This window comes from Chelonoidis abingdonii, chromosome 4 (assembly GCF_003597395.2).
Source record: "Chelonoidis abingdonii isolate Lonesome George chromosome 4, CheloAbing_2.0, whole genome shotgun sequence".
NCBI lineage: Eukaryota > Metazoa > Chordata > Testudines > Testudinidae > Chelonoidis > Chelonoidis abingdonii.
The window spans coordinates 25,454,186-25,562,401 of NC_133772.1; the positions used below are offsets into that span (position 1 = coordinate 25,454,186).

Genomic DNA, 108,216 nt, shown 5'->3' on the forward strand with positions numbered 1-108,216 from the left:
TACACAGACATAAAATGCACCTCTCTAAAGTCATGAGGGGTGGTTCTGTGTCATCAGGGAACATTCCCCTTCCATATGGGGCAGCATTTGCTGTTCACCTGCCTGCCATGTGCACCCAGAGTGCGCTGCATTTCAGAGGCTGGAGAAATTATTCCCCGTTGGCCCTTTGGGGCATGGTTGTGAGAATGTGTGTGTGGTGGGGGTCTTGGTTTTCATGTTCCAGTTGGTTGATGTGGAGTAGTAGGAGACTCAGTGTTCCCGGGTGTTACTGGTTTAACAAGGTGAGGAGAGAGGGAGTTTTTTGTTACAGAGGACCGGAGAGGGAACTTGGGACCCCGGCCAATGGCCTGGAGGATGGAGACCCCAGCGACTGGTGACCTGGAGACCCAGCTCAGGAGTCACAGCCGGTTCTGGCCAGTGGGAGGACAATTGGCTGCAAAGAGAGGACCCCGGTGACCTGACCAGCCGGTTCCAGCCAGAGGGGGCCAGAGGAGGGCTGAGAGGAGAGGAGGCCTCACAATGGACAGAGGTGTCGCTGCCAAAATGCCACAGAAATACCCTCGAATTTCTGTGGCATTTTGGCAGCGACACCTCTGTCCAGGCCAGGACACGGGCACATTTAGATGCCCCCGTGGGCGCCATGGCGCCCCAGGCACCGCTTTGGAGACCCCTGCTGTAGATGGCTGGCTGCAAGCGCAGGCACTTTGCAGTGAGTGGCTGCCAGAGACAGAACAAGGGTATTGAATGGAACCAGCCTGGAAATGGCCTATAACCAGCTCCGTAAGAGTGACGTGGCACATCTGTGCAGGGAGAGAGGGCTGAGCATCGGGAGGCTCACTAAGGAGCGGCTGATGGCTCAGCTTGTAGAGAATGACCAGTCTGAGGAACAGGCTCCAGACCCCAGGGGGGCTCCCAGGGTGCCTGGTGAGCTGGGGAGTAGCTGTGGGGGCAGTCTGTGTAGTGACTGGGAATGTGTCAGACCTGACTCCCCAATCAGGTTTCTCTCTGAAGGAGCTGTGGAGACTGGAGCTGGAGCTGAAAGCAAAGGAGCTGGAGCTAGAGGAGCAGAATCTGGTGGACCGTGCAGAACAGCGGAAGCACAAGTTGGAGTTGGAGGAGCGACGGGCCAAGAGGGCCTGCCAGAGGGGTAAGTGGAGAAGGGCCCCGAGATGCCACTGTTCTGGGGAATCTAGATACCAAACTGCTGCCCCAGTTCAAGGAGGGGGGAGATATTGATGTCTACCTCACAGTCTTGGAGAAGGCTTGTGATCTGAACCAGATTGACCCCACAGACAGGCTCCGCTGTCTGACCCCCCTCTGGGTCCCAAAGCCATAGAGGTAACAAGTGTTGTTTCAGGAATTTAATGGGGTGAGGCTGGTTTGTAATTAACCCTGGGATTGCAAGAGGTACCCCAGAAAGAGACACATACGATATGCCCATCTGCAAAGCCAGGGCCGGCTCTAGGTTTTTGCTGCCCCAAGCAAAAAAAATTTGGCTGCCCCCCATCCCAGCTTTGGGCTCCCCCCCCCACCGCCCCAGCTCTGGGCTCGCCCTGCACCATTGCCACCCACACACACCTCCTGCCGCCCCAGCCATGGTCTCTCCCCCCACACACACCTGCACCCTCCTTGTGCCGCAGCCTTGGGTCACTAGTAACTCGCTCTCAGGGAACGTAATTCACAGGAATTTTAGGTGTGCACAGAACACAGACAGGATTGGTTCCCATATCGTTACAGAGCTGCAGTAAAGTGGAACATTTTTCAGCTTGTGTGATTGGAGGATATCTGGATGCATATTATAAGACTGTCCTCCATAAATGAGGAAAAGTTGAGGTGCCTTTATTATTCTTTTCTTCCACTCTTTCTTTCTATGAGGATATTTGCCTAGTGCACTATCAGTTGTCTTCCTTTTAAACAAACAAAAACAAAGGCAATGGCTGTTGAATAGAAATTCCAGTCCCTAAACCCGGAGCTTTCTTGCTCAATTTTATCCTCCTTTTCTACAGCAAGTTACAGTGGATCAGTATATTTTGATTTGGGAAAAATGAAGTAACAGCTGCCCACTGAGCTTGAGATGCCTGAATTTTGAGGTGTTCAGATCTGGGGCAGGTGTTCCGGGGGGGGTGTGCGCTGGCTCCACGGGGAGCACGGCAGCATGTAATGCAGCAGCGTGTCTGGAGCTGCGCGGAACCAGACACGCTGCTCTGTGTCAGCATGGTAAGGGCTGGGGGTTGGAGAAGGGGTAGGGGGTTCTGGGGGCGTCTCAAAGAACAGGGAGCAGGGGGGGTTGGATGGGACGGAGGTTCGGTGGGGTAAGTCAGGGGCAGGGAGAAGAGGGGGTTAGATGGTTCAGGGGGGCAGTCAGGGGATATACAGCAGTTGGATAGGCATGGGAGTCCCAGGGGTTTGTCAGGGGACAGGTAGGGGGTGGGGTCCTAGGGGGGATGTTGGGGGGTCTCAGGAGGGGGCAGTTGGGGACAAAGAGAAGGGAGGCTTAGATAGAGGGTGGGGTCCCAAGGGGCAGTTAGGGGCAGGGGTCCCAAGAGGGGGCAATCAGGGACAAGAAGCAGCGGCGCTTAGATCAGGGGACAGGGAGTGTGGGGGGGAATGGGCTGAGGTTTCTGTGGGGGGCAGTCGGAGGGAGTGGATGGTGGCAGGCTGGGGCTACCCTCCCTCCCCGTGGAGTGTCCTGTTTTTTGAATGTTAAAATATAGTAGCCCTACCCTTCACAGCGCAACTCTCCACTCACAGCAAGCTGCAGCATGAGGTTCCCCTCCCTTCCTTTCCAGTTGGTAGTGGCCAAGGGAATGCTGGGAAATGTAGTTCTTTCCCTGCTTCAGGGCAGGCTCTATAGGCACGGAGCTAACCAAGGAACTACAGCTCCCATGGCCCTCTGTGGTTCTCAGCTCCCATGCTGGATCCCTGCCGCCCCTGCAAATGGGCTGCCCCAAGCACCTGCTTGCTTTGCTGGTGCCTAGAGCCGCCCCTGTGCAAAGCTAATGCTAAGGAGAGGGAGGAGGAGCTGCTTAACCAGAGCAAATATGTGGGGTGATGGGAGGCAGGGATGCCTGGCGGTCACTGCATTGGACAGGGACACAGGAGAGTCTCAGGGGACTCTGCCACTGGCCTTTTGGGTGACCCTGAGCTAGTCACTTCCCCTCTCTGTGCCTCAGTTTCCCCTCCCACCCTTTGCCTGTCTTGTCAGTTTAGCTTGTGAGATCTTTGGGACAGGGATTGTCTCGTACTGTGTGGCTGTGCAGTACTTGGCACAGGGAGGCCTCACTCTTGGTTGGGTCCTCCAGCCGCTGTAATATTGAACAATGAGGCACGCTTGCTTTGCCTGACGTCTGGGCTTCCCCCAGCACCTCTCATTACAAAGGGCTGTCTGGAAATGTATGTCACCACACAGACCTGGGGTTCGGTGACTTGAAACACCAGGCACTTGATTCTCAGTGGGGCTGAGCACCCAGAATCCCCACTGCTGTCTGGCCCTTGGTCTGCTCCCCGCCTTTACCTCACAAGGCAACGCGTGTGCTGAGGACCCAGGAGATCTGGCTGCTACTGCAGGCCCCCTTCCTAGCTTAGCACAGCAATGTGGAAGGGCTGCCCCTGGGGACGTCTGACTCTGGGCAGGATTGGGCTCAGCTGAGGTATTTAAGAATAGAAAGGGGCTCCGGGGCCGGTTTTCAAGTCCTCGGCACAACTGGGGCTGGCTCATCTGCACCCGGGTTACCCGGCCAGCAGTGGCAATTTTTCAGTCGAGACTGGCTGGTTTCCTGAAAGATCTGCTCTACTGAGGCAGGAATTAGTTCAACTCAGTCCCCTGGCCTGTGCTATGGAGGAGCTCAGGCTAGCGATCACAATGGGCCTTCCCGCCATACGATCTAAGCCTCTGTGCAGGCTATGTCTGTCTGCGTAAAGGGTTAATAGAGGATGGGGCTGGAGAAGGAGCAGCACTGTAGCTGGGCTGACACAATCCTCTGGTTCTTGTGCCCTGCAAATGGTTTCCCTTGCCAGGCGCCAGCCGAGAGGCCAGAAAGGCCCATTACTGGAGAGGGGATTGCAGAGTTGTATGGAGGGTGCTTGGCCCAGAGAACTGCAGCTTGCGATAAGCCCTGGGGCTCCTCCCAAGCTAGAAGAATGGCCAGCAACTGCCCTGGGCTCTGCTAGGCGAGAGCAGTGTCCCTGGCCACTAAAGACAGAGTGTGAGGAAGGCCGATGTTCAAAGCCAGCTCACGTTGAGGCCAATGGATGTTGGGGGCATGCAAGCAGCCCAGGATTGGGTCCCTCAGAGGAGAGACCCTCTCTGGCTGGCTCATGACTGGGGGTACCGGGTGCCATAGTGGGGCTGCTTCAGTTCTTTCCCCCACACCCATCTGTTGCCGAGTTCCTTGCTGCACCTTAGGGACAAGACTGACTCAGCAGTGATTGCATGCAGCCCCGGGGGCGTCCCTAACCCAGGGGGTTGCCTCACTGTCCTGACCGAAAATCCCCCTCCGTTGCTGTCCTCTTGGCTGCCCTCAGAGGTACTGGCTCTACACATGGCAGCTCTTTGGGTGTTCTATAAAAGTAGGTTCACACAACGCTTTCCAACTAGTCTGTGTACAGCTGGCACCTGCAAAATGCAGCCACCTCTGGGCTGTGTGTGAGCACCACGCACACGCCACAGGGGGCTACTCCCCTGCAGACATCCCTTATCCTCATTCACTCGGCTTCTCTCTCTCTTGCACTGGAGCGAGAGAACGGGTCAGGAGCAGGGCAGCAGCTCTGTGCTGGAGTCCGGCAGGGCTCTTTGATCTCTCCAGCTGTCGCTCTTTCTCCTGTGTTCGCCTCCAGATTCTCCGTAACATCTGATTTATTGGTTTATTTTTTGTTCCGAGCCTGGCGGTCTCTCGTGGTCACGTTTCACCAGCTGGCTCGGGCGCATCGTGCCACCGTGTGAACGGGATTGCCCGGATGGTGATGGAGCCTGTAGACGTGCCTGCCACTGGGCACATCTACAGGCTCCATCACCAGTGCATGAGCCACTGTTAGGAATGTAGACGCTGCCAGATTGGACCAGGCCTATAGTCTACAGAGCCTACACAGCCCTCTCCCTACGAGTTAGAATGGCTTAAACAATGAAGCAGGAGGCTTTACATCCTGTGAGAAACAAGCTGTGGGCTCTGGATCTCCCGTCACCAACAAAATCCCCTCTGGGATTGTCTCCTGTCTGACAGCACACATCTTCCTTGGGCTGCCCGTGGAGCTGGGGGAGGAGATCATGGCCTGGATTCCTTTGCTTGCCCTGGGATGGAGTCTGCAGAGCCGCCCCCTGGGAGAACGGCAGCAGGTGGCTTTCTGTACCCAGCTGGGACTGAGAGGCTACAGCAAAGGGTGCCCCACAAACTGCAATAGATGGACAGACAAGTGCTTGTCCCCTGGCCAGGTTAAGCGAAAGAGGCCCAGGATAAGGTGCTCTCTCTCTCCAGCCCTGTCCATGTGGTGATGCCAGTATCTCAGCTTTCATTGTGTTTCGTTTCTAGCCGTCCTGCTAGCCGTGCTGCTGAGGGTAACCGTGACATCTGCCTGAGTCTGCAGCCAGCCTGCAGTAGAGGGAGAGCAGCAACCGCTCGCGCCAAGGAGGAAGCCAGCTGGCCCGAGACCCAGCCTCAGAAAAGCCCAGGCCCTCCCACTGTGGGAGGAGGTGGGTCTCCTTCTGCTGGGGTGGTTGCTGTGGGAGACGTTTCCCTGTATGGCTTTCATCCAGACCTGCCTGTGCCCAGCTGGAATGGTCTCTGGGTAAGAGTCCATTGTGGATAATTGCATTCTGCCTACCTAGAGTCCCCTGCTAGTTCAACTAGCCAGGGTGTTCTTCACTGCCTTTTAACTTCTGTGTTGGTGTTACTGTCCATTGTTAAACAGCTGCTGGGTTCCACCCAAAGAAGACTGCATTTCAGGAGTGCAGGAAATTAGTCTTGCACGTGTAAATGTGTAACGTTCAGGACAAAAAGCACCCTATAAATGTGAACTACCGTCAGTGGTGTGGCAACCGTTAAAGGCTATTTTCACAGGAGACTATTCTTCACTGGATACCACGTCGGTAAGAGCCAATGTTCATCTATTAGACTATTGGCTAGAAGAGTCTGAAGTGATTTAAACTCCTGTACTTAGATTGGAAACTCTTGGCATCTGCGCGACGGGGCCTGGTCCATCTCTGGCGCTCCTGGGTTTCACTACAATACAGATAATAAATGATAAGAACATGGTCTTCACTGCCTTCCACTGTCACTTCTTCTTTTAATTTTTCTGTGGCAGCTTCAGTATTAAAAGGGCAGAGCTTTGGATTCCACACCTGGTTAACCCCCTGGAGCTACCCAAAGGCATTCTGATTAATGGGTTTTATCCTCCAGACAATCTGTTTCACCTGAGCAGCCGTTTTCTAGATGCAGTCAGTCTCCTGGGAGATGTCCCAATTACTTGGCGTGCACGCTGCAGTCATTACATGCACTGGCCTCATAAGCAGCTGGGAAACCCCGACTAGCCACTATTGCTTCCTGTGCAGGTTTGGAGAGATGTGCAGCAGATCAGCCTGCCCAAGCAAATGAGTGTGTGATAACGGGGGGGATTTCAGTAAGAGGGTTTTGTGAGGGGAGCTAAGCCGGCATAACTATGGAGCTGGGGGAGGGATAGGTCAGTGTTTTGAGCATTGGCCTGCTAAACCCAGAGTTGTGAGTTCAGCCCTTGAAGGGGCCATTTAGGGATCTGAGACAAAAATCTGTCTGGGAATTTGTCCTGCTTTGAGCAGGGGGTTGGCCTAGATGACTTCCTGAGGTCCCTTCCAACCCTGATATTCTGTGATACCACTGATCTGGTGCAGGCTACACTGGGCCCTTTCTGAGCTGGCCTGATGGCACTGGCTCCAGCCCCCACACAGCTGGCTTATAGGGATGTTTGCCATTGGTGAGTGATGCCTGCAGAGATCAAAAGCTGCCTGTGTGGGGAAGAGCTAATGAAGTTGGCGTCCAGTGGTCAGTTTCATGAAGGACTGGAACCCCCTTCTAGGGGCTGACACACCAGGGATTGAATGGGGAAACCTCCAGAGCAAAAAGCCACAAGTGGCTATAGCCTGAGCTAAAGAACCAGGCTTCTGCGGCAGTAGCTACAACAGACCAAGCCTAGGTTTGTTTGCTGTGGTGCTGTTGCTGTTCTGGTCCCAGGATATGAGCAAGACAAGGTGGGTGTGGTGACAGACCAACTTCTGCTGGTGAAAGAGACAAGCTTTCAAGCTGCCCAGAGCTCTTCTCTAGGTCTGGGCTGGGATTGGCACGGAGGGGGACTCACCGTGTCTAACACATACTCATCAGTGGGGCACTATCTGCAGGGTTAGAAACCAGGCATATGCTTGCCTTTCCAAATTATTTATCGGCTTTCTGCTACACCTCTGGTTGCCATAGAAATTAGAGTGAAATAATGATTGCAATTGGATAATCCTCAGAACATAATGTTCACACTTCTATCTAGCCCTTTTCAGCCCAGGCCCACCAAGAAGGAACAATTCAGCTTGTCCCCGTTTTATTGATGTGGGAAGCTGAGGCACTGGGAAGGAAAATGCCACAAGACAGCAACAGAGCAGGACGCAGAAGGCAGGAGTCCAGATGCCTAGTCCCCTCCCTTAACTGTTAGATCATACCGCTCCCTCCTTAACAATAAATAAATCAAAATAGACCATGCTGCGGGGATAATTTCAGCCCATAATGTATTGCCACAAGGCAAGGTATTTACATCGGAGACCAGTCTGGTCTTATGGCTTCCCTGGGGGGAATGGAGACTGGCTGGGTAAGCAATTATAGTGAAACCTAGTGGTGGTCTCTCCCACTGGGAGTTGCAGGGCCTGACTCCTCTCATCCGGATGTGAACCAGAAGAGGTGCCATTGGGGCTGAAATCAGGGTAAGAGAGAGGAGAATCATGCCTTGTTATAGAGGGGGCCCACCGGATACAAGACCAGGCAGCTCAGCCGGGCTGGGCCTCAGCTCCCAGACAGCAGTTTCCCCTCTCAGCACAGCTGGGCAGGTGTGACCAGCACTGTCTACCCCATGGGCATGCTGAATACAGTACAGTTAACACAGATGCCGGTGGAGAGGAGGGTCCACAGGCCCGGATGCCACTGTAGGTCTGCTAATTGGCAAACAGGGCAGGGAATATTCTGACATCCTGGAGGTGGGTTTGTCTGTGAGTCTGAACCCTCTTTAGGCCCTGCTCCTTTCTGCCCCATGAGCACCTCCCAGGGCAGCTGCTAGCACATGTAACTTGTGCAGCCAAGGCAGCAAACTAGCTTATTCACTTCCCATCTCCGATCGTGGCAGTCCACCTACCCACTGCCTTACAGTGGTGGGACTCAGGAGCTTTGCTCTGGAAGCATCAGTTGCTCTGCAGCCATGACATACCATGCAGCGGGTGTGACATGTGTGCAGTAAATGTGTGTGATGGGGTTGGGGGGATTCTTGCGTCACTGTGCAATCACGTGGATCCCTACAGCCACACACTAACTTCAGGGCTGATGCAAGTGTAACAAGCAGGTCTCCAGCCCCCATAGCATAGGACCTGGGACCTACGAGCCTCTGGAGTTAAAGGAAAGGCTGGGTGAGAACCCAGTTTCCAGGCCCAGCTGGGGAGCTTACAACAGGCTCAAGGGGCAGTGCCCTCACCCCACCAGGAGATACTGCTGAGCCAGCAGGGGGCAGTGGTGCATCTGACACGCCAGGATCCTCAATACACCGCCTTCCCTGGGGAAGTTATATAACAAAAAAGGGAGCTGGGTTGTGTTTGTGCTGTGAGCTGACACCCCGTGTCCACAGTTCCCAGCTTGACTGAGGCCACAACACGCTGGCTAATGCACAGTCCTGGGAGCTCGTTCACAGCCATGGGCTCTGATTTACACTTCTAGGGTGTCTCTGGGTCTCATTTTTCAACCCCTTTGACACCAGGGCCTGGCTTGCTGCCTTCCTCAGCTGTGTCAGGGAGATCTCAGGGTCCAGTGCTGGTCCATGGACCGGTCCTTGAGAAACACGGTTTAGAGCCCAGCAGCGTGTCTCTCTCTTGCACGCCCCTTCATGGACAACCTGCCTGGCTCCCTCACCCCCTAGGGGAGGGGAATGGGGGCGGGGTCTTTCTCACACTCACCAGGGAAAGGGGAGTGGGGGCTGAGGGAATAGCTTTTACTGGGCCAGTTTCTGCTCTGGTACTGAACATAGTGTGACCAGCTGTCCTGATTTTATCGGTACAGTCCCGCTATTTGGGATTTTTTTTTAATATAGGCACCTATTACCCCCCCACCCCCGTCCCCATCCCCATCCCCATCCCCATTTTTCACACTTGCGGTCTTGTCACCCTATACTGAACAGGGGTAGCGGCAGGGTGGGTGTGTCACTCACCCCGTGTCACACGCCCAGTCCTTTAAAGCCGGCTTGGCCCGGCCCCGCCCTCCCCGGCGCGGATTGGCCCGGTTCCAAGCTCCGCAGCTGGGCTGGCCCCGGCGCTCGGCTCAGTTTCGGGCTCCGCCGCTTGTCAGTTTCACGGCGGAGCTTGCGCCCGGCTCAGCATCTCCCCGCGGGGGCGGATGGAGCAGCGCCCCGCTCAGCCCCGCGCGGCCGGAGCTCAGCATGATCTCGCCCCCTGCAGCCGCCGCACACACCCCCTGGCTGCGCCCGTCCCCAGCTGAACCGGGGCGGCTCCGGCCCCGGGACCCCCCGCCCTGCCTGCAAGACACGCCGCGGCTGGGGTGGTGAGAGGCCGTGGGCATGGCGGCCCCCGGGGACTGCTGCGTCCAGGTGGCGGTGAGGTAAGCTGCCCCGGTGAGGGGCTGGCGCCGAGAAGTGGGATGGTGGGTGAGCAGGGGACAGACAAAGGTACCTGGTGTTGCTCCAGCCCCTTCTGGGGCTCGCCCCTTCCTCCTGCTGCTGCGGTTTCATGGGGTTAAACAAAGGTGCAAAGTTCTGGGGGGGCTGCATGGGGGCTGGGGTACAGATCAGTACTGGTATGTTGTGTGCCTTGCACTGGGGGTGAGTTGTGTAAGCTTTATCTGGTGTCTGGCTAGGCACTGATCAGTTTGGGGGCTGTGCGGCTCCACAGCTCGACATTGTTCTGGTTTTTGCCTAGGGGATTATATGTGTGTGTGTGTGTTGTCTAGGATGTGTGTTTCTGATGCACAGATCAATATTGTTCTGTCTTCTGAGAAAACACTGGGCTGCTCTCTGCCTCTCTCAATCCGGGGGCGCTGACCATTCTAAAAGATAACCAGTGAGGAAATCCTGTATTTCACACACCAGCCTCGCTGTTTGCTGGGTTTCCTCTCCGATTTGCGTGTCCTTGTTATATTTTTGTAGCCAAACAAAGCCCTGGGTTGTACAACGCAAGAGCTGCCTGTTTCCCTGAGAGCTGGATGACCCCCTTTATCTCCATCTACCAAAAATCCGTTTCCTGGTCTGACAGTTTGGGGGGGGGGGGTTTTGTTTTGTTTGGCAGGAGCTGCTCCTTTTTGTAATAATTTGGTGTTAATCTGTTGTAACCAGGACTCTTCTCTTCCCTGGGTCCGAGTGACCTTCTGGAGGTGGGGGAGAACATCCCAAATGTCATTGTTGAATGTCAATACTGCTTTACCTTGTTCTCCCCTGTGGGTTTCCGCTTTGCAGCTTTCACTCCTCAAATTGCTTGTTTCATGGCCATTTTGTGTGTTTAAAATGCAATCAGTGACAAATGTGGCTGCAGCAGTCCCTTTATCTGCCCCGAAGGTGTGACTCTCCTGCTTCAGTGGGAAGGTTGGAGACAGTGCATCATTTCAGCATCCTTTGTGCTTCCTCCTGGCCCAGGAACAAAAGGGAAGAGATTTTGCATTTGATTTTTTTTTTTTAATAAGGGATCCGTAAATGGCACCTACATTGTTTGCAGTTAATGGCATTTTTGTGAACTGTTCTGGGTGGCTCTAAGTGGTGTTAGGGTGAACGGGGCATTAGGGGAGAAACTGTGGCAAGATTTCTAGTAAGGTATCGGCACTGGGTCTCAAGGAGGATTGCAGAGCCCTTGTCAAATTCGGGGGTTCTTTGTTGAAGCCGTCGGGCTGGGTGTATTCTGAGTGCAGCCGCTAGGATCCTGAAGCCGTCTGTCATTTTCATTGCTGCTCATTGCCAAGAAAGGAGGGGTGAGTGAGGGAGGGGAGACCCCACTGTATAAGTGCATCTTATTGAGGTACCATGTGGAAAGCACACCAGAGCTGATGCTCCATGGGGAGACCAGCGCTGGGGCAGGTGGGAGGGGATGCAAGTCCTTTGCAGGCTGAGCCGCTGTCCGGATGTGGACGACGAGCTCTGACTTCTGGCCCTGGGCAGCACTTCTCTGTGCAGACCGAGCCGAAGGGGGTGACCACCTGCCCCGTGTTGAGGGGTCACCAAACCCGGGAGCCTGGCTGCTGGATCACCCTGTTCAAGTGACCCTGGCCTGAGCTCTCTTAAAGCCCTAGTGCTGTGCACACTTTTGCACTAAAACCACCGAGTTTCTTGGGGGTCTAACTGAGGCAGGATTGGAAGCCCTGTTGTTTAAACCTGGTGTTTCTGGGGAGTTGGTCTCCATAGGAATTCTCTGAAATATAGTCCAGCTGAATCGGTTTTGAATCTGATTGGGCCAGACTGTGTAGACAGGGCCCAATAGTGTCTCCAAATTCTTGTCCCTGCCTTGGTTATAGTGGCAACCTCTCTGTTTTCCATTGTCTCCTGTGATGAGGGTGAGTGGTGGAATCTCTGCCCTCAGGGAGTGCTGCAGACCCCTCTGGGAGATGGCTGGCAGCTAATGCTAGACTGATGATGCAAGAGACTATTTTAAATGCAGTGTGTCTGAGAAATGGCCATGAACGGGAACTGCCCTGCACTCCAGCTCACTCAGATCTCCTGTGTTTTTACCTGGGAGGCAACTTCCCTCCCGCTAGCTCAGGAGAGGATGAACCTGGTGGCCCTGATTCTGATCTAGCTTGAGCTGGTGTAAATCTGGAGTGGAGTCAATGAGAACCCCTTAAGTGGAGCAGCCCAAGCCCCTGACATCAGGGGGAAGGCCGGGTACTGCTGGGGGAGACCTTGTTTGCTCTGGGATCTTAAATCAGGTAACCTGCACTGTTACTGTGTTGCACTGGTTTAAATGGTCTCCCCTGGGGGGTTGCACTGGTGCCCCTATACTCCCATGTGTGCCTGAGCCCAGAGGTCTCCCACTGGTCAGAGACCAACCCATCATTCATCTTGCAGTTCTTTCAGGACACATCCTCTAACAAAAGCCCCCAATCTGGGCTGCTGGGGGCTCCCCCTTTCAGAGGTGAAAGGATGGCTGTAGCCCTGGAGGAGGAGTATTGTGGGCCTTTATAATCGGCTGTGCCCTGCTCCCAGCTAGTCCCCATTAGCCTGTGTCTACTAGAGGGGTTATTTTAATTCTCAGGCTCACATGGGGGCATTGCTGGTGGGTGGCTTTTGAAACCCCTCAGTGGCCCAAGGGTGTGCAGAAAGGCTGGGGGGGGGAGGGGATGTATGTGTGAGCTCTGCGGGGTCTCAGTCTAATCCTTACCCAGTCTGCCCTGTGCTCCATTGCCTTTAGAGATGAACCTCTCCTAGTTCCAGATATTGGTTCGGGGGCGAGGCTATTTGCAACAGATCTGGCCAATGAAAGCTGGTTTGTGGGGGTGAGCGGGGTGCATACATTGGAAGCTGAAGGTGAGTTGGCAGGACAAAGGAGGGGATTTAGAAATAAACTGTAACGATGAGGCCAGTGGTGGCTAATGGGACAGCGAGGCAGGATTGCAGCACTGTGCCGGAACAGTGCAGACTGGTTCCCGAACACTGGCCTGGGCCATGGAAGGTCCTAGTACTTTCTGGCTGATACCAACACAGAGCTAGGACTGAGGTTTCAGTGTGTTGTGGGGAGGCTGTCCAACTCCCCTGCAAACCGTGCTGGGCACTTGGAAATCTGTAGCGCATTATCTACTAAGACCCAGACAGACACTAATGACTCTGTGCCCTGGGGGGTGGAGTGTTGAGAGCTTTATCCCCATTTTCAATCAGCCTGTGGGATCACAGCCCTCGGAATGATACTAAACCTCCCTTCTCCAGCCAGCAGGGAGCAGCTGGACTCTGGCACGCCCCCCTCTGTGCATGAACGGGTGCCTGTGTGTGCAGAAGTGGGGAGTCGCATCTCTGCAGCATGATCCTATCTGGGAGGTTCTGGCTCCCTGAAAGGCAGAGGGGGTTTGAAAAGCTGCCTTTAGCATGGGAAGGAAGGGGGTGCAATGGCCAGAGGTTCTACCCTCCCTCTTAGCCCATGGATTCACAAAGTCAAAATTCACCCAGCCAATGACTCATCGGGTTGCAATCAAGGCAGGTCAGTTTCATAGCTCTGGCAAGAGAACCATGTGGCCAGCATCTCGTCCAGCTGCCCCGCCCTGCCCCAATGGATCAGGTACCCGGTACAGAGCTGGGTGAACTGCAGGTGGCCTTTCAGGGTGAGATCAAGTGAGACTCGAATCCATGACCTTCAGGACTTGCAGTTGAGCATTTATCAGACCCTGCACCTCAGTCCATGGATCCACCCTGACCCAGAATTCACAGGGATCTTTGGCGTACCCCTGGCTTCTACTGTGCAGCAAAACCCTTCAAAAAAACCAAACAAACAACACCACCTGATCCAGATCAAAGAGCCCAGCCTGCAAAAGCAACAGGGAGAGAGACGAGTTTGTTACATGAATGCACTTTACACATCAAAGCAAAATCCAGCTAAGACAGTGGTGCTTTCTTGAATGGCTGCTGGTTCCAGGTGCAGACATGCCAGCAAGGTGTGCTGGGATGTTCTTTTATTACCTCCGTATAACAGGCAGTGATGTGACCAGCTTCTGTTCATGTAGCTGAGCTGGCCCTGTTGGCTCCCCCGCTTGCTGCTTATCCAGATGCCTTTTTAATCTCCTCTCATGATAACGCAAGCAAAAAACCCTCCTTTCTGTTTAAACTGCCCAAGGGCTGGACTGCCTGCTGTTCTGCTGCAGAGATGGAGCCAGGCCTGTCCTGCAAACTTGAGGGCAGAAGGGTGAGCAAACCATGGGGTTTAGGCCCCTATTTTGGTTCATCTAATGACGTGCAGTAGGAGGAAGGCCTATAAGCTGCTAGTTTTTGCTTTTGTTGACTGTTTTCCTGTTTCTTTTACCGCTGAGAGTCAGGTTGTCTCTCTTTCCTGGATGACTGTGTGTGACCGCAGAACGACTTGGTTTATATCACAGGTCCCAAGGACTCACTGGTCATCCTCAGCAAACTGCCATGAGCCTGCCCTCTGAACAGGGCTGGCGGTGTGGCCGCTGGTGGACAGACTCCAGGCCCCACTGTGCTCATGGGAGCAGACCCAGGCTCCCTCTCCCATGGCCAGCCCAGCCCTCTAGGCTTGTTTGTGTCAATAGAGGATGCCCCCAGGTCCAGGAAGCAGATCCACATGGGGCTGGTGTGATGGAGTCCACTGAGTGCTGTTGTTTCTTTGTGTGCCCTGGGTTTGATGTGTGTGTGTGTGGGGGGTGTCCGGGGAGGCCAGGCAGGGGATTTGACCCTCCCAGAGCCGCTTTGGGGTAGGGGAGTTCTTCACAAAAGCATCTTTGCTGCATGTCAAAGAACTTTCAAATATTTTTAAAAAAACAAAACTACCCCCAAAGTCCCTAGCCCGGCATTTCCTGCAGCAGCTGAGCGTGCCCGAGAAGGGCCAGGAAATGGAGCTTGTGAAATTGGGGAAGGAAGTCGAGTCAGATTTCAAGTTTATTTAAACCCTGCAACCTCCAGACCTCAGGCACTCTTCTAAACACACTGCTGAAACATGCAGCCTTCTCCTAACCTGGCTGCTGAATCGCTCGTGTCCAGGCCAAGTGCCTGTTATCCCCACAGCTGCTGGGGCTGCACTCCTCTGCCCTGTCAGGTGGGAAGGGTGCACACACCCTACAGCCACAAGGGCTGGCTCTGGTTTGAATTCCCCACTAGCTTTGCAGGTGGGGTGGAGAGAGAAGGAACAGCCTGGGTCTTGTGTGGGTGCATAGAATCATAGAAGATTAAGGTTGGAAGAGACTTCAGGAGGTCATCTAGTCCAACCCCCTGCTCAAAGCAGAACAGACCCCAACTAAATCATCCCAGCAAGGGCTCTGTCAAGCTGGGCCTTAAAAACCTCTAAGGATGGAGATTCCACCACCTCTCCAGGTAACCCATTCCAGTGCTTCACCACCCTCCTAGTGAAATAGTGTTTCCTAATATCCAACCTAGACCTCCTCCACTGCAACTTGAGACCACTGTAGAGTGCACCAGGCTGCACCCTCTCGGCCGGCTCCTTCAGGGCCTCTCACTGCATTTTGCCCCTCACTAGTTCAGTCTTGCACGTCCATTTGGAGCCCCAGGAAATCACCCTTCTAGTGACATAGTTTTTCCTAATATCCAACCTAGACCTCCCACACTGTAACTTGAGACCGTTGTTCCTTGTTCTCATCACCACAGATATCACCAAACCATTCCATCCCGCCTCTCCGGTACCATCTAATTGCCCTCACTCTTTCTCTTCTGCAGACTGACTAAGCCCAGTTCTCTCAGTCTCTCCTCATAGTCATGTGCCGCAGCACCCTATCATTTTCCTTGTCTTCCACTGGACTCTCTCCAATTTGTCCACATTCTTTCTGTAGTGGGGAGCTGAAAACTGGATCCAGTATTCTAGATGTGCCTCCATCTCAGTGCTGAATAGAGGGTAATAATCACCTTCCCTCAATCTGCTGGCTCCTTAAATCCGACTCTTGCTGTAGCCTTCTTGACAACAGGGCACACTGCTGACTCACTATCCAGCTTCTCGTCTACTGTAATCCTAGGTCTTTTTCTGATAGAACTTGCTTAGCTAGTCGTCCCAATGTAGCAGTGCATGGGATTCTTCCCTTCTAAGTGCAGGACTCTCTTCCTGTCTTTGTGAACCTCATGAGATTTTCTGTGCCCAATCTGTCTAGGTTCACCTGAACCCTACCTACCCTGTAGCTGTATCTACCTCTCCCCTAGATTAGTTGCCATCCTCAGACTTGCTGACGGGTGTGCAAGCCATTCCCCCAGATCCAGGTCATTAATGAAGACTATTGAACAAAACTGGCCCAGCACCGATCCTGGGCACTCCACTGTATTTCCGCTGCAACTAGACATCGAGCTGGTTGATCACTACCTGTTGAGCGCCGCTTTGATCTAGCCTTTCTATCCACCTTATAGTCCATTTCATCCAATCCATACTTCTTAACCTTGCTACTAGTGGAGACAGTATCAAAAGCTTTGCTAAAATCGAGTATATCACATCCACCGCTTTCCCATATCCCACAGCCAGTTATCTCCTCACTAGAAGGCAATCAGTCTGTGACTTCCCCTGGTGAATTTATGCTGACTTGTTCCTGATCACTTTCCTTCCCTCTAAGTGCTTCAGAATTGATTCCTTGAGGACCTGCTCAATGCATTTTCCGGGGACTGATGTGAGGCTGATCTGGCCGGTAGTCCCCGGATTCTCCTTCTTCCCTTTTTAAAGATGGCACTACATTAGCCTTTTCCCTCTTATCCGGACCTCCCACTATCCTTGAGTTTTCAATAAGGCCAAGTTCGCTAATTGCATCAGCAACTCTTCTGATGCAGTGCTTACATCCCCATGACTTGTGCATGTCCAGCTTTTCTAAATAATTGTTAACCTGTTCTTTCACCACTGAGGGCTGTACCTCCTCCCCAGACGTGTGCCCAGGCAGCAGTGTGTATGACCTTGTCTGTGAAGACTGAGACAAAAAAGCATTGAGTACGTTAGCTTTTTCCACATCCTCTGTCACTAGATTCTTCCCCCGTTTCAGTAAGGGTCCCACACTTTCCCTGACCTTCTTCTTGTTGCTAACCTACCTGTAGAAACCCTTCTTGTTACCCTTCACATCCCTTGCTAGCTGCAACTCCAGTTGTGCTTTGACCTTCCTGATTACACCCCTGCATGCTCAAGCAATATTTTTATACTCCTCCCTAGTCATCTGTCCAAGTTTCCACTTTTTGTAAGCTTCCTTTGTGTATAAGTTCACCAAAGATTTCTCTGTTAAGCCAAGCTGGTCGCCTGCCATATTTGCCATTCTTTCTGCACATAGGAATGGTTTGTTCCTACGCCCTCAATAAGGTTTCTTTAAAATACAGCCAGCTCTCCTGGATCCTTTCCCCCTCATATTAGCGTACCAGGGGATCCTACCCATCAGTTTTCTGAGGGAGTCAAAGTCTGCTTTTCTGAAGTCCAGGGTCCGTATTCTGCTGCTCTCCTTTCTGTCTTGTGTTAGGATCCTGAACGCGACCATCTCGTGGTCACTGCCTCCCAGGTTCCCATCCACTTTTGCTTCCCCTACTAATTCTTCCCTGTTCGTGAGCAACTGGTCAAAAGGAGCATGGCCTCTAGTTGGTTCCTCTGGCACTTGCACCAGGAAGTTGTCCCCAACACTCTCCAAAAACTTCCTGGATTGTTTGTGCCCTGCTGTATTGTTCGCCCAGTAGATGTCAGGATGATTGAAGTCCCGCATAACCAGGGACTATGATCTGGAAACTTCTGTTAGTTGTCCAAAGAAAGCCTCATCCTCCTTGTCTGGTGGTCTCTAGCAGACGCTCACCATGACATCACCCTTGTTGCTCTCGCCTCTAAACTTAACCCAAAGACTCTCAACAGGCTTTTCTCCAGTTTCATACTGGAGCTCTGAGCAATGATACTGCTCTCTTACGTACAGTGCTACACTTCCACCTTTTCTGCTCTGCCTGTCCTTCCTGAACAGTTTATACCCATCCATGACAGTGCTCCAGTCACATGAGTTACCCCACCAAGTCTCTATTATTACAATCACATCATAGTTCCTTGACTGTGCCTGGACTTCCAGTTCATCCTGCTGCTTTCCCAGGCTTCTTGCGTTCGTGTGCAGGCACCTAACTAGCCAATTGCCCTGTTCCTCAGTATGAATCATGAATCCTCCTCCCCACCCTTGTTTCCTCCCGGTATCCCACTTCCCTGCTTTCCTCAGGACTTAAGTCTCCATGCTCCAGTGAACCTAGTATAAAACCCTCCTCATTAGGTTAGCAAGCCTGCCTGCAAAGATGCTCTTCCCTCTCTTCGTTAGTGGATCCCATCTCCTCTTCTTCCTAGAACAAAATCCCAGGGTTGAAGAATCCAAAGCCCTCTCTCTAACACCACCTGTGTAACCATGCATTTACCTCCACAATTCTATCATCCCTACCTGGGCCCTTTCCTCCAACAGAGTTCATGCTGATTGCAGCCCATCCCGCTGGCCCTGGGTGATGCTGAGCAAGAGCCAGGGCTGTGCTGAGAACATATTTCCCCTTGGAGCAGGGTTGCTGGGGGAAGGGAGCAGAAGCACTGCCAAGCCTGCTCAAGATGGGGCATTAGCATCTCTGCTGTCAAACAGGTGGTGCTAACACTACCAGCAGAGAGCGGCTGTGAGGGACAGGGGGAGAGGATTGGGGTCTGGGCTTGGCTGTCTGTGCTGTTTGAGATCTCCTATGAGGCTGGCTGGCAAACCAAAGAGGTTCTTGGCTTTTCAAGGCAGCAGGGGAGGAGTTGAACCCAATTCGAGCTCCACTGACTGCCATTCTGGTGCAAGTGGCAGAATGAGAATTGGCCAACTGCTGTGTTAGAAAGACCTTGCCACCGGGTGCCCTCAGGGTAGAGAAGATGACTTGGAATTGTGTGGGAGATGCCAGGCCAGGATCTTGGTCTTTGTGCTCGTTGCACATGTTGGCATCTAGCATTTGTTTGGTTTGTTATAGGGAAAAAAGATTGAAACAGTTGAACAAATAATAATTTTGTTTAAAGGAAGATGCCAGGCCAGTATGAACACAGACACCAGTGATGATCCCAGTATTTTTAAACTGGGAGCAGTGGTGAAAACTGGCTTCTGAGTGAGTGATAACCCTTAGAGGATCCTAGCACTGGCGTGTGTGGGCAAAGCCTCTTTCTGTGCGGATTCTCGTAACCCTGGCCAAGGAGCGGCAGGCTGGGATCCCTGCTTCAGAGCCAGCCTTGGTGTGTTACCAGTGGGAAGCACCTGTATGTGGGGAGGGCTATGGGAGTGCAGGGCGGGTGCTGACTGGAGCCCAGGGAGATGACCATGGTGGGACTCCCTAGTGACCAAGGGAGGCAGCTCTGCAGTGGCCACACGCGAGAGCTGAAACCTGCAGGCAGGCTGCCCATGTTGCAAATCCTCCAGTTGGGGAGCATCCCAAAGCCCCTAGCTGGCCCCTGGGCCATGACATGGGGCAATATCTGCTGCCTCTTTAATTGTCACTAGAACGCCGACGGGTCTCACCATCCGTAGGAATGCCGGACTGTTGTGAATCCTGCTAAGCTTTGGGGCTCAGTGAAATTTTGTGGCAGTGAGTTCCACAGGCCTTGTCAGTCCATAGGCCGTGTGTGTGTGTGTGTGTGTGTGCATTTCCATCTCTTTGAAACATGCTGCTTTCTTATCCTATTGACTGTCCCCTTGTCCTTCCACTAGGAGAGGGGCTGAATAGCGGGGTCTGACCAGTCTTCTGTGTCCCATTCGTTGTGGATGCTGCCCTCATGTCCCCTCTCTACGCTCACCAGCCCCAGTCCCTCAGACGAGCGGCTCTTGTGGCCTGTCTCTGAACCCTATCTCCCTCTGCTCTGCCCCTTTGGATATGAGCTGACCAGAACGGGGCCCAGGGCTCTAGGCCCCAGAGCTGCATTGTAACCCTCACTGCTAGAGGGGCTGAGGGCTATCTCTGCAGCTCTACTCCCTACACTGAAGGGAATTCAGTGCAGCCGCAGCTAATCTGCCGCCCCCTTGCCTCCTCCATTTGGGGTCCATGGTGGGCTTAGTGTCATGCTGCTTAGATCCCTGTTTGGCTCTGCTGTGTGGGGAAGGTGCAGAATCCTGTGGGGAGGACGTTTTCCTGCAGTAATTAGCTGATCATTTACTCAAATTACAAGTGGAATTAGCTGTTTGGGGAGGTGGCAGCTGCCTTAGATGGGAATCTGAATCTGGGGGGGTTGTGTCAAGTGGGTCTCTGGGAGCTGGGGCAGGTGGGACGTGACTTCTGCGCTTTGAGAAGTTCACGGCAGCTCGGTTTATCCCCCAGGTGCAGGGGATGGAACAGGCAGCTCGTTGGGCTGGCCCTGGTTGCACATCCTCCATTGCTGGCCGTATTCTAAACCCTGGGGAATGCTTTGCGGGCCGGGGGGAAGAGAGATGGTTAGGAACTTGGTGCTGTCTTCTGCTTGTCTGCATGGCTGGAGATAGATGGAGAAGCTCCCCAGCCCTTAAGGGAAGAGAGCAACGAATGGCTTTTTGTGCCCTCATGGGTGTAACTGACTTCAGGCTAACCCCTGGAGTTTCGCTAACCCTCGGGTTTCAAGTCCTTCAGTGCCTGGAGCCAGGGGTTCATATTACACTGTCTCCCGCCTCCCACAGCCAGCCTGGATCCAGAACGTTCCCAGTATTAACCCTTGACAGAGTGCTTCTTGGTGTGGGGCTCTCATGGCCCTTCCTAGGGTGGGAGCGTGTCTTGAAGGCCACATGGCTGGCCCAGAGGGCCTTCCAAAGGCAGGAGTAAAAGTCCCTGTTCAGTGGGGCCCCCATCTAAATAGGGGTGGGTGGCCCAGAGGTTAAGGTGCTTGCCTGGCACTTAAAAGAACTGCGTTCAATTCCCTGCTCTGCCACAGACTCTGTGTGACCTTGGGCAAGTCACGTGGCCTCGCTATGGCTTTGTTCGCTGGCTGTAGCATGGGGATAAGAGCATGGGGGTGAGGGTAAGAACCCCTTGCTGTACCATGGGGGTGAGGGTAAACATGTTTCGTGAGGCATACAATGATGGGGGTGGGGGATATAAATACCTTAGATAATCCAATAGCATTTTTAGTGCTACCTAAAATAGTCTTCAGCATCCTGATCCAAGCTGGACCCAAGACTCCTTTGGTCTTGTGAGCAGCCCATTTGCTGCATCTGAAGAAGAATCAGTGTCTTGTGATTTGGGATCTGAGCCAGACCAGAACAGTGGGCGCTGGGTCAGCTCTCTGAACCGGTGGGAAGGGGTCGTTCCTGATCTGATGGGCCTCTCTGGTCTGGTTCCCTGTCAGTGGGGTCTATGTGGCCTCCTGCCCTTGACCAGGTTAGATATAAAGTCCTAATGGGCTGACATTGTCTGTTGTCACTGCGGCCTTAGGAAATCAGGCAGTCCTGCTGCGGCTTGGGGCACTGCCCTCTCAGGATAGGGTGAGTGAGGCTGAGAACAGGGTGCCTGCAGCTTGGCAGGGCCAGTGCTAATGTAGGCTGAAAAAGTGTGTGTGTGTGTGTGTGTGGTGTTGGATCTAGAAATGAAAGTGATGTCCCATCTGCCTGTCTTCCCCAGTCCCCATCTGTCCTGCTCCCTCCAGACCCACTGTGAGCCTCTCGGGTTCTGCCCTCCCAGGCCTGGGGGAGCTGCAGCCAGGATCCCTGGGTTGGGGGGCACACCCTGTTATTCACAGGATGGGAGCGAGGAGGAGAGAACAGAGACACCCCGAGCTGTGTCTGCAGCACCCCTGACTAGCTACTCTTCGCCAGGGGCATGATTTCCCCCTAGGCAGGCTGAACTGTAGCCCCTCAGCAACTGGCTTGAGCTGTGGTCCCAGGTTCTCAACCCGGAGTGGTGAGAGCCCTGTCCATGGCAGAATGGGAGCCCTTCCCACCCCCACCCCCATCCCCCTCCTGGGGCAGAGAGGAGGGGACGTGCTGTGGTGATCTTCACACCACAAAACCACTGGCGATGAGGGTGCAGGAGGAAGAGGTGACATGGGCTGGGGAAGGAGATGAGGAGACAGAGCTGGACAGGCTGGAAGGAAAATGAGGGAAATTCAGTAAAACCTCCTTGGAAAATGTAGCTGTTCCAGCGAATGGCAGGGGCCCCAGGGCCTGGGCTCCCGCCTGCAGAGATGAGAGATGGGTGGGAGGTCACTGCCCCCCTAGTCCTGGCCTAGCGTTGGCTCCAGGTGGGGAAGTGAACCCCGATGCTCTCAACTGCCTGCAGGGCTAGGGGCTTCTAGCTATTTCATCTTGCAAGCAGCTGCAATCAGACTCATCCCTAACACCCCCCACACACACCCCTCCACTGCTGGCTCAGACATCTTTGAATCTGGGTTGGCTGGTGCATCCGCCGCAGCCACAACCTGCCCTGGGCTGCCCCAGCCCCCGGGAAGGCAAAAGCAGCCAGTGTCTTGGCAGAGGGCTAGGGGTTATGAGGATGGGGCGGAGGCATGCACATGAGATAGGGTAGAGGGAGATAAACAGGCATGATGGTGGTGAATGGCTGCAGGGGAGAAGGGCGGAGGCTCTGCTCAGGACTGTTGGCCCAGGGGCTTGGGTATGGTGGCTGCAGGTTTGCAGGGAGCTCAGTAGTGTGAACGATCAGCTGGCCCAGCTTCTCTCTAGAGAGGATTCAGGCCAGTGACGGGCACAGGGGAAACAAGCTGTGATATCTCTGCCTCGTCCCCGGGTCTCTGGCCACTGTGCGCACTGCCCCTGGCTTCTGTTCAGGAGAGTTGCCGGACAAGAGGCAGCAGGTCAGAAATGACATGTCGGCGGAGCCCAGAGCTAGAACAAGAGGGGCTGTGGGCCAGCGCTGAGAGGAGGAGGAGCGTTAAACAAGGCTTTATTCCACTCCAGCCAGTGCTGTTTGACTTTGCATTTTCATGAGCCGTAAAGTTCACCCAGTATCTATTCCCCTAACTCCAAACCACTGTCAAGAGACCAGAGCTCCAGTTCCCTGGGGGCTGGAACCATTGCAATCTCCACCTTAGGAGGTAGCAAATCTTCGCGTGGCTGAGAGCTGGAGCGTGGAGTGATGTGACCTTATAGAGCAGAAACCTTGAGAAACCGCAGATCTCATGGGGGCCTGAAGAGCGAGTGTTCGGGGGTCTGGCCATGTGCAGCTGCAGCCTCCCCTTTTAGGTGCGTGGCTATAGCAAGGGGAGACCTATCCTGGTAGCAAAGCTGCAAGGGAATTGTTGCCTGGTGCCATCTGACCCAGACCAGAGAGGGACAACTAGACCAGTCAGTTTCTCTTTCAGAGCTAGTCAGTTTCACTTCCGGGTTCCCATGCCCTAGCAGAGTGCTGTGGTGTTTGGTGTCCATTGCTCCAGAGAAGTGGTTTAAATTGGCCACTTAAAACGGTCATAGGAACTCACCAGAGCGGGCGCAGCGTCGAGTCACCCACCCTTTCCGCTGCCGGCTAGGAGAGAGTTGGGTGACTCATTCCAATGTAGTGCAATGATACTGGAAGGATAAAGAGCACCTGACTTGCTCAGTACAAAGTCACTTGCCTTAGATGTGTGGTTGAGCTGGAGTTTACAAAGCTGGCTTCTATCAGCCACATTGAGCTTCGTTTCTCACGTCAGTTAGAAAAAATATCTCATTGGCATTGGGTTTTGCTAAACCTACATTTTGGAGCCAAAATACCTGACAGTGCCCCCTTTGATTTAAACACGATAGACTATTCCATGATGTGGGAGCCTCTTCCCAAGAGTGACAGGCGTCATTCGCTGGCTTCGCAATTCGTACATTCAAAAGTGATTTAGGGGATTTAAGCATCTAAGTCTCTTTGGTGCTTTTGAAAATGTTACCCCCTGTATCCAGCCCTTGTGGAAATGTCTCCAAGTTCTCTAGACTCGCTCTTTCACGGTGCATTTACAGCATAAAGTGGGGCAGGTGCTGTTTTGTGATGCTCCGTCTCCGCACTATGAATATCCCCCCACCCCATCTCTGTACCCAACACCTCCAGCTCCAAAGCACAGACTGTTATTTCGAATGTGTCGGGGTAACTGACACCAGTAGTAGACTCTTATCCTCTATGCAGACCAACCAGTAGAGGGGACAAAACACACTTAGTTATTCCTATTTGGTGCCTTTCAGCCTTGCACAAGAAGAACCAGGTAACTTCCATCTGAATAACCTTAATTTTGTACTAAGGATGAAAGAGAGTTGTGCATATGACAGAGGTGTGTGTGTTGTCCTCCTCCTTTTCCTGGGCTTGGATATTGCCTGGAAAAGGAGCCCCCCATGGAGATCAGTGCTAGTCCATGGGATGCACTCTGCAAGGTGGAAAATGGGGATCAGGGGAGATTTTAAGGCTACAGGAGTGTTAGGCTGTGGCAGTTCTGACAGTGTCGTCCTGGCAGTTTAGCAATGTTAATTATGGTCACGCAGCATAATTGTAGTGGAGGTCGCGGGAGAAAATGACAGAAGGCAAAGCTCTTAAAACCCACCCTGCTCAAAATCAGAATCTGACACATGGGGGGGCACTTTTCCCAGTGGACCCTGGTGCTAATTGAAAAACAGGCAAGCTCCTTGTTTTGCCCAGCCCTTCCCCCATTTGTCAGGCAGGCCCTTTTGGTCCCGGAGGGGATATCCCCTACCAGAGGCTGTCAAAATACAACCGTGTTGTTAGATTAAACAGCCGAGAGGCTTGGGACCTGCCTGATTGCAATGGGAGGTCACGCAGGGCTCGGCCGCAGAGGTCTCCCTGTTGGTAAGTGTGCAGTGGGGGCAGAACTGTGTGCAGCTGGGCTGTTTCCGCCTATGTTAAATGCTAGCAGGTTTCCCCCTAGCCACAGTTTCAGTTGGAGGTTAAGCATGTGACCCTGCCGTACCCTGGTGATTCTCTTAGCAGGCGCGTGGCTCGCACACTGCAGGTGCTGGGGGTCGCTTTCCTGGGACGGCTCATTTTCCACAACTCAAATGGGTTGGATATGTGGGCGCTTGGTCCATTGAGCAGATCAGCCGCTGTCTGTCAGGCTTCCCTTCTGCACACAGCGGGTTTATTCCCAGCATCCTGCTTTAACCGAAGTTAATATGTTGGGAGAGAAAAATCAAGCCCTGCTATTTCTCTCTCTGCTGCCTGAGAAGTTGGAGCTCAGACCCAGCTGCTTGTTGGTCAGGCTGTGCATGAATTGGGGTGCTGACCCAGGGGACGCCATCCCCTGTGTCACCATGATGCTTTTGTTTTCTGCAGGCTGTCCCTTTAAACCTGCAAGAACTCTGCTGCTTATCTTTACAGACAGTCATTGCCAGTGCATGTTGTGATCTGTCTCTTCACAGCTGAGGGCCAGAAGTGTGCTAGTATCTGAGCCCAGCAGGGCTTTTACTGTCTTTATTCTCAGACAGCCCTGCGAGGTAGGGCGGTGCTGTTATCCCCATTGCGCAGATAACAACACTTAGCTCTTCTCTGGCGCTTGTGGTCCATAGATCTCGAAGCACTTGATGAAGGAGGTCAAGTTTCATTGTTCCCATTTTACAGTGGGGGAAACTGAGGCACAGAGACTAAAGGGTTTGTCCACTTAGGGAAATTGGCCCCCCATGTGGACACTCTGGCTCTGGACTAAGAGTGCCTTTTTCTGGTTTAAGGCAGGGTGTGAATTTAATCTGGATTAAGTTCCCTGTGTAGACAAACCCTGAGTGACTTGCCCAAAGTCACACAGGGAGTTGGAGGTGAAGCAGGAAGCTGACCCTGCATCTCAGGAGTTGCAGGCCAGTGCCCTCATCCTTTCTCCCTTTTTCTCATTTTGTTCCCTCTCAACCCAAGGGAAGGTCCATTTGGGTTGGGCTGGCTGGTCTTTGTGCAATGGCAATACCCAGGTTTGCCCACTTCTGACACAGCACTGAGTCTGTCATGCCGCACTTCCTGGCTGCCCTTAGCCCTATGACACACAAACGTGTTGGCAGGAGCCTCTTCTGGATCTGACTTTTTCCACTGTTGTGGGCCAGAGCGCGGTGAAATGTTTCACATGGACAGTTTGCTGACCAATGTGGTTTCAGCCAACCCAAGACAATGCGTGTATTTGACATGAATAATTTTGGCCCTTCACAAGATGGCCAAAGGAGAAGGTGCCATCCCTGTGCCCCTTCTCCCCTCACCTCCCCACCACCCTGCCCTTACTAACCTTCAGCCAGGTGTTTGGGGCACTCAGCTGGGGTGTGGGAGACCCAGATTCAAATCCCTGCTCTGGAACAGACCCCAGATGGATGTTTTCAACTCGCTGAAAAGTCCAAAAAGCTTCAAAGTCTGTTCAACACGAATGGATTTTTTTTTTTGGAAGGGGGCTAGGGGGGAAGCTGCTGCCAAACCAAACGTTCAGTTCTTCCCTCAGCTCTGCTGGGGTTCTCAAGGGGCAAAGCGCCCACGGATGTCACAGGTGCCTTGGCTGGGATCAGGCCCTGTAGTTCCCTCCCTGCTCAACTCGCTCTGACCTGCACGCTCTGGCTAACCCTGTACTGGTGCCTGCCAGCTGCCTGGTTCTCTTCAGTGTGGCACTGCTGCCTGCCTGGCCATCCAGCGGGTCCCTGCCATGAGTCTGGCCTAGTCCAGGAGAGTCTCTCTGAAGGAAACCCAGGGGGCATCGGGTAGGTCTGCATGGGCCACAGGGGGTTTTCACTGGCTTGCAGTGCTGCTCTCCCAGGGCCATGGTAGGGCAGCATGGTGCTCCGTGTCCCCTCACCAGGGTTTGCTGGCAGCATCCCCTGACCCACCCTGACCTCTCTCCCCGTGAATGCAGGGAAGAGCCCATGAAATTGACTGATCTTCCTCTTGGGACAGGCCCTGGCCACAAGCCTGGGGTGGCGTCACTCTCAAAGCCGCTCCAAACAGTGTAGGTCATGTGTAGACATGGGACAGCGACTGCAAACCCCAGCCCCGAGCCCCTAGCTGCTCGATGAGTGAAGGACCCCCCCAGCCTCTCATGCAGCCAGGACTTTGCTGCAGCAAGTGGCGGGATGGAGGGAGGGAGTGGGGGAGCTGTTAACTTGTTGTGGGCCCCTCCCTCCTCCCTTGGAGAGCAGTTCCTGAAGAAGCCTTATCCCTCAATGTCCTGACCTTTACCACTGAGGGACAAAGCCTCCCGTTATGGCTCCCACTGGGCCCCTTCTTTCTCGGCTGGAGCAGCCTCGGGTCTGAGGCCCACATCTGGGTCTGGCAGGCACAGAATGAATCTGCCCCTGTGTGTGTCTGATCACAGAGCGCCAGGGCCAGCTCCCTCCCGTAGCCAGCTGTGCGATGCTGGTGGTGGCAGCGAGAAGGGCTGGTTGGAGGAGAGCCTGGGTGATGAGAGAGAGCTCTTAACTCTCGTCCCCGGGAGCGTGATCAAACACCCCCTTGCTCGGGGCTTGTGTCTGTCTTAGCCACTCTAGTGCTCTGGCCCTCAAAGGTATTTAGGTACTTCAGAGCAAAGAACAAGAAATGCCCCCTAGTGGACAATTATGGAATAACCTGCCCACAGGGGAAGCTTCTTCCTGACCCCTGTCAGTCAATGGCTGGTGCATGCCCTGAAACATGAAGGTTCATTTCCCTTAGGCACCTGTGTCCAGTCCAACAGAACCGTGAGTGACCATTTTTAAAGGGCCCCTGCCAAAGCTCTAGCTCCCCCATTCCTTGTTGGTGATGCCTGCACAAACCCTGGTGGTGATCACGGCTGTGTAAGTCTGTGCATAGGGTGTGAGCCCTCCAGGGCTCAGTCAATGAACTATTCTGTGTCTGTGCAGCACTTGCCACAGTGAGTCCAGGCTATTAGGTGCTACTTCCATAGACCCGTCATTCAAATGGGAAGGTGCCAATCCATCTCCAGAGCTATTCCTTAGTCTGAATTGAGCTGAACCTTTTGCTAGGTGGCGCTTGTGTGTATTACGGTTTTTCACAGAGTCCATGGCCGGAAGGGAGTAATGATCATCCAGTCTGACCCCTGCATAGCGCAGGGTGGAGACCTGCCCCCACCATAAACCCGAGAGCAGATCGCTCAGAAAAAAACCCTCTCCTCTGGATTTAAAAATTGCCAGGGCTGGAGAAGCCACCACAGCTCGGGGGTGGAAGGATGGCTCAGTGGTTAGGGTGCTCGCCAGAGATCTGGGCTTGATACCCTGATGTCCTGCCTGACCTTGAGCAAGCAAATCCCTTAGTGTCTCTGGGGCTCCATCTGTCCAATGGAGATGGCAGCACTGCCCTATCTCATGAGTGGTGGGGTTGGATGAGGATAAATACAATGAAGACTGGGAGGTGCTCAGACTGTGCTGGTGGGGGGCCTTAGATGGACAGACGTGACCCCTTTGTGCTGGGTACTGCATGCTTGTATAACAAAAAGCAGGGCCCTGCCCCAACGAGCTTGCTGTCGAAGTCGCTGACTGATATAAGCCTTTCCAGCCCAAAGCCCGTGATCAGGGGGTGCTTTCGGTGAAACAGGACAGCGGTGGCGCTCGATGGGACTCACCTGGAAGTGAAGCAGGCATTTGTAAAGCCAAGACAGTGTGTCATACGCATGGCAGTCACCTTGCCCAAACGGTGAAGTGCAGCCACCTTTGGGGTGGCATGTAACAGCTGTTTGACAGTGCACAGGGACATGATGCTGGGTGACACAGAGGGGATGAGGGGTCTTAACTGGCTGTATTCCTGCCCCTGCTCCTATGCCCTTGCGGGAGTGGTTAAATCCTTTTCTGCAATATATTTACAGTCAAATTAGCGGGTATTTCTGCCCTACTCCATTGAAGTTCCCTTCCCTGGCAGCTGGGCAGGCTGGCTTCAGAGCCTTGTGCCCTGCAGTGCCTCCTGCAACGCTTCCTTCCTGCCTCTGAGGGCAGCCAAAGGGCTCTTGCAAACCTGCTGCCCCATCAAGCAAAGCATGTGTTCAGGGTGCTGTGGGCACTGAGGGAGTGAGACCTTGGAGCACGTAGCCTTGTGTGTGGCTGAGAAGACAGCTGGCTACAGAACTTTTGGCCCGAACTTGTTTCTTCTCTGGCCAGCCCAGTGCCTTCTATTGACCAGCGAGGAAACACCATCCAGTAAGGGTCAGGTGAGCCAGAGCCCCGGGACGGGAGCTGGGGCTAGAACTGCAGCAGCTGGAGTTCTTAGCATGGGCTCAAAGAAGTGGAGAGGGATTGGGATGATACCCGGCTGCCGTCCCTCACCACAGTGCTCCGAATGGGATGGGCAGGTTGGCATGGCCCGGTGAGGCAGCTGAGAACAGCAGCAGGGCGTGTAGCAAAGGCAATGGGGATAATGCGGTTCATTGTTCTGGCAGATTTCTGCATGAATCAGATGTTGCGGGAAGGGGTGGGGGTTAAAAAGCTGACGGATACTTGCCCCACGGCTGGGGGTTCCAGCACATCAGCTGTAATAAGATGCATGGAACAGGCTCAGAATCTAGGAGGGCCTAGTTTGGGGTAACATCAGGGGCTCAGCAGTGCAAATTGGACCAGGCTGCGGCCAGCTAAATACCAGCCTCTAGCAGTGCACTCTGCTTCTTGCTAATGAAATACCCTGGCCCTGAGCTGTGTGTATGAACCTCAGGGCCGCCAAGTGCGTGCTTGGGGCGGCATGCCGCAGGGGGTGCTCTGTCGGTTGCCGGGAGGGCAGCAGGCGGCTCCGGTGGAGCTCCCGCAGGCGTGCCTGTGGAGGGTCCGCTAGTCTCGCGGCTCTGGTGGAGCATCCGCAGGCACGCCTGCGGGAGGTCCACCAGAGCTGCAGAACCACCGGACCTCCCGCAGGGAAGCCTGCGGGAGATCCACCAGAGTTGCGGGACCGGCGAGCGGCAGGGTGCCCCCCGCGGCGGGCTGCCATGCTTGGGGCGGTGAAATTGCTAGAGCCAGCCGTGATGAACCTCCGGTGCTGGGGGCTGTCTGGTTTTCAGTTCACAGAACTACTGACCTGCAGCTCCTGGGGAGGGCTTGCTCAAAGTGTATGTAGGTGGTTGTCTGCCTATGGGTCTGCACTGGGGCGGGGGGTGGGGGGGAACATTAATGCTCTCAATGCAGATCAGCGCTCTCTCTCTGCTGGGAGCAGCAGGCACTTGGACTGAGGGGACATCTCTGCTGTGGCTGGGAGCCAGGCTCCGGCCTGGGCAGACAGCCATGCCCCAGTGCACTAAAAACAGCAGTGCTGCTGTTGCAACTCGGGCTCCGAAGCCTCCCTGACCCCCTAGGCTGGAGAGTGTGTGCCGAAATGGTCACACTGCTACTTTTAGTGTAATGGCGTGAGTCTTGTCCTCCCACCTGGGCTGGGAGAGTCGCTCCCGGTGGCAGGGTAAATGTTCTCTGCCCCGATCGCCTGTCTCCTGCCTTGCTTGGCTGGAATGGGATTGTGTAACTTACAAGCTCATTAGGGTCGCTCCTTGCATATTCTCCTGTATCACCGCCACATGTGGAGTGAAATGCTGCTTAGACGGGAAGCTCTTTGGGGCAGGGACTATGTCTGTGTTGTGTTTGTCCAGTGCCTAGCACAGTGGGGTCGTGGTCCGTGACTGGGGCTCAGAGGTGCTATTGTGATATAAATAGTAACACATTCCAATAGTGCGACTTGGCTTGCACCGGCACAAGAGGAGAATGCCATTTGCACTTGTATTGCATGGCGATGCAGGGGGTGGGGGCATGAGCAGAGTTTTTTCTCTTATCCTGTTCACAACAGAGTGAGAGCTCTTCCCATTCCCTTGGGGGTGAGGGGAGAGTGGATTGGGGAGGTCAGTCCAGAAAATAGGGGAGCAGAGGGATCCCCCACCTTCTACTCGGTGAGACGCTCGGGTTCCGATTGCCAGCTCCCCCCATGCCTGCGGCTGAGCAGAGCTGGTTTGTTATGACAAATGGGCCCCTCTGGACCATCGTTGCTGGAGTCTCTGCACATCTAGATTTCATGGTAATATCCCCCTATGGCTTCTTTACTCCGTCCTGCATTGATTTATTCCGGGACAGCCAGGAGCTGTTGTAACACCGACAGACCCCTGTTGTCAGCGAGTGGGATGGAACCTGGGACCTCTGGAGCTTAATGCATGAGCCTCTGCTGCATGAGCTAAAAGCTGCATGGCCCTTCGCTAAGGCTGGAGCAGAATCATTAATCTCTAAGTGGTCTTGGTGCCACTACATGGGACAAAGCACCGCACTGTGGAGGTGTGTGGGTTACACTGTGCCTTGAGATTCTGACCCACTGCACAAAGGACCCCTTCCCCTCCCCGTTCGCAGTGCTGGGCAGGGTCTTGTTTCAACCCATGGGTGCAGTGGGGTTGACCCTGTTCATGTGTTCGGGTTGCAGGCCAGGATTCTGGGAGACCGCGAGGTCGGTTTGTGTCCAGTAGCCTCAATAAAGCATCCCCTGTGTATTCGTCTCCGCCCAGCCCTGCCTTCCTGCTCTGCTCTGGTGTCTCAGCCTGGAGATGGGAACTAGCTCTCGAAGAGCCAGGCACTCTGAGAACCTGGGAAGCCTTCAAAGCTTCCTGCTGTGGAAAGCAAAAAATCCAGCAGTCCCTTCCCACCCCCCCTGGGTGCTGCACTGCCTTCCCTTCCCTGCTCCCACCCCTGGGTGCTGCACTGCCTCTCCCTCCCCTGCCCCCCGGATGGGACACTGAGCGGAATGCTGAGGCGCTGCAGGAGAGGGTGCTGGCGATCCAGTAGGAGGTGCTTTTCCCTCTGGATCTGCCTGGCACCTGTCCCCCATCAGTCAGTAATAGTGCCTACCTACCATCCCAGTCATGGACTGGGTCCCCATTGTGTAGGCCCCCCAAGGAACTGACACTCCATGTAATAAGCCGCTCCAATTTTGGCAAGGACTTGAGATACTCCAAGCCCCTCTGGCTTGTGCATGGGATAAGTCAGCCAGCCAGCCATGTGCACACAGCTTATTTGAAGGCAGGGGTCAGGGAGGAGAAAGCCTAGGGCCTGTGGCCCAGGTATGGGGATGGAAGGAAATAGGAGCTGCTGCCAGTTCTGCAGGTGGCAGTGGAGTTCTTCTGCTGTACCACTGGTATAACAGCATGGACCAGCCTCTGCTTTCGCAGGAATATTTCAGTGGTTAGCAGGGATGGGGGCCCAGAATTTCCCCAAAGGGCTTGGAAGGTGGCTCCCGATCAGAACTCCACTCATCTCTGGGAGGGTGGAAATACCCAGTGAATGCCAGAATTTATGTTCACCGGTGCCTAGGGACTAGGGTCCCATTGTGCTAGGGGCTGTACAACACCCAGTAAAAGACAAGCTGCCTCTCGGCTGCGGGAGAGAGCTGAAACAGACAAGCTGAGCGATCGAAGAGGAGCTGCAAAGGGCACGTCAGTGCGATTCTTTTTGCTGGGACAGGTTGGTGTGTGTGTGTAATTGTTTTTTTTGTTAAGCTCCTTCAGTGTGTGGCTCTAGAATCCGGTAGAAATACGGACGGCCTTGGGTGCTGCTATTCGAGACTCTACTGAGGATCCCGACGGCAGAATCCTATAGCTGGCCTGCCAGTCCCTCAGCCCTGCATGAGGCTAGCTTATAATAAGATGGAGCACTGGCTGCTAATGTTTGCCCCTTGTGTTTCTCTGCTGGGGTTTTGGTTGGGCCCCTGAGGGTGGGGTTTCCCTTCTGCAGGGTCTTCTCTGGTTTAAAGCCTGTGTGTTCGTTCCTCTCTGAAAACCAGTCTCCTGCCCGCCCAGAGCCTGCCTCAATGAAACACGGAGGGCAGATAGCTCAGCTCGGCACACATGTGCTGAGCTGAGCTATGCCAGAGCTATGAGCTGCAAGTGTGGGCTGCCTGATGTCTGATTTGAAAGGCTTTCCTAAGCCTGGGGAAGCCCAGAGATAGGGATTATAGGGGCCAGGTAGCCAGCTCTTCATGAGCTATGCATTCTGGGAAACGGGGCTTAAGAGAGGCAGAGGGGGCAGGCCCTGCGACTCCTGAATGGAGGGGTTGGCGGAGAGGGAGATGAGCAGTTCCCAGCCTCTGGGGGAAGTTAGGGTGTTTCCTGGGCTGCTCCCCAGGGATGAGGGAAGGAATCGAACCTAGGCCTTGTGGAGGGCAGGGCAGGGCAGAGAGTGCCCCCTGGAAGGATTTCTCCTGCTGAGCAAAGGCTGCATTGAGCTGGGTCCTTACAGGGTCCCGTGGCCAAACTGAACTTGTAGGGAGTGCCATGTTGGAGACAATCCTGGTAACGTGTGTGTGGGGGCTGCCCCTTAGTGAGCCCCCTGCACAGGAACAAGAGAGGACCTGCTCTGGGGTGAGGGATCCCCCAGTCTGACCTGTGTAACCCAGGCCACAGGGCTCCCCTGCATTCATTCCTGGTGGAACTAGAGCAGAGCTTCGAGCAAACCACCCCGTCCGGATTTAACCCTTGCCAAGGCTGGAGAATCCAGCCCAGCCCTTGGGAGGTGGTTCCAAGGGTTAACGACCCTCCTGTTTGCATTTGTCTAGTGTCAAGTTCCAGCAGCTGGATCTCATTTGACCATCTTCTGCTAGGCGGATGAACCCATTATCAGCCTCGGGTTCCCTGGATAGGTCGTTGTAGACTGGGATCAAGACACCCCTTAACCTTTGGTTAAATGAAACACGGTGAGCCTATCCCTTATCTGGCCCCCACCTCTGGGGTATCAGAGCCCCTCACAGCCATTCATGTATTTACTCTCTCTATCTCCCCCTCACCCCCGGCGGGGCAGTGCTGTTCCCCCAGAGCACAGATTGGGAAACTTAAGGCACAAAATTGATTATGGGGTGTGCCCAAAGTCACACAAGAACTCTGCGTCAGAGCCAGGAATTGAACCCAGATCTGCTGAGTCCCAGTTTAGTGCCCTAGGTGCTAGGCCATTCTGTCTGGTTGTAGGCTCTGCCTGCTGCTGGGAGTCTGCCTAGAACCTCCACACAAAGCTCAAACATCCAAGCCCTGCTTCAGGCAGGCACGCTGAGGACCGAGCTAATGCCCTGCTGGGAGGTGACTAATGGTGTCTTTTAATCTGACCCATAGGGGAGAGCACTGGCTGATCAGGCCCGACAGTTCTGCGGGAGCCTCATTTGATTTTCTCCAGTTGCCTGAGCTGCCTTCTGGCTGCTGTAATTAAATGCTTCACTTAGGCTTGAATTTGGTCCAAACCAACCAGAGAGTCCCATGTGCAGACAGCAAACTCTTCCATCCTCAATGTACAGGGCCCAACCCAACCCACCCCTAAGCCAGTGACTCCTCCTTCTCCTTCCCCCATGTGAGAACTTGGCCCCTTCCCTTCAGAGGACAAAGCAGTCCCAGCATTTCTCCCCTGCCCCACAGGGAAAGCCCCAGATCTGGAGCAGAGGCTCCGCTGAGCTGCTTTCTTGGGACTCTGGAGACCTGGGTTCCAGTCCCCCCTTTGCCATAGACACTCCGTATGCCATTGGGCAAGTCACTCAGCCTTGCATAGCTGCTCTGGGCCTCAGTTCCCCTGAGTACAATGGGGTAATAGCAATGCCCTGGCAGTGGGTTTGATGGTCAGTGCACCACAGTAATGAGGGCTGTGTAAGTGCCTTGGAGAGAACCCATCTGAATACATCCACCGATCCTCTCCTCCCCAGGGAGGCTGGCAGCCCCCTCTTGCTGTAGCCAGAGGCTTAGTCCTCTGCTGGCAAGATGTTGCCGTGGTCAGAGCTACAGCATGCACATCAGTCTGATTCTCCCCACCTCACAGCTTGTGCCACCATTTATGCCAAGGTGAAATGCTACCACCAGTCCGAGTGATCCAGGGCACATGGTGACAGGAGCGAGATGGGGATCAAGGCCTTTCACTGTGGTCTCTGGGTAGCAGCAGCTGTCCTGGATGTGTCCCAAAGAAGCCTGTCTGTCTGGGCACTTGCACCTGCTCAACACTGTGGATCTGGACTTGGCAGCAGACCTTGTGCTGGGGGTCGGGGTAGCTGTGGATCGATCTTATTGGTGCCAGAACAAGGGGCCTTGTTCTCTTGCTGCTTGAGAGGTGATTCCATTCTTCTTGGAATCTCTTGCATCCTTTCTGCAATGGGTGAGGGACCAACATGAGAAACAGGAGAATGGCAAAGCGGTGGTGAAAAGGGTCATGGCTATCGTGTTGCTGCAGTACGGTGCACTTACTATAGCAACAGCATATGGACCAAAACGTTCGAGAGCTGATACTGGGTCCAGTCCTAGTCAGTATTTTTAATTAGTGACCTAGAGAATATTAATCACACTGGTGGCCAATAAGCTTGACCTAGGCACTTATGCTGCCCTCACACAGTATCCGGGTGCCTTCTAAAATCAGGAGCGACCTCTAAACTGGGGAGGATGCATGGGACTGAGCAGCAGCACTGGAGATGCAGGCTGGAAGAGAGCCCCCCATAGCGTGGTTCAGATGCCCAATGAGAACGGAGGGGACTGGCTAGGCAGGCAGTAGCACCACATTGAAAGCTCAGGGGGATTGGAGCGGGTGACGGGTTCAGTGTGAGTCATCCACGTGCGGCTGCTGCAGAAATAGACAAGCACAGCCTCTGCTGTCGATGAGGTGCCAGGAACAGGAGCTGCAGCAGAGCAGATGTAGGCTACACGTTAGGCAGCGCTCTGCTCAGACAGCGTCTGCTCTGCCCTTCCAAGCTAGAAAAACAAAGGCCGGGGCATGTGGCTAGAACCAGGACTGGATTCCTCCAAGTTGCTTTGACTTCTTTCAGCTTCCCTGTGCAACCCAGTGGGTGTGGCGGGTCCATAGAGGACACGAGTCTGGGACTGTTTGCTATCTGTAGCTCATACTTCTAGCTGTGGGTGTCCCTGGTGCATTGGCCAAGATGGTAGCATTCACACTTGCGATCCTCACCCCGCCCACTGCTGAGCTACAACTGTGTTTGCCCTCCATGAATCTGATGAAGTAGGTTATAGCCCACAAAAGCTTTCGCCCAAATAAATTTGTTAGTCTCTAAGGTGCCACAAGGACTCCTCGTTTTTGTGTTTGTCCTGTTGCTGCTCCAGACCTGACCTCCGAAGTCTCTGCCGGGGCAGATGGTGCTAACATAGCAGTAACATCCCATCCCAATTCCAGCAGGGCCAACGAAAAGCCAGATTTGAGTGGCACAGGGTAGAAGCCCCCAAGGACTCTGAGCAGCCTGTCCACTCGGCAAGTCTAATCCCTTTGAAAAGTGGAGCTAGCTGGACTAAACAAGAAAACCCTCTGTCTGAGCCAGCTGCTGGCTGACTGCACCAAAGAGACATTTCTATCCTCTCTAAATGTAGGGCTTCCTGCTCCACCATGTAGGGGATCTCCCCTCCCTCCCCCCCACCCCCCATCTTATGTCAGAATCTTCTGTCTTTCGAGGTAATCTTTGGCCTGGATACTAACTTGCATTGAACAGAGAGGTTTTCTTGCCTCCAGACCATTGATTGTTCATCAGTCAGATGTTTTGTGTGAAAACTCGTGTGTGTGTGTGTGTGTTGAGCCGCTGAGGTGAGAGTTCCCTGGGCTGGTGCATTGCAGCCCCGAGAGCTTGCGTTGTTTTTATTTCATGATTCTGTCACACTGCCTGCCCTGATGTCCGGTGCGGGGTGACCTCTTGGACCTCTACAGCCACATCCATACAGCAGCTGCTCTGGGCAACTGTGTAAACAACATTAGCAGGCCCTAGCATGAGCTACAGGTTACCAAGCCCGCTGTGTGGATGTGTGACCAGAGCAGCATGGCAAACTCTAATGCTACTAGTGGGCACAGCTTGGTGGGTGTCTCGGAGGGTTTTGGGGTGAGATCTTAAAAACTGTCTGCTTTGCGTGGGTGATAAATAATTCTTTCCCCCTGTGATAAAGGGGGGGGAGGGGCTCCCTTTATGAACACCCAGCCAGTTAGCTATAAAATCCCTCTTAGTAGGTTGTTCTCTGCTTGCTTTACCTGTAGAGGATGAAAAAGTCTCCCTGCAGAGGTAAAAGGAAGGGAGTGGGCACCTGACCAAAAGAGCCAATGGGAGGACTAGAACTTCTTAAAATTGGGGAAAGAACTTTCCCTTTTTCTGTCTCAATTCTCCGGAGAGAGGGGACAAAGCAGAGATGCGGCTGGAGCTGAGCTGTAATAAGCTGTGGGCCAGGTATGGAAATCACCAGATCATACCTAGAAACTACTTATTTGAAATCTCAGATATGTAAGTAGATCAGGAAATGTCTAGGAAGACACAATCAGGTTTCACTTTTTATTTCTTTATAGCTTGTGGACTCCCCTGTGCCAACCCGAGGTGCTTTTGTTTTGCTTGTAGCCTTTAAGCTGGACCTCAGGAGAGCTATTCTTGATGCTTAATCCTTGTAATAGGCTTTTTGCTATATTTAAAAAAAAAAGTTCCAAAGGTATTTATTTTCTTGTTTGGTTTTAATAAAATTTACTTTTTTTTAAGAACAGGATTGGATTTTTGTGTCCTAAGAGGTTTGTGCACATGTTGTTTAATTAGCTGGTGGAAACAGCTGATTTCCTTTGTTTTCTTTCTCAGCTCTTCCCTGGAGGGGGGTGACAGGGCTTGAGGGTACCCCACAGGAAGGAATTTCTAAGTGTGCCTTCCTGTGTTCCAAAAGGGGCGGAGGGTTTGCACTTGGGTGGTGGCAGCATCTACCCATCCAAGATCAGAGAGAAGCTGTAACCTTGGGAGTTCAATATAAACCTGGAGCAGCCAGTCTTCATTTTTAGAATCCTTACGGGCCCCCACCTTCTGCACTTGACGTGCCAGATGGGGAATCAGCCTTGACACCCCCTATGTCCCCTGCCTGGTGGGACACTTCTGTTGAAGTATTAATTGGCAAAGTGCTGTGGGCAGAACGGAGATCAATAGATGTAAAATATTCCCCTCGAGACAATTTAGCAATGGAAGGGGAAACTGAGGAGAGGTGACTGGACAGCACCCTCTCTAGAACTTTGGCAGATCATCTGGGTTTGTGCCCTGAGTTTCAGGGGACCCAAGTCCTAGGGTCTGAGTTGTGCAGACTTTGTCTGCAATGATGCTGTGGCAGCACCCACCAATTTTTCCTATGCTCTGGCGGCTCTTGGTTGGCTGTTTTTTGTTTGTTTTTTTTCTCCACCGGCAGCCCCCCCCTCCCCACCCCCCCGTCCCGATATTTCACGTCTCTCATCTGGTCACCCTATGGGGGAAGGCTCCTTGAGTTGCTTGCCGCTGGCATGGGGACTGCGGACTCACTCTTAGGCCAATGCCCATTCAAGACTTTGGATGCCAGCCCAATTGGTTCCCCCTCTGTCAATGTTGGCTTATGGTGACAGAGCTGAACAAGCCGGCCATTGTGTGACTCAGGGCCACTGAAGAAATTGACCAGGGATTTTTGTGTGTTTGTGTGTGTCAGTCAGTCAAAGCTTTTCACCCTTTCCGGTTCAGTGTCCCGCTCCCTCCTCCCCTCCTGGCAGATGCTTGGTTGCCATGACAATCTTGCCATGGTGATGGCTGCTTTCACATCCTGCCAGCAAAGAAAGAAAAGCCAGAGAGGCTCCCAGTCGGGGAGCCCCATGTGCCACCTCTCTTGCTTTATAAACTGCTGTGTCTCTTTCCTAGTCTGACTCTGGCGCAGCCCGGATGCAGGATAGGGGCTCCCTGGCACACAGTGCTACTTTCAGAGGCTGCAGCCTGGCTCTGGGGGCCCAGCACTGTCAGTCATCGGCCCAGCGAGAGCTCCCAGTTGGAAAGGGCAAGATCTCTTCCTCCTACCCGTGTCTCTGTCTCTACCAGTGTGTCTGTCAGCCTGCAGCTTTGTGGCTTGTGTGTTCCTGGCTCTCTCAGCTGGCCAGGCCCAGGTTTGCAAATAGACCAGCCCTGCAGGAAGGCTCTGCAGCTCGTCGAGCCCTGTCAATCAGCCCTGGTGCTCCAGTGATCCTTGCTTGGACCAGATCTATTTGTTGCCTTCCCACCACCCGCGCCACCAAACAGTTCAGCCAACTGGATGTGCCTTAGTGGGGCGGGGGGACTCTTGTCTTCTTTTCTTCCCCCAGCCCCTCTTGCACCCGGCTGTGGCATCTGTCACACTCCCACCTCCTCCGTCCGGAGGGCCAGGAAGGCTCCAGCGGGAGTGTCGTGCAGGGCTGTTTGCTAACAGTGAATACTGTGTGGTTCTTTGTGTCCATCTCCTTTCCCTCTCCCCCTCCCTGAACCCCGGGTGCCGGTGAACAGGTTTGTCTATGGGCTGGTCAGCCAGTCTGACTGCACCCAGCCCCAAGGGGTGCTGTACTCCCAGAATGCATTGCTAGTGTCCCCTGGATGCTGTTGGTGTCATGTCTGCTGTGGGGCCGTCAGCAGGAGGGAGCGGGCGCTGAGCCAGGGCTGGTGCGCACACCTCACTCCTAACAAGGATCTGGAAACTTTCAAGCCCCCTCTACCTGAAAAGTGGCTGACAGCCGGGGTCCCCCTGAAATGGAGACTGGAAGCGGCTTATGTGGCTGGAACAAGCCCCGTCCTGTGCTCCAGTGTGGAAGGCGCAATTGGCAGTAAAACCGTTCTCAGCACCAGTGCAGATGGGACTTGGGTCCAATCCTTTCTGGGCAGTGCCTGCAGGAGTCTGCCTCACCTCTGTCCTGATGAATGATTTCCCTGCCTGTGAAGCCCTGGTCTGTTTTGTGACCAGTGTGTAACTCCCTAACTGCCAAATGGGCTTAGGCATCTGGGTGGACAAGTGCTATGCTTGATGCACTTTGGAGCAGCCCCTGAAGTTACTGGAAGTCTTGGCCCTGGCTCCCGTGGGTTTGGGATCAGGTTGGGCTTTGCTGTTTGGGCTGCATGGATTCTGACAGGACCTCTCCAACATCTGTAGCATCCCACCACTCCTCAGCACAGCTTAATAACCAAGAGGGAGCCGCACGAAGGCCTCACCCCACTCTTTACCTCAATGGGCCAAATTCACCCCTGTTGCAACTTCTCTTCTTTCATTATGAACACTTTCCTGGCCTGGGGTCTCAGTGTGCTTTGCAAACACTGCTGGATCCAATTTCCTGGCTCTGCTTGAGGTTGGTCAGTGTGATTAGCCCCATTGAGTGGGTGGGGAAACTGAGGCATAGCGAGGTTGAGGCAAGGTCACATGATGGGTCAGTGGCAGATCTGGGATTAGAACCCTGAGTGTTAATTTGTAAGGGTCTAGTCTTGTCCCGGGCTTTATTTTAATCTGTGAACTTCTGTGAACCTGCCATTCCTTATCCTACCCACCTGAGGCATGACAGTAACTGACTAGAACTGCCTGGCCTCATTAGTGCTGTAATACTGTAACCATTAGACACATGATCAGGCAAGTTTGTTAGTTTTACAGGGTAATCGTGTGACTATTTCCATCTCTAATTTGTTATTGGGAGCTCTCGAGAATGCAGTTGAGACAAGGCATGGAGCGAGCATTACAGGGGCTATGCAATGTGAACAAATTTGTGTGCTCTACTAATCCTCTTGGAGGTTTCTTCCATCTCTAATATTGGTAGGTCCGGTCCTGTCCATCTGCCTGCTCCCCGGCCAGCAACCAGGTTTAGGAACTGGCATAGTCCAGTTTCCCATTTCCAATAGGGGGCAGCTTCAGCTGCTTCAGAGGAAGGTACAAGAAATCCACAAAGTGGAAAATTAAGGAATAACCTTCCCACAGAAAGTTTCTTCCTGACCCTCATCGCTTAGAAGTTGGCACATGCCCTGAAGCATGAGGATTTAACTGTTTTTCTTTTTTTTTTTTTTTTTAAAGAACCTTCTCAAATTCTCACTATCTTTGTAAATATCCAGCCCTCTTTTGAGTCCAACTAAGCTTTTGTCATCTGGGCTATGTGATAGCCTGTGGAACTCATTGCTAACTCTGTGCTGGGTAATAAAGGAGTATTCTTTGTTATATTCGTCTTGACTTTTTTTGTTCTACATTTCCCGATGTTCAGTCTCGATTTCCTTTGCTCAGTTTTATCCCAGTGCTCCTAGCTCTCATGCCCCTCCCCCATCCTTCCCTCTCACACTGAACACATCCCCTGCCTCTTCATTGTACACCACCCTTCAGGTGCCCTTGGTTTAAAAGATCTCTGGCATGGGATGCTGTGCTAAGTGCATTTGCCTGGTGAAGTTGTACAGCACCTGCCACTGTAAGGTTGTCAACCGTCCAGTTTTTGGCTTCTGTGTCTGGGTGCCATTTGACAAGCCCTGGCGGGTCTTTTTTTTTTTTTTTTTTTTTAAATCTGGGGAAGAGGCGGAGCAGGGGGTGGGGCCTCATGGAAGAGGTGGAGCAGGGGGCGGGGTCTCAGAGCTCTAGTTACCAGCCATTAGAAAGGTGATAACGCTACTATCACTATAGGGCTTCTATCATGACTTGTACCTCTAGGCACTCCTAGAACTTCACTGTTAGCGGACACCAGGCATTGGCCTGAGGCAGGACTCTGAGTGGTTGGGTATCTGGTGGGATCAGGTCAGAAGACTCAGCCAGAAATACCTTGCCTAGCTCAGATCCTCTGGCTCTGCTCATTGGTCTAAGCATGGGCCCTGCAATGCTGTGGGCCCTGTTTGCCTCCCTTAGCACAGAAGCAAAACAGCAGGCAGGGTGCCAGCTCTCCCAGCTGTACGGGGTGGCATAAGGAAGCAGGGCAGGGGAGGGGGAGAGCAGGGTGCTACTGGGCATTAGGGTAAAAGCCAAAGCATTTAACAGTAGCTTCTTGTGACTCCGAGGGGAGAGATCTCGGGGAGGGTGCAGCTGGCCATGCAAAGTTGCAGTTGGCCAGAACATTCAGAAGAACCTGGCAGCCCCAGCTGGGGCTAGCTATTCCTGCTGCTCCCATTGTGACACTCACAACCAGGCTTTCACACAAGCTGTGCCTGTCGGGTGCTGGTTGAAAAATACCCATTCTTTTTGCAAGAAATATTTTAAAATATTTTCCTCCTTCCCCCTCGCCCCACAAGAAACAATGAAAATGTTTACCAAAAAATGTTTTTCTGGTCGAAAACAAAGTGCTGTGTTTTACACACACGCACACAGCCCTTCCACTCCCATCGTTTTTGTCAAAAAGCCATTATTTTTTTTGTCCAAGGGGACAGGGAAGGAAACTTCTTTGGGGAGAAGAAACCTGAGCGGCCCCAGTGCTGAGCCCTTCTGAAAATGTGAACCTTGCTGTGGTTGCTGAGCTCTGCCTGGAAATTCTGGCCCAAAGGGCCCAGTTGAGCCTTGTGCTGTCTGTTTCTGTTTGTAGGCTTTAAACGAAGTGCCAGCCTGGGAACTCTAGAGAAAAGCCCCCACTTAATGAGATTTTTGTGCTGGCATAATCTGACTTCCCTTTCCATCCTTCAGTGATACACAAACTGTCCACAGAGGATTCTTTCCCAGGTGTCCGGCTAGTGGGTCTTGCTCACATGCTCAGGGTCTAGCTGGTCACCAGATTTGGGGTCCAGAGGGAATTTTCCCCGGGTCAGATTGGCAGAGATCCGGGGATGGGAGTTCACCTTCCTCTGCAGCGCAGGGCACGGGCAGGTTTTAACTGGTGTAAATAATGGGTTCTCTAACTTCAAGTCTTTAAACCATGATTTCAGGACTTCAGTAACTCAGCCAATGGTTAGGGGTCTGCTACAGGAGTGGGTGGGTGAGGTTTTACAGCCTGGGATGTGCCAGAGGCCAGATGAGATGATCAAGATGGGCCCCTTCTGGCCTTAAAGTCTCAGTCTATAACACCTAGCTCTTACCCAGTGTCTTTCATCCAGAGATTTCAAAGAGCTTTACAAAGTATTTGATATAATTATCCCTGCTTTACAGATGGGAAAACTGAGGCACAGAGTGGCCATACAGGATTTGCTTCGCCCATGGCTAAAATACCTTCAGCTACTGTTTGGTGTAACATTGTACACTATTTGATAAGCCCCACTTAGTGAGGGGGGTGGGGGTGGTATTAAGCGTGTGGTCTGTTCTACCGGCTTCCATGGCTTTAAAGGAATTAATATAAGTATTTATAAAACGGCCAATGAGGGAAGTTGTCTTGTCATTAAGTCTCCAAAAAGAGTTTTTATCAGAGTATTTGGTGTCATGTTGTTTTTTCTCCCTGATTCTTTCCAGGCAAGTCAGCTTCAGAGCTGCCAGGCCGATCCCCTGAAAAGAGGAGACTTTAAAATCTCAGTGAAAGCAGCTGCCTTACCAAGCAAAGCTGCAGGTCATTTTGTTAGCAGTACATTTCTATTAGTTCATTTCTGTGTAGTGGCAGGATTTTAGGTGTGTGTGTGTGTGTGTGTGAAATTACGCCTAATGGATCTGATTTGGGTTGTGCGGATGCTGGGGTGACGCTGACGGCCTGTGAGCTACAGAGGTCAGACTGGCTCATGGTGTCTTCTGGCCTTCAGCGCCGTGATTTAGAAGGTAATCAGGAACTTGAGAGCAAGTACTGAAAAGACCCTTAGCGGAGCTCTTACCTTCCTGGCTCAGATTGGGTTGGTTTTCATCTCTGGCTTCCCCAGTCTCGCTCCCGTGGGGTCTGTATTGTCCCTTTCCCTTGTCTGTTTTGATCAGCAATATTTGGATTACCATGGGGTTTATTTAATGACTGATTTGGGGCAAAAAATGTTTAAGCCTCGATTTGTAACATGGGAAACTGCATCAAGGGAGCTTTCAATGATGTGGATTGAATGTGTGCGCTGCAGTCGTCTATCTGACAAAGGAGCAATGAGTCTAGCGGCTGGGCGCTGACAGCAGGTGAATTCAGCCTGGAAATAAAGCCCAGGTTTGTGTGTTTATTTGACCAGGGAGGGTAAGTAGACACCAGAACCACTTACCCAGGGCTGTGGTGGATGCCCCATCCCTTGAAGCTTTGAAATCAAGAACGTGCATCTCTAATGCATCTGCTTTAGCTCACCAGCATGTCATGGGATTGATTCCGAAGTTACTGGGGCAAGCCTGTGTTATGCCGGAAATGAGACTGCATGGTCAGAATGGTCCCTCCTGGCCTCGAAATCTAGGAGTTTATAAACAACATTTTAAATGAGTGCGTGCATTCTTCTAGATCCCTGAAGCGGGTGTGCAGTTTGGAGCTGTGCACAGACATACGGGGCTACCTACCTATGCCTTGCAGAGAGAGGATCCGCATGTCTAAACCTTGCATTACCTGTCCTAGTAGTTTGTAGGTGCCCAGGTCATCCAAACTCCTATTCCAGTTAGGAGACTGATGTACCGACTGCCATAAAGTAGCAGCTGGGACCCCTACATATCTAATGGGGGGAGGGTTTGCAAGCAGTCCAGGAGTGGGAGAGAGATCTGGAAGGAGAGATAATCCACCCGAGGGCCCAGGCTGCCACTGGGAACAGTCTTTAGGGACCATCCAGCATCTTCTGACCTGACCCACTTATGCAAATGAAAATGGGAGCTCGTCAGCACAAACTTTGAATAGCAGCCATGGATTTGGGGTGCCTCTGCTTCTGGGTGGCCCAGCCTGAGACACAGTGGGCCATGTTCCCGCCCCGAAGGTTTGAGCACAAGGAAATCCAGCTGAAGTTAGTGGGAGCTGCGGGACAGTCAGTACATCTGGGAATTGTGCCTCAGTTGTCTCAAAATGGGCTCCCCAGAAAGAGAAGCCTCCAGAATCTGAGGCCAGTGCAGAAAACATGGGTCTTGCTCTTTCTAGTAAAATATGAGGTGGAGGCAGGAGAAAGGCATCTGACTAGGCCAGGGAGCCATTAATAAATAGGAAAGGTGCTTCTGAGACTTCTGTTAGCCTTTGGCAGGGCCGTGTTTCCTTGTGCTTGTTGTCTGTCAGCAGCTGCCTGTGATCTCTTGTCTCACAATTGATCATCAGGTTTTTGGGGCAGGGACCCTCTTCTTGTTCTGTGTTTGTACAGCACCTGGTGCCAGGGGGGTCATGATCCATAATTTGGGCTCCGATGAGCTACTGCAAGACAAATAATAATAAGGAAGGTATTTTCCATAAACTTTCCCCACAATTTACGGTGTGTATATTGGGGCCCCACCAATATCACTTGCTATGGGCCAAGCAACCATCACATGGGAATTGCTGTCAGTAGCTCCTGACTGGGGGGGTTTTGAACCAGCAACACTGAGGTGACAGTAACACCACGGTCCCTACCCTTTGTGTGGTCTCTAATTATCTCATTGCATCAGTCACAAGAGTCAAGGGGGCCACCCTGATCAAATTCCAGCTGCATTTCTAAAGCCTGCATCCTGCAGGTTCATCTGGGTGTGGTGTTCCTGTTCCAGACTGTTACTTTGTGTGGTTAAGCAGCTGCTGCCAGGTTGCAGCCCAGAGGTGGCTGCATTTCACTGGTGGGCAAGGTGATCTCCCTTTATGCAGGGTGCTCTGGGAGAGGGAAGATCATTGTGTCCTCAGTTGTCTGTCTTCTCCTGCTGGCAGGATCCGTCCCCAGCTGTCAAAGGAGAAGATTGAGGGATGCCACATCTGCACTTCAGTGATGCCTGGGGAGCCCCAGGTGCTGCTGGGAAAGGACAAGGCATTCACCTATGACTTTGTGTTCAACCTGGACACATGGCAGGAGCGGATCTACACCACCTGCGTCAGCAAACTCATCGAGGGCTGCTTTGAAGGCTACAATGCCACCGTGCTGGCGTATGGCCAGGTACCGGCTGTCCCCATCCTGTGTCTCGGCAGTAAACCTGGGCTGTTGCACTGAAGCCAGGCTCAGTTGTTAGCAGTTGTGGGCTATCCAGCTGGGCACAGAGTGCTGCGCCAGCAAAGTCATGCAGGAAGGTGCTTGGCTGGGCCTGCAGATCAGAGTTGAGGCTTGTTGGTGAGGTGCAGGAGCAGAGGCCCAGGCCTGGAATATTGAGGAGACTGTGGGTTGGGATTTTGGGGCATCAACAGAGCTGTTGGGGAATAGTCCGGGAGGGGTGGCTGCAGGTTGGGTTTGGCAGCCCAGGGCTGGAGATGCAGGGGGATGCTCTTAGGCCTATGCACCCTGGGGTTGTCTAAATGCCCATCCTGTGCCCTTTTAGACCGGAGCTGGGAAGACGTACACCATGGGCACTGGCTTTGACACAAACATCTCAGAGGAGGAGCACGGGATCATCCCGCGGGCCATCTCCCACCTCTTCAGCGGCATCGAGCAACGCAAACGGGCGGCCCAGGAGCGTGGCACAGCCGTGCCAGAGTTCAAAGTCAGCGCCCAGTTTCTCGAGGTGGGTGTGAGTGAGGGGTGAGTGAGCCAGAGCCCAGGAGTGCGAGGAGCTGCCATTCCCATACCCCGAAACAGGGCATGGGTGGGGGTGTCTGTCGCAGTGACTGCAAACCACAGCTGCTTATGCACTGCTGCAGCGGGGCAGGTGTTGTGGGCCCTACATCAAACGGTGCTGACTGCTTATGTTCTGGCTTTTCTGGAAGGCAATGGTGCTGGTTATCTGTGCCCCCTCTGTGTCTGGGGGGCTGGCTCCACTGCCGTCTGCGTACTCTGCACCCACCTGCCAGCATCCAGATTTGGGCCAAAGTCCAGTTGCTGTACAAAGAATGTAGGTTCTTCCAGCCTTCCCCAATTCAGGGGCTAAGCAGAAATTCTGTGGCGCCTTCCACCCCATCAGGCTTCAGGCTTTCTCATCACCTTGAAAGTAACATACTGGCCCTTCCCACCTCTTTGCCCTGTTTCTCAGTCTCCAGAGCCCTGATTTTAGCACGTTCCTATCATTATCCAAACCTTTCCTATTGCGCCTTTCATCTAGTATGATCCCATCATGCCTTGTGGACTGTGTGTACTTCGTGATTGCTTCAGCTCTAACCATATGCAGCTAGTTCAGGGGTGGAATGTGGAAAAAACCAAATGCAGCATCAGTCGGCAGTTCAGGACAGGAATGGGTTTAGAATGACTTCTCTGGGTGAATGCAGGGAGGCTGTATATCTAGCCCCACTGTTCTGACAAAGTTTCTATTTTGGTAATGCCCCAAACGCATGTGGAAAAGCCAGGAGATCTTTAAAGAATTGGCTTTGCATTTTACTTTCAGATCATGTTGATAGAGAAATGTGTGCTGTGGTATAATAGATCCAGACTATGCCACCCTTGTGTTTAGTGACTGGAGCTGGGTGAGGGAGATTTTTGTGAAATCACTGAAAACTACTGTGACATTGTTTTGTCAAATCACTTTTGTGTAATTGCATGGAATCCTGAAACTTGAGATTTTGCACATTCTACAAAAGAGCTCAAGTGATCTGAAAACTAGTCCCACTCCAACATAGAAATGCCTCCCCTGTTGGAAAAGTACAGAGGAGAAAGCATCTGCTGTAAGGCTATATAGCCTAGAAAGGACTGAAAGACTGGGAGCAGGGAGGTCCTGAGTTCTAATCCTACTTCTGACACAGTGCCCTCAATGATCCTTGAATATCTATCCCTTCAGAGGCATTTTTTCTTGGGCTTCAACACCTTCATGAATTAGATAAATACCAATGGTCCATTTTACAATGGAGGTACAGATAGTGACCAGCCAAAGATCAGGCAAGCCTGGGTCTGAACCAGAAGTGGATTGCACATCTCCAGGTGATCAGGCCCAAACCACTAGAGCACAGAGTTCTCACTGGAAAGTCTCTGAGCTCCATTTTCTCCATCTGTGCAAAGAGTTGAGACTCATATGACTTCAGACTCCTGTACCTGGCTGGGTAAGTTACCCCAACAGGAAACTTTTCCGGCTTCCATGACGCCCTCCTCATCTCTTCTGGCCCAGAGGTGAAGGAGCCGGAAGCGTGACCATGTTCCCAAGGATCTCTAGCCTTGGCAGGGCTCTGGCTCTGCCCTGAGCGCCAGTGAGCTGGCATGGAAGCAGGACGCAGGAGAACTTCCTGCTCATTGGCACGTCCTTTGAAATCCCTTTGTCAGGGCGAGGCTATTCTGAGTGGTGAACCTTGCTTGTCATTCAGTACAGTGAGGAGTGTCCTCCGCCAGCAGTGTTGTGTGACTGCCCAGCCCCGGGCATGAGCTATAGGATCAGACACAAGTGCTGCAGTGAACCCTGTGAGATCCTGTCTCCTCCTCCTATAGCATCTTCCCCAGAGCCAGTCAGTCCTGCCTGTGAATGCCACAGGGTGCTGGGACTCCCACCGCGTAAGTCGCCAAAGGAGATCTCGCTGTCGGGAAAACCTCCTGCTATTCAGCCTACGTTTCCCTTTGCTCGATCTCTTTCCTCCCAGCGACACCCCCTTTGGGAACACCCCGTTAGAGTTTACGGGCTGGGGTAATTCCAGTGACTTCAGTGAAGCTATGTCTGAGGATCTGGCCCCACTGCACTGGCAGGTGGAGAGTTTGTGCAAGCTTGGCCAATGCCATGGCTGCCAAGGGGTGGCTGGTGGACCCTTTACATGGACTGAACCATCCCACCTAGGCTAAGAGGAGCTACATCTGAAAACCCTTCTCCTTGGCCTTGCTGCAGCTCTGTAGGTTCAGCACCAGAAGCCTTCCAGTCTGAAGGCCAGGCTGGCAGATGCTAGCTTCTTGGCTATAGAGAAGTTTTGACAAAGCCCAGACGCTGCTGGGGCGACGGCAGAGACTCCAGCACAGCAAGGGTTAATGACGCTGGCAGTGCTGGAGCTGGGGGCTGCCTGCTGAGTTTGTGTCCTGTCTGTTTTCCGGTCAGGATATTTTTTGCCTGTTAAATAACTTCAGAGGCTTAGATGTCTGGGCTTCTGAAGCCTCCAGTCCCGGCAGGAGTTTCCCTCTGATCTATTTCAGAGTCTCCCGTTTGTATTCCCCGGCGGGCTGTGCCCAGCCTTGCTCAGTCCCGGCGATTTGCAGAATCGCAGTGACTGTGAAGACCCTAGTCTAGCAGAGCTCAGGCTTTACCGTCGCATCATCTAGACCCAGCTGGTATCTAGCACTTTGCCTCAGGAGAGCTCAAGGTGCTTTACAAAGGATCTGCAGCCCATCTAGCACCACAAGCAGTGAGGCCCCAACCCAGCTTCCTTCTGGGACTTCAGCGCACCACCCACCCTGTAATGATCTGCTGGATTCCCATCACTTATGCAAATGGGCAGGTCCCAGCCTGTGCCACCCAAAGAACTGCCAGCCAGCTGGGCAAAGGAATGGGAGGCCAGGCACAGCCGCCACCCCAGGGCAGGGTCCCATCTGCAGGTGGTGGCGGGGGAAGGGGGACGGCCAGGTCACATCACCTATCCCTCGTGTAGGGTCACTGCCTGGATCAGCCCTATGGCGAGATTTCGGAGACCTGGGTTTTTCCTCCCTGCTCTGTTCTGCATGCCCAGGGTAACTCTGGACACATCCCTTGGTCTCTCTGGCCTCTGTTCCCCATCTGTATGATGAAGCGTGAGGGTAAAAATGATAGATTGTGAGGTACTTGCATACGAGGGTAAAGAGGGACCTGGTAAATATCGTAGATGGGGTGAAGCCTGTCCGTTCTATGCTGCTCTACCAAGGAGGAGCCCCTGCGTAGCCCCTCTATGGACCTGGGCCTTCAGGGGGCTCCCTCTGAGCCCACTCATTCTCCTGCCTTGTAGCGACTGGGATGGTCTCAATGCACCTGCCCTGCCATTCTTGCCCCTTCCCCGCTTAGCCACTGGCACTAAATCCCTTTCTCCTCCTCCTAATCAGCGCTCACCCCTTCCATGCTTCGCCCGCCCCGGCAGGGGAGCAGGAGCTGGGCTGGCGATACACGGCTTGCTTGCGAAGCTAATCCAGGGCGAGGTGCACAATCTGATCTGGCTTCCCAGTCTTTGGGGAGCTCCCGGCTCAGAGCCCTAATTAAGCCCTTTCTCCACCAGGGCAGGTCAATCCGTCAGTGACACTCCCCCACCCCCATGGGCCAGGCCTGACTTGCTAGGCTCTGGACAATTACCCTGCCCAGACTCTAGTCCCAGATAACTAGGGGCACAGCAGGGTCCCTGCACGTATGGGCAGTGACAGGTGGAGCACCGGGTACGGTGAGCTGGCTCCTCGGCCTCCTGTCTGCTCTCTGCGAGCTTTTAAGCAGAGAGCAAGGCCTAGTGGGCACGGTCCGGAGCTAGGACACCTGGATTCTTTCTGTTCCTGGTTCTGCCACTGGCTTGGTGCGTGGCCTTGGGGAACTCACTGCTCCAATCTGTGCCCTTAGCTAGGGATCATCGGGGCAGCATGCTGGCATTGTGCTGCTCTGTGTGTGCTGGGCAGGGGAGGCCTCAAGGAGGGAGGACCCAAGAGGCATTGGGGGGAGGTCAGGGGTACCTGGAGGAGAGGTGGGGAGGGACGACCCAGGAGGCATAGAATCATAGAATATCAGGGTTGAAAGTGACCTCAGGAGGTCATCTAGTTCAACCCCCTGCTCAAAGCAGGACCAATCCCCAGACAGATTTTTGCCCCAGATCCCTAAATGGCCCCCTCAAGGACTGAGCTCACAAGCCTGGGTTTTAGCTGGCCAGTACTCAAAACATTGAGCTATTCCCCCTTTTCTCCACTGAGGGGAGGTCGGGGTTACCTGAAGGAGAGGTGCAGGGGGAACGAGAGGGCATATGGGGGAGGATGGGGTACCTGGAGGGGGGGGACCCAGGAGGCATATGGGGGAGGTAGGGGTTACCTGGAGGGAGCCAAGAGGCTATCTAAGCACAACCCCTGTGCACCCCACAGTGGCGGGAGGTTATTTGTGAAGCCCCATGCCAGGCTTTGCAGCAAGCTCCGGGCCGCCCAGTAACGTACTACCCTTTCTCCCTCCCCGGCAGCTCTACAACGAGGAGATCCTGGACCTGTTCGACAGCACTCGGGACCCCGACTCCCGCCACCGCAAGTCCAACATCAAAATCCACGAGGACGCCAGCGGCAGCATCTACACCACGGGCGTCACCTCTCGTCTCATCAGCTCCCAGGATGAGGTGGGCTATGCCCGGGGCCTGGCTGCTGCGGGCAGTCGGCTGCTCGGAATTGCCGGAGAGCAGGCAGGGGCAGCATGGAGGGGCCGGGTGCTGTGTGGGGCAGAGCCCCTGGTAATGACAAGGGCAGTTGGGTGCTAGTGTGCCACAGCCTCAGGGCAGCAGCTCTCCTGCAGGCTCTCCTAGCCAGCCCTGGGAGGCTCTGGCTGCTGCTGCCCTGAAACAGACACACAGACGTGGCCAGCTGATGTGCCCCTGGGTGGCATGAGGGCACTGCACCAGGATGCCAAGCGCTTTGGATTTTCCTGCAGCGGCTTCGTGGCACGACTGTCCCAAAGCTGGTCTGAGTAGGGCAGAGGGGATGGACTGTGAATGGATTTTCCCTTCCCCCCACCTCCCACAACTGCTCTACTAGCCTCTCCTTCTCCCCGCCCCGAAGGGGAATTGTCCCCCTCCTGATCCCAGCCCCCCTTGCAGCAAGAGGGGAGCCCAGCTTGGACAGAGTTAACTCTCTCCTTGCCCCAGAGAGGAGGCATTTTAAATCCACTCCCCACCCCTTTAATCTGTGTGCTTGGATCCTTCCTTCTCTCCAGGCCCCTGCTCCTGCCCTCTGTGCCATGTGGTGCAGGGCCTAGCGAGAGCAGTCCTACTGGCATCCTCAGTGCCCACATGCTCGTCCCCTGTTACCCGAGGGCAGGCGTCTGGGCTCCATGCCTAGCCCTCCCATGTCCCCTTGGTACCTGTCTCCCATGGGGGAGCAGCATCCTGGGGCGAAGGGGGGTGGGAACACAGCCCCCATCCTGTAGCTCCGGGGCAAGGGAATCTCTTGCCCAGCGGGTAGTACGAGCTGTTAGTTAACCAGGCATCACTGCAGGAGGCTCTGGTCCCGGGGGAAATGAGTCAGGCCCAAAGACAGGATAGTGAGCGTGTGACACTGGGACGCATCTCTACTGCTGCGTCAAGCGAGTATCTTCTGGCACAAGCGCATGGAGGGGATTGGGCCTGGAGAAGCCCCTGCCCTGTGCATTGTGTCTGTGAGCAGGAATGTTTCCCAGCCGGCTGGGGATAGCAGAAACAACCCTCAGGATCTGGAGGTCAAAACCCTCCTCTGCTGCCTCCAAACACTTTGTGTGCAGCAGAGAGCATGGGGGGCAGCATGGACCAGTGCTTAGGACTCTGGGCTGGGCCCTGGGAGAGCTGGGTTGTTACCCGCCGGGCCACTTGCTGCGGTGTAACCTGTGCAAGTCCCTTCTCTGCCGGCTGCGTGGGGCTGGGGTTCTCACTGCATTTGTCCAGCACCTAGCACACCAGAGCCTCAATTTGTAGAGTGTCATGTTACATGCCACAGCTGTGCATGGGTGGGTTCCCAATCCCTGCTCTGAGCACACAGACCCCGAGTTAGCCTCCACCCTGATCTCTTGCCTGGGGTTTGGCTTTCCTGGTAACTCGTGAGCGGGGCTGTTCCAAGGTCTCCCTGCAGCACCTGCTCCTTTGTTCCCTGTGGCCATGGGAGACGCTCCCCAGTGCAGGGCCCTGGCACCCGGGCCGGGATGTTTTGGCAGTAGAGCCTCATGCCATGCTGGGGCTCGGCTGCCCCCATCCCAGGGTGACTATGACACACTGACCTAGGGTGCCCTTCCCACTTTGGCATCTCCCCTCCCGCCAGGCTGGGGTGGAAATATCTTTGAATCCTTTCCTTGTTGTTGCAGCTGATCCAGTGTCTGAAGCAGGGAGCTCTGTCCCGCACAACTGCCAGCACCCAGATGAATGTCCAGAGCTCCCGCTCCCACGCCATCTTCACCATCCACCTGTGCCAAATGAGAGTCTGTGCCCAGCCCGACCTGGTGAGACTGCGCGAGAGGGGCAAGGGAGTGCCCTTCACCCCACAGCACAGCAGGCATGAGCCGCTGTCAGGCTGGTTCCTACGACTCCCTGCCACGTGCTGGCTGACAGCACAGCCGCAGTGGGATGCTCAGAGGGGGCACGTTGGGAGCTATCATAGCAGAGGGATAATGCCACGTTCCCCTGTGGGAGGCGCTGACACTGCGATGTGTCTGCTTGCCAGGTGACTGGCCTTCCAGAGGGATCCCAGGCCACCAGCGAGTATGAGACCCTTACCGCCAAGTTTCACTTTGTCGACCTGGCTGGCTCGGAGAGGCTGAAGCGGACGGGAGCTACGGGTGAGAGAGCCAAGGAGGGCATCTCCATCAACTGCGGCCTGGTAGGTTCTTAGCGGGCGGAGGAGATGGGGACAGGCTGCAGTGGATATAAAGGGGCTTCCGGACACAGACAGACCTTGCCTGGCTCACTAGCTCCCAGACTGAGCCGCCATGGATCATCACTAGGGGTTGCGCAGTGGACTTGGTGATGAGGGACCAGGCCACTAGCTGCGCTACCCAGCGCTGTCCCCAGTACGGGTAGATTCCTGGATCTGGGGGCTCGAGAATAACGTGGAGGCAGGAGAGGGGCAGCACATTGTCTGGCTGATATAGCTACACTGGCTGTCTGTTAGCGCATCTGGTCCAGAGCCCCCCGCTCCCTGGAGAGAGGTGGCTCTGATCACCCTGAGCTTTGTATTCAGCGGGAAAGGGCCCTCCCCAGCAAGCGGGGAGAACTCAGTTCCTTCCGTTTTGTTGGCAGCTGGCGTTGGGAAACGTCATAAGCGCCCTTGGAGACCAGAGCAAGAAAGCGGTGCACGTACCCTACCGAGACTCCAAACTGACCCGGCTCCTACAGGACTCCCTTGGGGGGAACAGGTAACAGGCACCCAGAGCCAGAACATGGGTCACCCAGCCGGTGTCAGCTTCAGCTGGGTGTGCGTGACCCAGAATGGAAGAGCTGTGCCCTCGCTGGGGCTGCGGTCTGCGTCCTGGGAGTGTCACATACGGGAGGTGGGGGATTTCTGAGTAACAGGAGGGCTGGTCGGACTCAGGGATGGATCTGAAGTGCTGTGTGGGTTTCCTGGGGTGGCGTGTTGCCGAGGGTCTGGTGGCACCTCCATGGTGACTTTTTTCCAATATAATTATCTTGGTCCTGGGCCCCAGACGCAATTAGGCAGCTTTCGCGGAATTAGCTCTTGCAAAATGCGTCTGAGCCCTTCGTGATCCAGGACTTGGCAGCCGAGTTCCCAGCATGGGATTGCTCTAATCTCTCCCCCCTTCCTGTCTCAGCGATGCCCTGAATGCCCCACCGTGGGCTGCCTGGGGTCATGACTCCCTGAACACCACTTTGTAATGAGCAGGGGAGGCCACCCAGGATTCTCTTTGCCAGCATGACGCAGGCTGCTGCCTGAGCCACGCTCCCAGTCTGTGCCGGCCCAGGGTCAAAGGGGCCCAAGGCAGGGCCCGGATGCTGATCACACCCCAGTTATATAGTAAATAAAGGTCAAAGGGGGGTGTGGCTGGAGCTGCCAATGGGCACCCATGTGGCAGCGTTGGAATTGGCTGACCCGATGTGGCCCAGGTGCTGCGTTGTTTGATGGCAGCTCCAACTGACCCCGCTGGCTCTTCGTCCTCCCTAGCCAAACCATCATGATCGCCTGCATCAGCCCCTCAGACCGGGACTTCATGGAGACCTTGAACACGCTCAAGTACGCCAACCGGGCTCGCAACATCAAGAACAAGGTGGTGGTGAACCAGGACAAAACCAGCCAGCAGATCAGCGCCCTGCGGGCCGAGATCGCCCGCCTCCAGATGGAGCTCATGGAGTACAAGGCGGTAAGGAGCGACTGAGCGGGCAAAGCCTTGCGGGTGTATGACCCACTCGGGTCACCGGCACAGATCGAACCCAGGACCTTCCATGCCAGCCCCCGCCACTTGGGCTAACGGAGTAATTCCTCTATCTGGGTTTGTGGCAGGCTGTTGTGATTGCTGTGGCTGGCTGCAAGAGGGAGATCTACTTGCATGTACAAAGCCTGGGTATGACCTGGACTCCTCGCCGTCACGGGTTCAAATCCCAGCTGCAGCAACACAGCCTCGAATGGCATGGGGAAAGTATTCCTGCCTCCCCTGCACAGATCTTGCCCCATGCTATGTGTACAGCCTTGGCCAGCACCCTGCCGTGGGTGTACCCTGCGGCACTCGGCTCCACCCCAGAGATGGCTGTGTTTCAGTGGCGCTGTAGTTTGCGGGTAGGAGGCAAGGGACAATGCAAGGTAGGCTGTTAAAGGGCTGTATATCATGTATGAACAGGGAGAAGGCTTCAGGGTATCTTCCAGAGTTGGGAAGGCACTTCCTGCTTTATATCCCTGTCCTGTGTGCCATATCAGACATCCTGCTTCATGCTGAGCTTGTCTGGACTGGTTTCCCATGAGCATCAGCCCTTAGGCAGCCAGAGGTTGCTATTGAGCTGAGTCATGTATCTCCCCAGCCCGAGAGGAAGGATGGCCCCGTGGTCATGGCACTGACCTGGGACTTGGGAGCCCTGCATTCAAGTCCTTGCTCTGCCACAGACTCCCCGTGTGACTTTGGGCAACTCCCTTAGCCGCCGGGCCTCAATCCCCATCTGCCCAACGGGGGTCAGAGCACTGCCCTGCCCCCGGGGGTGCATGAGGGTAAATGCATTAAACTGGGAGGTGCTCAGCTCCTGCCGTCATGGGGCTCAGATCAGTACCTTACCTGCGTAAAAGGCACTTACAGCATGTCAGCTGCTCTGTTTCTGCCATCGCCTGACCATGGCCTTCTCACCTTGCCATTTTTTGAGTCTCCGCCTTTTCCCTGCTCCTCTTGCTGTGACCCATCTTTAAGGTGATCATATTTCCCAATGGGAAAACTGAACACCCCATGGGGTTGGCCTGAGCCCCTCCTCCTCCTTCCCTCCTCCCCCTCACGAGGGTGGCTCGAGCCACTCGCCTGAGTCCTTCCCCCCCCACGTGGGGCTGGCCTGAGCTGCTCACCCGAGCCCCATTCCCTGTGCAGAGAGTAGGCAGGACTGGGGTGAGCAGCAAAGCACATTCTGGATAGGGCAACTGTATTTCCCAAAGACTAGGGCTAGTGTCGCTGCTCACCTGAGCCCTGCCTGCCCCCCACTGGATCCCGGCCTCCCCCCACTGCGTGGGGCTGCTCGCCCCCCCCACTCCTCTGCACCCCACTTTCTTGACAAAAGTGAGTGTTTGTCCCATTTGCCCTTGGAGACAAATACCCACTTTTGCCAAAAAAGTCGGGACGCCCGGAACATGGCTTAAAAAGGGGATTTGTCCTAGCCAGAATGGGACGTAGGGTCACCCTACCCATCTTCCTCAGTGTGGTGTTGTCACAGAGTCCCCGGGCGATGCTCTGGAACTGTTCCCCACAAAGCCAGTCAGGACTCTGGGGAGCCTCCTCTCCCTCGGAGCAGACTGTGTTTTCAGGGCAAGAAGCTCACACATCTTCACTTCCAGGGTCTCAGCTTTGGTGCATTTAGCATCCTCTGCCCCTCCATGCGCTTCCCACAGCGAGCCCGCCCTAGCAGGGTCCTGGGAAAGCCATAGGGTCCTGCACCCCCACTTTGCAGTCAGACGTGACTCTCAGCCAGCCACTAAAGCAGAAGGTTTATTTAGACGACAGGAACACAGGTTTTACAGGCACAGATAACAGGATCCTCCCCAGTTAGGTCCATCTTGGGGTCCCAGGAGCACCACAGCCCCCTTGGGGAGTCAGATTCCTATCTGAGCTTCCCTCCTTTCTCCAGCCACCTCCTGAATCTTCTCTCACCCTCCAGCCTTTTGTCCAGCTTCCCGGCAGAGGTGTCACCTGGCCTCTCCCCCTTCCTGGGTTTTCACATTACATGCTTAGGTATTCTCTCTATAGCCAGTCTCCCATCCCCCAACACAGATCGTCCTTCCTCAGCATTCACAGACCATAGTAAGAACAGTCCCAGTACGTCACAGGCGCCATTGAGCGTGTGGTTGGCTGGGTTCGGCCAGCACTGACGAACGCTGCAGCTTTGCCCTCTCTGTATCTCCCCTTCTCTCCCCGCAGGGCAAGCGCGTGATCGGGGAGGATGGTGCCGAGGGCTACAGTGATTTGTTCCAGGAGAACGCCATGCTCCAGAAGGAGAACGCCACCTTGCGCATGAGGGTGAAAGCCATGCAGGAGGCCATTGATGCCATCAACAGCCGGGTCACCCACCTGATGAGCCAGGAGGCCAATTTGATACTGGCCAAGGCAGGTGAGGATGGGCACCTCTGGAGGATGTGTATGTGAGGTGGGGAGTACGGATCAGTGCCACGAAAATTACAGCCAGAGCTCAGGTCCAAGGGCAGCTGAGTGGCAGCCCAGCTGATAGGTGTTTCTGATCTAGTCCGTGATCCTAATTCTGTCCCTCCAGGTGATGGCAACGAGGCCATTGGCGCTCTGATCCAGAACTACATCCGGGAGATCGAGGAGCTCAGGTGGGTGTGAGCTGTGTTCTCTCCTTCTGCCCGTCCGGGGGGCCATGTGTTGTGTGCAGCTTGAGAAGACCTGCGAAGCGGCAGCACGGGCTAGCGGGGCGGATGCTGACCTGGGGCTCTGGAGGCCCAGATTCCCTCTCTGGCTCTGCTGCTCTCTGCCTGGGTGACTGGTGCCGTGGGCACTAGGTTCAAATAGTAGGCTGGTATCACAGCTCTGCCATGACCTTGGGTGACCTTGGGCAAGTCACCTCCCCTCTCTCTTTGGCCTGACATGACCATTTAGATTGTGGGCGCTTTGGGGCAGCTCCTGTCTCATGGGTACGTGCAGCACCCAGCACAACGGGGCCCTGATCCCGTCTCTCTCGGTGCTGCTGAAATGTAAATAAAAGCCCCACATTTGAGAGGGAAATGTCTCTCCATCCTGCAGGGTGTCATGTCCGGCCCTCGTGCTCCCAAGCCTTCTCTGGAGCCTTGGCTGATCCAGACTTTAAATGCCTCCCAGGGGTACATTGAAATGCTGCTCATAAGTGTGGGTTTCGTGCTGGAGAAACTAACAGCCCTGGAGACAGGAATCCTCTCGCCCATTCTGGGCCAGATTCTCAGCTAGTGTAAAATGAGCCTTATCCCACTAGGGTCCATGGAGCAATGCTGATTTACCCCCCTCCTGCTGAGATGGTTAGTGATGACCATTCCAGCTTTCCTCCCCTGCAATGTCCTTCTGCAGCACCCCTCCCTGTGAGCAGAGCCCTGAGCCCCTTTTGACCGAGCTGAGTGAGGGCAGTTGAGGTTCCAGACACACACGCTCCTGGTCACCCCTCCTTGGAGGTTGAGGGGGGAAGCGGTGTCTTTTTTTCCCCTGGGGTGTTTGGACATTTGCCCAGAGTGGCTGAACTCCGTAACCAAAAGCCCCTCCGGTCCCCAGGACAAAGCTCTTGGAGAGCGAAGCCATGAACGAGTCACTCCGCCGGAGTCTGTCACGGGTCTCCTCCAGGCCCCCGTACTCCCTGGGCTCATCTCCAGGCCCAAGCCTGGGGGCACTCAGCAGCCCCGTGGTCTCCATGGAGGCAGAGGCTTCTGAAGTCCTTCGGCGGGCCAAGCAGGACCTGGAGCGGCTGAAGAAGGAGACCAGGCAGCGGAGGAAGAGGTGATGGCCAACCCCCTAGCTGGGGGGCAGAGGGAGGTTGTTCAGGGTGCTTCCACCCCTGGCTCTTCATTATTATGGCAGGACCATAGTTATTGGGGTGCCCACTTCTCCCTTGGCTTCCAGCCCTGGCACCCTCCAGCCCCCATCAGCCCTCCTGGTCCAGACATCCTGCTCCCTCCTCCCCCATCCCTAGGAGAAGCCAAAGCCATACAGCAGAGAATCAGGATTCCTGGGTTCTTTTCTCCGCTCTGCCTCTGATGTGCCACATGACGTTGGGTGAGTCCCTTCCCCTCCTTGTGCCTCAGTCTCCCCATCTGGTAACACTGCCTGGCCCATCTCTCTGGAGGGCAGTGAAGCTGGGTTCCTGAAGGGCTCTGAGATGGAAGGGTGTTGGGGATGTATGGTCTAAGGGGACTGTGTGCCAGGGCTCCCCTGTCACCGGGGCTCATCCCTTCTCTTCCTGGCAGCCCAGAGAAGGAGGCCTTTAAGAAGAGGCCAAAGCTGCAGCAGGAGAACGAGGAGGAGACGGACGAGAACGAGGAGGTGAGGGAGGCTTCCCCTGTGGAGTAGGGGGGTGGGAGCCCGATCGCTAGCCAGAATGCGAACAGCCTTCTCTGTGCCTTGCCAGTGCTTGGGGCAGCTGCGTCTCCCCATGCCCCTGGGAGGTTGGCAAAGCCCAGCCTGTCTGTGGGAGACGCAGGAGCTCCGGGGGGCAGGGGCAGGGTCCGTGACCACCCCCCATAGGGCAGCCAGTCTGCTGCTGTTTGGCCCTGCCTAGGTGTGGAGAATGGGGGCAGGGCATGGGCCGAGTATGGCGGGCAAGACAGTCCCCTCTGTCCCCTGGCAGTGCCCTGTGCCATCTGACACACTGGCAACAGCAGGGCAACTAGCCGCAGGCCTTTCCGCTCAGCTGGGCTTTGTCCCACGAACTGTGTCCCCTCTGTCGCAGCCGTCCCAGAGATTCTCATCAGGCCCTTCATTTTCAGCTGCCATTTCGGAGGGGGGAGCTCCCCAGACATGGCCCCGTCCCTTTGTACACAGGGATCAGCCCTGCTCCTGGCCCCGAATCAAACATCCTCTCTCCTGCCTCTGCCTGGCGCTGGTTTCCGAGGCAATCGCTTTAATTCACCCACGTCTGGGGGTGGCAGATGGGGAGAGGCCTGAGCCCCGGGACGATAGGAGAGGTGCTAAAGGCTCCTGATCTCTGCCCTAACCCTGCGCTTGTTTCCCAGGAGGAGGAGGAGCGGGAGGAGAGTGGCTGTGAGGATGAGGACGAGGATTCAGGCAGCGAGGAGAGCCTGGTGGACTCAGACTCCGATGCGGAGGAGAAGGGTAACTCGGAGGGCACGGCACCCGGCTCTGTGCTTGGGCTGGGGACATCTGCAGTGACTCAGGGCTGTGCCCCTTTTGGGGAAGCGGCAGGGGGCTACAGCGGGCCTGTAGGGTGAGCTGGGCTGGTCTTGGCTGGAGGTGCACGAGGTGCCAGTCAGGTGCTGAGGTGGGCTGGCTCAGCTGGTGCTCAGTGGCACAGGCCTGGCTGCCAAGCTCTTCCCCTTCCTCCTCAGTCCCTCGCATTCGCCTCCGGGGTCCCTGGCAGGGCTAAGACTGCAGGAACGAGATGCCATCCCCTCCGAGTCCTGCCTCATCTGCCTCCTTTCCTCTGCAATGCTAGAGTCATAGGGGACCCATGAGCCAGACACTGTCCCTCCTCTCTCCAGGGCGGCCCAGGGCTGCCTGGCTTTCTCCTCCTTACCTCCCTGGGGTTGCCTGGCTAACTGATTCTCCCGCCATCTCTAGTGGTGAATTTCCAGGCTGACCTGGCCGACCTGACCTGCGAGATCGAGATCAAGCAGAAGCTGATTGACGAGCTGGAGAACAGCCAGCGGCGCCTGCAGACGCTCAAGCACCAGTATGAGGAGAAGCTAATCCTGCTGCAGAACAAGATCCGTGACACCCAGCTGGAGAGGGACCGGGTGCTGCAGAACCTCAGTACGGGCAGTGCCCTCTCCACCCCCTGGCTTATCCCACCGTATGGGCCCTCTGAGCCAGCTTTGGCAGGGGAACCCTGGGGTTCTCCCGGTGCCCAATGAGGCTGAAACTGGCCACTGTCCCCTGCATTCCATGCCCCTCTTGCAGTCCCCAGCGATTACCGCTGGCTGCTCAGTGTCTGGCTTCCTAGCTCCTGGGATTGATCCCTCTCCATGGTCCCTGGCAGCTCAGCTGTGTGCCAGTTATCCTGCCTCTTGATCAGGGCTGGGCCTGGTGATCCCGTGACCTCCCAGCTGTGCAGCCTACTGGCCGTGGAGAGCCTGTGGGTGTAGGGCTGTGGAAAGTCCCTTCCCTCGGAGGAGCTCCGAGCTCTGCCCCCTTGCAAGACAGGCCCAGGCAAAGAGGCAAAGCCACCTGGCTTCTGTGACCAAGCTCCCAGCTGCTCCCGACTTCTTCCCAGCGAGGAAACTGTGGCTCCCCAATGCAGGAGCAGCAACTTAGCCTGCCCATGCGGAGAGCTCCATCTCCAGGGCTTTTCAGTCCTGGGCATCTTCCCTGAGGGGGGCAGCTGATGCTATAACTGAGACTTTAATGATTGAGACACCTGCTCCCAGCTGAGTCCCACCAAACTCATCTCAGCAGCATCCCCCTCTGGTCTGAACAGCAGTGGCTGCCTGGAGGAGAACAGTGTACACCCAGTCCCTGGAGCGGCCCAGTCCCTGGCACTGCTCTGCTGCCAGGGTTATTGGTCTAAAATAGGCCCATGTTTCTGGCTTGCAGGCCATGACTGGTCCAGGCTACTCAGCCATTGAATGTCTCCTGAGCTGCTGGACCAGGCAGGCTTGTCCCTGGAGTCCAAGAATTTAATCTAAAATGCCCCCACCGAGGGTGCTTTCCCTGGGGGCCTGGTGGGTCCAGGGGGCAGCTGGGTGGGATGGAATGTGAGGGGCTCTGCCTAGCCGGGCGTTCTGAGCGTCTCTGCGCCATCCCCTCCAGGCACCATGGAATGCTACACGGAGGAGAAGGCCAACAAGATCAAGGCAGACTACGAGAAGCGGCTGAAGGAGATGAATCGGGACCTGCAGAAGCTGCAGGCAGCCCAGAAGGAACACGCTCGCCTGCTCAAGAACCAGTCTCGCTATGAGCGAGAGCTCAAGAAGCTGCAGGCTGAGGTGGCAGAGATGAAGAAGGCGAAGGTACCTGGCTGGGCAGAGGAGGAGGGGGCTGGAGAGGCATGGCCTGCTTGTGCCAGCTCTTCACACTGGGGTAGGGGCGGTGGATGGGCACGGCCCCTTGTGCATGCTCCTTATGCTGGGTGTGGGCTGTTGGCGGGGGCCTGCAGGTGGCACTGATGAAGCAGATGCGGGAGGAACAACAGCGGAGGCGGCTCTTGGAGACCAAGCGGAACCGGGAGATCGCCCAGCTGAAGAAGGAGCAGCGCAGACAGGAGGTGAGAACCCAGTGCCTCGCCAGGGCTCTGCAGACAGGGCAGCTCTGGCTGGGGCCTGTGCCCCTCACTCGGCTCTGAGCCCCCACACCAGCTGGCATGGGTGCAGCAGGGAGTGCAGGTTCTCCAATGGGTCTGGGCCTTTCCTAGGGAAATGCCCCAAGCCAGGCTCCTTGGGACCAGATGGGGAGGGTGCTGAAGGGCCCTCGCTGATGCATGATGTATCAGGTCCCCTCCCCTGTGCACAGGTGAGCAGTTACTTATGTGATCCAGCCTGCTCCCAGAGCCCCTGACACAGGGCGGGACGGGGACAGGGCAGGGTTGAGACAGGGAGTGGGACCATTAGGGATAGCAGGGGAGCCCTGCAAAGCCGCGCTGAGCCACGGGGATGGCTGAGCGAGATGATGATGGGAAATCTGGAGCAAGCGCTGCACCAACAGAGCACTAGATTCCACTGTCTATTATGCTCATTGTAAATCTGGAGTTACTGCATTGACATTAGCGAAGTCGTTCCAGATTTACACCGCTGCTACGGAGATGTGAATCCAGCTGTCGCCTGCATCAAGAACATTCCATGTTCAGCCCTGTCAACAGTGTGCTAGAGCTCTTCTGGGTGCCTGGCCTCTGGGATCAGCGCCTGGCCTGGCCTCCAGGCTCACTCCTCTCGAAGCCCTTGATGGGCCACTGGCCGGCCAAGGCTGCAGGTTCTGTGATGCCAGGAACAGGACCCAGCAGCATAGAACAGTGTAAAACCCTGCCTGGTTGTACAGCTGGGTGCCCTGGGCAGAAACCAGCCACGCCACCATCTGTCTGGGGACTCCTCCCCCTGCTGTAAGCGCAGCACATCCCCTCCCCCAACCAAGTGTCCATCTGTCTGTCCATTCTCTGAGATCAGCACCTGGTGGAGTGGTAGGTTCCTCCTTTCCCAGGTCAGAGGTGATTGCTTCCTCTTGCATTTCTAGTTGTTCCTCAGGGCAGGTACAAATGCCACAGTGCTGCCATCGCTTACAGCAGAATAAACCCTGATTAGCCCCAGTTGCTCCAGGTTTTACACCACTGCTGGTGAGATCAGAATCTGGCCCATGGCCTGCACTGAGAACATCCCATGTGCTGGCCTCAGGCAAGGGGATGGAGGAGCCCTGGGTCCCCTCCCCTTCCCCCATTCCTGCCATGGGTTCTACCCCAGACCCTGGATTTCTCTTTAGCGGCTCACGCCCGCTCAGGACTCAACTGAGGCTTGGTTTTTTTCTCACGCAGTTTCAGATCCGGGCGCTGGAGTCTCAGAAGCGGCAGCAGGAAATAGTGCTGCGAAGGAAAACCCAGGAGGTGAGTGCCAGCCCCTTGTGCCTACAGGGGTCTGGAGAGCCGCTCACCGGGCCGTGACTGGGTGGGTGCTGAGGCTTGGCTCCTGGATTGGGCTGTTGGCAGGGCAGGGCCCTGGGGCTTCTCCAGATGGAATAGTCCCCTCTGCCATCCCAGTGGGTTGTGCTCCACCAGTGCTGGATTGTTCCCAAGGTGCTGGCCATGGGTGGGGTGGTTTTCCCACAGAGCCTGGAGGTTTTATAGCCAGAAGTAACCAGTCAGGAGATGACAGTGATTGCGGGGGAGGAAACGCCTGCCTCTGGGGGCAGCTGATCTTCTGGGGTCAGGAAGGAGGAATTCTCTGCATGCCATGTGGGACTGTGCACAACAGGCTGTGTCCCCCTCCCCCATTCCTGGGGCTGGATCCTGGCCCTTCTCTGATCCAGCCTCCCCTGGGTCCTGGCAGCCAAGTCGGTCACTCATCCAGGCTTCCTCCTGCCCCAGCACCCATACAGCTCATGGGACGATGCTTCGATCCCGTCTCGAGGTCCCAAGCCCCTCCTGATGCATTCTGGAAAAGTGCTATCCAAGGGTACTGGACCTCCACCCAGCCCAGATAGGCTCAGTGCTCTTGAAAGGTGCTCAGCTGCTCCCAGACTTCCTTTGCCATCTGAGAAGGGTTGGAGTCGCTCTGCCACTGGGATGTTCCCTAGGAGGCCCAGCCCTCAGGCACTGTTCTCACCCAGGTTTCTGCTCTGCGCCGCCTGGCCAAGCCCATGTCGGATCGGGTCTCTGGGAGGCTGAGTCAGAAGCCAGCCATGCTGGACTCGGGTGCGGAGGTGTCTGCTAGCACCACCTCCTCGGAACCAGAGTCCGGCTCCCGCTCGGTCTCCAGCATCGTGCGCCAGTGGAACCGGAAAATCGACCACTTCCTAGGAGACCCTTCGCCCTCCATGAATGGGGCTCGGCCCGTCAGGTCAGACCAACACTTACAAATCTGTGTCCCCCATGGCCTTGTTCCCTGCTTGGCCCTCAGGCCCTGGGCTCCTGGGTGTTAGCCGGGAGCAGAGTTCTGTGGGAACATGGGAAACAATCATTCTATCATCGTGGGCGACTCTGCCATGTGGTTTGACATGTGGGACTCTCCACATTGGCTGAAGGCAGCCCCAATGTGTAAATGCCCCTCTGTCCTGAGCACTAGCGGGCGTGATGGCCGAGCGCCCACCCGGCGGAAGACCCCTGACCACGTCCCATCTCACTGCAGGAAGAAGTTCCCAAAGAAGGGGATGAGCCAGACCTTCAGCAAGGCGGCCCGGCTCAAGTGGCAGTCACTGGAGCGGCGCATCTTCGACGTCGTCATGCAGAGGATGACCATCGTCAACCTGGAGGCGGACATGGAGCGGCTGATCAAGGTGAGGTGTCGGGGGCAGTGGCCTGGTGGGCATGGGGGTTGGGTGGCCTGAGCATGACCGAGGGCCAGGAGTGCTGGGAGGCTGCTGGCGCCTGGACCGCGCTGGCTGAGGCGTTTCCTTCCCAATCGCCTCCCAGAAACGCGAGGAGCTGGCGCTGCTGCAGGAGGCGCTGCTGGGGAAGAGGGGAAAGTTGCAGGCGGAGAGCCCGGAGGAGCAGAAGGGCCTGCAGGAGCTGAATGAGGAGATTGAGGTGCTGACAGCCAACATCGACTACATCAACGACAGCATCGCTGACTGCCAGGCTACTATCATGCAGCTGGAGGAAACCAAGGTGCTGGGGGAGGGGGCCTGCCGGGGCAGGTTGCAAGGGAGTCTGTGCATGGGGAGTTGGTCTCATGGGGGAGGAATAGGGGGAGATGGTTCCCCTTACAGCACATAATGCCCTGGGGTGGAGTGCTTTGGGGGCTGGTTGATAGTTGGGGTGGGGGCCTGGCTGGACTATCCCTCTAGGCAGTTTAAGCATAAGGGGTGCAGGAGGCAGGTTTGCAGGGTCCTCATTGCTTTCTAAGCCCCAACCTCTGGGCTGAAACGTTCTGTCATCAGTCACACAGGGAGTCAGGGCCAAGCTGGCTCCCTGCTCTTAGGCCCCAGAGCTCACCCCTCCCTACAGAAACTTCACAGAGCAGCTGTTGCAGTCTGGCTGCTTTCTATGCTTGTGTTTGCTGATGACAGCTGTACAAAGCCCAGTTCAGCAGGTGCCTGAGCACTTGAGGGGCGGGTGTGATAGGCTACCATAGGCCCAAGCCAGGCTAATGAACATGGCTATGGCTTGGCTTGGACCAGCGGAGGCCATGAATCAGCCCTCTTCAGCTGCACGGTCTGCACGGCCAGGACCAGGATTTAGGAAGGCCCTTATATGTTGGTTCGTTAGAGTCTCCATCAGTGCTGGAAGGTTTATTTGTGGAAGGGACTGCTGCGGAGAGTATGATGTCCATCGCTAGTTGCTAGGCCCAACAGCCCTGATGGGAGTCCTGCACATGCTGGAGTCAGTGGAAGCCCTGTCCATACCATGGGACAAACATACCCATGGTGTACCCAGTGCTGCGGGCAAGGCGTGGTTTAGCCGCGCTCAATCCTGTCTGTGTGCACAGAAAAATCCATGTCAGCACCAGGCTCCAGCCTGGGTTGCTGCCAAGCTCCAAACATGCTTAGAACATGGGCTTTTTCCATTCCCTGCGTATACGGCAACACAGCCTCCTGTGAGAAACTGCCTCAACAAAGCCCAGTTCCACAGTGGTGTTCCTGTAGCCCAGACCGAAGCTGAAAGCTGTTGTCAAACACTGAGTCTCTTTTTCCTTGTCCTGCAGGACCAAACCCTGATTTCTCTTGCTTAACTAAATTCACTGGCTGAGGGAGTGGGCTCTCTGTACTAACAGCTATTAGCAAGTCTTTCTTCTCCCTGCTAGTCAGGTAATTTGCATTAACACAGATACTAGCATGGAGACATTTCTGTTTCAGCATTGTTTTTCCAACAAGCTGGTCACACCCACACACAGCCACTTGATTACAGGGCTGCTTAACTTTTGTAACAGCTTCTACTCTATCTGAGACCTTCTCAAAGCTACCCCCACTGGATTTTTCAAAAGGAAAGTCAGTGGATCCATTAACAACAGAAAACTTTTGGCTGTTAGGAACTAAAACTTCCTTGATTAAATCACTTTCACGCCCTTTAGCTGCAGTAAATTGCTTGCACAGATTACCATGAGGATTTCTTTCCTTAGCAGCTTTTCTAAGCAACAATTCACCCCTTACAGACATTTTGCTTTTACCTTCTTCACCCAGGGCTTGCTCTAAAGGAACACTGTCCTGATCCACAACAGACCTTTTTTGGGTTTTACTTACATCCATGATCACTTTTGGCCCATTAGGCAGATTTCTACCCACTTCCCTTTTAGGCAAACTTATAGACTTACTAGATAAAGAGTTTGAGGTTAATCTTTCCTTCCTTCTGCAACCTTTTCGTAGTCACTGGCAACCTGCATTGTTAGGCTCAACAACACACGTGTTTATAGGATTATTTCCTCTTTGTTACAGTTTATACTGTCGTAGGTACACATAGAAATCACTCTTCTGCTTCTCTGTGCCTTGGGTAGGGTATTACCCTGATCCGACAGAGCTGCTACATCCTTTTCAGCCAACATTACAATGGCAATTACAAGCACCAGAACTTGGTTGTCTTGGGATTTTGCAGAGACAAATGGATGCAACCTAGTTACAGTGCCTTATTCCGCAGACCAAACTTAGAAACCATTCTCCTTCTGTCTAGCTTAATTTACACCAACTCGAAGACATATGAATTACCCTTATTCCATCACAGGCTGAAGCACCTTCTGTCTGTCTCACGACACAGAAAGCTGGGAGACTTACATTCTCCTTCAGACCATCACATTGGGATTCATTTCTTGTCCAGCAACAGGCCATTTCCTTCACTGTTACAAATTCTCCATCACAGGTAATAACAGTAGCTGATAGGGGAACACTCATCTTCACTATCTGCTTGTTTCCCAAACTTTGCTGACTGCACTGATACAGTCACCAGGCTGCCTAGGTCATTCAGCTTTCCCTACAGCACATTTGATCTAACAGATTAAGTGTCGCTTTTTTTACTACACTGAGCTCTTCAGCAAATCACATTACCGGTTTTAGTGTTCGCTTTACACTGCACTAGCCAATACATCCATTCGGCCATTACATCTCCTTTTTTTCTCAGTTAGGGCTTCCGCTGACAGTTACTTGAATATAAATCTGAGAATGTTTCTCAGAGAAATTCATTGGGTCTGCGATTTTTTGGTTTCTTATTAAATTAAAATTTTTTATCTTTTTGGCATATAATTTCGTGCGGATCAGCAGGTATTACCGAGGTGGGGGAATCATTTGGAAATTTGGTAACCTCCGGATTTTCTTACATGCGGCTACATTCCTCTCTAAGTTGGAGGGGATCTGCCAGCACGAGGTTCTCCACAGTCCCGTGCATGGAGGCTGCAGGGACAATCGGTGGCTGACCTAAGCTCGGTGTGACCGAAGGAGCATTCCCGTATATCCAGGAGTTAATGGTACAAGTATAGCCTTTTGTTTTTCCGAGCCAAGAAAGATCCATCATTTTGTGATTGGTCGAATTTTGGTGTAATTAAAGGTGAAATCTGCAAATGCTTGGATGGTTCAGTTTCATCTCTGCTTGAGTTTGCAAGCGTGCCCAGCATGACCCAACTCCTGTTAGTCTGTTCGTTTGACGCCACGTAGATATGCCGAACGTTATTTGCAGGGGCAAAGGAAATGCAAGGGCCGTTGTTTAACCAGGCTGCATCGTGGCAAATAGAATATATAGGTAGGATCAAGGAGAAATGGGCCACGATGCAATGCAGACCCACCCAACTAAAATTAATCATTTATATTGTTTATTGGAGGTTAAAGGGTAAGGGGCAGTCTGTATGATTAGATAATGATTAATTAAACTTTAAAAAACACGCTTAATGATAAAATTTACTAACATTTTATAAACAGGATGCACTTTAGTAGATAATATCTTACAAATACAAACCATGCATTTGACCGCAAGTAGATACTCTGTTTGAAACATGTGAGCTGAGAGAGAGGCTTCGAGGTGATCAGGCTCGGTTACGGGGGTACACAGGATACACAGGATTCGTTTTTCTTTCTCCTCTCCCTGCCTGCACATGGCAGGGCGACCTAAACTACCCACTATGACATCACAGAAGTGTCATAGGGGACGGAGCCCAAAACCTGTGTGTGTTCGTCTCTGATTGACACAAGCAACGTTTACACCAAGTAGGGGAGCAGGTGCCAAAAAGTCTGGCTTTGCCCCCAAAAGGTGAGGTGATGCATATTGTTGTAGAATGCGTTCAACACTGAATGACCAAAGAAAAGGCCAGAGCAATACCGGTATGGCAAGTTCTACAGGATGCAGACAGGAACTCATCTTAACACTGATGTCAAATTTTTGTAAAGGGGAGTGGGATTTTGACCAAAAAGGAAACTTTTGTTTTATCAAAAAGTCATTTTTAATCAAATATTTCCACAGAAGAAACAATAGCCCTAACAATGTGGCCTTTCTCCCTGGCACCTTTAGGGTGTCTGTGCTGCAAGGAAAACCTCACAGCACAAATCTCAGAGCCTGGATCCATTGCCTTGGGCTCGCAGGGCTACGGGGCTAAAAAGAAGAGTGTAGACATTCGCACAAGGGCTGGAGCCTGGGCTCTGTAACCTGGCCGGGGGCGGGTCTCGGAGCCCATGAGTGGGAATGTCTGCATTGCTACTTTTAGCCCCTAAGCGCAAGCCTGAATCCTTCAGCCTGAGGCTCGCTGCTGTGGGTTTTACTTTGCTGGGTGGACGCACCGTTAATGACATGAGGGGTCTGACCCAGGTTAGCACAGTGTAGATCTCTGCTCCCCTCCTAGCGTCTGGAGGACGTAAACAGGTTTGTTAGTATATGTCTACACTTAATCTGCTACAGCTGGAAGGCTTAGGTGTAGACACCCCCCGTCGCAGTAGGTAATCCACCTCCCAAGGAGGGGGCTGTTTAGTTTGGTCGGCAGAGCTACTCTGGGGGAGGCAGGATTTTCACACCCTGGAGAGAGACAGCTATGCTGGTGTAAGTTCCCAGTGTAAACCTGCCCTTGGTCTGCTCTGATCACCTGGCTAGCAAGCAGCTCCTGCTGTCCAGGTGGTAGAAGCTCCTCTTTTTTTAGATCCACAGGTGTGTGGTTCAGTCCCCATAGATGGCCCAATCAGGGGCCTGGTTCCAGGCACACATCCAGTGCAAGTGCTCATGCACAGTATTGGCGTGCGAGTTGTTTTCCCCACTGCCTGTTCGCACAGCGCCTGTGTCCCCGCCGGCGTCAACCAGTTTAAGGGAACCCCCCCAGTTACATGGCACCGGTGTCTCTGCTGGCCCTCTGCTTTCTGCCCTTCACCACCCCCAGCGCCGTTCTAATTTCCCTCCCTTGGGGTCTCTCCTGCGCTGTAGGAGGAGCTGGACTCCACCGACACCTCTGTGGTGATCAGCTCCTGCTCCTTGGCTGAGGCGCGCCTCCTGCTGGACAACTTCCTCAAGGCATCCATCGATAAGGTCAGGCAAGGGGCCTTCCAGTGGGGGTGCAGCTCTGGGGGTGGGTCGCAGAGCATGGGATCCCAGGAGGCCCCCTGTTGGGATGGGATCGCAATTGTTGCAGGTCAGGTTTGGAGCTGTGGCTATTTGGCTGGGCCTGGGGCATTCTTTGTGCGTGGGTGAGGAAGACTGTGAGAGCCTGGCCTGTGTGCTGCTGGACCCAGGGAGGGGAATGGGTTACAAGCAGCAGCTGAGTGAGGCTGGTGTGGAACCTGCAGCTGTGCCCAGGGACAGAGATTGAAGCCAGGAGCTGATTCCCCATCCCACTCACTGTCCCATCCTGCTCCCACCAAACAGGGACTGCAAGTGGCTCAGAAAGAAGCCCAGATCCGCCTGCTGGAAGGGCGCCTGAGACAAACGGATGTGACTGGCTCCTCCCAGAACCACGTGATCCTGGATGCCCTGCGGGAGAAAGCGGAGTCCCACCCCGAGCTGCAGGCGCTCATCCACAACGTGCAGCAAGGTGGGTGCTGGACTCTTCCCTCCTGGGAACCTCCATGGGTACTGGGCATTGGCTGGCAAGGGAGCAGGCAGCGCTGATGTGGGGCCTGGGGCTGGCAGCAGCTGGGAAGGCTCGGGGTATTTCTCTGCCCCCTGCAGATGGCACGTCTGCCCATTGGGACAGATGGAGCCTACCCCAGGGCTCTTGGCGTTGCTCTGATCCTGTGGGCAAGAGTGATGTGCCCACTCCTTCCAGATGTTTTAGCCCACATGGTCACAGCCTGTCCAGCCGTGAGGATGCACTAATAGTGCTTTGGTAGCATAGAGTTAATGATACGATAGCAGTGATCTGGGGAGTCCCAAGGACCTAAAGGGCCACACGCTGATCAACAACCACCTGGTGGCTGACTGTGACCGGACTGGCCCAGTATGGTGCCCTCTGTCGCTTTGACACACTCTTGTTGGCTATTCCTTGTGCAGAGAACGGTTATGCCAGCACAGACGAGGAGATCTCAGAGTTCAGCCTGGCCTCGGAGGGGAGGTGAGCACACCAGGGAGCATGCAGTGTCCCAGCCTTGTGCACCCCCAAGCAGCAAGATCTATGGAGGGAGCGGGGCGCATCTCTGTGGCACTCACTGGCAAGATAGACCCGTTAGAGCTTGGCAGCTAAATTCTCCAGGCTCTGTCTGCACTGAGCATGCTCCAGCCCCTCAGAGCTTCTACGTGTGACTCAACAGTGCACACGCTATCCACACGCAATGACTGGCTGTGCTCAAAGCCAGGTGTGCAGGGGCTGTACAGAACTATCCCAGCAACCGTTCCTCTTGAGGGCCAGGGGCAAGATGGAGCTGGGAGGGAAGAGGGCCCTGAAAGGGACTGGGAGATGGGGCTGTACCTCGGGGAATGGGAGGAGGAACTGTAGCCGGGCTGGTGATAGGGCGTTATGGGGTGGGAGTGAAGCCTTGAGGGGGTCAGCTGTTTAACCCTTTGTTCCCTACAGCTTCTCCCAGTCTTTCACCATGAAGGGCTCAGCCAGCCAGGATGACTTCAAGTTCAAGGTCAGTTCCCGACTGCAGGCAGGGCCATTTAACGTAGTCCAGATGGCCGTGGCTGGATGTTGGTGTGGGGTCCTCAGTCCATTGTACTCCCTCTCCCATTGTGCTCACAGCTGGGTGGTGGCCCCTAGTGGGGATCTTCTCCATGGGTGGAATGCCTTGAGGAGCTGGGTCTGGAACTGAAATAGCCCAGGGTCTGGTCTCCTGGTGACATCCAAGCCTGGCATGTTACTTTGGCCCCATAAATGGCTCCTTGAGTTGTAAAGCCTACTTTAAACCCTCAAATGCCACATCATTGGGCTGTACTGGGCTTCCCTGAATCCAGGCAAGGTGCCCTGGTGCTGTCTACCCCTCTTCTGGGAGGAAATAAAACCCATGTGATACCCTGGTGCTGTGCGCCCTTCCTAGCGGCTAATTGACTGGACCAGTCCCTCCATGTGCCAAATCCTCCTGGGAGAGCTGCTCCGGCACTCTGGGCCATACACGTTCCAGCCTGGCACAGGGGGTACTCCCTGTTGCCCTCATTAATGAGCTCCTGAAACGTTAATGCCGGCAACTGGGGCCCAACTGAAAGGTTTCCTTAGATCTGCCACTGCTGAGTGCTTGGCCCCAGAGCTTCTTGGAACTGAATAGCCAAGGGGTGCCAGCATCTCGGACTCACTCTGCGTGCTACCTTCAGGCAGTGAACTCCTTCCATCTCAGCCCTCCCGTCACTGTGTCCCGCCATAGGGGGAACCCAAGCTGTCAGGCCAGATGAAGGCTGTGTCGGCTGAGTGCCTGGGACCCACGCTGGACATCTCCACCAAGAACATCACCAAGTCCTTGGTGTCCCTCATGGAGATCAAGGAAGATGGGATTGGCTTTTCCATCCGGGATTCCTACTACAAGGATAAGGTCTCCCGCACCATCAGCCTGCCCACCCGCGGCAGCACCTTGTAAGCCCTGGCAAGCGTGGGCCCCAAATTCTTACAGGCCCTTGAGGGGGCAAGGTGGGCTGGGCCATCATATTCTGCCCTTGGAGCCTTGAGTCTGGACTCCTCTCGGTCGACCCAGCATGCAGTGGTGGGGCCAGCTTGCTCTGCCATCTTAGATTGCCAGTGTCCACAAACTGGCTGTCGGGGGGACCGGGCATTGGGAAGGAGACTGGATGCCCAAGAGCCCTCTTATCGAAGGCATGGAGCTGCCTTCTCCTGCAGCAGTCTTGATGATGAAGCCAACAGGACCTGCGCTCACAGCGCAAACCCTTAGGTGGGGCTGCTGGCCTGGCCTTGGGTCCTGCCGGGGCCTGATCCAGCCCACCAGGCCCCTGGCTCAGGAGGTGGATCTGCGCGCTGCCCCAGAGCTCTTGGCTCGTTTGCTCTCGGGTAGGCCTATTCGGTGCGGAAGGGCCCTGTCCCAGGGAGGGGCGATTGCTGATCTGGTCTTGCTCTGTTCCAGCCCCAGGCAGTCCCGTGGCTCGGACATCTCGCCTCTGACCCGGAGGAAATCCTATGACCGGGGGCAGCCTGCCAGGTGAGTGGGGAGAGGCTGGAGAGCACTTGGGCCTACCTCCCCATTGGGGACTGGCCTGTGCACTCAGCTGTGCCCAGGCACGGCGCTGGGTGCTGGATCCAGCTGTTGGAAGGGATCTCAGGAGATCATCTAGTCCAACCCCCTGCTCAAAGTAGGACCAATTCCCAACTAAATCATCCCAGGCAGGGCTTCATCAAGCTGGGCCTTAAAAACCCATAAGGAAGGAGATTCCACCACCTCCCTAGGGAACCCATTCCAGTGCTTTACCACCCTCTTAGTGAAATGGTTTTTCCTCATATCCAACCTAGACCTTCCCCACTGCAACTTGAGACCATTGCTCCTTATACTGTCATGTGCCAAGCTCCAGCCTCTTTGGAACCCCCCTGCAGGTAGTTGAAAGCAGCTATCAAATCCTCCCTCACTCTTCTCTACTGCAGACTAAACAATCCCAATTCCCTCAGCCTTTCCTCATAAGTCATATGCCCCATAAGCTCCCTAATCATTTTTGTTGCCCTCCACTGGACTGTCTTCAATTTGTCTACATCCTTTCTGTAGCAGGGGGCCCAGAACTGGATGCAGTTCTCCAGAGGTGATCTCAGTGCCAAATAGATGGAAATAATCACTTCACCATGGGCTGGCTCTGCAGGCCTACCTGTGCTGAGTGGAGGTCTGGGGCAGGGGGTAGGTCCCCAGACCAGGCTTGTAATCATGGGTCTCTTTCTCAACACCCCGGCTCAGGACTTCAGATGTTGGCTTCACGCCTCCCTCATCCCCTCCCACCAGGCCGCGCAACGACCGCAACGTCTTCTCCCGCCTCACCAGCAACCAGAGCCAGGGCTCCGCGCTGGACAAGTAAGAGCCTCTTGGGGCAAGGAGCGGGTGGGGGGTGAATCTCCAAGGAGTCCAGCCCCAAGAGCAGTGAATGGCAGATGGTGACTCCCATGAATGTCCCAGGGTACCATCCCCACTCTGCCTTGGGCCCGGCAGTCCCAGGCTCTTGCTGGGCTCGTGAAGCAACCAGGGCGAAGGCAGAGAGCAGTGCAGTAGAACTTGACATGGGGCAGCATCTCCCTGGGCAGAGGCCCAATTCCAGGCCTGTCTATAACCCCATTGATATGGGGGGGCTTTTTGGCCCCCCTCTACTGGCTGGACCTTGGCTTGGGGCTGCCCCTGAGCTGCCAAGCCTGGGCCTTTAGTTCAGGCAGAAGCAGCTGCTGTTGAGAGCCTGGGGTGGCAAGTGCCCTCCCTGTAGATGATCCAGCTGGAGGCTTGTTGTTACGTTGCATTGCTAGAGCCCTCAGAATAGGCCTGAAGCGGTGCCCTGGCCTTTAGCGCTGTGTGCGCGCATGTGCCGTTGCCCGGTCCCCTGCTGAACCCGTGGGGATCCCCTGGGGGGCTGGGTCTGTCACAGGCCCCACTAGCTGCCCTGGGCTCTTCAGCTCCTGCTAATAGCTCTGTAAGGCCCCGGTTCAGGCTCTAGTGTGTTGGCCAAGATGGCGGCCGTCATGCTGGCTGCCTGCAGGGGGGAATTTCACCCCCGGGGACGCTGCTGGGTGGATTTGGCTGCAGTTATAAAGTGGTTGAGGTGGGCCCAGGGGGCTGTTAGCTGAGGACACTGAGCCACCATCCTGTCCCCAGTGAAGTGTGGGGCTCATCGGCGCTGGGCTTGGCAGGGGGCCCCAGGCAGTGAGGAGGCTATTTCCCAGCCGGCCCCACCCCTAGTTCTGTGGGGCACTGGCTGTGCCATCACACCTGCCCCTTCTGGGCCCTGGTTTCTCTCCTGCTGTGCTCTGTGGGGAGACGCCGGGTGCTCGCAGGTCCCGGTCCCCCTTAAGAGGTGAGATGGCTGCTCGGGATGGGGTGAGCTTTCCTGGTGCTAGGGGCCTGTAGGTGCTCTAATTGCTCCTGGTGCCAGGGGCTGTGACCCTTTGGAGGTGGAGTGGGGGTGCTCTCCAAGGGCAGCCTGTGGTTTCTATGAGGAATGAGTCTACCTTAGGACTGCCTTCGACAGTCACGGGCCAGCCCCTGTGCAGGTGCAAATTGGCCTAGCTGCGGCTTTGATTTACAGCCCCCGAGGGCCTGGCCCTATGAGAGCTGGTAGCAACCACCTCCCATCTGCCTCCCTGCAGAATCCCAGTTAGGAGGCAACATTCTAACTGGGGGCTGCTGCCTGCAGCTCAGGAACAGCCCCCGTCTCCATCCCACCTGCTAGCAGACCTCACAATAGCGCAGAGCTGGACAGCAGCAGAGAATCCTGTGGCACCTTATAGACTAACAGAGGTTTTGGAGCGTGAGCTTTCGTGGGTGAATACCCACTTCGTCAGACGCAGGTCCTGCGTCTGACGAAGTGGGTATTCACCCACGAAAGCTCACTCTCCAAAACCTCTGTTAGTCTATAAGGTGCCACAGGATTCTCTGCTGCTTTCACAGATCCAGACTAACACGGCTACCCCTCTGATACTTGACAGAGCTGGACAGTGTCAGAATACCCCGGCCATACCCCGAAACCAGAAGTGCTGAACCTGTGGGGCTAGGTTGGATGGCTGATGGTAGTGATGGGACCTGGGGCGGGGACCATGGGAAGACTGGATGCAGGAATCCCCAGGCGAGTTCCTGGGCCTGCACTGTACTGGTCAGACTGGGTGATTTGTAACAGTCTCTTCTGGCTGAATGACTCCAGTTCAGCCTGAAAGATCTTGTGTCTGAGCCACGTGTCCCTTACTGCTCCTCTGCCCCTTTCCTCTCCGGTTTTCTGTGTCCGCTTCTCCCTCTCTACCCCGCTAGCTTGGATGCAATAACAACGCTCCACTCTGACTCTGCTGCTGCCTCTCTTATCCAGGATTTTTTCTCCCATAATCCTGCTAATTTTCTGTCCCTAGGTCTGACGACAGTGATTCCTCTGTCTCGGAGGTGCTGAGGTACATACAACTTTCTATTGATTAGAACTCTCCTGCTTCTCGCATTTCCCTCCCCCTGCCCTGCATGTTGAATCTATGCTGGCCAAACTCTTGGGTCTTGCTTCTTTGCTAAATCTATTGGGACTCTGTCCTGGTGCTGCTCTTGCTTGCTATGTGTCCCTCTTTCCTTTTCTCTGCTTCCCCGCATGGCCCTGGCATGCCGTATCCAGCTGTGGAAGTCCCTTTCTGCCTCTGGTCTCCAGTGCCTTAAGGTCTGAGCCATCGTCTTGAAATGCAGTGCTGGGTGTTTAAGCGGATAGCGTACGGTGCTTTCACTGGATGGGGGCAGCTGCATGCTCTATTCTGCCTCGAGGTCAGGGCAGGGCGGGTAGTGATGATATCTTGCGCTGTGTCTGGTCTAGCTGCAAGAGGCAGGGCAGGCCAGCTGTTGGAGCCGATGGATGCTTGGAGGGTCCAGGCTATGATGCTGTGTCCTCTTCTCTCGCATCTTCCATTCAGACATCTCAAAGCACTTGACAAACGTGGCTTCAGCCTCCCAGCACCCATGATAAGGCTGGTCAGGATTGTTATCCCAGTCTTGTGCCTCGGTTTCCCCATCTTCAAAGAGTAAACATCTGGGCTGCAGCCTCATGGCACCGAGGATCCTGTGGCTGCTGCTGAGGCTTGTGCAGCCTCCCACATATATTAGAGCAGCCTTGGGGTTGTTCTAACTCACTGCAACCTCCCAAGGGGCTGCTTGCCAGTCATGCCACAGCCCAGAGTTCCCCTAATGGGGTGTGCTAAGGCCTGGCCTGAGTTTGCAACAAGAGCCACATAGAACCAATTATGCTAGCCCAAGGCAGTGTCTGTGCCAGGACAACTCTCCCTCCCCCATGCCCTGCACATCAGAAGGGCCAGGCTGGTAGAGGAGCATCTCCCCACTGGCCTTTGGGTGCCTATTTGAGACACCGTGGGCCTGACTCTGACACCCTGAGCACCATCAGCTGGAGTAGTGGGTGCTCAGCGCCCCTCGAAAAATCCATTCCAACTATGCCTCAAATGTGCCATGTGACCCTGGACTAGCCCTTTCCCCTCCCCATGCCTCAGTGTCCCCACCTGTAATCCAACCCTGCTGGGAGGAGGGGAGGTGCTTAGAGATCCTGGCTGGGAAGTCGCATTGGGGATATTGACCCTCTCCATGATGGGCTCTTTCCTCAGGATGTCGATCCTTATGTGCTCAGTGCTCTGGAACCTCCACTCACAGCCCCATTGGCTGTTGCTGGGGCAAAGCCTAGAACTGGTTTGAGACATGATTGTCTCCTGGCCGGGGAGCCTGGACTCCTGGGTTCTCTCCCTGTTCTGGGGGGGTCGAGAACTCCTGGGATCCGTTCCCAGCTCTTCCATTGATCCGCCACGTGACCTTTTAAAAATCCCTTCCCCATCTGCCAAACGGGTGGGTCGGGTGGGAAACCAGAGTGGGTCAGATGGAGAGAGGGCACTTCCCCCTGCTGGCCACAGGGTGGTGCCCTTATGCCCCACACAGCACGGCTGGAGCAGGGCCCCAGTTTATTCAAGCCTGGAGCTTCTGGGGGTTGGGTCTGGAGCCAGCCTGGACTCCGTTTGCTTGGGGATCTTGCCTGGATGGGGCACAGGGGCCACCCACAGCTCTCACTGGGGGGCGCGGTAATCTGTGCTAGCAGTGAGATGGCCAGTGTGTGAAGCTAGCTTCCTTTCCAAGCCCTGCCCCCAGCCAAGGCAGGGTCTGCACAAGTCCCTGAGACCTTAGCATCCCCCAGGGGGGCCTTTTTGGGGAGCAGGCTGCCCCGCAGCCTCTGTCTATGGTTTGCTTTGCTCCGGAGCCCCACTAGCAGGCCCTGGCAGCCTCGCGGGGCGGGATCTGGTTTCGTTATAGGTCACCCAGCCAGCGCCCCCCTGCTGACACCCTTCCTCTCTCTCTCTCATGGAAGGGGCCTCATTAACCCTGTGGGCGGTGCGAGGAGTGCCCGGACAGCCCCACTACAGTGCATCTCCGTGGCTGAGGGACACTCCAAGCCCGTTCTCTGCGTGGACGCCACCGATGAGCTGCTCTTCTCCGGATCCAAAGGTGCGTGCCTCGGGGGTGGGCTGGCCGCTGAGCTCTGGGTGTGATCGCTGGGGAGTGAGCCTGTTACCCCGGGGAGGGGCTGAGCCGCCCCGAACTGCGGGGACAGTCCACGAGCCTCCTGCTTGGATGGCACCAGCCTGCCTGAGAGCCCCAAACACCACAACAGGGTGCAGTTCTGGGTTCCCCCAGCAGAGTCATGCTGCACGAGTCATTAGGCTGAACAGCTGTGTGGTGACATCCCTGAAGCGAGCTGTTGGGTCCCTAGTGGCCGGATGTTCACCTGACACTAATAGACCCTCCCTCTATCAGCATTTCCAGGATGCCAGGGGCTGGATGGGCCACGAGGATTGAGCTCCCCTCTCACCCCAGGACTCCTTGGAGCAAGGGGAGGCAGTGTGTGTGTGTTTGGGGGGGAGCCAGGGGGTTCCTATACTGAGGACAGGAAGGGCTCCACAGTCTCACGTGCTCCTACCTCCTCCTGCAGACCGGAGCTGCAAAATGTGGAACCTAGTGACAGGCCAGGAAATCGCCTCGCTGAAGGGCCACCCCAACAATGTGGTGTCCATCAAGTACTGCAGCCACTCAGGGTTGGTCTTCACCGTCTCCACGTCCTACATCAAGGTGTGGGACATCCGGGACTCGGCCAAGTGCGTCCGCACTCTCACGTAGGTACCTGGTGCGCTGAGGCTGCCCTGTGGGCCTGGCCAAGCTCAACGCGCTGCTCTGCCAGCGTCCTGCACCCAGGGCAGCATTGCAGAGGCCAGGCGGCCGGGCTGGACTGAGTCAAGGAATGCTGGTCGCTCTAGGCTGGCCTGGCTCACGGAGGCTCTGTGGCTTGGTGCTCTGCTCTCAGGGCAGTTGCTCCTCTTGTCTGTTTCAGGGGGCACCCTGCACCCTACTGCCCATGATTGCTTTGACCAGGGATGGGTAGTGACCCATCTGCAGCTGCCAGCACCATTTCCAAACCCCAGCGAATCAGCCCCTCTCTCTGGTGCCCAGCCACAGACTGAGAGGGCCCTTTGCCTGAAGTCCCTCCCCGGGCCTAAAATCTGACTGGTGGGAACATACCGGGGCTGCCTGTCAACATCAGCTCCAGGCCAGGGGTGGGGTTTTTGTCGCTCCGCCCTGGGCATTGAGGGGCACGCCTGCTGGTATGGGTCTGGCTGGTTGCTCAGCAAGGCACCTCCCTTGGGGATGCCCCCGAAAGCTGCTGCCTGGGTCACCCTTGCTGTGCCATTGCTCCTGGCTTGAGAGGATGTGGGGCTGAGAGCTCATCCTGGCACCACTGGCACTGCACGTGGCCAGGAAGTGGTGTTGCTTCACCCTCTAGATGGCTGAGGACAGACGCTCTCCAGCCTTCTAATCGGTCCACAATGGGCTAGATCTTCCATTTCACACAATGTAAATCCCCACCCCCTACCCTCCAAGAGTCTCTGCCATGAGGCTCACCTGTTTCTGTCTCTTTGGCTTAGCTCTTCGGGTCAGGTGATCTCTGGGGACGCCTGTGCCGGGACCACGACCCGCACCATCGCCAGCGTGCAAGGCGAGCACCAGATCAACCAGATTGCGCTCAACCCTGCCGGCACCATGCTCTACGCTGCTGCCGGGAACTCCGTCCGCATCTGGGAGCTCAACAGGTCTGGGCGGGGCTAGCTCGGGCCCCCAGGCTAGGGCAGCTTCTGTGGGGAGGGAGATGGGTGCTGCGTAGGCAGAAGGAGCGGCTGGGCTGGGCTGGGCGGGGGCTGGAAGCTCTGTTGTTGAGGCAGGGGCGGATTTGGACTGGCACCAGGGGAAGCTGCACTGGCACAAACCCCAGCATGGAGCAGCTTAGCCTGTTTGCTCTGGGGCTTTGCACTGCATCTGCCCCAGCAGCTGCTGATCACACCCAAGGGTGGCTGAAAGCAGGACCCAGTGCTCTTCTCCCAGCTGCAGCCCTTAGGGCAGAGCTGGGGAACCTTTTTTCTGTCTCTGGTCATTGACCCACAGAAAAAATCGATCACGAGCCACTCATCTGCCGGGGGGTGGAGAGGTTTGGGGCTTCCCCTGCAGCAGGTGGTGGGAGAGGATGTGACACAGTAGGGAGCAGAGTGGATTGACCTGGGAATGTTGTTTGGTTTTACTGGGACTTTCTGCATGGGGAGTGGGCAAGCAGGGGATGACTTTAGGTGAGGGACAGTATGTGAGCCAGGAAGGGAGGGTGGGGCGAGTCAACATCTTTGCCCAGGAAACTGGACAAAGGGAAAGGAGGAGAGAAGGAGGGGGAGAGACCCTGCTGGAGGGGTTTTTGGTTTGTTTTGGGCTGGCTGGGAAGAGGCAGGGAACCCAAAGTCAGAGGGGCCTGGCTGGGGGGGTCCTGGTTGTACCTACAAGCCCTGCTTAGGACTGTGTTCCTGTCCTCTAATAAACCTTCTGTTTTACTGGCTGGCTGAGAGTCCTGGTGAATCGCAGGCAGTGGGGGTGCAGGGCCCTGACTCTCCCACACTCTATGACAGAGGGCGCCATGGGCCAGATGAAATTAAGCAACGGGCTGGATCCAGCCTGCAGGCTGTAGCTTTCCCCACCCCTGCCTTAAGGGCTCAGCAGACAAGCCGGTCACCCCCTGACACTGCACCTGAGCCCATCTCCCCGCCCCTAGCCCAAGGCCACGATCACAGCCATGGTACTGAGGGATATGGTATCCCCGAGATTGCACCCCGGAGCCCAAGGTCCCCACTTCTGCTTGGGATAGTGGAGAGGAGTCGGGGGCTGGAAGGATCCCGCCGGGAGCCTTGGAGACTGGGCCAGAGAAGGGACTGCAGGAAGGAGCACCTCCTGCTGTATGTGCCCCAGACCCTGACGCCCCTGCCTCCTGCTTGTAGGTTGCAGCCTATCGGGAAGCTGACCGGCCACATCGGGCCCGTGATGTGTCTGACTGTGAACCAGACTGCGAGCAACCATGATCTGGTCATCACCGGCTCCAAGGATCACTACGTCAAGGTACCCTGGGACCCTCCCTCCGTCCCACTCATGGGCAGCACAAGGGGCCTTTGAGCCTAGGATCTGCTGCTTGAGCCAGCCCTCCCCACCCCCATGCATAGCCGCTCTCCAGTAGGTGCCAGCTACAGGGGCTTGCTGCTCACCAAAGGCTTGGTGAGGAGGGGACGTGCTGGGTGGGGTTGTCCAGAGCACCCAGTGTTGGCCTAACTGTGCTCCCAGGGGGGCGGGAGGGAGGCGTTCTGTTGATCTCAGTGGGAGCAGAGGGAGGCCAGTGCTGAGCACATTTGCAAATGCTACCAGGGTCTGAGAAATGCCATGAGCCCTCCAGTGCTCATGGCCTGAAGGACCTGTTGCCTTTGCAGCTGGCCAGCCTTCCTGTCCCCACACCTGCCAGGTGTCCCTGTGGGTCATGGGGAGCAGGGTCTGTGCACTGTCCCTAAGAATGTCCTGGAACCCAGATCCAGGAAATGCTGGAGGAGCTGCCATGTCTTAAAGTGCTGGGCTGCTCATCAGCCGTGGAGACCAGAATTCCTGCTGCTTGGCCCAGGCCTCCCCTCCGCACACCCCCACCACCTCCTGGTGCCTCACGCATGGAAGGTGGAACCAGCCTCTGCTGAACCTGCCACCCAGGAGGCTATTTTGTCTTTGCAACGTGGCCCCCTGCCAGCCGGGTGCTGAGCTGCGCCCGCATGTCGGCTGCCAAACCATTGGAGGAGGCGGAGATTTCTAGTCCCAGCTGAGCCGGGCGAGGTTCGAGCCAGCGACCTGTATCTCAGCCCTGGTGCTTGGCCATTGTGTCCTCACATGGCTTCTGCCCATGGATCCTGGCGTGGCGTAAGCAGGCAGAACCCTGCTGCGGCCAATCCATTCCTGTCTCATTTCACTGGCCCCGGCTCAGCATCCCAGCAGTAGCTGTGTGATCGGATGCTCTCGCTGTCCCCCGCCTTGCTGAAAGGGCTGTTGCTGGCCAGATGACCTGAGAGCGGCTGGTCTCCTTTGCTACCGGGGTTCACAGTGGCTGCCCTTTGGGCTGTTGCCTTGCAGATGTTTGAGATCACAGACAGCGTGGTGGGGAATGTTGGCCCCACCCATAACTTCGAGCCCCCACACTATGACGGCATCGAGTGTCTGGCCATTCAGGGCGACGTGCTCTTCAGCGGCTCCAGGGACAATGGGATCAAGAAGTGGGATCTGGAGCAGCAGGAACTCCTCCAGGTATGGAGGGGGACGAGCAGGAAGTCCCTGCTGCTGGGCGGAGGGGCAGAGAGATGGGCCCAGACCCACAGCGTGCTGTTTCGAGGGCTGGTGCCAGGGTCTGGAGCAAGGACATAGAATCTGCTGGAGAGTGACTGTACGGTCTGGAGCGTGTTCCCTCCGTCCTGGGGGCAGAGGATCAGAAAGCAGACACAGGGACCCCATCCTTACATTGCACATGAGGCCTCTAGGCAATGGAAGAGCCCCGGGGGTTGCAAACCACAGTGGCTGCTATGGTGGGTCCTGAAGGCAGTTTACAGCCGTGGGCAATGCACAATGGCCAGTTCTATAGCGCTGGACCCCACCTGCTGCCATCAAAGGGCTCAGTGGCCTATGGGAAACGGGGACAGGTTGGTCTGGGGTTAGATGGTGCTCAGCATTGTCCCTATTTCTGACCTTGGTGAGTGTGACTGTCTGGTCTCTGGGACCCACACACCGCAGTGCCTGGTTCTCCAGTTCAGTGGTGACGCGCAGCAGTGCAGGTATGGCCTCCGGTGAGTCTGGGATGGAGCAGCAGCCAAAGGGGCCTGCAGGCCGGTGCTGGGAGGCAGGAGGTCTGGCTCTGCCATGAGACTTGGCTAACACTTTCAGAGGCTTCCATAGATTTTTGTGGGGGGCCCTCTGTTTTGGAGAACCTACTGTGCGTCTGCCCAGGCCTGGGTTGTTCAGAGGAGCTGGGCACTGTGGGAGTCAAGGGGACCAGTGGGGGCTCTGCCCCTCTGAAAATGGGGCGGTCGGGGTGTCCCCCAAAATGGAGGTGCCCAGAGCTAGTCACCATTTGTGGCTGTGTGACCACTGCCCCTCCCCCACAGTCTCTCCCCTATGAAATGGGGCTAATGCTCATTTTTCTTCCCACTGGAGCGCTGAGGATTGATGGCAGACAAATAATTAGACGGGGTGGGGGGGAATCTCTTTGATTGGATCAGCTTCTGTGGGTGAAAGGGACAAGTTGGAAGAAGAGCTCTGAGTTGCAGACTTTCCCTTTTCCCCCTCCACAGAAATTGGTCCAATCAAAGATTTTCTCCCCGATTGTCTCCTGGGGCGGAGCCCTCTTCTCTCCTGCTGAGCTGCTTCTGTAGCTCACCAGAGTCCCGTTGTCTTGAATTCAAATCCTCGGTTGCTGCTTGATGAGAAATTGAGCGGAGCTTAAAAATTCCAGATCTTGGCCAGATGTGGGGGGTTTGCATCAGCCCATTACAGACTCAGCAGCCAGCTGCAAACCCAGCATCTGGCTCTGGCTGCTGGCCTGCCCCTGCCCCGGAGCTCGGGGGCAGTTCGGGTCTTGGTGGCCCCAGCTGGCAGCGCAGATCGTGCTCTGTTGGCCCGAGGGTGCTCACTGGCTCTGCCCTGTCTCTGCCTGCCAGCAAATCCCCAATGCGCATAAGGACTGGGTCTGCGCCCTGGCCTTCGTCCCCGGCCGCCCCATGCTGCTGAGCGCCTGCCGCGGGGGCATGGTGAAGGTCTGGAATGTGGAGAACTTCACGCCTGTTGGGGAGATCAAAGGCCACGACAGCCCCATCAATGCCATCTGCACCAATTCCAAGCACATATTCACTGCTTCCAGGTGAGGGCTGTGGGCGGGGCTAGGCCCCTGCAGCTTGGGGGAGGGAGGGAGGTGTGACCCCCAACTCACCTTGGCGCAACAGAGCCGCAGGAGCTCTCCAAACCCGCTGTTGCTCCCCACATGTGGCAGGGCCTGGAATGGCACAGGGAGCAAGGGATGGGAACAGCACCGGAGCTGGGCTGCAGATGGTTTGGTGTGGGGCAGCAGTCGGCTGCAGGGCCCCCAACCCCATCTAGCCTCTTGCCTCCTCCATCTCTCAGCCATTGTTAGCCTGCCCCACAGCAAGGCTCCTGTACCCCATCCTGTTATGCCGAGCGCTGGTCCTGACCTGCCCCGCCATGCTTTTGGGATGCTCTGTCAACGTGCCGGGACTAACCAGACCTGGTGCTGCTGGCTCTGCCGCACTCAGCACAGAGAACGGGCTTTCTGCCTGCCGGGCACCAGCTCCTCCTCGAGGGCACCTTGTGCATCTCCAATGAGAGCGCCACGGCCCCCGCCCTCTGCTCCGTGGCCCCCAGAGAGGGTCCCCAGGCTCAGGCCAGCCCCTGCAATGTCGCTGGCACTCTCTGATCTCCTCTTTTCCGACCATGTCCCTTTTCTCCTTTCCTTTCTCTTCCTCTCTTCCCCACTCTGTTTCTCTCTGTGCCACAGTGACTGCCGGGTAAAGCTATGGACTTACGTGCCTGGGCTCACCCCCTGCCTTCCTCGCCGCGTCCTTGCCATAAAGGGGCGTGCCACTAGCCTGCCTTGACCCTCCTCCTGCTCTCTCTGGCTCTCACCCCCTCTCTGGCTCTCTCTCCTTTTCTTTCTCTCTCTCTTCTCTCTCCGCTCTGGTCTCAGCTGCTTCTTAACGGTATGAGATTCTTTTGGATTTTCCCCCCATGTAGAACTCTTTGCAAGAGAAGACTGTCCTCTTGGCCCCTCCCTGCCCCCCAGGTTGCTCTGTGCCTTTGCCTTGGGGTGGCTTGCCTGCCCCCTTGTAGCAGTAGGGAAGAGGCGTCAGGGCTGGCAGCTCCCCCGGCCTCTCCAAAGCTCAGTCAAGGGGTGATTGGATCCCGCAGCTGGCTTGGTGCTGCATGGGGTTTGCTCATCTGACTACTGCTCCTCCTGGGCAACTGCTGGGGGGGATCCCCGCCCCATTCCCGCCCCCCACTGCATCACTGGCCACTGCCAGTGAGGTGCCACTGGCTGAGCCTGTGCTCTGGCCGAGTGTCCTGTTACTAGCGCTCTGGGGGATTATGCCACTAGTGGGCAGCTGGGCGCATCTGCTCCCTCCTTGCACTGGTTTCTGCCCACCTGTGGCACAGCAGCCTGGCTATCCTGGGCTGCAGCGTGATGCATTTGGGGGTGGGGGAGTTGGGGCAGGGCGTGGCCCCTAGCCGATTGTACTCGTTGTGCTGCCTCTCCCAGCTGGGGAGGGCGGGGGCGCAGCCCTCGGCCTCACTTCCTCTCTCTCTTCCTTCCCCAGTGACCTGACGGTGAAGCTCTGGAGCAGGAGAAGATTCCTGAACGGCCCGACCTAGGCGCTGGAAAGGCTTGAGCCAGGGCGACTGTCAGGCTCCCTGGCGGGCCCAGGCCCCATCCCCTCTCCCTGGCCGTGAAGAGCTGGGAGCGGCCTGGCCTATGTGTGCTCATTTCTAGGACTCTGGGGTGACCGCATCTCAGCTGGGGCTTTGTGCACTGCCAGCTTCCATGGCTAGGAGGCGTAGTTCCCGTCCAGCCCCACGCTGGGTTTCATGATGCATAGGGCTTTCTGCTGACCGGGACATGGCCTTGCCAGCCACGGGGAGGACCCCGAACTGAGAGACTCAATGGGATCATTCCAGTCTGTCCCACAGCCTGTTCAGCACCCCCCATCGCTGGGTCTCCTGACCAAATCCGCATGCTGCCTGGCAATTGTCGACCTCTGCATCTGATCCACCTCGTTCTGAGCCAGGATGCCCCCACTTCTGTCCCGGGGGTGGAGAGAAGGAAGCTGGACATTGGGGGAAAAATCCCTGTGGGCATCTCTAAGGAAAAGTGGAGTTTCTGGATCTGTTCACTTTGCCCTCCCTGCCCCCACCCCTGACCTGACTGAGCCTTAATTGTGCACTGGTCCGTTCGCTCTTCCCTGTGGTCCCCTCACTGCCCATTTGGACACCTGGCTTGGTGCCATCTCTGCTGTGCATGGGACTAGCTTGTTCCCAGCTGCTGAGGGAAGGGATCAAAGCTTTTATAGTGGGGGTTTAAAGAATTTTTTTACCATCCTTGAGAATGGATTGGGACCTGGGAATTTTTAATAGCCAGGAAAGGCTTTAATGCTGGGAAAAGGGCTAAGCTCTCCGCACCATCTCACAGGAGGGGTTTAGGTTTGCTTGGGGCAGTCCTGTGGGGCCTGGCTTGGGAGAGGTCCGGGATTAGAGTAGTGTGTGGAAGGGCGGACAGGGTGTGGTTATATGGTCAGGAGAGAGGTGCGTTGGCAAAGGTGGAAGGCTTGGGGTGCTCTGGACAGGATCTGCAGCAGGGAGCAGGGCAGGGCTAGGATGGAGCTGGATGAAGGGGAGGATGGGGGTAGTGGGAGGGGCCCACATGAGACTTGAGGTGCATTAGCAGAGCTGTGGGAGCAATGAGTGGTTGCCCATGCCCATGGCCTGCCCGTGCTCTGCTTGCCACCCACCTGCACTGCCAGTCTGGCACAAGACACTAAATCACCAAGGTCACCCCAGATTTGGGTTTTATAAAAGTCAAAATTCTGTAAGGTCTCTCGCCACCATCTCCCGCCATGCTTGGGTGCCCTCCTTCCTCTGGGGCATCCACAGCCAAGTGCCTGCAGCTGCCAGAGCCACGTGGGCATCCCACAGCGCTGCACTCCCCAAAGCACGTGGACTCACTTTCACTGGGATCTTTCGCTACCTTCACTCCCCCCCTCCCCAAAAGACTGGCTAAGGCGTCCCAGTCCCATGCAGCCAACGCCCAGTGCAGTCGGACCCTTCGTCACCTAGATTTTCGCTGCTGCTTAATGCCATGGAGGTGCAGAACTTGCCGTGAAATGGACCTGAGGGAACGGCAGCAGGCTGGCCGTTTTCCCCAGGTGCGTTTCTTGTGTTGCGCCGCACATCACATACGGCGGTGGTTGGAGTCTTGTGTTACGGATTGATCCCCTTCAATGTGCTGGGGGTGGTGAAGTGTTGGCCCTTCAGCTAACCCCATCAGCAATGGATTGTGTGTTCTCTGGGATCCAAGACTTTCAGTATCCTTTGTTAACAGATGATTTCCCCTGGTGTCCTTCTACACGGCAGCTCGAAGGACAACACCAAGGGGTTCTTACCCCAGATTTGACCTCCTTTCAAACTTATAACCTGGATGGGAAATGTTTCAACTCTCTAAACAGCAGCAGCCTCTTTATTTATTTCTTTTGCCTTTTGGTAATCCAGCTGCCATCTCATAGTAGCAAACCCTACAAAAACAGTGATTGATCGCCCCCTGCTGGAAAAAGTAAAAATTGCCTCCAATCACTGCTGCTCTGTGGAACCAAAGCAGTGTTTCTGAGGTGGGAAAATGTGTTCAGTTCCATCATGCCTCTGAGCATCTGGCTACTGACTGGGATGGGGAACTCAGAAGTCCTGCCACGGTGCTGGCTCTGGTGGGATCCAAACACAGTGACTTGGTTTGCTCAGCTACGTGTGATAACCACCCATCATTCTCCCACTGCTACCACCAACGAAAGGAGAAGCATCCCCAGGGCTCTGCTGATGCCATGGGGGAGGGGAACGCAGGTTAAAGTGATGCATTTCCAGCTACTGAGAGAGTGGATTATATCCAAGATACCCCTGATGGAACAGGATTAAATAGGCTGGGAGAGAAAAGATGGATTTTTTCCATTTGGCAACAAGAGGGACAAGCAAATGTGAATTGTCTGAAATGAAGAGGATGGGAGCTAGGTGCTCTGAGTCGCCACTCGTGTAGCTGGTGTGGACGTGGGTGGTCTGTACCCTGGAGGATGATGTCTGAGTCTGCTCATCAAAATGGCTTTTGAATGCAGCTGCTCTCATGGGATAACACTTGACATCTCGTCTGCCTTGGCAGGTGTGAATGGCTCTGGGGGCAGGAGAGAGCTGGGGCAGTGGTGTCTCTGCTTTAATGGGACTTCATCTGATCTTTAAGAGGCTGATCCGAAGTCAGCAGAAAGTCTCCTATTGACCTCCATGGATTTTGGATCAGGCGCTCAGTGGGGGTCGCTGCATGAGAAAGGAAGATTTCACCTGCATGTGGCCGTCTCTTGGGGGTTCTTTCCCTTGGGGCTCATCTCAGGCAACTCCGCTCCAGTGATCCACAGCACGTTGCAAGACTGAGCGCTCGTGGTGGCTGGGCCTCTGTCTTGCACCAAATGATTACGTCGGGGTGTTCTCGGCCAGCAAAACCCCACAGAAACTCAATAGGAACAAGCAGGTTGAAAGATGGAAATTTCCTCCCAAGTTGTGCTCAGCCAGCCAGCATCAAATGATCCAGTACAGAGCACCTGGTGTGCGTCCATGGTCAGCTCCCATGTTCTGGGCAAAGCCCTTCCCTTGAGGTGCCCCTGCCGGCTCCTCTCCCTGTGTGGCAGGTAGAGCAGGAGGGGGCTGTGTTGTACTGTAGCTGTGTGTGTGTGCACGTGTGGTCCTTTTTCATTGTGGGGGGTATCATGTGGGGGGGTTCTTTTGGTTAAGCTACCTCACGGTCTGAGTTTTTGTTTTTTTGTGTTTTTTTTTTTAATAATTTTGAAACTTGAATTTGTCCTGGAAACGCACAGTCTGCTGACACCTGTATTGCTGAGCCACTTGGGTCCTGGAGGCTTGTCCTGCCTTAGCGTTGCAGTGTGACATACTGCACCTTGCTCTGCTTGGAAAATGCCCCCTTTAGCCTTTAAAAAAGGGCCTTTGATTGTTGGAGGCCCAACTTGACACTTGAAAGTGACCTGACCGCCAGACAGCGGGTGCTCAGGGCTTTCTCTTTAAGGGGTCATGGGATGGGCCCCTGAAATAACTAGCTGCTCTTGAAAACCATGACCCTGACTCTTACATGGAGACCCTGACTGCAAGTTGTCAAGAGGAACTCCGAATGCCACCTTGAGCCAACGTGGGCAAGGTGGACACCGGAATGCCTCTCGAGCCCACAATAATCCTGCTGTGAGCCCAGAAGGGCCCAGGCCAACCCCCCGCCTACCTGTTCTTAAAAGCACTGAGGTAGCCTGACACTGATTCAGCTGAAACTGAGGACCTGGGAAGTGGGGCCCTCAGATTTAGTGAAATCAGTGTGCGCCCTCCTGGTCCCGACGCTGGCTGTGGCCACTTGGGAATGGCTCCTTGTCTGGAACCATGCAGTGACCAATTTTACCATGATCTGGCTGCACTTAACCCTAATTTAACAGGAGCCTCCTATGGCATCATATTCAGGACCCATGTGAGAGCAGGGGTATGGAGTTTCCCGTAAGCTCATGTTGTATACAGCTTGTGTTTGGCTGAAACGGCCCCTAACACAGGTACTCTTTCCCAACCACCGGATTAATGTCCATTTCTTTCTGAATCCAAATGCCCTTAGGCCATATTCTCAGCTGGTGAAAATGGTCACAACTTCATTGATGGAGCAAGGATGGTTTACACCAGCTGAGGATCTGTTCCCTGGACTTTTAGCCACAAAATTATCCTTCCTCTTAACCAGGGAGAAAATCCTGGAACAGCCCTAGCTGAAAGCACAATGCCACTTAATCATGGGAATAAGGGGCAGCTTTGTAATGTACAATCAAAGGGGAAGCACATTCCCCTAAACTATACATGCTGCACCCCTTCTGGGGGCCAGTAACTCAAAGCACACCCCCTGATGTACCCCTGCTGTCCTTGGTAGCTGAGCGCGTTAGCCTCTTGGAAGAACTAAAGAGTCATATTTGTTCCTTGTCTTCAAAATCTGCCTGCTAGTGATTGCACGTGATTGTACTGTTAGGCACCAGCACAGGCAAAAGGACAACAGAAATCAAGAGGCCCCTTTGGGTACAGTCACGTTGATGGTACCATGTAAGGTGGGGAGATGGGGAACAAATGCCTCTGTGCAGGGGCAGTGGGTGAGCTGGGAGAGTTTAACTGGGTGCATCTATTATGGGAAGCAGGTAACAGGGCAGGACAGCGAGGGCTCAGGAGATAAATTCACCCCCACAAGTTTTCGTGGTGTTGGCACCAGCAGCCAGGGAGGGCCTGTACCCCAGTAACTCAAGGGCTGAAAGGAGTCCAAGGTGGATGCATGCCTGGGAACTGCAGTGAGCTGTGTCTCCCTAGCCCTGATTCTGATTCTGCCCTGTCACTGCAGCCTCTATGGGGCCGTGAGAGTTAGGCCCATAGACACACTCATTTATGAATGTGTAACCTACACCCTTAAAAATGGCATCTGCATCTGACCACCAACTTCTCCTAACCCTGCTCCCACTACCTCTCTCTCCCTCATCCTTTCTGGCCCTGAAACCATCCAGGACTTGACAGGCCAGTGACTGCCTTCCCCTATACACTGCACAAGAAGGGGGAGGGACAGGTAGCCCTCAAGCCTGCTGCAGCAATGGCGCCTCCTGCAGACTGATGGTGAAATTGACCAGTGGGGAGATGATGGAAGTTACAGGTCTGAACTGCCTCCCTGGAATGACTTTCTTTTTGTTTACACTGCAGGGCACTGCATGTACCCCTAGCATGGCACCTACGGGCCCTGTTCCCTTATCTGCTGTCTGTGCAGCCCCTGCTCATGCAGAACTCTCCAGGGGGCCCAGGCCAGGCCCAGGGGAGATGCCCTAACTGACAATGGAGACAGTTGAACTTGCTGTTTCTGCACTACTTGCTCTGCTTTCTGTCTAGAGTCCTGACAGACTCTCTGCACCTCCCACCGCCCCAACTGCTCCACCCTTACCCTCTCTTGGCCATATGGGCCATGCGGCTCCATTCGCAGCACTGGCTGTGGTACCCTCCTGGAGCTGGGACTCACTCTGTCCCATCTGCTACCATGGGCGCAGCTGGGGCAGGGCTAAGGCCTAGCACCCCACAGCTCACCAGCTTAGCTGTTAGCACCGCAGAGTCAGAGTACTAGCCCGTTCCCTCTAATCACTGGTGACAGGGCAGTGTCCTCTTCAGAAGCCGACTCCGTTAGTCATCCCCCCCTTCCCCCCAAACCCTTGCGGGAAGCCTGTGGTTCTGACAAGTCCTATCCCTCATGCTCCTCAGGACACAGTAGTTGCTATACCTGTCAATAGCAGACCCTATCCCACTACTTCTGCACCTTCTGAGGGTCCTGTGCTGCAGGCTTCATGTTGGGGAGGGCTGTGTGCCTGCAGCGGTGGTCTTCGCTTGGCAGTGCTTCCCAGTGTGAGGATTACAGACCTGGAGCTGCACTACTTGGAAGGCGGATTCTCATGAGCAACAGGATGTCCCGGCACTGACTCTTTCCCAGACCCTGCTTCCTTCCTGGTCCTTTACACTCAGCCCTTCCACCCCCTCATTATTCCAGCTGCAGTCCCATCATGCCTTCTGCTGACCCCCATTTCAGGTACGATCCCCCAAAGAGCACAAGGGTCAGATTTCTCTCTTGGCTGACTGGTGCCATCACAGGGTCAGCATCTCCTATGCCACCACCCCCTTCAGCCCTAAGAACAAAGTCACTTGTTTTAACATTCCTGGGGGTGCTGGGTCACGAGACTCAGGGGAGCAGGATGAATGGCCTTCATCGATGGCATCGTGCCTCCGCAAAGGCAGTGGGCCATTGGTAGTAGGACTGACCCCAAGCAGGGATCCTTCCACCCCCTTCCCTGCCATACCCCAAAGTTCCACCAGTAGATTCTGGTGCCCAGCCCTGCAACTCTTAGCTGCATTGTCCCATGCCTCACCTTGTTTATCCAGGGGCTCCTCCACCTTACATTACAGCCCTGCTTTACTGTGGGATGATGCCTGGCCTTTGGTGTAGTTGTCTGTGTGATTTCTCCCCCAGGCACAGGAAGGAACACCGCTTTACATTGAGGCTCTTTTGGTGATGGGATAGTAACCTTACCCCTGGCCTGCATTTTGAGTGGGAACAGCTGTGTATGGAAATCCAGATGGTAGAGAGTGAGCAGACATAACACTGGGCACTTAGTCTAGCCCTCACCCTGTGTCTGTATTGTACAAGTGTTGCAAACAGCAGGTGCCTTTCTTGCCCTGAGATATGTTTGGAGATGTCAACGCTTGCTACAGCTTTTCTCTGTATGGGTTGTGGGATCCAGCGGCACAGTCTGTGTTCTGTGTAGAGGACAAGGTGTGTATATATTTTATACCTCGATGTATTACTGTAAATGGGGTTATTGAAGCCTCATGCTGTACATGGTTTTTTCCAATGGACATGTCTGTTCCTTGTGCTGTCTTCATAAATAAACGCATCAAAATGAAACGGAGAAGTGGGGCTGCTCTGTATGAGGAGGAATTGCACACGGTGGGGTAAGCAGCCGATGGGGAAGAAGCCAGGGTCTGGGGTGGTGGGAAGAGCCTCCCCCATAGACACCAAGTGTTTCACCCCACGCAGGCAGGCTGCGGTGCACGAAGCCCCAAAGGAGGGAGGCTGGCTTTTAGCAGAGCAGGGGCAGCTGGTGGCTCCAGTGACTGGACTCTACCTAGCACACATCCTTCTGATCCTGTGGGCGAAGGTCAGTAGGTTGATGCCAGAGGGGGGTTGGTCCCTGAAGGCATTTAGGATTAGGATGGTCTGAGAAGCCAGGCAGCGGATCTAGGACTTGCTGTCCTGCTCAAGCCTTTGAGGACCACAACTGAAAGGAAGGAAGCAGAGGTCAGAGCCACACTGCTCAGGAGAGCCCTGGCAGACCAAGCCAGCGCTGTACTTCTCGGCCCCACGACAAGGAGGCTGCAGACTAGTGGGAAAAGACGGTTACTCACCTTTGTAACTGTTCTTCGAGATGTGTTGCTCATATCCATTCCAGTTAGATGTGTGCGCGCCGTGTGCATGTTCGTTGGAAGACTTTTACCCTAGCAACCCATGGTGGGTCGGCTGGTTCGCCCCCTGGAGTGGCGCCACCATGGCGGCGGATATATACTCCTGCCGACCTGACCGCTCCTGAGTTCCTTCTTGCCGGTACTCCGACAGTGGGGAAGGAGGGCGGGTTTGGAATGGATATGAGCAACACATCTTGAAGAACAACAGTTACAAAGATGAGTAACCGTCGTCTTCTTTGAGTGATTGCTCATATCCATTCCAGTTAGGTGATTCCCAAGCCTTACCTAGGCGGTGGCGTCAGGGTGAGATGTTGTAGAGTGTAATACTGCGGAGCCAAAGGCTGCGTCATCTCTGGACTGCTGAACCAGGGCATAGTGAGAAGGGAAGGTATGCACTGAGGACCAGGAAGCTGCGTGACATATCTCATGGATGGGCACGTGAGCCAGGAAAGCAGCAGATGAGGCTTGAGCCCTGGTAGAGCGTGCAGGGAGGTGGCTTGACGGAACGCGAGCCAAGTCATAACAGGTGCAGATGCACGATGTCACCCAGCATGAAAGCCTCTGTGAGGAAATGGGAAGGCCCTTCATACGCTCTGCCACCGTGACGAAGAGTTGGGGGGTTCTGCGGAAGGGCTTTGTCCGCTCGATATAAAAAGCGAGTGCTCTACGGGCGTCTAGGGAGTGCAGCTGTTGCTCCCTGCGCAATGAATGCGGCTTCGGGAAGAAGACCGGAAGGAAGATCTCCTGGTTAACATGGAAAGCCGAGACCACTTTGGGGAGCAAGGCCAGGTGTGGACGCAACTGCACCTTGTCCTTGTGGAAGACAGTATATGGAGGGTCCCCCATGAGAGCCCAGAGTTCAGAAACTCGTCTTGTGGATGTGATGGCTACAAGGAAAGCAGTTTTCCAGGACAGGTAGAGAAGGGAGCAAGTTGCTAGTGGCTCGAATGGGGCCGACATAAGTCTGGTAAAGAACCAGGTTGAGGTCCCAGGTTGGGGCGGGGCGGCGTACCTGGGGTAAAGGCACTCCAAGCCCTTGAGGAATCGAGATACCATAGGATGAGAAACACTGAGTGGCCATTCTCCCCTGGGTGGAAGGTAGAGATGGCTGCCAAGTGCACCCTCAAAGATGATATCGCTAGGCCCTGTTGTTTAAGGGACCAGAGGTAGTCCAAGATGGTAGGGATGGGGGCCTCGGTGGGAAGAACGTTTGCTCTGCACACCAGCATGTGAAACGCTTCCACTTGGCCAGATATGTTGCCCTAGTAGAAGGTTTTCTGCTTCCAGGAGAACTTGTTGCACTGGGGCAGAGCAACGCAACTCAGACTGGGTCAACCACTTCAGGAGCCATGCCATGAGATGGAGGGACTGCAGGTCTGGGTGATGCAGTTTGCCGTGGTCCTGAGTTATCAGGTCCAGGTGCGAGGTAGTGGATAGGGTCGGCTATTGACAGGTCTAGCAACATGGTGTACCAGTGCTGCCTGGGCCACGCTGGAGCGATCATGATCAAGCGGGCTCTGTCTCTGCGTACTTTTCAGCAGGACCTTGTGGGGACGAGCGGGAACGTGGAAAGGCGTATAGCAGGTGCATCGTCCACGGTATGAGGAAAGCGTCCACTATCGAACCCTGTGAGAGGCCTTGAAAGGAACAGAACATCTGGAATTTCCTGTTCTCTCGGGACGCGAAGAGGTCTACACGGGGAAATCCCCACTTCCGGAAGACTGAAAGAATAACGTCCGGGCGAAGCGACCACTTGTGGGAAAGGAAGGATCTGCTGAGGCATCCGCCAGAGTGTTCCGAACCCCTGGGAGAAAGGACGCTATGAGGTCTATAGAGTGGGCTATACAAAAGTCCCAGAGTCATAAGGCCTCCTGGCAAAGGGTCGAGGACCTTGTCCCGCCCTGTTGTTTATATAGTACATGGCTGTCATGTTGTCGGTGAATATCGACACACAACGCCTGCAAGTGCTGTTGAAACGCCTGGCAAGCAAGGCGGACTGCTCTCAGCTCCCGGACATTGATGTGCAAGGCCAGTTCCTGAGATGACCAAAGGCCTTGAGTGCGTAGATGCCCGAGTGAGCCCCCAGCTGAGAGATGAATGCGTCCGTCGTCAGGGACGCAGAGGGCTGGGGCGGATGGAACGGCAGCCCTGCACACACCAGGGATGAGGGTCAGCCACCATTCAAAATGAGCCTAGGATGCTCGGGGAAATGGTGACGATCATGCTATGGCATCCCTGCCTGGTCGGTACAGTGAGTTGAGCCACGATTGGAGGGGGCATGGAGCGCAGTCTGGCGTATTTCATTCACAAACGTGCAGGCCGCCATGTGACCCAGGAGACCGAGGCAAGTGCGAACTGAAGTCAACGGAGCAGCTTGCAGACTTTGGATGATGGCCACCATTGCCTGGAACCGAGGCAGTGGTAAGCAGGCCCTGGCGAGGTTGGAGTCCAGGGTGGTGCCAATGAAGTCTATCTCTGAGTGGGAGTCAGAGTGGATTTTTCTGCATTGATCATTAGGCCTAGATGTAGGAAAAGGTCCTTGACAATGCCGACGTGATGGATCACTTGTGCCTCGGGTTCCTCGGATGAGCCAGTCGTTAGATACGGAAAAAACAATGTACCCGACGATGGCGAGGTGGGCGGCGACTACAGCCATGCATTTCGTAAATATCTTGGGGCTGTAGAGAGGCCGAACAGTAGGACCGTGAACTGAAAATGTTGGCGGTTGACTACGAACCGGAGGAACTTCCTGTGAGGTGGGTAGATGACTATGTGAAAATACGCATCTTTCATGTCGACGGGGCATACCAGTCTCCAGGATCCAGGGATGGGATGATGGTCCCCAGGGATACCATACGGAACTTCAACTTTACCATGTATCTGTTGAGTTCCCGCAGGTCCAGGATAGGTTTGAGACCCCCTTTTGCCTTGGGGATTAGGAAGTAGCGGGAATAAAACCCCTTGCCCCGTTCATGCTCCAGTACCTCCTCTATGGCTCCTTTTGGCAAGGAGCATTTGCACCTCCTCGAGGAGGAGTTGCTCATGAGAGGGGTCCCTGAAGAGGGACGAGGAAGGAGGGTGGGAGGGAGGGGGTGAAATAAATTGGAGGTGGTACCCAAATTCCAGCATGTGTAAGACTCAGTGATCTGATGTTAGCTGGGACCACGCAGGGAGGAAAAGGGAGAGGCGGTTGGAGAAAGGAGGGAACGGATCTTTTGACGATACTGGTATGACGCCCTTGGGCGCACCTTCAAAAGGAGGGTTTTGGCCCTGCGGAAGGGAGGTACCTTGGTTCTGGTCCCCTTGATTGCCTGACTGCCTCCGGCGACCGGTTCTAGCCTGCCTTCTAGCAAAGTCCTGTCTCTGTCTGGACTGAGGGTAAGAGTGGTGTGGCTGAGGGCGGAACGGCCCGTGCTGAGTCACTGGCATATGCATGCCTAGTGAGCGCATGATGACCCTGTTGTCTTTTAGGCTTTGGAGTCTAGGGTCTGTCTTATCTGAAAATAGGCCTTGCCCTTCAAAGGGGAGGTCCTGTATTGTACGTTGGAGCTCCAGGGGAAGGCCTGAGACTTGCAGCCATGATATACGCCTCATAGTCACCCCGGAGGCTAGGGTCCTGGCTGCAGAGTCCGTCACATCCAGGGAAGCCTGGAGGGAAGTTCTAGCAACCTTTTTTCCCTCATCCGCAGGGCCGCCCGGGGGGGGCAAGTGGGGCAATTTGCCCCAGGCCCCGGGCTCCGCAGGGGTCCCCAAGAGAACGACCGAGGCTCCCACCTCCGCCCCTCTCCTGGAGCCTCAGCGCAACAAGCAGCGTTCCCGCACGGTGCTGCAGCGTCCATCCGGCAAGGAGCAGGATGGGTCAGGGATTCTGAGGAGGGCAGTCGGGGAGGCAGGAGTGGGTGGGGTCAGATAGGGGGCAGGGCCAGGCTGTTTGGGAGGCACAGCCTTCCCTGCCCTAAAGCTCATTCAGCAGTTTGAGGCTTGCAGAAGAGCCAAGCTGTTAGTTTTCCATTAGGGCTACCATCCCTTTCACTTCTCAAATGCCAAATTATAGTCAATATTTAATTTCAGTGCCATAGGGAGATTCATGTCAGGGGAGGTAGCTTCATTTAAAATTAGCCACTGGAGGAAGGATCACATGAGAAGAGCAATATCTTCCCAACCCTACCAATGGAGACCCCCCCCTCCCCTGCATTCCCTGAGGCTTCAGAGGGGTTAATTCAGTGGTTCACAAACTTTTGTCCTGGTGACCCCTTTCACATAGCAAACATCTGAGTGCGACCCCTCTCCCTTATAAATTGAAAACACTTTTTTATATATTTAACACTATTATAAATGCTGGAGGCAAAGCGGGGTTTGAGGTGGAGGCTGACAGCTCGCGACCCCCAGTAATAACCTCATGACCCCCTGAGGGGTCCCAACCTCCAGTTTGAGAACCCTGGGTTAATTTAATTTTAGCACACTGTGTGTCCATTCACATGCATGTGCTATTTTGAGCATTTCAGTTTTCACAACATAGGCTCATCCCAGATTCTGGAACAAGCTTAAATGCTCAGTTCATGGAGTATGTGCATAAGCTATGCTAAGGACAAACCCACAGTAACCATCTCCAGTTTTTGAGGGACCCCATGGAGCCAGTCTCTAGGAAACAGATAAATGCATGGAGGTTAAGTCCATTAATGGCTATTAGCCAGGATGGGTAAGGAATGGTGTCCCTAGCCTCTGTTTGTCAGAGGGTAATGATGGATGGCAGGAGAGAGATCACTTGATCATTACCTGTTAGGTTCACTCCTCTGGGGCACTTGGCATTGGCCATTGTCAGTAGACAGATACTGGGGCTGGATGGACCTTTGGTTTGACCCAATATAGCTGTTCTTATGTTCTAACCTAAACGAAGCCAAAGTTATGGATATGAGTCAAGGAAGCCAGCAGTGTATCAGAAACCTGGAAAAATCTCTGACTGGATGGGCTCAGGCATTTGGTCACAAGCTGAGGTGGTTCAAAAGTTTTGGATTTTTTTTAAGCAGAATTTTTTTTATTGTTTCTTTAAACAATCAAACACAGCAAGCAGCAAAAATTTGGCCACACAGTTCTGAAACCTCAAACCATGTTCAGGTTTTGGCAGACGAATTTCAGCTTTTCAATTAAAAAAAAAAACACAACAAATTTTGATGGAAAGCAGACATTGTCCATGATTTTTTTTCTGCTTTTTAAAAAAACGCCTAGTTTTCGATCCAAAAAAAGTTTTGATGGAAAATATTTGTCCAACCCTTTCAATGAGCTTTAGTGCCTTTTAGTGCTAGCTGATGCTGAGAACCAGTGACCTTGTAAAGAAGTTTTCTCAAAACTGGGTTTGTGCTGAGATGTGGAAGGTTTATTTTTCCCAGGTCTCCTGTGGAGGGGAGCAAGTGGGGCAATTTGCCCTGGGCCCCACAGGGCCCCCACGAGAATATAGTATTGCAATTTTTTTTTTATGGAAGGGTTCCTGACAGGAGTCCTGCGGGAGCAACTCCTTGAATTTGTCCGCCGCCGCCCAGGTATTAAATTATAGGCAGCTAAGGAGGGCTGTTGATTAGCCACGTGGAGTTGGAGCACCCCTGCAGAATAGGACTTTGCGCCCCAGTAAGTCCATGCGCCTCGCGTCTTTTGATTTCGGGGCTGGGGCCTGCTGGCCATATGGCAATGACGCGACTGGACAAACTAGGGAGCAAGGAAAGGGGGATGGACATATAAATATTCGTAGCCCTGGGCATCATATATTTACATATATATTTACATTCATCACTCCCCGGGCAGCAGGTGGGACAGAGGCCGGAGACTGCCAGATTGTGTTGGAATTGGCCTGGATCGTCCGTATAAAAGGGAGGGCCACTCTCATGAGGACATCTGATGTTAGAATGTCCACCACTGGGTCCTCACCACCTCGGGACCTCCTCGACTTGCTCAAAGTTAATATTCTGTGGCAACACGCCCGAGGAGGTCCTGGTGGGCCCTTAGTTTGATGCGATGGGGGTCCCTGATACCGTATGATTAGTTCCCGGCTACCGCCTTGTCAGGGGTAAGGAGGATACAGCGGAGAGACCCGGGATATTAGATGTAGGTCAGTCGAGGCTCCCTGGGTGGCAGCCTCTGTCTCCCTAGGGATCTGGGAGTCCTGTGGCTGATGGTCGACACTTCCTCCGAAAATAGTGAGGAGGAGGGCAGCTAATGGCAGCCTCTGCACCCAGTGCTCTGATGTTGGCCGAGTGTGATGGCCTGGCTGTGTGTGTGTACCTTGGGCCTGACGGTATGCCCAAGGTGTCCAGAATGCCCACTGCTGAGGTCCGTGATCCTGAGCCTGGGGCTCGAGGAATAACGCAGCAGGCACATCAACGTCTCTGTCCTGGGCATACGCATTGTCTGCCTGAGAAGACACGGACGGGTGCTGGGACGGCCAGGGAGGAGCTGAGAGACCGTGGTAAGCGTCCCTCTGTCTTACCGTCGGTGATCTTCTCGGCACCGGGGATCAGTACCTGGAGTCATACCGGTGCCAAGAGCGAGACCGGGACCTGCGACTGGCATGGTGCCGGGAGGTCGACCTGGATCTTGAACGTCTGCGACGGGAACGGCTGTGAGAGTCGCGGTGCCGGGAGCTGGAGCAGTACCGAGAGTACCAGTCCGGAGGCTGAGACGTCGAGCTGTGCCACAAGTACGACCTGTACCGGATAGGCGAGCGGTGTCAGGACCGCATGCGGCGTTGGGACCGTGACCATCCATGAGATCGTAAACGGCGCTGGGATCTAGATCGTGATCAGTGCCGGTCTGCCGTGCCAACGGAAGGAGGTCTCACTATAGCCGGTTTGCCTCTGGAGTGTAGTATCCGCACCGGCAGTGCTGGGGGTTGAGGCAGGACAGACTCCATCATGGCTATAAGGTCCCTAGCCGCGGAGAATGTCTCCGGTGTAGAGGGGACCGTAAGCGCAACCACAGGCCTCGGCGGGGAGCTCTCAGGGACCGGACTCGCTGGCCCTCGCGGGACCAGAGTCGATGGTACCGCAGCAGTCGGTGCCATGGCAGGTGGAGGTGCCAGGTGGTCCGAAAGAGGCTGCATCTGTGATGTCAAGGAAACAGAGGTAGTGGAGGACTTCGACCTCTTCTGCTTCGGTGAGAGATCGGTGCCAAGCAGGTCCCTGTGCCGCAGAGGGCCGGTGCCTCGGTGTCTTCGCAGTGCTAGGACGGTCAGGTGCTGGAGGAGTGCTGCTAGTGCAGTGCTCCGCACTTGGTGCCGAGGACAGAGGGTTCAAAGCGGCCTCCATCAGGAGAGTCTTTAGGTGAAAGTCTCTCTCTTTCTTTGTCCTTGGTTTAAATGCCTTGCAAATACGGCACTTATATGTAATGTGCGATTCCCCAAGGTACTTTAGACACGCGTCGTGGGGATCGCTTGTGGGCATTGGCTTATGACAGACCAAGCACGGTTTAAACCCTGGTGAACCGGGCATGGGCCCCGGCACCAGGTGCGGGGAAAGGGCTAGTGCCCAAACCCCGCTGAACTATATACACTAACTATCTAAGAACTATGAAACTAACTATAACTACAGATAAACCAATTATATACAACAATATATTGAAGAAACAAGTAGCAGCTAGGGAAGTGGAGGACAGCTAAGCCACGCTCCACTGTTCCAACGACCAACATGGGCGGTAAGAAAGAACTGAGGAGCGGTCGGGTCGGCAGGGGTATATATCCGGTGCCATGGTGGCGCCACTCCAGGGGGTGACCCAGCCGATCCACCAGGGGTTGCTAGGGTAAAAATGTTCCAACGAACGTGCACGCGGTGCGTGCACACACCTAACTGGAATGGATATGAGCAATCACTCAAAGAAGAACAATCAGCAACCATCACTAAACATCCCCTCCACAGCTGAGGGGGAGCCTGCAGACACCAGCAAGAAGTCCCAATGAACCCCATTCACTCACTATTTCTAGGACTCCCCCATCACTGCAGTATCTGAGCACCTCATCCCTGCCTGTATTTACCTGTAACCCATACCCCTTCTGGGTGTGGTGTTCTGGTCTCTCTAGTGACATTGAGACCACTTAGAGAGACAGAGAGGTAAAGGTCTCTGCTCTACAGCCTTAGCTAAACACGAAGCTGACAAGTCCAGGTTCAATCTCGCTTGCTGATGAACCAAGGTCTAGCACCGTTACAATAGGGGTTTGTCCAGATTAGAACCTCCTGGGACCTCGGGAGCTTAGACCATGAGCCTTTACCACATGAGCTAAAAGCCAACTGGCTCTTAGCTAAGGCTGCAAAGCAGACTCATTCCCCCACCCCACCAAGTGGGCTCAGTGCCACTAGCTGGGCCAGAACACCACATCTAGAAGATGTGTGGGTTACATACCCTCCCCCAGCGCCCCCCCTTGCACAGATGGGCACTTAGGCCCAGGGAGGGGGTGATCCACAAAGGGGGCTCAGGTGTTGTCAGGCTGTATCTAACTGTAGGTGCCCTCCTGCTGCCACCCAGGCTCCCTGGAGGCCAGCCTGCTGACCCACCCCTCAGAAATGCCAAGGAGAGGGCATGCGCTAAGCCTGGCCTGCCCAGGGAGCTCAGCCCTTATCTAGCTCCAGTTGGGAAGCCCAGCTGTGAACCTGCTTCGGGAGTGAGGAAACTGAGCCATGTCAACCCCCGCTTTTTCCACAACAAATGTGGAGGGAGATGCTGGCCCAGGGGTCCGGGCATGCAGCCGGGAGGTGGGAGACCGGATGGCACCTTGGCCTCATTTGGAGCCATGGCTTGACCCCAGGCACCCCAGGTCATGGGTGACTGCTCCAACTACTGTGCTAGTGAGTGCAAGGGGGGGAGGCAGCACCCTACCTTGGTTGTGTTTTGAGGAGGGGACCCAATTGTCTGTAAAGGCCAAGCAGCTAAGGCTCTGCAGCTGAGGCCTAGTTTGGGGATCTGCCAGCCCACAGGCTCTGAGGTCAGGACTCGAGTGTCTGGGCACATGCCCAGGCACACAGACATCTACAGGGTGAGGGGGCAGCTGATCAGGGGCTTGGGGGATCTACTTTTGTAGTTAGGTACCTTAATTCCTTTGCAGCGGCTTCTATCCTGAGTAATGGATAGACATCCTTTCTGGTAATGCTGTTCAGTTTTCTATAATCCACCACCATCCCAAGAGCTCCAGTCTTCTTACGCACCAGCACCACATGTTGTTCATATGATTCCCAAAGTTCATCTGTGGGACTAATCTTCAAGGTTATGTATTCCAGGTATGGAACCATTTGCCCTCCTGCCCCTTCTATCTGAACTATACTGCCAATTGCCTGTAACTTTCGATAAGATAAATGCTCATTACAGAGTTTCACATATGCAAGTAACTTGAGAACCAGCATCTATTGGGCACATACTCTTTACTCCATCAGGGAATACATAGCCACGATAAGCAAGTTCCGCTAACTGCCAGATGGCCCCACTAACCCATTTGGGTAACATCTGTCTTCTGAACCCATTGACTAGCAGCCTTGCTCTGAGAGATGTTAGTTTCTTTTCTTCCTGGCTCAAACTTGTTCTGATTTGAATGTCTATCAGTCAACTGCTGATGTATTAAATTTGGGTCAGGAGAATTCTGACATTCATTTTGAAAATGTCCTATTTGCCCACAGTTAAAACATAAAGGATTTCTTCTGTTAAATCTTGGTATTGCTTGTTTATTACATTCTTTGGGTCTTTGAGGAGTAAATCGTGTATCTGCAATGGACATTTCAGAACTTGGCTGAGTCAACTGCAGTCCTACCAACTGCTGCTCAGCCTGCAGCTATTTCTCCTTCCAGGCTATTGCAGTGACTTCTTCATGGGCACTGGGAGTATTTTCATATGCCATCATCAACTACAAATTACTCCTACTCAATGGCCTTCCTTTTTCTTCTAGTTCTTGTTGAAGTTTTCTCTTCTGTTTATGAGAGTGCTCCCTTTCAATGGATCTCACCTCAAAAAGGAGTGTGGCATAACACACGGTTACTCACCTTTGTAACTTGTTCTTCGAGATGTGTTGCTCATATCCATTCCAGTAAGTGTACGTCGTTCGGAAGACTTATACCCAGCAACTCCAGCGGCCAGCAGGTCCGCCCTAGAGTGGCACCACTGGCGGCGTAATCTACCCTGGCCGGCCCGCCACCCTCAGTTCCTTCTTGCCGCTACCCGACAGTGGGAAGGAGGGCGGGTGTGGAATGGATATGAACAACACATCTCGAAGAACAACAGTTAAAAGGTGAGTAACCGTGTTTCTCTTCGAAGTGAGTCATACCATACAGTAGGTAATTCCAACCTTACCTAGCGTGGGTCGGAGAGAGAGGTCACAGTGCGCAACACGGCAGAGCCGAAGCCTGCGCTCCCTGGACGGCGACCAGGGCGAATGGAAGCAAAGGTGTGCACGGAGGACCAGGTCGCTTGCCTGCAGATTTCCTGACAGTACTCGCGAAGGAACGCGTCGATGATGCCTGGCTCTAGTAAGAGCGCAGTACATGGCCCGAAGGGAGACGGGCCAGGCGTAACACGCCCATATACAGGCACCCCAGAGGAGATCCTCTGCGAGGAGCGACTGGCAAACCCCTTAACTCGCTCAGCTTACGGCGACAAGAGTTGGTGGATTACGGAATGATTGTCCGCCCTATATAAAGGCGAGCGCCCTACGCACGTCTAACGAGTGTAACTGTTGCTCCGTGCGAGACGAATGAGGTTCGGAAAGAAAAGGTAGGAATATGTCCGGTTGACATGAAAGCCGAGACAACTGGGAGAAAGGCGGGGTGCGGCCTCAGTTGTACTTTGTCCCGATGGAACACCGTATACGGGGGCTCCACCACGAGGGCGCGCAGCTCTGACACGCCCTAGCAAAGTGATGGCCACAGGAATGTGGCTCCAGGACAATAGAGGAGGAAACACCTAGCCAGCGGCTCAAACGTGGGGGACATAAAGGGACAACACAGGTTGAGATCCAAGGTGGGCTGGTGTGGACCTGGGGTAAAGAGCCTCCAGCCCTTTAAGGACCTAGCCACCACGGTGTGAGAAGACAGAGCGCCGTCGCTCCCCGGGTGGAAGGTGGAATAGCGCTAAGTGAACCCGGAGAGAGGATACCACCAGCCTTGCTGCTTGAGCGACCAAAAGTAATCGGAGGACGATTGGATGGAACATCGTGGGATGGAAGCGCCTCCGTTGCACCAGCACGTAAAACGTTTCCATTTGGCTACGTATGTCGCCCTCATAGACAGCTTCCTACTTCCAGAAGTACCTGCCTCACTGGGAAAAAGCAATGCAACTCGGCCTAGTCAGCCCCGCAGGACCACGCGAGAGTGCAGGCGACTGGAGCCGGGTGACAAAGCCGGCCGTGGTTTGCGTGATCAGATCCAGGTAAAGGGCGGGGACAGGGTCCTACCGACGAGGTCCAGCAGCAGAGAGAACCAATGCTGCCGGGCCATGCGGAAGCGATCAGAATCAGCAGGCCTGTCCTGCGCGCACCTCCAGAAGGACTTGGGGATCAACGGCAAGAGGAACGCATAGAAGAGTGCGTCACCCACGGAATCAGAAAGGCATCTGCCACAGCCGGCTCGCAACCTTGGAAAGAGCAAAACATCGGGACTTCCTGTCCTGCGGGATCAAAGGAGGTCCATATGGGATGGCCCCGCCTTCGGAGAGCACAAGGCGCGGCGCGGCGAAGAGACCACTCGTGGAGCAAAGGACCGGCTGAGACGATCCGCCAGGGTATTTCAAGCCCGGGGAGAAGGAAGCGACTGAGGTGAACGAGTGGCTATGCAAAATCCCACAACGTCATGGTCTCCGACAAAGAAGAGATCCGTCCGCCTGCCTTGTTCACATAGTATTATGCCGCCGTTGGTTGTTCGATAAACCGAAACACAGCGGCTCTGAGTGCGAGAATGCTTGACAAGCAAGGCGAACCGCCCTCAATTCTCGCACGTTGATAGTGGAGGGCAAGTTCGGGAGGAAGCCAGCGACCGGGTCCGCAGGTACCTAGGCCGCCCATCCCAAGTCCACGCGTCCGTCATCGGGGACAGCGAGTGCGGCGGATGGAACGGAAGCCTGCACACATGACGGACTGATCCAGCCACCCTGGACCGAGAGAGAGAGAGTCTGGGGAATCGTGATTACTGAACTACGATGCATGCTGGGCCGGAGGAGCGTGACGGGTGAGCCAGGCTAGCGGTGCCGGAGGCGGAGTAGAGCATGCGCCGTACGAATGTGCAGGGCCGCCCTGTGGCCCAAGAGTGTAGGCAGTACGCAGGGGGTCTAGAGTGCTTCCTGCAGCTGTGAATGATGGCTGCCAAGCCTGGAACCGCGGACAAAGGAGAACGCCTGTTGGTAAGTTAGCCTCCCGGAGTCCCAGAGCCTGACTTAGCGTGCCACAATCCTGATCTCTGTCCAAACCGGACTTGTGTGCAAAAGCTGGGGCTACCTGAAAACCCCGCAAAGCTCCTCTTACCGCGTTGATTTTAATTCACTCGCTGCACAGATAGTTGATGATGGGCCTGTCCCCCTTCCTCTCGTCTGGGGTCCCAACCTCCCTTGGGACACCAGATTCACAATCCCTTGGATGCTAAAGCAGCGGGAGAAACCCCTGTCCCCCCTCCTTCCCAGGCTTTGCCTCTTGGTCCTAGGGGAGTATCACAAACCGCGTTTCTCTGCTTCCGAGAAGATACAGGTTCTACCCAGACAATTGAGATGCACAATGCCACCAGCTTGGCTTTGCTTTCCCGTGCCTGGCCTTCCCGTGGGGAGACAGGTACCTGATACAGAGGGTATGTCTCTTTTATCTTCCCGTAGCCTGCCTCTTTCCTAAAGCCAATAGGAAAATAGCCCCACTGCTGCGTCCCTTCCCCTCCCTTGCCTCCCTAGAAATAAAAACTTCCGAACACGTTTTAAAAAGAAAAGTTTAATATAATAAAAAAGAGAGAAAATAAAACAATATCTTGCATGAGGAAACTCATAATCTGTCGGCCTTATAGGCAAATATGAAGAACAGTTCTGATTTAGAAAATAGCCCGACTTAACCATCCACAACCACATCAATGCCAAACATTACCCCAATACCCCAAAGCCCTCCCATACCGAATTGTTGGGGTTTCTTTGTACTCACAGATGGTGAGAGACATCTTGTGAGACTAAGATGCAGTTGGAGAAAGCTGTTCAACTCACAAGCGAGGAAAGACAACAAAGACACAGCCTCCACATCTATTCGGTACAACCACAGTTCCTTCATAGACCGAATGCTTTGGGGTCCTCTTGTACTGCACAGACTTTTGGTACTATATATGGACATAAGCAAGGATAGGAGGAAACTTGTGTTTAACTCACAGCCGAGAAAACAAAAAAGACCCCGAGTATACAAATTGCCCCGCCCCTGACCTTTAACACATATCCAAGTTCTCTGATTGGTCCTCCTGGTCAGGTTTTGGTTACCCGTTTCCAGTAGAAAGAAAACTTAACCCTTACCTGACCTACACTCATTTATGACACGGCCTGGCTATGTGGAGTCTAGAACGCCGCGATAACTCTATCCTCTGATAGGGGATAAGAGGTGATCTCGGCGTTGAGGCATCAGCCTAGACTCGAGCAAGGCGGCTATCATGTGGAGTGCGCGGAGACACGGTCGCTTTGAGGTCCCCGGATAAGCAGTGCATCGACGGTAGGGAAACCGATTGCACACGACTGCGAGAAGAAGGCGACGACTCGCATGGCAGCTTTAGGTCAAACACTCTCGGGGCCCGTGATGAGGCCGAACGGGGGACCGTGATTGATAGGTGCTGGCACGCCAAAACAGAAGCAAAGGAACCTCCAGATGGGCGAGAGAAGATGACTATATGAAATAAGCGGCCTGCATGTCGAGGGCGCGTACCTATTCTCCGGGACACAGGGTTGGAATATCGGTCCCCAGAGAACCAATGCGGAACTATCAACTTCGACAGGTAGTTGTTGACTCTCGATGGTACGAGGAAAGGGTCAATAGAAGACCTCCTCTAGCTTGGGGATCAGAAAGTACATGGGAGCTAAAATCCACATATGCTCACTCATATCTACTGGAACCTCACCTCTACTGGCCTTGTCAGAGCAGCATTCGCACACTAGAGGGGCTTGGAGGAGATAACATGAGCTCGGAGAGGGGAAAATACCGAGGGAGGAACTGAGGGAAGCGGGGAGGTCGAAAGCAAACTAGTGTGAGTATTGCAAGCCGCAGGGTAGCGGAAGGACCAGCAGGTATAAAGTAGCGCGCACACGCGCGAGGAAAGAAACGAAAGACGGTGGAAGAGATCACGTGGAAAGGAACTGGCACGCCCCATCGAGCGCCCTTCAAAGCAGCAGGTCGAGCCGCGGAAGTAGAGCTTGAAGGGACCATTGCTCGTGATCCTCCATGGTTACCCGATTGTCTGCACCTGCGTTTCATATTCAGCCACCTGGCAAAGTCCTGCTACTTTGTAAGCCTGGTGCTGTGACTGAGGAGCTACGCTTGCAACTAGCTGAAATGTCCTCACGCTGGAAGGTAACCGCATATGCATCCCTAGGGCAAACTATGACCTATTATCTTTGAGGGCTTTGCAGACCGAGGGTCGAGTCTTGTCCGAAAACAGCCGCTGGCCCTCAAACGGAGCCTGGAGGCTATATTGGATACCGAGGCTGAGCACGAATGCAGCGCACATATGACTCAGAGGCCAGTTAGTGCTGGCCCGAGTCTTCTGGCGGTCCAAAGCTGCTGTAGGGAAGTGCGTGCGACTTTTTCCCTCGTCAAGGAGAGCGGGCGAACTCCTGATTGAGCGCTCTGTGGAGTGACTTCCTGAATTATCCAGTCCGCGCCCAGATTCGTCGAGCGAGTAGGGGGGCGGCTGAGACAGAGCTTGCTGTGGAGCCCGCAGCTGCATGAGCTCCTGCGACATAGACCTGCGCGCCAAGCAGGTCCATAACGTCTCCCCTCTGAGACTTGGGGCCAGGAGCTTGTTGTCCATGGCGTTCCCTCTCATTCAAGATTGAAACAACGAGGACACGGGGGCTGCTGACATCTAATACTCAGAAGCCCTTCGAACGGAGCCATGTAATGTATGCTGCTCCACCACCGACAGCGGGAGAACGGGAGCCGTGTGCCAGATGGGGCCATTGGCTTGGATGGTCTTATGAAGCAGGGCGACACGAGTGGGGCGTCCGCCGGTTGCTCAACGACCGGTCCTCGATCTGTGAGACTTGCCTCAGCGCTGGATGTCATATTTGCGCCACGCGGCCTGAGAGATTCCTGGTGCGCCTCGAGGTCAGTGGGGGGGGACGGTGGATGTTGTCCCCGGCGCCCGCCTCATCTGGGGAGGCGACGAAGGAGAGGACTTACTGGAGCACTGCTTTGCACCTGTGCGGGGCTCAGCTCCGGAGAATAAAGAGGATAAGTGGACGACCGCTCTTCCGTAGGGATGAGGAGCCGCTGAAGGAATAGCCTCCGGAGGCCTCTGTCTTGGAACAGATGTCGGTGGGGAATTGCTGAGGGCCTGGCTGATGAATACAACCCGAGGGTCCAGAGCCATGTTCGTGCACATGCCTGCTGACCTCGGAAGAGAGGGTGGCGGGTCCTTTCAGCTTCTGGTACACACTGTCGCGCCGCGAGAAGCCGGAGCCTTTGCGCAGAGGGCCATGGTGAGACACAGCGGAGTGTCAGGTCCCGCGTTGCCAGACGTCGAAGACCGTCCCGTGCCAGAGATCTCGGTGCCGGAGTCGCATCTGGGCCAGGCGAGCAGAACCGGGACTGCCCACCGGTGCGTGAGGTCGACCGGGATCTGGACCCGTGCATGGCGTGGGAACGCTCCATTCGAGTCCAAGTTGCGGTAACGGTTCGGTGGAAAGCCAACGGCCGAGAGTAATCGGACCGTGCGGCAGAAACGCAACTGCGCGCGAGTCGGACTGGTGCATCTGGGAGAGCGCGCGGGACTGCGAGGGCGCTGTGCAGCGAGACTCCTCTCGGCGATCGAGATCGTGCCGGAGCTTTACCGGTGCCGCGCCGGAGGAGTCCGGATGCGCGCTCGCATCGGTGTAGG

General features: G+C 54.9%; 1 protein-coding gene across 5 annotated transcripts; it reads left to right on the forward strand.

Moving 5' to 3' along the window:
- Positions 1-9,555: 9,555 nt before the first annotated feature.
- KIF21B (kinesin family member 21B) lies at positions 9,556-86,673 on the forward strand. 5 transcript variants are annotated; one of them, XR_012655723.1, is made up of 36 exons: positions 9,594-9,821; positions 45,108-45,330; positions 45,707-45,889; positions 50,394-50,543; positions 52,250-52,384; positions 52,606-52,761; positions 53,181-53,296; positions 54,061-54,256; positions 56,498-56,687; positions 56,847-56,910; positions 57,833-58,054; positions 58,522-58,597; positions 59,287-59,386; positions 59,852-60,043; positions 61,040-61,239; positions 61,386-61,493; positions 62,748-62,816; positions 63,539-63,768; positions 64,057-64,204; positions 64,341-64,535; positions 69,249-69,350; positions 69,687-69,852; positions 70,311-70,371; positions 70,831-70,888; positions 71,615-71,820; positions 72,323-72,397; positions 73,136-73,249; positions 75,277-75,315; positions 77,262-77,398; positions 77,883-78,063; positions 78,871-79,035; positions 80,257-80,374; positions 81,419-81,589; positions 82,993-83,192; positions 83,844-84,045; positions 84,661-86,673. XR_012655723.1 is itself a non-coding variant. In XM_032801610.2 (35 exons), the coding sequence occupies exons 1-35, from the start codon at positions 9,781-9,783 to the stop codon at positions 84,713-84,715; spliced, it is 4,842 nt and encodes a 1,613-aa protein (XP_032657501.1). In that variant the 5' UTR covers positions 9,556-9,780; the 3' UTR covers positions 84,716-86,673. The 5 variants fall into 5 exon arrangements, 2 of the variants coding, with proteins under 2 accessions (XP_032657501.1, XP_032657502.1); XR_012655724.1 differs by having other exon boundaries at positions 59,308-59,386; XM_032801610.2 differs by lacking the exon at positions 83,844-84,045 and having other exon boundaries at positions 9,556-9,821.
- The last annotated feature ends 21,543 nt before the right edge of the window (positions 86,674-108,216 follow it).

Excerpts from the sequence above, each read along its gene's own strand:
- KIF21B (XM_032801610.2), top strand. The coding sequence starts at position 9,781 with ATGGCGGCCCCCGGGGACTGCTGCGTCCAGGTGGCGGTGAG. Across the intron at positions 9,822-45,107 it reads TGCGTCCAGGTGGCGGTGAG|GATCCGTCCCCAGCTGTCAA; the intron begins GTAAGCTGCCCC and ends TCCTGCTGGCAG. Across the intron at positions 64,536-69,248 it reads TGCAGCTGGAGGAAACCAAG|GAGGAGCTGGACTCCACCGA; the intron begins GTGCTGGGGGAG and ends CCTGCGCTGTAG.